General features: G+C 32.3%; 6 protein-coding genes and 1 long non-coding RNA gene across 45 annotated transcripts in view; 5 read left to right on the top strand and 2 right to left on the bottom strand.

Annotated features, from left to right (window-relative positions):
- Window positions 1-3250, bottom strand: part of LOC106663904 — a 45342-nt gene extending 42092 nt beyond the window's left edge. For all 7 annotated transcript variants that reach the window (XR_001340110.2, XR_001340111.2, XR_001340112.2 and 4 more), the window contains exon 1: window positions 3067-3250. The gene's annotated coding sequence lies outside the window, so the exon portion shown is untranslated. The remainder of the gene's footprint in view (window positions 1-3066) is intronic.
- A 14743-nt stretch (window positions 3251-17993) lies between these two features.
- On the top strand, window positions 17994-36949 carry LOC106663892 (glutamine--fructose-6-phosphate aminotransferase [isomerizing] 2-like). 3 transcript variants are annotated; one of them, XM_014389117.2, is made up of 16 exons: window positions 17994-18142; window positions 27099-27206; window positions 27338-27427; window positions 27502-27815; window positions 27881-28022; window positions 28937-28954; window positions 29247-29267; window positions 29521-29672; window positions 34185-34308; window positions 34396-34511; window positions 35289-35487; window positions 35546-35790; window positions 35845-36000; window positions 36063-36191; window positions 36350-36484; window positions 36557-36949. In XM_014389117.2, exons 1-16 carry the CDS (start codon window positions 18136-18138, stop codon window positions 36665-36667), a joined length of 2067 nt encoding a protein of 688 aa, XP_014244603.1. In that variant the 5' UTR covers window positions 17994-18135; the 3' UTR covers window positions 36668-36949. The 3 variants fall into 3 exon arrangements, with proteins under 3 accessions (XP_014244603.1, XP_014244604.1, XP_014244605.1); XM_014389118.2 differs by lacking the exon at window positions 28937-28954; XM_014389119.2 differs by lacking the exons at window positions 28937-28954; window positions 29247-29267.
- An 8572-nt stretch (window positions 36950-45521) lies between these two features.
- LOC106663853 (calcium/calmodulin-dependent protein kinase type II alpha chain) lies at window positions 45522-121588 on the top strand. 31 transcript variants are annotated; one of them, XM_014389027.2, is made up of 20 exons: window positions 45528-45976; window positions 102649-102743; window positions 105471-105557; window positions 105809-105868; window positions 106516-106570; window positions 106678-106816; window positions 106951-107053; window positions 107327-107410; window positions 107480-107574; window positions 107639-107761; window positions 107826-107909; window positions 107982-108042; window positions 111915-112004; window positions 113651-113710; window positions 115815-115868; window positions 117990-118049; window positions 118910-118985; window positions 120985-121079; window positions 121151-121265; window positions 121377-121588. In XM_014389027.2, exons 1-20 carry the CDS (start codon window positions 45912-45914, stop codon window positions 121513-121515), a joined length of 1740 nt encoding a protein of 579 aa, XP_014244513.1. In that variant the 5' UTR covers window positions 45528-45911; the 3' UTR covers window positions 121516-121588. The 31 variants fall into 31 exon arrangements, 29 of the variants coding, with proteins under 29 accessions (XP_024085555.1, XP_024085556.1, XP_014244513.1 ...); XM_014389025.2 differs by having other exon boundaries at window positions 120985-121085; XM_014389024.2 differs by lacking the exons at window positions 115815-115868; window positions 117990-118049 and adding an exon at window positions 114841-114972 and having other exon boundaries at window positions 105471-105542; window positions 120985-121085.
- Window positions 121589-129367: 7779 nt separating this feature from the next.
- LOC106663928 (protein strawberry notch-like) lies at window positions 129368-133032 on the top strand. The gene has a single exon (XM_014389178.2). It carries the CDS (start codon window positions 129441-129443, stop codon window positions 133008-133010), a length of 3570 nt encoding a protein of 1189 aa, XP_014244664.1. The 5' UTR covers window positions 129368-129440; the 3' UTR covers window positions 133011-133032.
- Window positions 133033-133152: 120 nt separating this feature from the next.
- Window positions 133153-139900, bottom strand: LOC106663915. The gene is made up of 3 exons (XM_024229780.1): window positions 139511-139900; window positions 137856-137957; window positions 133153-137796 (listed from the first exon to the last, which is right to left on the bottom strand). The coding sequence occupies exon 3, from the start codon at window positions 137687-137689 to the stop codon at window positions 133166-133168; it is 4524 nt and encodes a 1507-aa protein (XP_024085548.1). The 5' UTR covers window positions 137690-137796; window positions 137856-137957; window positions 139511-139900; the 3' UTR covers window positions 133153-133165.
- Window positions 139314-139906, top strand: LOC106663916. The gene is made up of 2 exons (XR_001340113.1): window positions 139314-139436; window positions 139493-139906. It is a non-coding gene; the product is annotated as an uncharacterized LOC106663916 (long non-coding RNA).
- Window positions 139907-143246: 3340 nt separating this feature from the next.
- LOC106663809 (U1 small nuclear ribonucleoprotein C) lies at window positions 143247-143939 on the top strand. Its single transcript, XM_014388900.2, has one exon. The coding sequence runs from the start codon at window positions 143372-143374 to the stop codon at window positions 143849-143851; it is 480 nt and encodes a 159-aa protein (XP_014244386.1). The 5' UTR covers window positions 143247-143371; the 3' UTR covers window positions 143852-143939.
- Window positions 143940-144179: the final 240 nt, after the last annotated feature.

Here is a 144179-nt window from a genome sequence, read left to right as displayed (position 1 = left end):
GTTGGAAGAAAAATTTTTTTCACTGTAATCAATTAAAAAATGTTCCATCGCATAAGAAAATCATGATTTTTTAAAAAACATGTATTAATAACGTGAAATTTGACTAATACCGGCATTTCGCCACCTTCAATGTGTTTGCCTGATTGATACTTATACTGAAGATGGCGAAATGCCGAAACATACTGACAAACAAATCCAACGAAAGGCACATAGTCGCTATTTTGGTCTGCTTATCCTCCCTGAATTGGTCTGTCAAACGCTTATCAGCATTTTGCCATCTTCATTCTGTCTGCGTCATTGATTGTAATAATGAAGGCAGCGAAATGCAGAAACATATTTGACAAGCCAACCCAACGAAAACCAGACCAAAATAGCGACTATTTTGGACAGCCTTTCGTTTGGTTGGTTTTTCAGACATGTTTTTGCATTTCGCTGTCTTCATTATTACAATCAATCAAGCAGACAGAATGAAGATGGCAGAATGCCAATAAGCGTTTGACAGACCAATCCAATGAGAATAAGCAGACCAAAATAGTCGCTATTTTGGTCAGCCTATTCTCGTTAGGTTGGTTTGTCAGATATGTTTTGCATTTCGCTGTCTTCATTATTACAATCAATCAAGCAGACAGAATGAAGATGGCAGAATGCCAATAAGCGTTTGACAGACCAATCCAATGAGAATTAGCAGACCAAAATAGTCGCTATTTTGGTCAGCCTATTCTCGCTAGGTTGGTTTGTCAGATATGTTTTGCATTTCGCTGTCTTCATTCAATTCACTCACGCAGACAGAATGAAGGTTATCTTCACTGGATTGGACTCGGCATTTTACCATCTTCAGTGCGTGATTGATCGTAATATTGAAAATGGCGAAATGCAAATGCATGTCGGAGACAAACCAACCTAGCGAGAATAGGCCGACCAAAATGGTCGGAAGCGACCAAAGTTCGTGTTCATCATCCAAAGACAACATGGAGAAATCTCACAGGATATTATACAAGCCACAAAAAGACAGTTCAATAGGTAACTTTTGCTTCACATTAAATCCATTATATTTAGTCGTCTACTGACCAAATTACTTCTTTCCATTAATTAATCTTTTTATGTAAGGTTTTTGGTTGAAAAGAAAAAAACTATTGCCACGAGCGGGATTCGAACCTTCGGCTAAATACGCCGCTGCTCTACCACTTGAGCTATTTCGCCGAAGGTCGTGGGTTCGAATCCCGCTCGTGGCCTAGCTTTTTCATTTCAACCAAAACCTTACATAAAAAGATTAATTAATTGAAAGTATTACATTAAGTTTTATACTTGTTTTAACATCTATCGTAAATAGATATCGATTTGCAGTCAAAAAGTTTGTATTTATTACTATTAATACATAATAATTCATTTCATGAATGACGTGTGCTAAATAAATATTAATAATGGTGTATTGTTTCAATAAATTTTTATGTTGTACCTCTACCAATAAACGTCAATGGTTAGCAAATATTGGATTTTCTTAACATTTAAAGAATAGTTGATATTTATCTGTCAAACGTTGTGTCCATAATGAAACTTTTATAGTCTGAAAATTCTTGTGTAAATTAGAAATTTTCCATGTTATTTCCCAGCAAAATCGAAACTAGACCCTTTTTACTAGTTCCTTGAGGGAAATTTCCATAAGTCATAAGGTTGCGTGCGAATTATAATGGAACAGAAATCGATCCAGTACCATCGTTGAAGGTGAAAAGGTGTGAATAATGTTAAGAATCTTTTGTTAAACTCTTAAATAGAATAAAATGGCCTGACATATCAGGGTCAGAAGTTGAATTTATTGTTTCAGCAAATATAACCCAAATGTCTAGCTTTAATTAAAAAAAAATGGTATTTAAACATTACTAAGACGGATTGGCTCATTCTGAGCCCGGTCTGGAATAGATTAGGTTGAAACATGGAAAAACGCGTGTGTATGATCGCGCTCTCCCCCAAGATTTATCACTCAAAGCTCATGAATTACTTTATTTGCTTAAGACGAATTTTTGACTGATATATCTTCCTTTCAGTTAGCTGGAAACAAAGCCGTCATTATTTTTCAGTCTGAATTACGCCGGGTCCTCTTAATTCGCTCACCCTAACAATACATTATTAAATATATAATATATACATATAGTGGTATATACAGGGTGAATTGCTACTCGTGCTACAAACTTCTCCAGTAGATTCTTCACCCTAAAATGAACAAAAAAGTTCATATTGTCCATGGTCNGGTTGAGAATCGGACCATGGACAATATGAACTTTTTTGTTCATTTTAGGGTGAAGAATCTACTGGAGAAGTTTGTAGCACGAGTAGCAATTCACCCTGTATAGTCAATATATATACCACCGTTGTGGGAAGCGTATTTAACTTAAACACTATTAAAATGTTGATAAAAATAGCCTTAATTTCAAATAAGTTAAAACCAAAAGTTCAAGAAGTATTTTTTGTGTAAAATTTCCATTTAAAAGAATATCATTAATAAAATATGAGATCATACAATTTCATGACTTAATTTTACGCAACTATTCAAACTGATTACGACATATCGCTATATTTATTTAATACATAATAATATATTTCTACAATCGGGTACGTCCACCCCGCACGATGACCTGGCTTACATAACAATCAATGAAAACAATGAACTTGGTTAGTCAGACGCTGAAATTTTTATTTATTTTCCTCTTAATAAAATTTTTTAAGAATCAAGTATTACCAATTAATATTAAGCACTACCGGCCTTTATCACTTGGTACCATCTGCGAGTTTTTTTAGGAGTTCTTAAAGCTCTATATGGAAAAAATGTAAATGTCAAACATAAATGGAAGCTTTTTAAATATGTTAGTCATTAAAAAAGCTTTAAAAAATTGTTTTAGAAAAAATAATCAAATAAATTTGGAAGATCAGATTTTTTTGGTTGCCGGTTTCTTTTACATAAAATTTATATTTGTAAATAAAAAAATTCTGCTGTTTAGATATTCATTTAACTGATATATATTTAATGTTAAAAAAGTAAACTTTCAATTGATCTAAAATTCGTTGGCTTACTTTATACTCTTCCCCCTTTCCTTCTTGCTGTTAATTGAGTAGACCTGGAGATCGATTGTATCCTAGAGCATAATGGGTTGAAAAGGTTGAACCGGAATTTGGATTTGACCAATTTCACAATCTTGACACGGAGTTTGGGATCGACTAGCTTGCAAAGAACAGGCCCGAGCCTGTGTATTGATCCGAGCGTGCTCACTGTGTGCAAGCACAACACCCCCCGCGGTCAAATGTCTCACTCATTTAAAACCGCCAGAGGACGAGTTGGCACGTTTTGCAGGCCTTGCAGAAATTCGAGGGTGTGACATTAAAAAAAAAATCAATAAAAAAAATCAGTTTTGGTTTCGATTCAACAATCTGGCGAATTTAATGTAAGCCTCACTTCTAAGAACCTTGCCTTTGACAAAACTCGTACTATCTAATTTTTCCTAGATATATCTTGTTTAAAATTATTTCGTCCTATCAAATGACAGGCCTAAATTCTTTAAAAAAATCATTTTTTTTTACATTTTTTAAGTTTATTTCTCCTGTACGCAGTATTTTAAAATTATTAAATATACGAGAAAATGTCAATATAGGGACAGTCTATTCATTTTTATCTCGATTCTACATTGTTTACTTTTGTTATTTCTAGTCCGAGAAAGTGTGGAAACCGAGCTGTAAATATTTACCTTCTTTATTTATATTAGTGGAGGAATAAACGCGGATCGCCTTTTCTGTTTGATTAGGACGACGAACTTGCGAGTAAAATTTTCACAGACAACCGAGTAAATTGATATTAAAAATATATTCCAAGTTATGCAAGTAACTTTAAAAAATTAACAATTCTTGGATACGCTGACAGTGTAAGGTATAAATTGCAAAATTAAATTTCCATACATAATTGATACGCTGTAATACATATAGCAAAGAATTTGACAATACAAAACTTGATGTATTTAATTACATCAAAACATGAATCAATCTAATAGCATTAAACAAATAAAAACTTATACAAATATATACAAATACAGGGTGAGTCTACTTCTGACCCTGAACTATATATTTTTTATTTAAGGCATTTTTGGTAAAACCACCAAGACACGTAAATCTAAGCTTTCTTAAAACAATGACCTCCGATTTTTCTTTTTATGAAAAATTATGATCGGAAATAGTTTTTTTTTCTGAATAACATGAGAATGGTTGCTTCAAATTAAAAATCGTTTGTACCGTTGAATTTAGCGTCAAGAACTATTCAAAAATATGATTCAAACATTGATGAGTATGATTATTTGGAGATCGTGAGATGCGGTCTGGTGTGACGTAGGTTTTAGAAAAACATTTTCTTTATCATGCCAACGTTTCGATCTTTATTGAGCCCTGAAGATGATCTCAATAAAGATCGAAACGTTGGCACGACAAAGAAAATGCTTTTCTAAAACCTACGTCACACCAGACCGCATCTCCCGATTTCATTTATGTATTAAACCAATGGTTTAGCATTATAAAATGACAGAAAATTTCNTTGAGCCCTGAAGATGATCTCAATAAAGATCGAAACGTTGGCACGACAAAGAAAATGCTTTTCTAAAACCTACGTCACACCAGATCGCATCTCACGATCTCCAGATAATCATAAACTAACGGTCACTAAATACCACACATTGATGAGTATCTGGCCATTTGAAATAATGAAACTCCTATTCGTTTCTAGCTCTTCAAAGAGCTAGATCAAACCTATTTGACTTTGAGATGAGTCTTAATTGAGAAACTAGAAAAAAAAGATAAATTTACATGGCTAGGGGTTTTTCCTGAAAATGCCACACTAAAAAATATAGGGCATAACTACTACTAATACTAAATAGAAATTACATATTTCATTTCTTATTACCGACAGAAAAATAATCAATTTTGAGTTTGTTTGGAAAGGCATCACAAACAAAAATATTTTTTTGGCTTTTTCGACATCAAGTTAGACCTCCTAATTTATAAATTTTAACCATTCTGTTTAATATATACTTAGTGTTGTACAGAGTTCTATAAGAAGGTTGGAAGAACAAATTAATAAGAAATGTGTCAAATTTTCTGCTCGACAGTTGAGAAATCAAACGAATTTTATTGATATTTATGTGATATTTTAAATATTACTGACTGAAGAGTTTAATTTAAATTGAATTTCTTTATTAAATAAATGATTACTTATACGTTCACAAAGCTATTATAAAACCGCTTATCAATTTTTTGTTTTTTCCAAGCACTGTCAGGACCTTTCGTAATATAATATATATAATAACCCCGTGGGGAAGTTATGAAGTCCAGGGAGATCACCCCAAGCACTCTCTTGTGGCTTATGGGGTACAGCAGGACAGTCGCAGTTGCGTACAAACAACCAAAAGTGTCTTAAGAATAATAACCATCATTGTTTATACGCAGTTCACTAATACAGTACTAGATTTGGACCTTAAAATGCTTACTTTACAAGCTTTCAGAAGCTCCACATTTCAATGTGCAACCATCACAACACCTAGACACATAAGACAAGCTGCTTCAAATGGTCCTCGACCAAACAACGCTAGATTGCCTAACGGGGTAGCAAACGTTTTTCGAACAAACAGGTGATTTTATGAATTTTTCTTTAGCTTAACTCCATTTTTTTTACATTGATTTTAATTTTGATACTCATTGCTTTTTCAAAAGAGTCTGTACTTTCACCAGGAGCTTTAAAATAAAAAAGAAAATCTCAACTTTTTAGGCCCTTCGGAGAGTCAAGGCGTCATCACGAAAAAGTAGAATTTATGTAAATAAATTGTAAAATTTTCTAGAAAAAAAAATCGTTTCTTAAAAAACTCACCATAATTTATAAAATATGAAAAATAACCTTTATTCCGACCTCATTTTAACAGGTTTTCATTTTATACAAAATGTATAGACTCAATTGTCAGACACTGGTTTTTATCCTTAGAAGGGAGAAATCAGTATCCGTATCGCGGCAGCACTGTCATTTCCATTTTCTAATAAATATAGTTCGTACGGTTTCGCTTGTTTACTGATTTTCACAGGGAGAAATGATTCGGACCATATAACCTCTCGCTGTGTCAAAGCACGTGGCAACATGGTTTTTTCCCTACCAAAAAGATAAATTTAAAATTTCCAACGCAACTATGTATTTATATTTCTGTTCTAGTATATATAATACACATTGTAAGAACGTTGGTCCATGGGGTTTCGCTTGTGAAGTGGTTTCACCTATGAGCATGACATCAACTCTATATCGAGGCATGTGGCAAGACTGTCATTTCTGTGAAAGAAAAAAAGACTTAGTCTTATAAAGCCTTTTTAAAGCTATTGAGATTAATGTCATTTTTTTAAATAAATAGTGGTCCGTACGGTTTCATGTGTTTTCTGATGTTCACATAAGGTAGAAATAATTCGGACCCGCCACGTCCAAGCACGTGGCAACACGGTTTTTCCATCATTTTTTTTTTTTTAATTTTCAACGCCACAAACTCGGGGAATTTGAAACTATCGCATTTTAGCAATTTTTCAACATCATTTAGTCGTTCAAAGGGGGGCCAAAAAGTTGCGAATTTCAGTACCATTTTCTCAAAATCTATTTACTCTACTGTATACAATTTAATTTTTTTAGTAACTAAGTAGTTTAATTTTTTAGTAAGATAGTGGTAGTACGTATGTATAAGGGTGTTTTTAAAGATAGTACCTCATAAGTGTCTGGGAACAACCTAAAGTTATGAAAAACTTGTACATCCTTTTTATGCAACAATTTTATTTTTCCGATCATGGGTGTTTTTTTTAATTGCTCCCTATCGTTGTTTGGCTATCGTTGCACTATAAATTGAATATAGACTTGTTTCATAATGGGATGAAAGGTTTTGGATAAAAGTGTACCGAAAGGTGAAAAAATAGAACTTTTCAGGAGAAGGGATTTTCTGATCGAGTTCGAATCTTTCCCATTTCCTCCCAATTTAAGCCACAAAAACACCAATTCCTCTTCCAGTAGGGAGTTGATATACGATGTTTCCGTATGTGTCGATAGTTTTTGACTCAAAATATACTTAAAAAACGCGAGTTGCAAATCCATCAAGGCAAGATATACGAGAAAACATGATTTCCAAATTTCACAAAATTATTTAAAGCACTTCTAGCGCTTTTAATGTCGCGGTAACAATTTCCATCTGTGCAGAAAAGGTTTCAGTTTAATGAATAGCCAAAATATTACAACTTAATCTTATTGGAAAGGAAAACAGTCGTTACCATCTTAAAATAAAACGCCCACAAGATTCAATGGAAAACAAATATCAAAGGATGATGTATTCAGTTTATAATCGTTACAAATGAACGACTCATTTGTAAATATATATTTGCGTATAATATATAATTCTCGCCAGTGGTAGTCTTCGGGTTGATACTCTCATACAAATACCAAGTTAAATTAAGTCTAAACTTATTAAATATCTGTGTGGTGATTAGTGACCGTTAATCGATAATTATTCAGAAATCGTGAGATGCGGTCTGGTGTGATGTAGGTTTCAGAAAAACACCTTTTTTATCGTGTCAACGTTTCGAACTTTATTGAGATCACCTTCAGGGCCTGGGATTTACAAACATTGTTTACATTTAACAAATACACGTAGGATGTGGAAAAAAGTGAATTTATATAATGCAAAATATATTTTTTATATTTATTATATACGTAAACAATGTTTGTAAATCCCAGGCCCTGAAGATGATCTCAATAAAGATCGAAACGTTGGCACGATAAAGAAAATGTTTTTCTGAAACCTATATCAAACCAGACCACTTCTCACGATTTCTGAATAATCATTAAATATCGTTATTGTAAGTTCTAATGTATGGATTTTCATAAATAAAAAAGCTATTTGAGTATACATTTAAAAAAATCGTTTTAAGGAGAAAATATATATTCTCTTTGAGGAATAACTTTTTGTTTGACAAGGCTGTTGTAAATCTAAATGTTGAAGATACGGTTAACAATTAAGAAGGAATTGTTATTTTACTAATTCACGACACGTAGACGTTTTTTAATATCTATGTTATAAAATCAATAATTAAACACCCGGCAAAATTTACGAAAAAATTAAAAATTCTTATTTAATCTTTGATTATGACTTAATATTTTCCATTACTAGCCTGCCTCGATTTTTTAAAATTTATTTATTTTATTTTAATTTTGAAAATTTGCCAAAATATGCTATATATTTTTGCAGGAACTGATTCGTGCTGTAATTATCATTTTACATTGTTTCCTAACATCAAAATATAATATGGAAAAAATATGTTTTGCGTTTGTTTATTATGTACTGTTTTCTCAACTTTACTATTTCATAACACGTACCTCCATGACAAAATTCTATTTATATCCTAATTTTTCCTTTTTTTTGTGTCCGTGATGTACGAAAAGTGTTGAACTCTTATCTTTTTCTTTCGTGTCATCTTTCTTCGGGTAATGAAGGTCGGGATCCACAGGGCGATGTTCTTTGTAGGGACAAAGCTATCGTCTGTTGTGCTGACTACGTGCCTATCTCAATTCGATTTCTTGTCCTAATTACTTTTTTCTATTTCGTCCGACCAAATGTGCTGTCGAATTAGATCACTTCTAATTTTGCCTTTCTTGCGCGTTTCTGTAAGCTCTATAACTCTGTGTGGGGAATAATTTTTACTAATTTAAATCTTCTAACTACAGAAGAAGAATCACGCAGAAGTTAATTACACAAACGTTTTGGTATTATTTAATATTTATTTTATTCGGAAATGTTGGCCAGTTGATCAAATACACTATCCGTGAAACATCAACTTATCTTCCTTCGGTGGCATCTTAACAGCTAATGTTTCTTGTATTTTTAACACGATTATACATTTTTAAAATTATTCTTTGAGTTATTCGAGCTCTGGTGGCAACAGTTCACAAATTTATCCTGGAAGTTCGAGTTGAGGCAGCGTCCTTCCTGTCTGATTTTTCTGAAACGATTTGGAAACTTGCCATCTATTCAGTTCACAAGTTCACCCCATTTGATCGTTAAGTTCAGGCGAGGACGGAATTTCAGGGTTTTTTCAGAAGTGTATTCCCCCGGCCGGGAACTTAAATCGTTAGCGAGGTACCTTAAAACATCTGATGTTTTATTCGCAAATTTTCTAGGTTTCAAAAAAACATCTTCTAGTATTGTCAATTTAAAAATAATAAATCACTTAGAATTGTTATTGATTTATTTAAATAAACTTAGAAAACAGTTTATTTTATAGACTAACATCGTAACACAAGGGATTGTTGTAATTTTATTCAATTCTCGCCAGCATAAGGTCAAAATAAAATAAAATTTGCAAAATAAGATAAACAAAAATTTATTTATGAAAAATTGCCGGAGTATTTAAAAAAATATTATTATGTTGATTTATGTGTTATTATTATGTTGTTCATTGATTCAAGTAGGCATGAAACCTTAAGATCATTGATTCCTTGAGGTGCTACCTAGTGGAATCGTTCGTACTGAACTATGTCTCAGTACTAGGACGCTACCGACAGATAGCTGTGTATCGCCTTATAACTGTGGTTTTATAGCGGGTCTTTTAACATAAATAGCAAAGCGTTAAACTAACTTAATGTTTAGATATCAAATTTTCGGTTAACTATTAAGTTTACACGCTTTTTTAAGCTGGCGTTAAAACCACTCTATTTTCAGGAAATGCGCGTGTCTTTTATAATATTTTGTATTTTCATCGTGAAAATACTGTTGACAAAATAACTACAACAGTTTTCTCCGGCCTATTTTTTATCGGCATAACCGATCGCCTATTCTTTACGCCCTGAGAAGCTATTAAGAGGTTCATTTGACTTTCTCTATAATCGGTGCTGAACAGTATTGTTATCCACTTTCCATCCACCGTCGCGACGCCAACCTTCTAAAAAACAGATCGTTAGACTGGCGCTTAAATAAAAAAGTCAAGCAGAAATGTCTTAAGTTGAATACGGGTATAACATTAAGTTTAAGTTTTTGATGTTTGCTTATTTAAAGACAAGATTTTCTTTATATCTTGAACGGTGCACCTTGAATTTTTGATTAGAGGATTAACCCAGTCATCAACGGCCTTTTTCGTTTTTCTTTTTCTTGAAGATAAATTATTGTCATTTGTAATGACTAACGGGTACGATAGCAGGGCAGTTTCGGCTATGCAGTTATACAATACGCTCAAAAATTTATTTTATATACATTTTGAATAAACCAAAAGCAAAATGTGCTGATTTTTGATGAAATATACTTTGATGAAGGCCGTCAAGGTGAGCGAGATATTTTTTCCAAACCGGCTTTTTCATGTGGCGCAGAAAAGCACCTAAGTTAACCGGCATAACGGTTTTCCAGTCCAACACTTAAGTTTCAATGTCAAATACAATATCCTGTAAATAGACATAAGTATATTTTCATCAAATATTTTGTAACGATGTGACAAAAACAGGAAACAGCCTAAATTTCTCAGCGGTAATAATTAAGAAATTGTTTACTGTTATTAAACTAAAAATATAAAAACTTACCCATTTCCGAGTAACAATAATAAGTCTATTTGTGTACGATATGTGTGTTTCATTCTTTTTTCCTTTGGAAGTCCCAACTAATTGCATACAGTGCAAACAAAATAAATAAAACGAAAAACAAATTTTTAAAAACAAAATCCTGATTTGAAATTTTTTCACAAATATTCCAATTCTATGATTTGATCGTACAGCACCATTCAAGTTTGTGGATAGCAGAGAATAGACAAAATCTGGCGAATTAACGGATGTTAATTCGCCAGATTTTGTCTATTCTCTGCTAAAACAAGGAATTGTTTGTTTTCTAAAATCATATTAAAAGAACGTCTCAATGATCCGATTTTTGTAATTATTCCGATGATTTATTCGAATAGTGTTACCTTTTGGGAATCTCAAATACCAGAAGTCTGGTGATCCCGAGGTCAATTTAGACTTTAAAAAAATCGAAAGGCCAATCTCTCCATGGGTTATTAATTACGACTATTTGTCGAATTTTAGCCGGAACGGTTTTAACATATGTTAAATGAAAATTAACATCGTAACTTGACAAAGTTTATACTCTTAGAGAAATAATATTGTTAGACATGAATGGACTAAGATTTTCTATCTGGACCTATTGGCGCAACATGATTGTCCGTGATGGAATCTGGTAATGCTTTGCAGTAGTATCCTCAAAGTAAAAGCGCAACTTTTTTTTTAAAAGATTTTTGGAAAAAAAATTGTTATGATGTCGTATCCAATGATCCCACAACTTTGCTGGTATCTTAATTAATAATTAAGATATTTTCATGTGGCGATTGTGTTTATTGATCATTGAACTTTACAGGACTTGTTTTACATTCACTATTTTTCTTTTGTGTTGGTCTTTTCAAGCTCTTCTAAGCTCCTCCTCAGCCAATTTAGCTGTTTTGTTATACTTTCTTGGCAATGACAAAGCCTTTCCAAAAGAGAAATAATGAATGTAAAACAAGGGCCATTAAGTTCACTAAGAAATAAACAACACTCCCAGACAAAAATAAAACAAGAGCCAAAAGAAGAAGTAAATTAAGGTAGTTGTTCGTATAAATATATAAAATAAAGAATTTTCTGCTTTATACCGAATGGTTTTACGTCCTAAAGCTCCTTTGAAGTTTTTCGAAGTTCATGGCTGTTCTGTAGTGAACAATGAAACTTCCGATCTAACAAAATTAATTTAATTGTCAAATTAGGTTTGTCAATGTGGAATAAAATTACTCACAATGGGAAAGTGAAAAGGGCAGAAGTTCTGGGCAACCTCGCTTCGCAAGCCGTTAACTCCTGCAAAGTGGAAGTTATGAAAGATCCAACGAGAGATTTTTTAGCCACAAGGAAAAGGTCGTACTTACGATTTTTTTGCAAGTCTTTACGAGTTATCCATAGAGGATGAATAGCTGCAACGTAACAACAATCATGGAATATACAGTAAGAAAGTTTTGTTTTATCACACAAGAACAGGTTAAGTCAAACTTTTACGAATTTGACGCACCCACTGACTGACAGACCTGACCTTGCTCCTTCAGAGTAACGCCTCTTCAGAGCAAGGGCCCGTTCCCTATACGGAAGAACATGTTATACAAATAATGAAACAATTGTAGATCACGTTTTTCAACTTTTTTTAAATTCGTAAATACAAATTACGTTTTATACCGTACATACAGATTTGAAAGTTACAAGGGCAAAGTTGTGATTCGAACCTAGTACCGCTACGTAACAGGAGACCTTGACTCTATATGCATCACGGCCGTTGCGCTCTTCCTTGATCTGTAATTTGTACATTGCTATGTGTGTGTACATTGTGTAATAAATCAAAGCCTTTTAATTACGCGGATAACATCGATTTAAATGAACCAATCAATGTACTCGATCGGATAGGCGACTCGTTTAATTTGGAAAAAAATTGAACCAATTTCAACATGTTCACCGACGGAAGAGTGGTTTACAGAGACAACGTGGAATTTATACAGCAAATGTACAACCAATGAAATAGAAATGGAAGATAGTCGCTCGGCATGCTCCAATAAAAAAGCTCATACGCTAGCCAATTTGAAATTACTAGTAAAACGGAAGAGCACAGAAGAAATTACATACAGAATTAGCCTCATTTCAGTCTCTATACTGCAGAGTTACAGAAACTAACGGGTTTGAAATAAAGAAGAGGGAGTGTGATTTTGCGATGGATGAAGCCATTCGTGGAAATAAATAGAAATAAGTAAGCGGATTGATTGGAAAAAGAAGCTTCCTCGTGCTGTAGAGAGCTATATTTAGTAAAGCCATCAAATGCTACAAGCATACCCAACGAGGAATAAAAGTTGAGCATCTTAGAAACTTCACTGAAAAAAATATCACAGCCTAGCAGCATCAGAGGCTTTTTTAATCGAACTCCGCTTAACCGTCGACTTTCAGAAAAGTTTCAAAATGATCCAAGATTGAACGGGCATGGATAAGTCCTATCTCCATAGATTTAATATCGCCTATGATCCAATATGTCCATGCGGTCTTCCAATAAATCATACCTGAGACCATGTCATATTTGTTTAAATTATGTTCGAAGGATCAAGGAATGCCTAAGAAATGCTTATTATAACAAGCCTACCTACAAATAACATTTATCAATAAAAATTATTATTAAGTAAATTCTATCGATGGTTTTTCATGCATTACTTAAAGTTAAAAAATAGTATGGCTTTATTGTATTAAAGTTTACATTTGTTGTTCATTTCTTAATTTTAATATTGTCAACATTTAATGCATTGACGAAACTTTCGAATTTTATTTTATCCTCAGGCTCAGGAAAATGTCAGCATCGATAATAGTAAAGGGGTGAACAATGCTGAACTCCTTTTAAATAAGCTTTGGGCAGACTGAGAAACTCGTCAAATCCAAAATATCAACATCTTTTCCTAGAAACTACAACAAACATGCAAATTAATTTAAAAAACCAAAAGGTATAAGTACACTTATTCTTAGATAGTAGTTCGAGAAAATTAAAAAACTGACGAAATAGTGTCTATGGTCTAGCCTAAAATACTCTTTTTTTTTTTGTATTTCGTATGAAATTTGTACCCGCATGTATAGATGCAATTAAAAGCAGGTAAAAGGTGGAATACGAACAGCGCCGAATTGCCAAATTTGCTTTGGACAGGTTGGGATACTGGTCAAATCCAAAATGTCAACCACCTACTCTAAGAAACACGTACCAACACCCAAACTCAGTGAAAAAAAAACCAGATTGATCAAAGTGAACATTTAAACATCACCGAACCGTTCCTATAAAATAAATAAAAACATAATAAGCACGTGGATTTATTAGTTTTATGGAGCATGCAAGATAAAGAAGAAAATGCCTTCATGCCATTTTATTTCTCATTGTTTTAGTTATTTTTTAATTATTTCAGTTTATTATGCAATTGTTATATCTTATAATAATTTAATAATTTTGAAGGCAAATATAAACTGGCTAGTGTTTGTTTGAATAATCAAGCCAAAGGGATATTAAAATCATTAAAATGGTTGAAACAATTCTGCAAAAATAATCACTATTAACGCATATAGTAAACATCTATCGTCATTGTCGAAATCAGAAGTCTACAATAACCCATCATTGAAGAAATTCGAAAAATTATTTAGTATGTCGAAGGAACATGGCTTACGGTTTAGAATGGATTAAAGCTCACATAAGCATAGCGAACAATGATAGAGCAGATCGATTAGGTAACCATCGAACTACAAACTTTGTCCAAATTCTTATATCAAATCTTTTTCAAGACTCTACAAAGAGAGGCAAGAGGCAGATGTCTCAGACAACAAATTTTCAGTTAAAGAATATTTTGTTACAGTTAATAAAATATTATCGATTATACGTATGAATCTAAATTATCCCAAATCTAACGATGTTTCTTACTAGGCATGGTAAATTTAAAAGTTATGTAGATTTCAAATTGCGATGGTAGAAGTGAGCAAAAACCTGATCATCTGTTTTGTTCTATTCAAAGATATCTGATTGAAGACAAGAATTGTAAAAACAAACAATTTTATAAAGTTATATTAGCCACCTACTAAAACAATAGTAATTTCGGAACTTTATACATATTTCATTTAATTTATAAGTAATACTGATCTCCAATCATTAACATTTTTTTATAAACACTCGAAGATAAAAAACGGAGAAACCGGTCGTATTTTGTTGTTTACTTCAGACTATATGTATTTTCATTTTGATTTAATACCATAATTTAATGTATGCCAAATTAACAAGATCAGAAAGTCATGAGTTTTAATGAAAAATTAATTAATTATTCTGGTTTGAAAGAAATTTACCAAAACGCCGGAAAATATTTAGTGGCAGATTAAAATTAAATTAACAATTTTCTTACCAAGTTTTGCTATTAATGCGTTGTTATCAGTAAAACCAGGTAATAAATTGTTAGTTAAATTCATTCTTTCACTAAATGATTTCCGATGTTTTGGTGAGTTTTCTTTCAAACCTTAAAAATTAAATAATTTTTATTTTGATCTCGTTTAATTTGATTTACATTAATATAAGAATGTTGTAATTCATATAACGATAAATAATACATATCGCGATTTTTTTGAAATGCGTTCCTTTGCGCCCGCAGGTTTTCCCGATGTTTTGAACAGATACACAAAGTTATCAATGCTAACCCACTTACATTTTTGCGTAGATTTTTTTACGTCAAGAATCGTCGATGCTAACGTCACTTTTTATATCAAATTAACCACCAAATTCAAGAAATTTTGCAAATAATGTTTATTAAACAAGATGAAATGGTCACTGTACATTGACCGAACAATTTTGCAAAATGCTTGAATTAATTTCGGATATGCGGGAGGGCTGGTATACATTTAATTATTAAATAAGAACAAAAGATTCCGGATTCAACATTTATTAAGTCTAAATAATTACTTTAATATTGTTGGCCACAACAGTCACAAAGGAAGGAAAATAAAATTATCCACCATATAATTACATTCACGTATTGTCATTACTTTTTTATGAGAAATATTTGTGTTTCAAGCTTCTTTTTTTTTACGTTGGTTCGCAACAGCAGAGGTTATATCAACCCTCGGGGTAACAGTGTTTCTGAAAAAGGCCGCTGGGATTCGAACCCGGGACCTTTACCTTACAGTGATCGATGCCGTGTCAAAGCCTAAACCGTTTCGGCCACCGACGCCCCCTTTTTTTATTATTATTATGTTCATCTACCTCATGGGGCAAAAAGAAAACCGAAACTTTCATTTAATCAAAATTATTACGCAATTTCCTTATTTTTTTCAATATTTTCAAAGTCTATACACAGCAATTTTCGGGTGTTCCAAAACTGTTACCCATTCCTCTCAGAAAATAATCTAGTTTCAGAAAAAAAAATTGAGGTTCCCATTTGATTATAAATTATATGAAAATGTAATATAATTTATATTATATGAAAATAAAAAAGTGACGTCGACGTAGGCAATATTTGACGTGGAAAAATTTACGATGGTTTTGGAATCTGCGCAAAGATGTAATGTTACTATTGGCCACTGTTTTGTGTCTATTCAAAAAATAGGGAAATCCTACTGGCGCTTGTTAAAAAAGACTGTATATAATTTTTTTAAATGACCATTAATTTTTTTATATATTTTGTTGTGCTGTTACAAATAAAATATGTGAAAGGTAATTAAAATATTATTTATGTATTACTTATTATATATTATACATGGTACATGTGTAAAAATATTAATAAACTCCCTACGAGTAGGAGGTAACCAATTATATGGGACATAATCAATGTAATGAGGAAGACAGGAAGAAATATGTTAAAATTCGATAGGTCCATTGACAGTAAATGTTAATGCTAATTATTGCAATTGTCAAGTAATTTAAAAACCTTCACACAATTTTATTGTCCATTGTTTTATTACATTTGTTTGAATAAAATTTGTTGACACAGCTCTGGACGATGTACGACGAACTAATAAATTCCTTAATTTTTGAATACTTTCAAATTCTATAGGCGCCAATCTTCGGGTGTTCGAAAGTTGTGGTACTCATTCTTCTCAGAACATAATTTACTTTCAGAAAAATTGGGGTTGTCAGTTGATTATAAATTATACGAATTATATGAAAATTTAATATAATTTATATTATAAATTGTATGAATATAGTTTATATTATGTAGCACGTGCAAATGGTACATGTGTAAAAATATTAATAAACTCCATACGAGTAGGATTTTGGAGGAACCAATTATATGAGACATACTCGATATAATGAGCATGACCGAAAGAAATATGTTAAAATTTGATTGGCAGTAAATGAAAACTAATCAATGCAATTGTTAATTAATTTAAAACCCTTCCCAAAGTTATTCAGATATCGTGAGATGCGGTCGGGTGAGATGTAGGTTTCAGAAAAACATTTTCTTTATCGTGCCAACGTTTCGATCTTTTATTGAGATCATCTTCAGGGCCTGGGATTTACAAACAATGTTTCCATTTAACAAATACATTTAGGATGTGGAAAAGTGAATTTATAAAATGCAAAATATATTTTATATTCAAACAAAGTATTTCTACTCACTCAAAGTGTTTGTCTTCTGTGTAATTGTGCCATCCTTGCCTCTCACTGGCATTCTCAACAAGACACGCAAGGATGGCACAATTACACAGAAGACAAACACTTTGAGTGAGTAGAAATACTTTGATTGAATATATAAAATATATTTTGCATTGTATAAATTCACTTTTCCACGATCTAAATGTAATTGTTAAATGTAAACATTGTTTGTAAATCCCAGGCCCTGAAAATGATCTCAATAAAAGATCGAAACGTTGGCACGATAAAGAAAATGTTTTTCTCAAACCTACATCACACCCGACCGCATCTCACGATATCTGAATAACTATTGATTAACGGTCAATCTCTACACCCTTCCCAAAATTGAATTGCTCATTGTTTTATGAGATTTGTTTTAATTGAATTTTGTTGACACAGCTCTAGATGCAGGCATACGTCGAACTAAAAAAACTAAATAAAAAATAATTTAAAGAAAAAAAGAATTTTGGGAGGGGCAAAGAACATTTTGATACTTGATTTTGTGAAAAACTATCAAAGGATGTTAAAAATTACCTCTTTAACTCTTAGGGGTTTTTAAAAAGAATTTTCATGGTGTTTGTGTGTTTCTTAGAGTAAGTGTTGACATTTTCGATTTGACGAGTATCCCAGCCTTTCCAAAACCAATTTAATGTCAGTTTGGTCGAGTTCACATTCCACCCTCTACGGCAGTTACGTGAATGGCTTACGTTGTGCGCGATTCGAGGGCGGAGACCGAGGCGCCTTGGGCCAAGTGAGAGTAGTCGGCCGGGTGGAGGTGCGTTCACTCCAACTCGGTAGTGGGGCCGTCAATTGTGGGATACATTCAGCCAGACTTGTTCCACTCTTTAGTTCAGTTTCGTTCTGGCTTGGGGGCGAGTGACTACCCTTTCTCACGCTCTGACACAACCCTTCGGCCGAGATGTGCGGTGAGTCTCGCTCTTCGCCCATTTTACGTCCAACCTTCGGGCTGGGCCGAGTTATGTTGCCAGGTTATGCTTGCCTGATCATTCACGTGTCACACTAGCCAAGAAAATGGATTTTTTTTGACAAGCTACCACATATACATAATTTAAAGGAACAAGTTAGGCCATTTTTTCTAACTTAAAAAAAAACTATTTAAAAAATCCCTTAAATGCATCTATCAAATTTAAATACTAAATAATTTTTTCTGTCTTTTTAAAGAGAAAAAATTATTTGCAAAAATTATGAAATTTGCCAATATTTTTCTTTTAAATATTAAATACTTTATTTTTTAACAAATCATTTTTCCATATCAATAACATTTTACTCAATGTTATCTATAACATATTTATATATACATATGTACAAAAATTTATTTCAAATAAAAAATTATTGCGTATAATTTTTTAAATTATCTATTTAAATTAATTATTATTTTTATATAAGGTGTTGGCTAAGGTGAAAAAGTTAGTGTCACGACCGGGCTTCGAACCCGCGACCTTCGGCTCCATACGCCGCTGATCTATCGTGACATATTTAATTTTTAATCTCATTCAAGACATTAAATAAAAAGAATAATTAATCGGGTCAATTAGACCAATGGATTAATACATTCAAAAATTGATTATCTACACAGAGGCACACGCAAACAAAAATTACAGGAAATGTATTCAAAATTTTATAAGCTTATAATATAATTATTTATTTATTTTTCTAATTGGGAGGAAGTTTTTGCGCCAAGCGCGCGTTCATCGAACTTGCATTCCGAACTGTCAAGACAACTGCAAGAAATGTATTATTCATCGAACGTTTTTCAGACTTGTTTTCTCCCAATCACTTAATAATAGCAACAGCAAACTGCCTTAACTTTATTTTATTTTTATTTTTTAAATCGTTTTACGTTTTAAGCTTTATCGTAGACTCTGAAAGAATTTCGATAGCGTCAACAGAAGATAGAGAAAGTTTTGAATTCTGGGATTGTTACGAGAATATCTTTCGAAACTGGTTAAAAGCCCTTCTGAAAATCGATTTTAGATTTAAACACGAAGATTACATATATAAAACATAAACTCATTATATTATATTTATATCAAAATATTAAGTACACGATATTGTGAAAATTGAATTATATGAATAGAAAATTCTCAAGATGCAACTAATGGCCAATGCAGTACTGCAACGAAAATTTTTAAATATTTTTGTAACATTGTTACAAACCATCTAGTCTTAATAATACAAAGAATCGATTAAGTTTAAAGTTTGAAAGCACTAACATGCTTAAATTTAAAGTTTATTTATCGACCAGTAATTAAATTAAATATATAGATTTCCCTGTTAGTCTTTTACACAATTCGGTAAAAAATAAAATTAATATTCTATCATTTAATAATTTTCCATTGTTGAATACTACAAAAATCTACAGAATAATGCAAAGAATCAAAAGCTTAAAGCTTGGAAGCCTAAAATCTTAAATTTAAACTATACTTATCGAGCAATGATTAAATTAAATATATAAATTTTACTGTTTGTCTTTTACATAATTCTCCTAATGCTTCGATGGTCGTAAGTAAAATTAAAATTATATAAATCACCAATTTTTTTTAATAATTGCTTTTTATTGGTGTAATTTTAAGGAATCTTTTTATAACTTCAGTTGAACAATAATAGGTATGAATTCTTAAAAAGACATTTTTGTTTACGAAAGATGAGGCATGGCTGCCTCGAAATATATTCATTGTTCATAACAATTGGTGTATCTGTTCTAAGTGAAAACAAAACTAGAAAATATTTTGTCGTGCTTAATTTTTTTTTTTTTTTGCCCAAACTGGTTGAGTTTTTATAATTTACCATTCCGAGACAGTGTCGGACCATATTTTGTTAATGATAAATATTGCAAAGAGCACAAGACATTAATGCGTTATTGATGAAGATTAGGAATTGCTAACGTTTCCAATAAAAATCTGACCAGGCGTGAGATAAAACATAAAATAAAACGTTAAAAGAAAAGCCATGTAAATAACTCAAAGTTTTATAATAATTATTATCCAAAGGTAGGAAGTCAATTTGACCCTGTTTTAAAAGGAGAAAAAGTGAAAGTTGTCCAAAGGTTTCCTGGTTCTATTAATATCAAGAATTGTATTTTTCGTATTGACTGTTGGACAAATCGCAATCAAAAAACTGGGCTGTTATTTCTAAGAAAAATAGCTTTATCTCATTGTGGATAGAAATAATCAACGGATATTATAAACAATCAGTAAGAATCGACGTGGCTCTAAAGAAAATTTTTAAACCATCAAATTTTTAAAATCATGAAATTCTCCAGACAACATAATGGTTACATTTTCTTATTATTTTTATTCAGTTCAACTGTGAGATCGGACCGTGCTTTGGTTCAAATGGTGTATCAATTTTTTAAAATTTTGACGAAATTTAAAAAATACAATAAACGTGAATTTAAAAACATAATCAACAATGCAATGTTACTCTCTTTAGGAGTTAACGCCCTTGTTTAAAAACACAGACAACAAAACCTTCAGATATAAAAAAAAAATTTAATGTTTAAATGCATCGGCGAGACCTTAGATAGGTGAAAGTTGGACCAAGTTTGCAACACTGTTGCATTATCGTTATTCGCTCAATAGAATGCAATGCTCGATTCGAAATTTTAGTCTTGCAAGTCTTATCTGACATACATTTCGTAAACTTCTATTTGAAGATCACCTGTTAGCATTTTTTAATCAGTTGAAGTTTCGATTTCGGTTTTCAATCTTATTCACTGAAAATTCAGTTAATTTTTTTTTTTGCATATTATTCAACTTCATGTTCAGACAGAAAGGATTGTGGATTTGTGATAAACTGTTTGCTTTTTATCTTACATACTAGGAAACGCAATCGTTCTCGTTTCCTTTTCCGAAATGGCCGAAATTCATTAAGGACCTTTCCCATCTCTAATACAGGGCAGCCTTTATCCTTTTTTTAATTTTTCGGAAACAGAGCTTACCTAACAATTTTGCAAATCGTTTTTATGTCTGCTCACTTTTACTTTTACTTCGTTGCACAATTGGCAGACAAGCAAGTTGAAGGTTGCCCGGATGTCTCGACATGGTTTTTATGTTGTGTTCTTGTTTCCGTAATACTTTGTACTTCGATGATGTTGTTTTATAACGATTAAAAAGAAAATTGTATAGGTTATATTCAATATGTGATTTAAACCTTCTAAAGGATTGGTCTTTGATTGAAAAAAAGTGTCATCTTGTATCTACTATTTCGCTAAGATATTTTCTTCTTTCTCTTTTGATTTATTCATAAAGCTGCTATGAAATCCTCAACAAATCAAATTCTAGTTTGGTTTCGTCAGAATGTTTTATTTGTTATAATACTGCTTAGTTTTTACTAATGAGAGGATAATTAAGTCGAAATACCTAAAAATAAGCAGTTTAATTTGAATCCCAGAATTTATTATAGAATACAGGATAACTGAGGGTAACTGAAATTGCTTCCAGTCTTTCGACGTGATTTGCACTGTTTCCGGTGATCTTTCACCCAAAAGGGGCAAACCTGAGTAGGCAATAATATATTAGTAATTTATGAACATGAAATTTCCAGCAATTTTGAAATCGAATTAGTACCAAAAATTTCCCACAGTAACAAAATAAACGTAGATAATGCTACTGTGGGTCAAAAAATTATTGGAAACCCAGTTTTTTCTTAAATCTTAAAAATATAATAGTTGTTCGATAACAAATCTATTTAAAAACTAGCATCCAACTATTAATTTTTTATGGCGATAAATCGAGTGAATTAAAAATAAGATTTAAAAAATATATAAATAAGATTATGAATTTCAAGGGTCAGGAAATATTGGTACGTTATTTGTTGCTTAATTCCTGGGTTATCCTTAATTTTTCAACCTTTCAGGCTGAAATAAACCCAAAAAAGAATGAAAATCGTTATTCTAAATGATTTTCTAACCGGTCCAGCGGTAATAAAAAATGGCTAAAATACGAGAGCATTGTGTGTCATTACGCATTCGTGTCGTTAAATTGCGTTCTCGTGAAATTGCAAATCGACTAGATATGAGTTTCATCTCGGTTTAGAAACATCGTAAAGATCATGAGACGGGTTCTGGTTGGCCACAAGAGTTTTCTTAAAGAAAAAAAGGAACATTCATAAAATAGTGACAAAAGGACCTCTAGTATAAGTTCAGAGGTTGCGACAACTTCTAGGGCAACTTTTAGCGTGCAGGAGTAAGAAATGTAATTGACAGGTTTAATTATTACGGTAGAGTTCAAAGTAAGAAACCATTTATCAGTGAGGACGATCGCAAAAACCTACATAAATAAAGTTAAAATTTTACAAGAACATGTTTTCAGCTGAAAGCAGGTATGACATTTTCGACTCTGACAGTCGCAAATAAGTATTGAGAAAAGCAAATATTGCATTTTATAATAGTAATGTCAGGGCAACAGTGGAACGGTGGTGGTTTTAGTCAGAGTCTGCATGTCGTGGAATGGTGTCGAAACCTAAGTTTCATCAAATATGTTGACATTTTTGCATAATTTGAACAGTAATGATGAAAAGATCAGGGGTGTATTTATCTTCCACCTAGGGCATCTGTACTACTTGCTGGACCTGAAGGTACGAAAAAAAATTGTTTTTCAAAACATCAGCTACATACTGTTTTATTACGAGAATGGACCTGAAATAGCCCACAAATTTATATCCTCGGTTTTGCGCATACTTCAGACGTGCTAACAAAATATTAAAGTGTAAATAAAATTTGGCTTCAAAAAAGTTTCTAATATGCCAATACTTTTTGGACTTCTCCTGACGTTGACCCTTATTATTTTTTATCTTATTTTGTATTCGCATCATTGCCACAAAAACTTAATAATTGGATGCTAGTTTTTAATTAAATTTACTAACAAATAATTAATGTATATACAATGACAAAAAAGTGGCTACCCTTAATATTTTTAATTATCTCTTAGACAATCCTCCATTGGTTATCTTACAACAATATTTGGTCCGTTTTAAAGGATTACAAATAATTTAACCACACATAGAATGTCCCAATTGTGTTTACGATTGGATTTTGTAAATAAATATTTGAGTAGTCAATCTGTTCTTTGTTGGTTTTTCTGTAAAGCTACGTTCCTGAAGTTTGATTTTTTTTTTTAATTTCCACCATTTTTAAGTTTCAAATTTGTTTATGTGACACAGATTCGGCGAGAATCATAGCATTGTTGGTAGATGGAAGAAGTAGCATTCCCAGAACAGTCTTCCATCGCTACCAAGAGACCGGAGGTTACTCAAGAAGGCATGGTTCAGGTCGCCATCGTGTCACATCTCAGAGAAGGATGATCATTTTATTGTTTCGAGTGCACTCCACAATCGACATTCTTCCGCTGTTGAGTTAAAACAAGGACTTGAACAAGTTAGAAATGTTAATGTCAGTGTACGCGCTGGAAGGCGAAGGCTTTCAGCAGGTGGATCACGTGCGAGGCCTGCCACCGGTCCAGAACTTCTGACAAAGCCATGAACAGCTTAGTTAATTTCGCAAGAAATCACATCAATTGGTCTGAACATGATTGAGCTGAAATCTTGTTTGTTGAGGTCTTATGACCGCCGAGAGAGGGTTTGGAAAAAAACAGGAGAGAAACATATCTGCAAAATTTTCACCTCGGAAAAGTTTTGGAGGTGATGGTGTTACAGTTCGAGCAGGCTTTTCTATGAAATGTCGCACAAACTTTATCTTCATCGAAGTTCCCTACCAGTTGCGCGATATATTGAAGATGTTATTAGAAGAAGTTCCTTATATGCCACTAATTGGCGACCCTTTTTATTTTTTATGCGTGAATGCTAGGGCCATTGGTGACTTGGAAGGGCTTCATTCGATGTTTGTGAGTGGACAGCATTTAGTCCCGATTTAGAGTAGTACCTATAGGACGAGTTGTCAAACGTGGTAAAATGTCGCCAAGTGATGCCAGAGAATTTGCAGGAATTAAGAATGGCACTGTTTGAAGAATATGAAAATATGCCACAGCACATTCAAAACTTCACAAAATCGATGCCACTTCCAATTCAAGCGATGATCAACGCAAGAGGAGGAAATACTTCGTACTGATTGGAATATTTTCTTTATTATTTCCTTAGCAACATTTTTGGTAAAATTGTTTGACTCAACTTATCTTTTATTTAGCTAGAGCTGATATTTTTTTAAATATCCAGTAAACAATAAAAATTTTAACTATTTACTTAAAAAAACGAGGGTGGTCACTTTTTCCCCTCTCAGTGTACAAACTGGTGTATTTGTAATAGGTTGGAAGCAATGAAGATGACTTTGTGCTTTCCTACTATCTGGTGCTGGCATTTGCCAATATATCTTTATAAATGTATTATATTTAATCGCCACAAAGCTTAAACAAAATGAATGTTGCATGTGACACTGCGATGGACCGGTGGCAAGTTGAGCGCGATCTAAAGCGAAGCCTGGCGGACCAGAGTTGGCCATATGTTCACTCTACTAAGGGCAACGTTGTTCAACTGTCACTTTTATGAAGTTTCATTTTAGTGATTGACTTTAAGCTCACATCCAATTTTTAAAGAAATTTCTTGTAAGTGCACGTACTGGAGAAAAAATGAAAGTTCATATAAAACACTTTCATATTTGGTCAGAATTGCTTTTTAAGATGTAATATCGTGTATTTTCAACACAGACGGAAATTAAATTTATTCCTGAAGGTTATCGGTTGAGTAGGATTGATCCACGCCTTGTATTACCGTTAGCTTCCTATTACTACAGACGACCTTCCTTTCTACAATAATTGAGTCTTTCTCTTCGAAGTCTTCTGGGCGTCCGGCCACACCTGCTTTCCATTCAATTACCGGAAAAAATCTTAACGACAAAGATTCACGGCTTAGATTTTCTAAACTTGACTCTTCTTTGGAAAGGGTGGATTTGGTAGTTTCTTTCTGTTCGAAAACTTGGATTTGTTAAGTTTGTTTCTCTTCAAGTAAATTGTTATTGTTTTCGAAAATCTTACTCGGTGTATTATAAGGTTTAAATGGCTAAAGTTACGCGCAGCAGGGACTTTTCATGTAAAGAAATGACAGCGGTGGCGGGAACGCAACGGCTCATACTTACAAATGTTTTTTTTTTTCAAAATCATCTGAGCAAGTAAGCCAGCGGCCCTGCATTCGAACCCGGGACCTTTACGTTACCGTGATGATTGCCTTGTCAACCATTGCTGCCACCGACGTCCCCTTAATTATTGTTTATAATATAAAATTAATCACCCTTACAGAATGAATATTTAACCAACTTACCTCACTAAGGTATAAATCTTACTTCTTATCCTTTATTAAACCAGTGAATTTACTTATTGAAGAATTGAAAGAGGACATCTCATGTGAATGAAGGACCCGAAAAAATTGAGGATATTACAAAAAAGTTAGTTCAGTTTCCAGCCCAATTTTTCCATTGTTAGTGTCTAAATTTAATAATTTATCAAGAAAATTTGATTTAATTTTCTAAAAATAGGACTTCCATTATACAATATCTTACCAACAAAACTATGATGTTAGCATGTTGTCCATAACTGAATTAGTAGCTTTGATCGTGATTACACCATCAATGTCTGATATCATGTTCTTAACTTTTTTTTGCTAAAAAGCTAATTGTAAGTACAATACCAAGAAGGGTTAGTGATTAATTTTATAATTTGATTAAAAGTACTTCTAAGAAAGCTTATTGACCTTTTGCACATTAATTCTTTATCACTTACAAATATTCGAAATATTTTTTTTGTCTTTGTGATCCTAAAAAGATACAAAACGTTATAATAGTTGATGCATTTTGGTCTGTGAGACTCTGTCTCCACTCGCTGTTCCTCACTGAAGATGCCGACAGGCATTTGAATAACTCAAAAACCTGCAAGTGGAGACAGATCCAATAAGTGCCCCTGGGCCGGTTAAAAATAAAGCACAATGTTTGATTTTTAGATTAGTTTTAAAATGTCTTGGAATGGAGAAAGTGCGATCAATAAAAAAAAAAATGCTTTTAAATTGCAATCAATATTTGTCCAAAAAAAACTATGCTTATACAATTGACAAAATAGCGTTAATATCTCTGAAACCAGGCTTTATGAATTGCATGTTTTTTTTTTTACTTTATCAAAAATCCGCTATTTTCTACCTTTTCAAGCTGGTTTGACTTGCAGGTCTGAACAAAATATCTCATAATTGAAAAAATAAATCTTAATTTGAAAGTCTATGTTTCAAAAAGATAGCCATGTCAATTTGTAAACATGTACATGAACCTGAAACTCTTCAAGTGCCAAAAAGCATCACAAGGTGATGCACTATTACTCTCATGAAGAAAAAGTACCAAAGGTTATTTTCTGCCCATGCCCACCAGCTCCTTTCATTTACAGACAAAAGAGTTAAATTATAGAGAGTCAATTATAAAACGAACAATAGCAAAAGAAAAGATGCATCCCTATTGTTGATTATTGAAAAATAGACTGAAGACTATGAATTAAAGTTTATGAAGACTAATAATATGAGGAAAAAGATTTTACAGTTTTGCTATTTGATTCCTTTTTTTTTAAATTATAAATATCGATTTAAGAAAAAGAACCCATCACATACACACACGTGCACAACAAAATTTAGCTGTAATTTGATTTCTTTGAGTTTTGCCTAAAAGCAACTTCAAATTGTTATATTCGAAAATGACTGTGATATTCATTGTAAAGGTCACTTGGCAAACCTGATCTTAACCTTGAAGGTGTACTTTTGTTTCATTTATTTTTACCGTTACACTGCCTACAGGAAATTAAAAATTTTCAATCCTCCAGGAAATTATGATTATTTATTTTTAATATACAAGTACAGAAATTAATAACATTGTTATTACAGGAATTTTTGCCTATCTTAACTACTTGACGCCCAAGTCCAGGAAGGAAATTCTTGAGCTCCTTGTCAACGGTCTCAAGAGGCTTGAATACCGAGGATATGATTCTGCAGGTTTTATTTAATTTTTATTTTATTTATTTTATTCAATTCCCACACGCACATACACAAGATAATATCATTAACAATATAACATAGACAAACATATAAAATGAAATTTGTTTTCTTAAATTGTTGCTTCTTAGGAGTTGCAATTGACAATTCGAGTGGAAAGGAAATTAGCATTATTAAAAAAACAGGAAAAGTCAAGGCTTTAGAAGATGAGATCCTTTCTCGTAAGTATTTCACGATTAATTCACGCTTTAATCATAAATTTTCAACGTTAATTCTATTTGTTTGGTTGTTACAGGTGAAGACAGTCTCAATTTCGATGGACTGGCCGAAACTCATGTTGGGATTGCCCACACTCGTTGGGCAACTCACGGAGTACCATGTGAGCTCAATGCTCATCCACAAAGATCAGACGATGCGCAATCTTTTGTTGTTGTCCACAACGGAATTGTCACCAATTACAAGGACATAAAGGTTTTTCTCTCTAAAAAGGGCTACACCTTTGAATCCGACACCGACACAGAAATAATCGCCAAACTTGTACACCATATTTACTCTCAGCACCAGAACTACTCTTTCCGTGAGATCGTCGAACAGGCAATCAGTCAGCTTGTAAGAAGTTATTTCATTAAATAAAAATAATAATGTTCATTTGTTTCAAAGTTAGTTGTTTTTAGGAAGGTGCTTTTGCACTTTGCTTCAAAAGCAAGCATTTCCCTGGGGAGTGTGTAGCGACGAGGAGAGGAAGCCCGCTTTTAGTTGGAATCAAAACTAAAACCAGACTTGCCACTGACCATGTACCCATTCTTTACAGCAAAGGTATATTACACTAAATTATATTTCATCATGATTCATTTCATTATCATATTTCATCCGATTCAGTCAATCTTTAGGGGTTAATCGTGTCGTAAAATTCAACTTCAAGGTGAGGTTGGATATTATAAGGTTGGTAAAGGATTTTTCAATTACAAGTACCATGCAATAGAATTTGTAAAAACTCTCCTGTAAATAGATTGTTTTTTTGTTTTTTTTTAACACGTTATACTATGAAATCCTGAAATACAATTTAAAAAAACACTTGATTTACATTATTTGGAAACTATTTAGCCATGAATGTTTAACATTTGGAAATCTAGTCGAATGGAATGTATAGTTTGAAAGTTTGTAATAATAATAATAATAATAAATAAAATTTAACCTCAAATGGAGCATCTATTGTGCATGAACAATAAAAACCAAATGCATGTTCTATTCCATTGGCCAATTTTTAAAATAAAACCAATAGGAATAAAAATTAATGTTTTTATAAATTGTTCATTTTTTCAACATTCGGTCAGTTTAAAGTTTATATAAAATCTTTCATTGTGCATTGCAGGCAAGGCAGAATTACATAAAAATTAGTTCCATTTATTTATAAAATCCATCATTAAATTTAATAACTACATAATGGTAGTACTGTACTAGAGAAATAAAACAGGCGTAAAAAATGTAAAAATTAAAATGAATTTATATCCATTTTGTTCTTATTGCTAATAGTAATACATTTTATCTCATTTTTCTCCTCTGATTTCATCCATATTTGTATATTTTGCATGTCTTTCATTGTTTGCATGTATGTTGGTCTCTTATTATTTTCTGTTAACTAACATTTTATTTGTTTTATTTTCTTTTGTTTATTTTTATATTTCTCTCACCTATGTGTTTGTTTGCATGACATCCTGTCAACCCTTCAGAAGATAATGTTGCTACAGGTATTACAATTAATATTTTTTCTTATAAGGAAAAGAATCTTCTAATTTCTTATTCTATTTTAATTGTGTTGAAACTTACTATATTATTCTATTTTAAACTAATTTATCTATATATAACTTTTTCTTCAATGTAAAAGGTAATATATGCTCTTTTTTCTTTTTGTGTATTTGCATGCCTTTTTGTTGTTCTTGTTTTTATGTTCCGTTACTTTGTTTTTCTTATGTAGTTCTTTTTGTTCTTGATTCTGTTTTTGCCAAAATTCATTGATCGGTTTCAAAACGCTGTATGAAGACGACGTCCACAACCATTCAGGTAATTTTACAGAAAAAGGAAAGGAAATAATTGTGCTTAAGCATAACAAAAAAAATGGGAGAAAATATGTGTCATATCATTTAATAATTATTTGTATAAATAACAATTTTCAGGATTACTTTTCTATTTTCTCACGCTATTGCGGTGGTGGGCAGCACTTAAAACGTCTAATTTTGATTATAATAATAACAGTTTCAACAAAATCTTCTAAAATGAGAGGAAAATCTTTTTAATTAGTTTGGTTTTTGTCTAGATCATAGACCCCATGGACGTGAACTTCCACTTTTGCCGAGGTCGGAATCAACCTCGGAGTTTCAACCCCTTGAGGAAAAAGAAGTTGAATACTTCTTTGCTTCTGATGCCTCTGCTGTCATTGAACATACAAATCGTGTGATATTCCTTGAGGTAGGTTTTTTTATAAAATAGAAACAAAACATATGATAACACTGAACACTATTTATAAAACATTTAAAATGCGGGATATGGTAAAGACATTCGTTTACGTGATATTAACACTTGCTGTGGTAAGGTGGACATTGAGGAATGTTTAAGAATCAATGCAAAAACTCGATATAAGAAATATGTAGCAGATACAGACCTTCAATTTTACATAAATGTGTAAGTTGGTTAAATAATTAACAATCATATGGTACAATATTGTGCATTTTGGAGGATAAATATTTTTGAGCTGTAAAAAAATTGGCAAAACATGAAGGATTTAATGAGAAATGTTGTGTACATAGCTGTAGCTGTGGTTGTAGTTAGTTGGGCCCTGAAGCACATCAAATGTAAGTAAATTTTAATATTCGTCCCGATCCATTATACATTGGAACATAAAAAATGTCCAACTTTGTCATTTCCCATAAAATAATTGTTGTTTTATACAAATTCCATCAGATTTTTGAATAATATAACATTATATTATTCATATATAATATAAAATATATTATTTTATTCATATATAAATATTGTAAAGTTCATATTTTTAACAATTTTATTTTATTTTTTCTTTGTGTTTGCTGTCCTTTTTTATAGATTGTTTAATATTTGTTAGCTCAATTGTAATTTTTTTAATAATAAAATTATCTCATTTTTGTTATATCTAGGCCTTTTGCTTTAAATAAGTCTTCAACAATTCTTTAAAATATCTTCAAGGAAAAGGTCTAAAAAATATCTAAAATTATATATTTATTGTTAAAAAAATAAATGTAAATAAGTAATGTATTTACTTTTTATTTAAAAAAAAGTAAATATTTTTGACAAACCCCAAAAAAATTTGCACAAACATACATACACTAAATAATACGGTTATTATTATTAAATTATTGTTAGTTTACCTCCCATTGGTTGTCCAATCAAAACGTTAATGATAGTTCAGGAAGTTTTGTTGCCTTTTTCTTTTCATATTATTAAATAATAATATCGACCCACTACAATTTTTATAAAGCAGAGATGGAACCAGATCAGTCCATCATCTGGATCCATCTTTCTTTATTTGTCTTTTCAGTCGACATTCTTGAGGTGGAGATAGTGCAGTGTTCATTAGTTCAATGAGGAGATGGTTAGAGCATCGACTGATGTGTGTATTTTGTAGTACACTGTCTGTAGGTGGGATGCCCATCCTTGATTAATCTCAGTACCTGATTTTGTAATGTCTGGTTTCAAATAAGAGTTCGCAGCGGAACCTCATTTTTTTCGGGAGTTAATCCAGAATTAGTGATAAATACAAAAGTCTTGTTGGAGAGAGGGTTAGTTTCAATCACTTTCCAAGGTGACTTCGCACTCTGTTTTAAATTTGAATTGGGACAGCCAGGTGGTGTATAGTCGCTTTGTCAACTTCTTACTCCTACAAAACTTACACTTTATGAATTGGGGGTAAGTTAAGTTTCATTTTAAAAGTTAGGTGTCAAGGCACAAGGTGAATATGACAATAGAGAAATTTCTCAAATTTCTCGGCATTCATTACCACCATCCAGTCCTAGCTGCAAGTTTTCAACTTTCAAATACTTTTTACTTTTACTTCATTTTTTTACTTTACTTTAAAAAAAAAGATAGTTCCTACTCACATTAAGTTGTTTTTCCAACGATCCGGATTTCGAGCCATTAGCTCATCATCAGACTGAAGGATTTCTACAATCACGACTCTCCACATGAATTGCAAAATAATGCAATGAGAAGCTGGTTTGTTAATGGCGCTCAATTTGAACGTGTGAAAAGCAGAATAACACAAGTAAATATTATAATGGTAAATACTGTAAGAAATTAATTATAAATTAATGATTAAAGATAAAAGATAAAAAATTAGAAAAATACCTTAATATTATTAAATTATTATAAAAATAATAACAATTAAAATAATTAATTGTTTGGACGTTTAATATTATTTCTGTACATATTTAAAATGGGAGGTAGATCAAAATCTATTATATTATTAATGCATTTGTCTCCATGTTCAATTTTACATTTTTTAATTTCAAATTTCTCAAACCAATCTAGTTCTCTCCCTTTGTTGAAACTTTGTACTATTGTATTTAAATTTGGATTGAAATTATGTTTTGTTTCTTTTAGATGGTCCTTAAATTCCGAAAATTTGTTCGATTTAGGCAAGCGTTCTTTTCCTCTCGTTTTTATTTCTCTGCTGCTTTTTCCTTTATATTTAATATCACAATCATTACAATTAAGTTGGTAAACCCCGCTTTTTGCCAAGATGTCTACCTTGTATTTAGGTTTTGAGAGGATGTTTTTAAGCGAACCCGTACTTCTAAAAGCTATTCTAAAACCTTCTTGTTTAAAAATTGTACTAACGTTTTCCGATAATTCACCAATGTATGGCAAACAACGGAAACCTAATGATTCATTTATGGTGGGGTGGCTGGGTCCTATTGTTGATTCTTTTAAAGTTAATTTTTGTATTCTTTTAACTAGCAACCTATCAATAAATATTTCTAGATATCCATTGTTTTTTGCTAAGGTTTTAATAGTTTCTAATTCTTTTTTATAGTTATCAGGTGTTAATGGAAGTTTTAACATACGGTCTATGAGCCAAATGAAACTAGCAGCCTTTTGGGACCATGGGTGGGAAGAATCCGCTGGTATCATAATGTCTGTAGTTGTGGGTTTTCTATATACATCTATTTCAACTAGGTTGTTTATTATGGATAGTTTTAGGTCTAAAAAGTTCAAACAACCATCTTTGCCAATTTCCAATGTAAAATTTATATTATGGTGTAGAGAATTAATTAGTTGGAGGGATTCTTTGAGATCCTCTAATGTTTCCGACTAAATGTATAAAATATTGTCTACGTAGCTTTTCCAAAAATGAACAGATTTAATTTGTTCTTTGATTTGAAAACATTTTTTTCAAAATTATCCAAGAATATTTTGGCGCAAAGTGGGGATAATGGAAACCCCATTGGTAACCCTTTCATTTTGTAAAATTTATTATTGAATTTACAATAATTAGATAGTAGGCATATATTGAAGAGGTCTATTATATCATTTTTTACAAATTCGTTAATAGAATTCTCGGTAAGTTTTTGCTTTATGAGTTTAGTACATTCTTCAATGAGGATATTTGTGAATAAATTAGTAAAGTCAAATGATACTAAAACACACTTGTTGGGTATATTGATGTTATCTAATTCTTTTAACAATTCTAAAGAATTGTTATACCGAATTTAGGTTTGAAATTAGTGTGATTTTTAATTATTTTGTCCATTGTACGTGCAAGTTTATGGCACGGGGAATTATAAAAGGACACTACTAGTTTTATAGGTTTGTTTTTCTTGTGCATTTTGAAAAATAGTAATTTTTTATTCTCAGATGACCAATATGCAGTTAAAAAACTAATACCAATGAACCCAAAACCTCCAATGTTATACGGTACAGTCAAAATTCACAAGGATAGCAAACCTATAAGAACGAATGAAGTTGGAAAACAACTTTCTGTGAATAGGAACTATCTTTTTTAAAAAGCATTGAACACCGCACTCACTCCATCATTCACTATTCCTATTCAAATACTTTGTTTTAAAATTAACACCTTGATAAAGGAATAAGAAAGTATACTTTTGGAGAGAAAAATATTAGATTTATGATATTCTGTTTGAAAGACAGTGTCTACACAAATTTTCATTGGCATGATGATTATTTACAGATTTTGTTTCTTGATATAATGAAAATTGTTTTAGTTTTCAATTAGTTTAATCTATCAAATAAGTGCATTTTTTGCCAGGATTTGTGTTGAATATACGTTTGAAGTTCTTATTTTAACACAAGGTAATACAAAAGAAGCATATGTAAAATTTTTTGCAATTTAAATTGTTCAGTTTTAAACTTCATTTTTTTCTTCCTTAATTCTTTCATTCTGCATGCTAAAAAATGCGAGATATGGTTACAAATGTTGTTTATGTCGTTGTGACATTAGCAGTTGTTAGCTGGCTGTTAAGAAAGCTCAATTGATTGGGTATGTAACAGAAAAAAAAAAACATTCTAGCTTCAATTTAACTTTTGAAAGGCAGTTTGGATTTTTTGAAACATTTTTAAAATGAGTTTTATTGATATGTGATTACCTGATTGACAGAAGTAAATTTCTAATTTTATAAATTCGAGCTTTGCAAAATGTTTGTTTTATCTCTTATGTTTTGTAATTATTAAATTGTATGAAATAAAAGCAATCTTTAAAAAAAAGATGATTGTATAGTACATCATAATCACATGATAAGCCTTTAACAAAACATTGCTAGAACATAACATTTCTATTTTTACAAACTCCCCTTTAGAAAAATGCGTCAGACATTTAAAGCAGCTCTTTATGTTGGTTTTATCTTTGGGTTCCTCGGTGTAATTTTTCATAAGCGTACGGATATTACATATTTCATTTTTGTTTTATTGTTTCAAACTATTTTTCCCCCCCAGGACGATGATGTGGCTGCAGTTAAAGAGGGCCTGCTCAGTATCCATCGACTTCGCAGGTCCTTAGACGATCCACATGCACGTGAAATCACAACTATTAAGATGGAAATTCAACAGATCATGAAAGGTTAAACAAAAATAATTAAATCTTACTAATTAATTATTAAAGCTTATAAATTTTTACATTTGTATTTTTGATTTTGGTTTTTTCCAGGAAATTACAGCTATTTCATGCAAAAGGAAATTTTCGAACAGCCAGAATCTGTTGTGAACACAATGAGAGGAAGAGTTAACTTCGAAACTCAGAACATTGTCCTCGGAGGAATCAAAGTATGGCCATGTGAATTGTTTGTTTCCTGACCACTTTTCAATAAACACTTTGTAACGCTGTCCCTTTTTTTAATATATGTATTGTAACATAGTATTACATTATTCATTTATAAAAACAACAAAACAGAAGATTTTAGAATTATTGAATTTTTAAAAATATATACTATCAAAATAATAGTTTGGAAACTCTTATTGCTTTTTTGAGAAATAAACAAGTCTAAATGGAGCTGGATGGAAAAAAATATTATACAAATTTAGGAAGATTTGGACAAAATTAAGCTTAATCTCTTCCCAATCATCTGTGTCTGTATATTTTATACTAATTTTGCCTTTTCTTCTCAAAATTGAAAAAAAAGGAAAAAAAGGACAGAATTGATAAACATAATCTCTGAAGAAGGTGAAAAGCGAAAACTGTCTAGCAGACAAAACTAGGAAGAATAGACCAGGATTGTAAGCGATGCTCAAGCTAGCTAAATCGTTTTGCAGATTTCACTAATGTTTTTCAAAGTAGCTTTAAAATTAAGTAGTTTTAAAAAACCTCATCTTACAGCTAAGAGGAGCCAACATGTCAACAAATTATTTTATAAAATGTTCAAATTTGAAATAAAATGTACCACAAATATTTGAAAGAATGCAATACTTTTTTTTTTAATATTTAAAATAATTATTGTAGTCTGGGTGTAAGGAGGCTAATAATCCAAATGTGTTTTTATTTTGTCGAAGAACTTTTTACAGAACAATTTACCATTCCAATAAAACTTGATTTTCTCTTGCTAGGAATACATTCCTGAAATAAGAAGATGCCGTCGATTGATGTTGATTGGTTGTGGCACGTCTTACCACTCTGCTGTGGCAACTAGACAGCTCCTTGAAGAGCTAACCGAGCTGCCTGTTATGGTTGATCTAGCTTCTGATTTCCTTGATAGGAACACACCTGTTTTTAGGGATGATGTTTGCTTTTTTATTTCCCAGTCAGGTATTTATGAAGTATAAAAAATATTTGAAATTCTTTCTACAGTTTGAAATACTTTTAGGTGAAACTGCCGACTCTTTAATGGCTCTAAGATATTGTAAGCAGAGGGGTGCATTGATTATCGGGGTAACCAATACAGTAGGAAGCTCCATTTGTCGAGAATCCCATTGCGGCATTCATATTAATGCTGGCCCTGAGATCGGTGTTGCTTCAACTAAAGCATACACATCACAGTTTATTTCGCTTGTTATGTTTGCATTGGTGATGTCTGAAGACAGGATTTCCCTTCAGCCTAGGAGAGCTGAGGTTAGTTATTTTTTATTCAGTTTTTATATTTTAACTAATATAATTATATTCTAGATCATCAAAGGATTGGAGAACTTGCATGAACAAATCAAAGAAGTTCTTAAAGTTGATGAGCTAATCCAAACACTCGCTAAAGACTTATACCAGCACAAGAGTCTTCTCATAATGGGCAGAGGATACAATTTTGCCACTTGCATGGAAGGAGCTTTAGTATGTTTCTCTTTTGATTTTAAACAGTTTTTATGTATTAATAATGTTTATTCTATTTTTAGAAAGTCAAAGAATTGACTTACATGCATAGCGAAGGTATTCTGGCAGGAGAACTCAAGCATGGACCTCTGGCGCTTGTTGACAAAGATATGCCCATCATTCTCATTGTTACACGAGACCCTGTTTATCAGGTAAATTAAATTATAGGGCTCATTTTTGATTATATTAATGTTTAAAGCTGTAACCAGACAGACCTTGTTCTTAATTATTGACAAACTTTTTTCAGAAATTACTTAATTTAGGAAATAAGTTTTTCTATATTTTAATCATTTTTAATATTTAATTTTAGAAATGTATGAATGCACTTCAACAAATCACGGCCAGAGATGGTAGGCCAATTGTGATCTGTGAAAAAGGAGATACGGAAACCCAGAGTTTCGCTTCTCGAATAATTGAAGTACCACACACTGTCGATTGCCTTCAGGTATGCTTCATTAAATAATAATAATTAAAACTTCGTATTAAATGTAAGTGAAATTCTTAAAAAATATTACAGGGGATACTAACTGTAATTCCAATGCAACTGCTCTCTTTCCACCTTGCCGTGCTGAGAGGCTGTAACGTCGACTGTCCCCGTAACTTGGCCAAATCTGTTACTGTGGAATAAACCTATATCAGGCCTGTGTGATCAACGGTAAAAATGTGCCACAAAACAGAAATTAAAAAAATATTTTTTTTTTTACACATTCCTTACAGAACATTCATATTTTGTACAATATTGTTGTTGTTTCTTTTGATTAAAAACTAAACTTGTATTGGATATTTTATAAAATAAAAACTGGGACCAGACAGTCTTTTTATAGCTACTTGTTGTGCCTAAAAATGACAAAAATGTTAATTATTTGTTTGTTTAAATTTTATTATATTAAATTCAGCATTTATGTGCCTTTTATTTTTATATTGTTTTGTTTTATTCAATTAATTGTACCTTTCTTTCAAAATAAAATTTCATAATTTGTTTTCTAATATATTGTTCTAACAATTGCTTTTCCTAAAGTTCTTCTACCAAACATTTTTCAATTCTATTACTTCTTTTTTTTTTTTTTTAATAAAAAGTAAATGCATTACTTATTATTTAACAGTAAATATCTAATTTTAGATATTTCTTCCTTTTCCTTGAGATATTTTAAAGAATTGTACAGTTGAAGAATTATTTCAAGCAAACGTCCTAAAAATAACAAAAATGAGATAATTTTATTATTAAAAAAAAATTACAAAGCTAACAAAAATTAAACAATCCATAAAAAAGGACAGCAAACACAAAGAAAAAATAAAAATAATTGTTAATAAAAAACTTTTATATGATATATTATTCGTAATTGTGATGAAATTTGTATAAAACAACAATAATTTTATGGATAATGACAATGTACAATGGACCAGGCTGAATATAAAATTTACTTACATTTGATATGCTTCAGGGCCTAATTAACTATGACCACAGCTACCGCTAAGTACACAACATTTATCATTAAATCCTGCATGTTTCGCCAATTTTTTTTTACAGCTCAATAATATTTATCCTCCAAAATGCACAATATTGTATTCTTTCATTTTCAAAATGCACTACTTTTTTTTTTTTTTAAGTGGATATTTCAACTACTAGGTTATATGAACCCGCAGAGTGCTGGTGTTTTTGAAAAAAAGAAAAAAGCTTGTTTGTAAGTTTGCGGGTTCAAATTCATGGGCACTGGATTTGAGGATTCGAACCTGGGACCTTTGCCTTACAGTGATGGGCGTGGTCAATGCCTAAAACGTTGCAGCCATTGACACCCCCAATATTTTACTTTGTAAACTGAAAAGCATTACTTACAAATTATATACACATATAATTGATTAAATATACCCATATAAACACATATTAACTTAAATAGAATTAATTTAAATTCACACATGTACACGACACAGTATGTACAATTCTGTAAGTGAAGGAACACCCCCATATAGTTTATCAAATTTAAAAGGAGGTTGAATTATTATTAGGACCAAGGTTATATACTAAGAAATATTTAAATTGATATTAAAAATAAACTGTTTTATTTTTAATCAGTTAATAAAAAAATTATAATATTAAATTGATATAAAAATAGACGGTTTTATTTTTAATGAATGTTAATCGTAAAATTTATTATTCAGGAAAAAAGTGGAGTAAAACCTAAGAGGAAATTATTTTAATATATTTTGTTGTCGGCGTTTTCCTCGGTTAAGAAATGGGGTGCCATTGACTTTTCATCAGTTTTTGGCTTGTGGCCATTGACCTCCGGCGGTTAGGAATGTTGCTAAATCTCAAAGTGCGTGGGATTAAATTTTAAGTGCAGCATTGAAAATTATAAGAACATTGTGTTTATAACTATTAAATATCAAACAATCCAATGTTGTAACCAAAGGACAACAGTTCTATTTTCTCTGCAATTTGTGGCCCACGGCGCGTTTCCGGTCTGTGATAAACAACAACAACGAGGCTAGTAATTTGTTGAAGTCGTGAGGAGAGGTCAAGAATGAGGTAGTTAAAAAAAAACACCTTTTTCTTTTTTGCCGACGTTTCGACCTTTATTCGGGTCATCTTCAGGGCTTGGGTAAATTACAAAACATATGTTGATTGGAAAAAATACAATTTTACGTCTTAAATTGTATTTTTTCCAATCAACATATCTTTTTTAATTTACCCAGGACCTGAAGATGACCCGAATAAAAGTCGAAACGTCGGTAAAAAAAGAAAAAGGTGTTTTTCTAAACTACCTCATTTTTGACCGCTCCTCACGACTTCAACAAATTATGAAACAACAGGTCCCTAAGAAACACACATTTCTACCCGAGAGGAATAATGCTAGTACCGCCGCAGTACAAAAAACAGCATCAAATTATTACCTTTAAGAAATCGTACAAATAAGTCCACTGTGGAAAATCTTCCAAATTGCTATATTAATTAATGAACATAAAATTTTAAAACTATCTAGTTGGTTTATTATTTATTTGCATACCATAAACAGGCATTTTACTACATCCATTCGCTTCGAAACGGAAATTTGTCGTTCTTCTTTTATTTTTAATACTGATTCAATCACTACGAAGTAAAACAAACTAAAAAATAATAACCAATTAATAATTGACCCTACTTTCATTCGGGGAAAATCAGGGAATGATTGAAAGGTTTTTAGAGCAGTGTAATATTTCATAAGAGTAATCCGAAGAGACTTACAGCATTTCAAGTGTTAATGATAATAACATCCATCATTCCAAATCGATATGTGAACTCGGAGAATCTGACTTGTGGAAGAAGGGTCATCCTCTCCCGATTACGCCATGCGAGGTTGACACACGGAGACTTACTTTTGGCCCAAAGCCCGCGTATGTGTCCATCATGTAGAGAAAGGTTGCTTGACGTGTCCCACCTAACTGAAGGGATTTCCTGGGGTCTATGCGGAGAGCGTGTAGGAATGCCACCCGATATGAGAATCGTGGATGAGCACGGCAGCGAGTATCTGGGTCACCTGTTCCGTAGGATTTCTGTAGGAAGGATGGTTGTTTTATTGTATATACGACTGATAGTTTTTGTACATAGCGTGAGAGTGAATGTTTTATTGGCCTGAATGTATAGTTAAGAAGGCTGATGGCGGGAACTTGAATAACCCATTGACCCTTCAATTAAGTTAGTTATACAGGTTGTCAGACCACTCGTGCTTCTTTGATGGTGAATTTCACACTTCAAATACAATAAAAATATTTGTATGAAACATGGTCCCATTCCCAATCCTTTCGCATATACTCAACATATTATTATTATATTCACTAATTTCGTTGTCCGCTTGATCAATTAATATATTACAATTAATTAAGGTTTTTAGTTGAGATAAAAAAGTCAATGGCACGAGCGGGATTCGAACCCACGATCTTCGGCTTGATACGCCGCTGCTCTACCACTTGAGCTATCGTGACCTCGATCCACTCGGACACCAACTTAACTAATTGTAATATATTATCCTTATTATTATTTCCAACTATCTACGGTTTTTCGTCATATATCTAGCTAGCTCATGGACTATTAATTTTTCGGAAAATCCAAAAAAGCATTGAAAAGCGCGTTAAATTTTCTCTAAGAAGGCACCATTCTAGAACATTCAATTTAATTTTTAGTAAAAAAAAAACAAACAGTAAATCTTTCAAAAACTGTTAAATTTAAAATTAATAAAAAAAATTTTGCAACCTCATTGGAAAAATTCTTGGTAGAGTTTGTCAAATTTTACAACTTCTTCATTTAATTAGCTTTCTAGGATATACCCTTTTGTTCAATTACATCGAACCAAAATGCAGAAATTTTATGCTAAATGCGAAAAAGTGGTGACGTGTGAAAAGGGAGAGTGGAGTTAATCTTGTAATTCAATTTTCTGTGCTGGGAAAAATTTATTTTCCAACATTACTTTTTTTAAATATACAAAAAGAAAAAATGAAACAAAACACATAAAAAGAGACAATGAATATAGTGAAAAACCACAAAGAAAAATTGGACAAAATAAATTAACAAACTATATAAAAAAAATACAATAATCCAAAAGTTGTAAAACCCAGCCCTAACCTAATAAAAAAAGCACAAAAATAAAGAATTTTTTTATTATTATTATTATTTATTTTTATTACTATCTGTAATTATTATTTACAATATGTAATTTGCGTATACATGAACTTATGTACAACTATTTACATTGAGGGGAGAAAATCAATGTTATCCTCCCTCTTCACTTTATGTTTTTTTTTACAGTTTACTCGGAAAGGAGGTCGCGGGGCCATTTCCTCTTAAGACGCCTTGGTTCTATCGGACTGGGCTTGGGCAAGACTATTTGGATGGTGGGAGAGTTTTTTGTGAAACTTGGTAAATTTTTGGGGAATAAATTTTTGGATATAAGGAATTTGAAGGTCGTTGTGGAGGGTAGCATTTGAGACATAATAAGGAGCATTTACAATGGATCTGAGGACTTTAGATTGAAAGGATTTGAGACGTTGGATATTGGAAGGTTTAGCGGTTCCCCACAGTTCTATTCCGTACGTCCAAATCGGTTGTAGTAGTGTTTTGTAAATTGTAAGTTTGTTTTTTGTCGATAGTTTAGACTGTCGTCCTATAAGTCTGTGCAGTAGACCATACCGTCTGTTTAGGCTTTGTCGTGTCAGTCGTGTATGTTGATTCCACGTTAGTCGTGAGTCTAGGTGGAACCCAATTAGAGAACGCAGTCGGATTTGGGGATAGGAACTTTGTTGTAGATATCGTGAGAGGAGGTTTGCTTCGGAGTGTAAATGTGACATGGACGCTTTTGCTTTCGTTTATCTTCATTCTCCATTGTCTACACCAATCTGCTATACATGAGATATGTTCCTGCAGATCTTCCGAAGCAACCGCAGGATCGGAATTGGAGGATAGTACAGCTGTATCATCGGCGAAGGATGCAAGTAGGGTGGTAGGGGTTTAGTGGGAATATCTGCAGTATAAAGGATGTAGAGGATTGGTCCGAGCACACTGCCCTGCGGTAAAGAAAAATTTAATGTAAACATCAAACAAAACCCATAAAAAGAGGCCATAAACATAGTGAACAACTAAAATGCGCTGAATTTTTTTTGTGCTTTTTTATTAGTGAATGTTGGGTTTTACAACTGTATTGTTGTTCTTTTGATTGTGTTTAGTGTAGTTTTTATGTTCAAATTTTCAAGATTTGACCTTATTTTTATACATCGAAAATCCCAAATCCAAATATGTATTATTATTTACAACAATGAATTAATAATAATACATATACATTGTTCCAAACTATACTGTGTGATATGTAAATGTTTGGACAATTCATTGTTTTTGGAGTAAATAGGTAAGGTGATAAGGTCCTCACGATGCAAATTATTAACCGTTATGGTCCAGTTATCTATGCTAGTTGTCATTAATTATTCCCTCGTCGCGCAAGGACGCTCAACTTTCTCTAATATCATCATACAGTTACAGACTTGATGAATTATTTGTCACGACCGACATAACGGCCGAAATGTACGAAAATGACTACAAAGAAAAAATCTAGCGAACCTTGTTTACCTAGTCCACCGCTTCAACTCCACCCGGGAAAATTGTATTTACCATTTGTTGTAAATTTAATTAATAAATGCAAGCTTTTACCCAAAGCAGATATTTGACATGTTATGGAAATGGTTTTCTCCAGTCATATTAGAGTAAGTTTATAAGAGGTCGATTCCGCTATAGACTACATTCTATCCTCCAATTCCACGGTCGGACTACTCACTTATTGCTCTCAATGTCTGACTTTCAGAAAGTTTCGATGAAATTTATTGCAATATTTTTTCGAGGGCTATGTAATGTGACGTAACTTTCCTTCTTTTATATCTTATTTATGAAGCCAGTACTTGAAAAGTTATGAGAAACTAGATATTTGAAAATCAGCTATTCATACTTTTCGTATAACTTTGGACAAAATTAGTTTTAAGTTTCTATTTTGATTAAGAAAAAACTTTAAAAATGACTAAACAATCCTTTTATTTATATTAAAAAATATACAACAATTAATAATAAAAAATGATTACGATCAAAAAATCCATTCTTATATTCGATATCGATAATTTAAATTGCGTAAAGTATTGAACTTTTAATTTAAAAGTTGGCACTTTTGATAAAAAAAGTTTCCCGTTAATATTAACTTTTCCTAAAGTTGACTTATTATTCGATTGAAAAGAAAGCATTTTTATTAAAATGCCCAACACAGGATTAAACTTATTTTACTGTTTATACTGTTCTATTTTTTGCAAAATTAAATAATCAACAGTCGCTCGCATTGGATCATTAGGCTTATCGGAAACTACTTAATGGTCTTCTGTTACTTTTATTGTCAATAATCATTTTAATTGGTACTGTCGCTAGGCGTATTTCATTATAAAAACAAATGCACCGATAAAGAATTTATCTGTTGTGCAGCCTTTTGAACTGTTCATATTTAATCGTCTTTAAATTTAATTTCTGCAAGTTTTAGAATATCGAGTCAAATTTACTTAGTTGTTTTGAAGTTCGGGTCACGTTGTCTGATTCGTTCATTCGCGGAGGAAAGCCTTCTATTTTGAAAAGGAACGTGATTCAATATTTGATTTCACTTATACAAACAAAAGATATTGTTTCTCTTGGCTATTTGACGATGTGATTTTTCCAAGCTGAAGTAGGAAGCCAAAAAAAAAAGTTACTTTCCACAATGTAAGAAAGTTCGCTACAAAACTCTTGAACTTATTTAAAAGGTGTTTGTTTGTTTTCTCGAAGAATAATCGTGCTTTTTTAATTTAATTTTATGCTATAAAGAAATATTTATTTCCAATATTTATTCCAAACGTTCAAAATATTAAAACGTTTGTTCGGAGTCTGAATATGTACCACACAGGCTCTTTTTTAAAATAAACTGTTATAAAATATTAATGACTGACGACCACTGTTTTAACCATTGCGATAACTCACCTGAGGAAGGATTAAAATAAATCCGAAACGTTGTGGATAAAAACTTGTGGTTTTTTTGAGATGACCTATTATCCCACCTTCAAGAAGGAAAAATCATAAGTTTATTCCAAACGTACACTTTTTTTAAAGAAAGCTATTTAAATTTATTTACACGATTTAAATAAATTGTAACAACTAAAAATATCATATTGCATCTTAATCTCATTGTATTAAAAGAGAAAAAACAGAACTGTTTAGACAATATAAACTCTCATTACATTATTAGTAAAGTTAAAATAATGTAAAAATAGTAAGAAAAAAGCGTTTAAACAAACCACAGGCGCCCATTAAAAAATTAACTATTAGAAACAACAAATTATATTAATATGTACATTTATTACAGACAGACAGATACTATAGACTGCATTAAACTTTATTCTATGAACATATTTATGTTAAAAATACAAAAAAAATACAAGTAAAAAAAACGATAGGCCGATAGATAAAATGATAGATCAATATATAAAGATATGGAAAAAATAGAGTGAGCGAGAAAGGGGAACGAGGGTAGAGAGAAAAAGAGAGAAAGAGAGAGAGAGAGAGAGAGAGAGAGAGAGAGAGAGAGAGAGAGAGAGAGAGAGAGAGAGAGTNAGAAACTAACTTTATAAACTAATAAGTAAAATAAAACTATACGAATAGTAACATAATAACATGGTATAAAATAAGGTTATACGAATAAGGAAAAATACATTAAAATCTAAGAGATCGATTTTGGTAAATATTGGGAGACAATAAAATTCACCTTTCATCAGACATTAAAATTTTGCCAAATTTATTAGTATTGGCAAGGCATATCAGGGTACAATCAAATTATTTACAATTTTTTCTGGTAGATTATCAATGAATGTTTGTTATGAATGAATGGACATGGATTATGAATGGTAAATAGGTTTTAGCATATATTTAAAAATTTAGGAGCTTCAAAAGAATAATATTTTTGTCCTATCTTGTTTGCAGGTATGCAGTTTTTAATATAATAATATAAATCTTGATTTCCTCGATGAATTTCAGTGAATTTTGTGGGAAACAAAAAAAAATTGATTTCTTCAAATATTTGATAATTTCATAGATAAATGAGTAGAGAGTGTTTACGAAACAGTACGAAATTGAACATGTATGAATCCTAATCTTTATGAAAGGCTGTTGATGTCAGAGTAATTGATAATTACAATGCATGTAATGGAAAACAGGTTCAATTTTGTCTAGTATTGTGAATGGTGATTAGTGACCGTTAATCGATATTTATTTAGAAATCGTGAAATGCGGTCTGGTGTGATGTAGGTTTCAAAAAAACATTTTCTTTATCGTGCCAACGTTTCGATCTTTATTGAGATCATCTTCAGGGCTCAAAGTAAACACTTTTATGTAATTGTGCCATTCTTGCGTGTCGTGTCGAGAGTGCCCTTTGTCTAGTATAATTTTTTTCACGATGGAATAAGCCAGACAAAATTCAACACGGTTTGTACTCCGAGATTTCAATGATGACTAGTTTATTTTTGGATGATGATATAGGTTGTAAAGTCGTTAACATTTTAACGAAATTGTCTATCACAGATGCGAACGAGGTCGACCGGTGCTTTCTTATTTGGCCGCAAAGTTCTTAGGCTATTCGTTCTCTTTGGGCCGTTCCGAAAAGCCCATGCGTACTGTTTAAAACGGGACAGATTAATGACCTCATAATAACAAACGAACTGTTCTTAGCTAATATTTACGTAATTCGGTTTCGTGTTAAGGACATCTTTGGGAACGTGCGTGAAGGGTCACTAAAGGTCATCCGAGTTGTTACGAGGTTTTTTTTTTTCTTGGAAGAGTAAATATATAGGAGATTATAGAAATGTTTTGTAGCATTAAAATTACAGTAGGTCAGTAGTATCTGGGCTTTAAATCGCGAACGAGGTATGTGGGTAAGGCGGAGCTCATTCGACAGGCCGTTTACGACCCTCCTGGGTCCATCGCGCTCCTCGGGCAGGTGAGGCGAATGAGGATTTTTGATTTTGACGAGGATCGGAAGAGAGAGAATGAGAGTGGGCGAAAGGATTGCGAGTGGGGATTAGAGGGACAGCTGTTAATAGAACATATGACGCAAGCTCAGTCGGGATTCTGGCTTGACTGGGAGTGTGTACATAGTGCGGTTTAGAGATAGAATAGAGAAGAGAGAGCTAGCGAGAGGGAGAAGCGCGAGTCCGGGAGCTAGAAGTGACGCCGGTGTATTGATCGGGGCTTGCGCTCTGGATGCTCGGAAAGGTAGAGTAGCAGTGAGGAAGCAGCAGATTGAGAGAAGGTCTTCTCTCAGTGATAGCCAGACCCTGGACAAAGAAGAAGAGAAAATATGACTGCCGTATCCGCGTGCACGCGTTTCAGCGACAACTACGACCTGAAGGAAGAACTCGGAAAGTGAGTAGAGACGATATTTCCGATCTAAGCTCCTAAAAATAAATTGTAAATAAATAACAAAAAAAACCCCGGGGTAATAATATCGGACGCTAGGTAGATAGCGGCGTTCTAGAAATAGTACACGAGTCACCTCTCCTTTGAGCCCCAGAGGGCCCTTATTAGGGAAGATCTGATTTCAATCATTGAGATATTAAACCGCCGAGGTCGTTAGACAAAAGATGACGTACGACAGCTTTTCTTTCCACCCCCTGAGGTGGAGGACAGCAACCCCCGAAGAGCCGAGACACAGAATCGATACCTTCCTTTCAAAACGGGAAGTTCGTTGGCAACACTGGTGTCACCCTCAACATGGCCGCTTAAAAACTTAAAAACGGCTTTGTCCAAATAAAAATTCTGTACCCTTTTAATTGGGGTAACTTGATCAACAGCCCTCAATCAACGCGTACCCCCTCTAATCAATCAATACAACACACCATAACTCATGTGTATAAATCAACTAATATTTTTCTACTTACTTAATATTTGAAAAAAATAAACACTTTAAAATAGATATTGCATAGAAATTCAAATATCCTGCACTTATGTTTTTTTTAAAATTATCAAATTATCTAGTTATTCTGCAAGCGGTCAAATAAAAATCAATAGTTTTCTTAACATTTTTACCTTGGTGGTAACGAATAAACATAAACGTTGTCCAATTATTTCTGAACGGTGCAGGCACAACCCCATTTAAAATCAATAGGTGCCCAAAGGTCATTGAAACCGGCTGAAAAACCCCCGGTTGTAAATTGCGACTAGATGCTATCCCGTCAAATCATAGTTTACATCTTTATTTCATGTAATATTCGAAAATTTACTAATTCGAAATAGAAATAAAAACGAAAAATTTCTTTACAAATACAAAAATTTTCTCAGGGAAATGTCGTTCTACTCTTTAAATTAACCAGGACGCCTTAAAATGTACGCAAGCTCGTGTATAATTAAAAAATTTCGCCGGATCTATTATTCATAGTATGTCATTCATGATAACTTTTAATAATGGCTTTTTAATCCCGATCGAAATAAATCATTAAATTTTTGGAAGTTCCAGCATTTTGAAATAGTAAATGAAGGGTGTAAATTCGTTGTGATGCTAGATATAATATGTCAAAATAAATTTCAATAAAAAATCTGTCATTATAGAAGATATAACGAAAAAAAAGAACTGTTCATACAATCGCCAAGTTTTCCAGACATTTTTCAAATCTACCCACATGTTGATTTTTTAACTTATTTAAATAAAGATTTGGCATTGGCAATATCAATTTTTATCGTCAGTAAAAAAAGTTGATATAACAAGATTCACTCGACTATCTCATTCAAGATTGCAATACTTACGATTGTAAAGAAAAAAAATCTTTTCAAAACATTGTTTTGTTGATAGTAGCTTGTAATTTACATTGCTTATAAATGTTGACTATACAAACTTCAAAAATACTTTTCATTATTTCTTTTAAGAAGTTTTGCAGTTCAATTCTTTGGTAGTGGAAAAATATTTGAAAAAGCGGTAGCTTTCCAATTTCAAAACGAATACGTAACTCGGATCGCTAAAGAAGTAAAAATGAAAAATTGATCAAGATGTTCCATTTTATAAATTTTCTGTTATAAGGGGCGTCAGGTCTCCGGGTCGATACGTTTCTCGTTCGTTCCTGGGCCCGTGGAATTGATAGGGGCTACATTGATTCGAGATTATATAACGAACCAATTTGCGTCAATTCCCGATACGCTGTTTCAGGGGAAGAGATGGATAGGATCAAAACTAGAATTCTCGAATTACTTCCGGTAGAAAACGCCCAGATGTGCATAAAGGCCGTCCTTCCTTTTCGGTCAGTCTAAAAATTACAAGTTGTTCGAAAGGTGTTATTGAGTTGTACTTAAAAATTAAAACATGGTCCGACAGGCTTTTGAGAGAAAACAACTCATGGCTGGTGGTCGCGCGTCAAGTGAGTGAACTCACTCAACGTTTTATTTTGCCCTATTAACTTATTTTTATTCCACTGGAATGCCTTTTGATCCCAACATGTTTCAGTTTCAGGACATGTACTCCAGGTTGTTCAATGGTAAAACATACAATTTAAAAGTTTCAATTGCACACGGTAGGGAATGAATAAACTGTGCTCTTGCCGGGACCATAGATCTTTTTAAAAAGCAACGCATAAATCTAAACAGAAAAGTGTCACGACTTTTTTAAAACAACCACATTCTCTCCTAACGTTGTTTCAAGCCTAAGTGCTTAGAAGAAAGTTTTTTCCTGCGGTGAATACAGCGGAACATATTTATCATAGTCCGTCAGGGGAAAAAATGCACGAAGATGAACAATACAATTTTTAGCAGTTTGAATTGCACATTTGAATATATTTTTTGTTTCAGAAGAGAAAAACCCCACAATAAGCATTAGATTCATATTTAATTTATGTTGTTCAAACAGTTTTCTTATCTATCTCAACCAATGATGATAAAATATTACTAATTAACTACTCTTAGAAAATAATGTCAAACTGTACCAACTGTAAAAATACGTTCTCTCTTTTCCATTTTGTTCCAACTGTAGGTCTCCATTACTCTTATATTAACTATTTCTAACAAAAGCAATATAATAAATTCTCTAAAAGTTCCAATCTTTACTTTACTATGAAATGATCTTATTGCTGAAATAACTTACCTTCTTATTTTTTAAGGTAGATAAACTAAAAATGAAAATTATAAGAAAAATTAGTTTACCGTCTTAAAAAAAAGTCTAGCTTAATTTTGTTAAAATGTTGTGGCTTTTGTTTTATTCTTTAGTTTAATATGTTCATTTTTGATTATCATAGAATATCAATTAAAAAAACACATAAATTACACTAAAAAAATTAAAAAACCATTGGAAATAGTTATACTATGAGATGGCGTAAAGAAAATTATAAGAAAAAAAGTCTACCGTCTTAAAAAAAAATTCTAGCTTAAGTTTGTTAAAATGTTGTGGCTTTTGTTTTATTCTTTAGTTTAATATATGTTCATTTTTTATTATAGAATATCAATTAAAAAAAAAAACATAAAGTACACTAAAAAACAAAAAACCATTGGAAATAGTTATATTATGAAATGGCATAAAGAAAATTATAAGAAAAATAAGTCTACCATCTTAAAAAAAAAGCTAGCTTAAGTTTGTTAAAATGTTGTGGCTTTTGTTTTATTCTTTAGTTTAATATATGTTCATTTTTGATTATCATAGAATATCAATTTAAAAAAAAACATAAATTACACTAAAAAAAACCATTGGAAATAGGTATATTATGAAATGGCATAAAGAAAATTATAAGAAAAATAAGTCTACCGTCTTAAAAAAAAATTTTAGCTTAAGTTTGTTAAAATGTGGCTTTTGTTTTATTCTTTAGTTTAATATATGTTCATTTTTAATTATCATAGAATATCAATTTTAAAAAAATTGGAAATAGTTATATTATGAGATGGCATAAAGAAAATTATAAGAGAAATAAGTCTACCGTCTTAAAAAAAATTCTAGCTTAAGTTTGTTAAAATGTTGTGGCTTTTGTTTTATTCTTTAGTTTAATATATGCTCATTTTTAATTATCATAGAATATCAATTTAAAAAAAATTGGAAATAGTTATATTATGAGATGGCATAAAGAAAATTATAAGAGAAATAAGTCTACCGTCTTAAAAAAAAATGCTAGCTTAAGTTTGTTAAAATGTTGTGGCTTTTGTTTTATTCTTTAGTTTAATATATGTTCATTTTTGATTATGATAGAATATCAATTTTAAAAAAACATAAATTACGCTAAAAAAACAAAAAACCATTGGAAATCGAGTTATATTATGAGATGGCATAAAAAAAATTTAAGAAAAATAAGTCTACCCTCTTAAAAAAAATCTAGCTTAAGTTTGTGAAAATGTTGTGGCTTTTGTTTTATTCTTTAGTTTAATATATGTTCATTTTTGATTATCATAGAACATCAATTTTAAAAAACATAAATTACGCTAAAAAAACAAAAACCATTGGAAATAATTATATTATGAGATGGCATAAAGAAAATTATAAGAAAAATAAGTCTACCGTCTTAAAAAAAAATTCTAGCTTAAGTTTGTTAAAATGTTGTGGCTTTTGTTTTATTCTTTAGTTTAATATATGTTCATTTTTGATTATCATAGAATATCAATTTTTAAAAAACATAAATTACGCTAAAAAACAAAAAACCATTGGAAATCGAGTTATATTATGAGATGGCATAAAGAAAATTTAAGAAAAATAAGTCTACCGTCTTAAAAAAAAATCTAGCTTAAGTTTGTGAAAATGTTGTGGCTTTTGTTTTATTCTTTACTTTAATATATGTTCATTTTTGATTATCATAGAATATCAATTAAAAAAACAAAACAAATAAATTACACTAAAAAAACCCATTGGAAATAGTTATATTATGAGATGGCATAATATAGTATATGAAATTAATAAAAGAACGATTTTATTGGTGGTAATATAAGGTGAAATATAAATTCAATTAATTATTCTTTTTATCTAACGTCTTGGTCGAGATAAAAAGAAAATTAATGGAATTAAATTTATTAATTAATATGGCCAATCATGACCGCCAAACATATATGGTTAAAATGTAATAATTATAAATTAATTATTACTTTTAAGAAGAAAAAAATGACACGCTTAAATATGTCTGATTGGGATAATGAGAATAAAGTAAGTTGTAAGTTTTTCCTAGTAAAGTGCTAAGCAATAATCGACATTGTTTCAGGGGTAACTCTTCATAAAAAGTATAATTATTGAATTTGACTTTATTTATCTGGAATAATATTTTTGATAATTCCATCACAAACTCTTTCAATAAAGTCAACAAACTAATCTTTTAACGGATATTTTTATTCAAGTTTGAAAAGGAAGAGGCCACTCGTTGTTATCTGGACATAATCTATCATTTTTTCGTGTAATTGTTTAAAGTTCTTTTTACTTTCATTTAATTATCCAGTTGATTTTAAATTATTTATTATGAGTAATTTTTTGATATTAGAACAGGGAGATGTTAAATAACATTTGCGCTGCGGTGCGTATTGTGCCATCATCTTAAAAATATTATATAACGTAAGTTTGTAAGTGTAATTTAATAAATAATGATTGTAATAATTAACTTCATTTTTAATTTCAACGAAATGTTTTTTAAGGGTAATGAAGTGGTAAAATATTATATTTACATAACGACCTGACCTTTTTAATAATTCACATAATTTTAAACTTAACGAAGTGCCTTTAAAATGTAATGAAGAGGTGTCATGTAATTTTTATATGAGTGTAAATATTTTAAATTTTAAGGTGAATCAAATACGGTTTTAGGACAAATTCCTCTCTTAGGAATATACCTAGACAGACGTAGAATCCCTCACGAGACTGAAAAGAACAGAAGAACAAAATGAGAAAGACTGTAAAAAACAAACCTTGTACAAAACTTTACTTCAAAAAGCTATCTAATAAACTCATCCAAGCAGTCCAAACAAAAGTCCTCAGAAGATCCAAACTCACCTTACACAATAGCCTGAATATTTCTTTCGTTTAGGACTTGATCGATTCCTAGCTTTCTGAAGTTCACATCTAAACTTTCGTCTTACCTAACCCTTCCGTCTACTATCTCATATCTCCTGAATCTTCCTCGACGACTTAAACAAAGTTGGCCCCCTAATGGCTCAGCAGCGAGAGTGTTTCTCAAGAAGTGTCTTCCGGTTCTGAGCGTAGTGCCAGCAATGTGACTGGGAGAAATCATAACACAAATTTTTAAGATGAATTAACCTTTTTACAGGATACAAATTTTTAAAAAAATCAAAAACGTCCACGTGCTTCACAAGGGAAAAATAGTTAATAAACAGTAAAACTTTATACAACTAAAACGTAATAGTAAATCAATGTCCGATGGAAAATAGTTGGATGAAAGATGATTATTTTTTGCAGTTTGACCTAGTTTTAAATGGGTTTTATGGGCTATTTGTTCGTCTAATGGATTAGAAAGCTCGTTGTAAACATTGAACGAATTTGTTACTTTGTTATGCTTTATATCTGGATATGTATTATGAAAAAAATACCCTTTGAGCAACATGAGACACGCATTAAATTTGACTGAAATATGAAAATATCCCAGGGGATTAGAACAACAAACTTTTTTTGAGGGCTGTCAATATTTTATTTTGTGGTTGTCTTGGGGCTACAGTCAGAACATAAAAATTTCTAATAAATCGTATTTTTTGGCCGACATTTTGGAAATTACACTTCCTTTTTCATGGCGGAATTTGAACGTCTACCGTCAATAATCGGTTAAACTTTTTTTATAAATTATATTTTTTGACCATATTCAATATTTTGCAGAATTACAGGCATTTCACACATGTTATAACTGTTCGCGAGACATGGTGGGTTTATTGTACTTGTCTTTCGGTATTGTTCGTCTATACCTTGATTTTATCTTAAAATATAATTTTTCTTATGAAAATTATAATAATATAATTTTGTATTATGAAAAAAATCCCCTAGTTGAGCAAGACGCACACACCTTGAATTTCATTAATCCCTAGGGATTTGGACCACACAGGACAATTTTTTCCCCCGAAGGCTATCAATATTTTTTTAAATCTTAACCTATTGTAATTATGTCACATAAAAATTGAGTTATATCCATTTAATTTCATCTAATAACATAACAACATAATTACTATAAAAGTCAATCCCACATGCAAATTTTTCAAGCATTTAATACGGTAAAAATTAATGACCGCGGACCAAGTCCATCCCATTATCGATACAGTCTGTACTAAAGCGATCGTTTAATCACTCGAGATTCGTGCTACATATCATTTTTTCGAGGTTGACTCCAGACTCATAATGATTAGACTTCAGGGTTGATGATAATGATATTTATAGCTCATGATGTATGTTTTATTGTAGCACTGGTTGATTTATTTTCCCTTTGAACACAATTTTACTTCTTAACCTCTACCGTCTCTTGTCTGTAATTTTCTTCGGTTATGTCCATCCATGTCCCTGAACTGCCCTATTTTCAGTTGGGGTCTCGTTTAAATGATATGTGAGAATTTCATTGATCTACCCTCTCTTAATTTACTATCAATGTTCTCACCTATTTACTAGGTCTTTTGATTTCATGGTAGCGTTATGTTTTATAATTAAATTTGCGACTTTTTTCTTTATTTCTACACAACTTTCAGAAAATCGTAAAAGTGCTTGCACTGACAAAGAAATCTTAACAAGTTAAGACATAAAACAAGCAGCCATTAAATCATTGGAATGTATAAAGATCAGATCAAAAATAGTGAATACATCCAAAATTGCCACAATTGGTGAACCTGATGTTATATTTGGTTGCAGTACACAAAGGAATTTTGTGTAACGAAAATGGAAACTGCCCAGAGGAGGTTGTGCAAGGCCACATGAACAGACCACTGCCTGAACCTTATTTACAAAAGAAAAAGAGGACAAACTCTAGAGGTACAAGACACAGCAAACGTTTGCTAAAAGAACGCTCACCTAAACTGGCAAATTGACCGGTTCAGAAAGAGAACGAAACTCAGAGAAGTTATAAGACTGTATACCGGTCACTGGCATCTGGAAAACATCTACATAACATAGTAGATCATTCAATAATGACCCCATTTGCAGATTATGCTATTAGGAGTAGAAACAGCCACCATAGAAATAAAGAAACCCCAAGAAAATACTGTGCAGCAAAAATAGTCAATGACATATTATACTGAACTAACAGAAGTCTGCAGTGTTTGGGGAATATAAAATATCCTCATCCTAATTTCCATCCCATTTGTAGATTATGCAATTAGGAGTAGAAACAGCCACCCATTTAATATCGAATAGAAATAAAGAAACCCCAAGAAAATAATGTGCAGCAAACATGGTCAATGACCTATTACACTGAACTAAGGAACTAGGAAAAGTACAATAAGCCAGAAGTCTGCAGTGTTTGGGGAACATAAAATACCCTCATCCTAATTTCCATCCCATTTACAGATTATGCAATTAGGAGTAGAAACAGCCACCCATGTTAATATCGAATAGAAATAAAGAAACCCCAAGAAAATAATGTGCAGCAAACATAGTCAATGACCGACTACACTGAACTAAGAAAATAGGAAAAGTACAATAAGCCAGAAGTCTGCAGGGTTTGAGGAACTTAAAACACCCACGACCTAGTTTCCATTCATCATCATCATCATCCCACATTGCTTATGTATATGAATCCATAGTTACTCGGAAGCTAACGAATATTTTAATTAATTAAGGTTTTTAGTTGAGATGAAAAAAAGTTAATGGCACGAGAGGGATTCGAACCCACGACCTTCGGCTAGATACGCCGCTGCTCTACCACCTGAGCTATCGTGACCTCGATCCACTCGGACATCAACTTCCCATCTCAACCCCACCTTATGAGTTTTCCCTCCTTTTGCCATTTTTGAATAATTAAGGTTTTTAGTTGAGATGAAAAATTAAAATTAAAAATGGCAAAAGGAGGGAAAACTCATAAGGTGGGGTTGAGATGGGAAGTTGATGTCCGAGTGGATCGAGGTCACGATAGCTCAGGTGGTAGAGCAGCGGCGTATCTAGCCGAAGGTCGTGGGTTCGAATCCCTCTCGTGCCATTAACTTTTTTCAAGTCAATTAAAAACCTTAATTAATTGTAATGATTTAATTGGTCAAGCGGACCACGAAATTAGTGAATTTAAAGAATATTTTAATCTTGAATAATGTACAAGTAGTAAATTGACTGACAATGAGACAAACAGACCTGGAAAATGTACAGAAATAAGGAAACTATTGCGAATTTGAATATATAATTTTAGCTTTTACCCCAATTGGGTTCTTTGCAATGTTTTCCGTTTCGGCTTTCACCCCTTTAATTTATTTAAAAGTCTCGAAATCAGTTCGCCCGACGTGTTGGCTGATTTATTTTCCATCTCGTCTCACTTTTCATCATCACTATTGTGAAATATAGACGTCGCATTACAATGGGGCTCGAGCCGATCGGCAACACCTCATCCTCCCGACCCGGAGACCTGATTACTGTCGAGACTCCCCGATGTCGGCAGTCCCAGGACGCCAGACGTCAATACTAATATATTTTCAACCGATTCAGGGGTGTTCGGCCAAATAAATACTTCATCCCGGTGGAGATTTTCCCCTGGTGTTATTCTCTACGATCTCTGCGGCGCCATGGCTCTTCTAAATACGTTTACTCTGTAAATACAGAATAACAATTACACATTGTTAAGTTTGTAGTTGGTTGAATCGTGCTGTGTATTTGCTAGGTTTCAGCTGCGCAAACATCTTTCTGCTTACCGGTTTTTTTTTAATTCTTTTTCCTCCCTAGGTCAACGTGTTTTGTAATCTCGTTAATTCTCCTTCTTGTATAAATATTTAACATTTTCACTTTATGTAAGTCTAATCACCTAAAACATTAATCATTTAATTAATTAATCCCTACTCAAATGTACATAAAGAACACATTCTGAGTGAAATGCTTGATAGTATCAGCGTTTTATATACATACGTTTTTTTATTTGTTATTCTTGTTTCAAACAAAAATTTATTACCATAATCGGATTATGCCGTGATTTGAAATTGCCCGTTTAGTCTAAAACCAGTATTTAACTTATAGGATTATTAAGTAACGTTTTTAATCTGTATAGGCATAAAGGAATTAAGCAGTGCTTTTAACGTTTGATCAAAAGTGTTCATCCGTTCAATTGTCATTGTCCGCCTGTCGGATTAAGGACTTCGCAGTGGAGTTATCAGTTTTGATCAATCTTCAGACAAGAGCTTGCCTTTTTCCCTCCTTTTTCAAACTTAATTCACAATTCAAAAGAAATGGTTCATAAAAGTCCAATCTTAAGTCTTATCGTTCGCCTCAAATTATCCAGTAGCGTTATTAACTTGCCAACCGTTGCAGATGGCCATGAAATTAACATTAAACATTTTGTTTAACGTTGTTTGCTTTAAATTACATATACACAGCAATAAAAACAATTAAGAAGTAATTGGTATTGTTATTTTCAAATTATATATCGAGTTGCAAAATTGCAACACAAATTTTAATTAATCTATATTGTGAAATTTTGATTTTCTTTTATTATTGATTCTCAATTGTCTGAACTGTTCCAATATTTCATTAATCCATTTACGTTTTAGTGTTCAATTGACCAAGTTACTTGTTTCAATTAATTATTCCTCTTATGTAAGGTTGAGATAAAAAAGTCAGTGTCACGAACGGGATTCGAACCCACGACCTTCGGCTAAATACGGCGCTGCTCTACCACTTGAGCTATCGTGACTTCGACCACCAAACTCTCTGTCTCAACCTAAAACCGTTCGAATTTTCCCTCTTTTATAATAATTTCATTAATGTTCTGTTTTTTTAATATTTCCTGCATTCCTTAATATATTTGTACATACTTAACTAAAAATAGTTTTATATTAAGAGATTAAATTTTTGAACTGTTTCGTGCAGCGGGGGTGAAAAAGTAATAACGGCCAAGGTACTTTTATCATCAACGAGATAAAGATTCCTATCGAGATCAATACTCCTAAGGTCACGAACCATCTGAATCGAGTCGGTTTCATTGGGACGTCTAGCAAACTACAGATCGGATAAAAAAAAACCTCAAATCGGAAAGTGTTCAGAGATGAACAGGTGATTGTAGCTTACCACGACAGGAGATCCGGCCGGTCCATCAGCCTGTATTTTCGTAGAAAGAAATGGAAGTCGGTCCACAGTTATAAATATTTCGATTCGTTTAATTATTTAAAAAGAGATCAAGCCTGTTTGATGCGGGTGGAGAAAAAGAAAGTCGTAAAATGTTTATGGCATTGTACAAGAGTAGTTATAGGGACATCAACCGGACTCCTATGCACAATTAAATATTTTCTTACCAACTCGTGTAAGTACTTCCTCCACGCAAAATTGACAAGTTAATTTTTCTTTTATGTATACCGTAAATGAAAAAATAATTGTTTTTTTACCTTATATATTTACGATATTTGATAGCTCTGGGCCATACCGGCGGAAAAATTGTTTCGAATTAGAAAAAAATGAATAATGAAAAATTGAAAAGCACCTGGGCCTGATTGAATTATATCTGAGTTGCTGATGTGCGGTGGTTTGCTCTTGAATCTTCGTCTCATCCTTGGAGGAAAGCAGAAGAAATTGTTTAAGAAAGGTGCGAGGGATCAATATAAAAATTATAATTATTCGAATGTAGTGAGATGCGGTCTGGTGTGAAGTAGGTTTTAGAAAAACATTTTCTTTAACATGCCTACGTTTCGGTCTTTATTGAGATCATCTTCAGGGCTCAAAGTGTTTGTTTTCCGTGTAGATGTGTCATTCTTGTGTGTCGTGTTGAGAGTGCCCACACTGAGCACTCAAACAGTTTCAGCCCTGAATATGATCACAATAAAGATCGAAACGTGCCATGGTAAAGAAAATGTTTTTCTAAAACCTTCGTCACACCAGACTGCACCTGATGATCTCTAAATAATCTTTGGATAACGGTCATCAAACACCACACATAAAAATTATATAGGTATAATTTTCCTGAAAACTGTTTATGTTTTATGAACTTACGATAACTCGGTTTTCACAATTTCTGAATGAACCAACTTTGCACTGCAACCAACGGAATATAAACTCTATTGTGTAATAACACTGTACAATAACAATAATCACTGAAATTAATTTAGCAACTCCATAGCAATACTAATTCACATAAGATCTATCAAGGCGAAACTGCATTTAAGAAAAGAAAAATAAATCATTAAATTCTCTAATCAGAATTAGAATCGAGTGCTTTGCTGCAAAACTATTTGTTACAACCACTAAACAGATTTTTTTAGAATAATCTGAGCGAAACCGAAAATTCGATGTTATCACAATTAAAGTGTGGTAATCAATTTGTAGATGCGCGATGATTGACAATTTCCATGGAGATGGATTTTCATGGCGATCGGAATTAATTAGGATCGATTCGAACAAAGGGTCACATATGGCTGTCACAGCTGAATTTAATAAATGAACATTTCCGAGGCGAGTTTTTTCCCCTTTCGAAACGCAAAGGCAAAAAGGGGTGGAAAACCATGTTTATATAAACTTTAAACATTCATTGATGTATAAAATAATTAAATATAAAGAATGAATATGTTTGTAAATACATACAGTTAGCATAGTTAAAAGAAAGCGCATTGTGATTAACTTATCAGTACTGCTATATTAAAATAAACAAGTTAATATTAGTTTAAGATGAAACTTGATTTTTACATTTGTAATTTTCATATTTTTTAATATAATTTAGTTTACTACAAATAATGGATTTTTTTTCAACCTTGAAAAGGGGTCCGGGCAGTGGTCCAGAAATTATATAGGCAATAAAATTTAACACAAAGAGAGAAGTACCTTGTCGATGTTGCTATAATCATTATCTGTGCATACATAACGAGTTTCATTTATGTACACTACCTATGTATGATTATCACTTGGCAATACACACAAATTGTTTACCTAAGAACTTGAACAGACCGAACAAATTGTTGATAGATAGAAAAATATATAATATAAAAAATAAGACAAACGCCTTCATTGTAATAAAAAATGCCTTAGTTATAAAAATATATTTTGATTATAGGAGACCTATTTTTCTATATGATTGGTTGTAAAAGATTTAATACAAAAGTAAGTTCTAAAACGTCCATCCCCTGTACTTAAAATTACTCCAACTACCCTTTTTCTCCTCGGTTTTATTTCTATCTAATAAAATGAAATGGACCCCAGTTTTTCCACCGACTTGTTTATGTACCATAATTTTTACAGTAAGGCTTAAAACATTTAATGAAAGTTTCTGTAATTGAAATGAAAAGAAAATAACAAAAGAAAATTCCCTAAAAGATAAATATTTATTTAGAAATCGTGAGATGCGGTCTGGTGTGGATGTAGGTTTCAGAAAAACATTTTCTTTATCGTGCCAACGTTTCGATCTTTATTGAGATCATCCTCAGAGCCTGGGATTTACAAACATTGTTTACATATAACAATTACATTGTGGATGTGGAAAAGTGAATTTATACAATGCAAAATATATTTTATATATTCAATCAAAGTATTTCTACTCACTCAAAGTGTTTGTCTTTTGTTTGAATATATAAAATATATTTTGCTATTGTATAAATTCACTTTTCCACATCCACAATGTAACTGTTATATGTAAACAATGTTTGTAAATCCCAGGCCCTGAAGATGATCTCAATAAAGATCGAAACGTTGGCACGATAAAGAAAATGTTTTTCTGAAACCTACATCACACCAGACCGCATCTCACGATTTCTAAATAAATATTTATCTTTTAGGGAATTTTCTCACCACACATTTCTAAAAGATAAAGTTGAATTCGAAATATAAAATCACAATTATAATTTGTTGATTGTTTTTAATTTTGTGCCTAATGTAAATTAGGTTATCTACGAATATACGAAGCACACAACGATGTGATTCGTGTAAGTCGACAAAGAATGAAAATCAATAAACCAATTCTACTGTTTTATTCTCCGCGACCATCGATCAACCTTCATATTTGTTTGGTCCGTGTTATAAAATATTAAAACATGGGCCCTTTCCTTTGGCCCGACCGTAGCTAATTAAGAAAGAATTGATCAACTGTGCTTAAATTTATTGATAAATGTGTACATTTCGCCACTTCGGGCAGTGACGAGAAATATTGCCTGTTGTGCTTTACTGTTATCAAAAAAACGATCAAGACAAAATATACATACAAATATTTATTAACAGCTTTGAGAATATGTCGGTTTCTTACGTACTACAATTTCTTTCTTGCTAATATCTCGAAACGAATCGAATCTCAATTTCTTACTTTTTACATCCTTTGACGGCTTACACTCGGATACGTTTGTGACATTTTTGTTTCATATTTGCTAAACGTTTTATTGGGTAGTGTCTTGTTGGGATTTTGTTAGTTTCTTACCTCCATCCATTTCTGATGGGTTAAAGTCTAGACCTAACTCAAATGTCATTTCATAAAACATATTTTTGTGGGTTAACATCATGGAATGCCTATCTATTATATTCGCGTGTTTCAAACAATTTCTAGTGGTTGTTTAGCGACTTTCATGCTTGTTAGTTAATTTATGGTGAGTTGATGTTTCGATGGATCTTGAATATCAGTTTCTTACTATCTACGATCTAAACTGCTCAAAAATGATAAGGGATATTTGTAATTTATCCTTATTCTATTCACTTTAAAAAAATTAATCGATACATTCTTGTCAGTTGCATTTACAAAAAATAGAAAATACAAACCAAAACCAAACAAATGCTAATTCTAATTATCAATAACGGATTTTATACTTAAGAATAGTAAACATAAAGATTTCTCATTTTGTAAACAAACACCTTCCATTTTAATCCAGTTGCAGTCTCTCTAACCATGGAAAGACATCTTGAACCAGAAGTTCGCAATATTATTGTGAAAATGAGTCATGAGAGTCATCATGAGAATGAGGTCATCGGCAAGTAGATATCGCAGAGGCAGTTGGTGTTTCTCAGAGCGAAGTCTTCCGGGCTTTAGCCCGATTCCGAGAGACTGGAAGTGCCAATATGACGCCTGGTAGTTGATCTCAGCTCATTGTGACGCTAAGGGAAGACAGAAATATTGTCATTGCTGCTAGACGGAACCCTTTCCGTAATGCTCGCCAGATCCTAAATGAAGTACAAGATGTTTTGGCAAGGCCTTTATCAACAAACAATTACAATCGTTTATGGGAAGTTGGCCTCACATCGTATGCCCTTGTAAGACCCAGCAACAGCCCGCCACCAGCAACTAAGGAGAATATGGTGCAGCGAGCGCCTAGAAAAGAATTGGATGCTGTTATGTTTACTGATAAGTTACGTTTCTGTCTGTTAGTGATAGCAAGCGCCTACAAGTCTACCAACAACAGGAGATGCGAATAATGCAAACGTGATACCCTCAGTGCATTTTGGAGGAGGCGGTATAATGGCTTGGGCTGGGATTTACACTGGAGGACGGACTCGATTCAATATTGTTGAAGGCACCCTCACCCCAGTCCGTTATGTCCAACAAATTTTCTAGGTGATACATCCCTCAAACCAGGGGTCTCATTGGTAGGGATTTTCGATTTTTGGATACAATGCCAGACCTCATAAAGGCAGAGTTGTTCATCAATGTTTAGAAAACCTTGGAATTCCCCTTCTCCTCTTGTCGCCAGACCTCAATCCCATCGAGCACATGTGGGATGCGTTGCAGAGAAAGCTTTTCGATCACCATCCGCAACCAGTTGACCTGCAACAACTGAGTGCAACGTTGCAACCTCTATGGAGTGAAATTTCTGACAACCTTATTAACAGTATGCCTAACAGGTGCAAAGAAGTTTTAGCTGACATATGACATTATACACGGAATTAATTGTTTAAAATAATTATTGTGTTCAATAAACAAACTTATGGAATTAAAACCTTGTATTTTGTTATTTTTCAAAGTCCCTTAATTAAATTTTCCTTCCGTAAAATACATAATAATTCCTAATAAATTTTAATAAATCATGACACATCTACTAAATACAGTCATACCACAACTTCCTTTCACATTACCTTCCTCACTAAATACGTGGATGATATATTGACAGCTGTTCCCACAGATCAAATTCAAACTACATTAGATACATTTAATAGCTTTCACCCACGCCTACAATTTACACATGAAATCGAAAACAAAAAAAAATACCATTTTAGATACACTCTTAATAAAACAACCAGATGGCACATTAATCACAGATTGGTATCAAAAACCAAGAAACACAGATCGCTACCTCAACTTTACATCTCACCATTTTATTCATACAATAATAAACACGGCCAAAGGGTTACTTCACAGAATGATTACTTTAAGCCATGAATCCTTCTACCACAAATAAATAAAGATATACAAACAGATCCTCCATAACAATCTCTACCCTAATCACATAATTAACAGAATAATCAACAATTACAACTCAACACTAACACCATCCACTATTACTAATAATACTACATTAAGTCTATCGAATACAAACAAACCAGCATACATTTCCATACCATTTATACAAAACCTATCACATAAATTAAACACATTTCTCTTGTCCGATAACTTCAAAATAGCTTTCAAAAATTATAAAATAATTCAAACACTTCTTCCCAAAATTAAAGATCCCACACCAATAACAAATAAATCTGACGTAATCTACAAGATCAACTGTTTAACTGTCCGGCAACTTATCGGTCTTACATCCCATTATCTGGACAAGAGAGTAAAGCAACATATCTATGATTGCAAAAAACTCAAGCAAAATCCTACAGCACTGGCTACCGACCATTTTGAACACCAACACAATTTCGACAAATTTAAAAGTATTACACACAGAACAAAACAAATATAAACGTAATTTCTTAGAAATGGTTTATATCAACAGAGATAAACACGGCATCAATTACAGAACAGATACATGTAAGCTCAGTCGCAGCTACGCCAATATCATTAATCAAATTCAATACAGATAACGTACCTATATCATCACATTACATTCCACACATTAAATATTTTTCACATAGTCTAATTTCCCAACAATTTAGCTTTCCTTTTCCTATTTACCCCTTTCTATATAATCCTAAAAGGATAATCTGGCCGAACCATTACCAACACACCTCTATTACCTTTTCACCTCAAAGAAGCCGACGCCTTATACAAAAATGTCTTTTTTATACTGACTTCTTTTCCCACCCCTTCAAAATCCAACGTATATAAACACAAAATAGCAAAATCTCACTGGCACTCTCGACACGACACGCAAGAATGGCACAATTACTCAGAAGACAAACACTTTGATTGAATATATAAAAAATATATTTTGCATTGTATAAATTCACTTTTCCACATCCAAAATGTAATTGTTATATGTAAACAATGTTTGTAAATCCCAGGCCCTGAAGATGATCTCAATAAAGATCGAAACGTTGGCATGATAAAGAAAATGTTTTTCTGAAACCTACATCCACCAGACCGCATGTCACGATTTCTAAATAAATATTTAATAAAAATAAAATAAAAATGCTAGGGACAGAAAATACTACAAAATTAGAAATATCCCTATTCATTTTAGAACAGTTATTAATATGGTAATTTGGAATCTCAGCATGTGTTTCCCACTGCAATTTTTTGTTCGTTGGTTTCTCGAGAATGCTATTTTCTTACTAAATACCATTTCTGGAAGGTTATAGACTGGACACAATTAGAACCTGTTGCTTAAAATTTTTATTGGGTTAGCTTGCTGCTTTACTATAACTTATGGATTGTTCGTGATTGAGAATGTCTGCTTCTTGCTACTTACAATTTGTGGTTAGTTAGAGTGTGGAAACGATTGAAGTGGATTTCTTACAATATCTTTAGGATTAGCCTACAGACTATGTCGGTTTTTTACTACCAACGACAAATTTCCCGTTGTTCAGAATCTCAAACCGATTTGAATGTCTGTTTATTTTTGGAGGGTAAAAATCGCGAGTTTAATTATTTTCTAACATTTCAGGGGGGATTTGGAATCTCAGTCCGGTTAGAAGGTGATTTTCTTACTATAATTTTTGACGGGTTAGCATCTCGAGAAAGTCTTTTTCTTACGACCTTCAATTTCTGGTGAGTTGCCTCGATGCGATTTAAACATATATTTGTTACTTCCTAAAATTTCTCCTGGGTGAGTGACTCGGTTTGATTTAAACGATGGTTTCTTATTAACTAACAGTAGCGGGCCTATTTTTTACTTTCTTAAATCAATCGGGAGGATGGCGAAATGCCGAACGCGTCTGAAAGACCAGGCCCAGCAAGGAGAAATCTCCAATATTTATATTATGGTTAAGTCGCGTAGGTTTGTCTACTGTAAGACAAAAGCGCTGCTAAAAATATGTATGGAAAATCGATTTTCCTTTAGCATAAGCTATATCGTAGAATATCGTCTAAATTTAACACCGTACTTTCCTTTTTTTCCAGGTTTGGTCTATTCACAAAATAAATATTTCGAAATGAAATGTATGTCTTGAGAAAACCGCTACGTTGAAGGTGGTTTTGTTGATTGCATGTCACTTGATGTGATAACGATGTGACATCCTGTGCTCCAATTGATCCAAGTATTAATCGGTTTTCCGTTACTTCAAATAGCGAATGAAGGGCTGAGATAAATAATTATAATTATGTTGGCAACTACTTCACAGAAGTGACGGCTTACAAAATATTCCAGTCGGACTTAATCTGTCCTTTATTTCGAAATTCACATTGGTTTGTGCCAGTTAATTGAACAGTTATGTGAAAACTTTATATAATTTTATTAAATTGGCAATAACTTTATTCTGCTTGATATTAATTTACGTATTTGATTTAACAGGTGACTTAAGGAAACAATATTTTTTGGAATTTGATACCCATTACGCTACAGGATTTTGACAAATTTTCCCGAGAGAATTATATCGTTTTTAGATTTAAATCACTCGGTCTGATTCTTATTACTGCTGACTTCTAATTACATCCACCGCTAGTTTCATCTAACTCCGTGGTATTTCGGAATGCTAATCGACTAAACACAGTCGGTCCCCGGCGATCCGCATTGCGGCCCAGAGAGACTAGAAAGTGATAGAAGCCGCCGGTGAAACTGTTCAAAAATTCATCGAGCCTCTAAAATATCTTCTCTCCCTTTGGAAATATTATTTCCGACCAAATCACGCGTCTTTTTTTCCGCCGGACTGGTTCTCGAATGTAGCAACAGCTTGTGAATACGAATACCCTACGGCGTTCGAGTCGTTCAGATAAACTCTTACACAATTTCTCTTTAAATACAAGGTTCTTCCACAATCCAATGTGCTTCTCAAAAAATATCCGTGAAATCGACGCTCATGTACGTCCTAGACGCTCCAAACAACGCTGGTCCACAGCTAATTTACAAAACGATATTGTTTCCATACTAAGATTAATTATAAATTAATGAACGAAAACAACCTCATACGGCGACACTAGAAGAAAATATAAGTAAAAAACTACAAATTTTTGTCCTATCCTTGAGGCATCCTATAACTGAATTTGAACGGTACCGATCATCCTTGTCCGGCCTATTCTCACTGATGAGCACCTTGAATCACGGTATGTCTTGCAGAATGCTAATTCACTGTTACTACCAAGCTTTTGACCTATTTTAAGGTCATCATCAGGGAGTGTAACAGTCCTTGGCAATGTTAGGAGTCGGACTTCAAGAAATTTTGAAATAAACTACAAAAACATAAATACATTCATATGTAGACATATTTAAAATCGTTTCGCTCTGACGATAACCTTAAAATAGGTTGAAAGTTTGGCAGTAACTACTGAATTTGCTTTTTCTTTTCTTCAAGACCATACCTTGATCCAGTGTTCGTGATTGAAAAAGTGGTCGATACTTCTAACACTGAAAACAGAAATATTCTCGCTGTGTTAGCCTTTCAGACGCGTTTCGGCATTTCGCCATCTTCAGTGAGTCTGAATCACTCGACCCAACACTGGCGACCGACAGACCAACACAGCGAGGATAGGTAGACAAGGATGAACGGTTCATCGTCCATCCCGCAGGCCACACAAAGAAATCACAACTCGTATAACTCTTTCATTTTTTTTATTGATTCTTAATTTAAGGAAATGTTACACAATAATAATACATAGTTAAAATAAACAATGGTTTTAGCTACAATTTCTTAAGGAATATTTTCGAAAAGAAATCTAATCTAATCTAACCTATATCTAATCAAATTATATAATATATTAGTCATTACACAATTAAAGTTTTTATAATTTCAATATTTTATTATGATCTGTTAACTTTACCTAATTTAAACAATAATTTACATTATACATTCCGTAATTTTAGTTCTTGTATTAGTACTGTATAAAAAACTGTCCTTTAAGTTTTCACTTTAACTTCATTGCTGCGATGTAAATACATAAATAAACGATGTAAATAAAATAAATCAACTATAAGACCATACCCTGAGTGATGTCGATGGAGTAAGAAATCTAAATTTGGAATCTTTTTTAACAATTAGCAAATTTTGAATTTAACTTTTAGTCTTTCTCAAAGCTAGAACACACCATAATATTTAACATTTTATTACGGTCTTCCTGGGGCTAATTTCGCCAAACCCCTATTCACGTTCTACCTCTAACATCCCTTAAAATTTTATTCAAATCGATTGAGAGAGCTGTGAGCAATGGCCACTTTGTGAATCAATTTTTGAACGTTTTTCACCTAAAATATGTTTTCCCTTGGCCCTTGAAGCCCGTTGGACGGAATCCTCGGACGCGTCTTTAATATTTTCGACTTAGTATCACTAAAAAAATTCCTTTGAAATCGATGACCCTACTACCGTCAGATATGATTGTTTTTATCCAATAGGTTAGTTATTGAGCATAAATAACTGAAAGTGTGAAGTAATGTCAAATAGTTTGAAAATGGTTGATTTATAACTAATAAACGAGGGAAACAATAAAGATAAAGTAATTTACTTTAAAATGTATCTTAGGTGTTTAATATAAACAAATTACAATACAAATTATTACATCAACAAAGCTGCTTAAACATTTTTATGTTTTTCTAGCACAAAATTTTATGTTTAGACAGTGACTCTCACATCTAATCGGATTTTAAAAAATAGACTTATTTCTTATTCCATAAGTCCACTGGACCAATGAAATTCAGGTCACTAATTAGGGAGAAACAAAAGTTCAATGTGAAATTATTATAAATAAAATTTCGAAGTATTTCATAGCACGCCCTTTCTAGCGGAAGCTTTCATTAAAGGGCAACATTTTTAACCTTTAACAATTATATAACGAAACAGTTTTAATTAAACGTTCTTTTGACGATCTCGCAAACCGCAAACACGCCCCACATCACCACATTTACATAATTACAATTAATCCTTATAATAGGTCATAAATCATTTATGCAAAATCAAATTATCATAATATTTTTCTATTGTAATGTAAATAAGGAAGAAGGCGCGAGTGCGTAAAAATTTGTTTTATTTCTATTCAACAAGTCTAATCGCTGCATTATAATAAGCACATAAGTTTGATTACTGTTTCAACATAATCTTTTTGAAAGAAATGCCAGAAACAAATATTTCTCAGTCTCGACCAACAATTCGTCGAGGATCTATTTAAACTCGTATCAGTTTATGTCGACTCGGTGATAACGTTTTTTATGACATGTGGATTATCATTGGGAATTTAAAATAGTATGCGCCGGCAATGTTATTATCGACTCTTATCTCGGTATACGGGATTCATCACGCTTGCGTGTCGTTTTAAAGCTACAGTGACCCTTTTCGAAATGTAACATTTGTATATACCAAGAATACTATAAAATTAGTTTGGATAGCTCAGGATTCATTAAAACATAAATGTATGTAATTGATTAAATCCATTAGGTTTCGTGGTCCGATTGACCAAATAACATCTTTCAATTAATTAATCTTTATGCAAGGTGTTGGTTGAGATAAAAAAAAGTCAGTGCCGCGAGCGGGATTCGAACCCACGACCTTCGGCTAAATACGCCAATACTCTAGCACTTGAGCTACCGTGACTTCGATCCACTCGGACACCAACTTCCCTCCTCAACCTCACCTCTCGAATTTCCCCTCCTTTTTGCCAATTTCCAAATATCGTGTAATCTATTTGATTCTCGCGACAAATGAAATGGCCACGGAGAGCTTTCGTGAAGCTATACTTCAATTTAATTATTAAATCCATTATAGTTCGTGATCCGATTGACCAATTAACTTTTTTTAATTAATTCATATTTATGAAAGGTAATGGTTGAGATAAAAAAAAGGAATGGTAAACAGGAGGGAAAATTCGAGAGGTGAGGTTGAGATGGGAAGTTAGTGTTCAGGGCGGATCGAAGTCACGCTAGCTCAAGTGCTAGAGTAGCTACGAATTTAGCCGACGGTCGTGGGTTCGAATCCCGCTCGTGACACTGATTTTTTTATCTCAACAAATACCTTCCATAAATATTAATTAATTGAAAAATGTTGGTTGGTCAATCGGACCACGAACTGCAATGGATTTAACAATTAAACTGAAGTTTTTATATTTATGATATTTTGGATATTTATGGAAAAGTTAATCACTCGTTATAAAGGTAAAATGCCGATATAATATCCTTTTCCTGGCAGAATTGTTATTGGAAATTCAATGAGAACGGAGTTCAGTGTTTATATTACAAAGGATAGTCATAGGTTTTTTAGTTGAGATAAAAAAGTCAATGTCACGAGCGGGATTCGAACCCACGATCTTCGGCTAGATACGACGCTGCTCTACCACTTGAGCTATCGTGACTTTGATCCGCTCGGACACTAACTTCCTTTTTGCCATTTTTCAAATGTCGTGTAATCTATTTGATTCTCGGCGACAAGTGAAATGGCCACGGAGAGCTTTAGTGAAGTATACTTCTTTTCAATTAATTAATTCACTATTTTTCGTGGTCCGCTTGACCAAATAATATCATACAATTAATTAAGGCTTTAAATTGAGATAAAAAAGTCAGTGTCACGAGCGGGATTCGAACCCACGACCTTCGGCTTGATACGCCGCTACTCTACCACTTGAGCTATCGTGATCCGCTCGGACACTAACTTCCCGTCTCAACCTCACCTCTCGAATTTTCCCTCCTTTTTGCCATTCCTTTTTGTTATCTCAACCAATACCTTTCATAAATATTAATTAATTAAAAAATGTTAATTGGTCAATCGGACCACGAACTGCAATGGTTTATCTCAACCAATACCTTACATGAGATTAAGTAATTCATTAACATCTAATTGTTCGGCAATATTCAAAGAGTGCAATATTACTTGCGATATATTTGGATAAAAATGGGTTTTTATTCAGAAAATTGATTTTGAGTTCGAAACCAGCGTGAAATTTAGGTGAAATGAATACAGAAATTTTCATTTTGCCTCAACCACAGTTATTTATTGACCTCGAAACCCTATGTTCACTTCCCTCCATTTAACTCAAGACAATTCTTGAATTATTGTTAAATTTCCTTTTGCAACGAAGAAAAGCAATTCGAGCGTGAATTTTCCGCCTTTATGGCTCTCAATCAAATTATTTCCCCTACTCGGCTTTATTACTAAGCTTTGAAAAGGAGTCCTGAGCTACCGAGCAGCTAGCTATCAAGCAATGCCATTTGTACCATATGAGCTGTACAATTAGAACAAATTGGAAGTGAATTTTTTATGCTTTTGACTAACATATCGATCGAGTTGGCTTTTCAATTAAAAGTCGGTTTTGTTTTCTGTGGAGAGGGGAAAAACGAGCAAAATTAAATGCACGCAACCGCAGAATTGTTTATCTTGCTACTCGTTTATTGTTTAACCACAAAACAAATTTCTTAAAAAGTTAAATACATGTTGACGACAAATCTCCCTTAAAAACACGTGATATTCCATTTAATTCATTTTAACTTCAAAAATTAACGATTGAATTGGTTATATAACAATGATTAAGTCCGGTAAGAAATTGAGCTACTTAATTTTCTCTTTTTGCAATCACACCTGGATCTTAGGGTTTAATATGTTACTGTCTTTTTCACACATACCTGGAATGTTCCAAATTCCGAGGTCCGTTCACGTTCGACGACCCACGGTTTTAAAAGAGATGGGTAATTGAAAACTCACACAACTTTCCCTTTGCGCTGTTAGTTGTGACAGTTTTATTAAAAGCAGGCCAGAGGGAATTCGATATCTCGTGAAATAAGTTCAACAAGCACGTTTGTCTTTAGCCGGTTTTCCTTGTCTTTTTTGCCACCTTCAAGGCGAACGGAAATTACAGTTGACAAGTAGCAAGTAGCCTCTATGTCATTTGAACTTAGGGAAGAGTATTGTATTTCCATTGGAAATAATTTCCTACTGTTATTCTTCACACATCCATACATACTGCCAACACACAATTGATATATACTCAGTGAAAGTTTGATTATGTATTCGAATCTTCATATTTTAATTTAAAAACTTAAATGGCAATAAATTTCATTGTAAAATACTAACATCACATTCACGTTCTTTAACAACTAATAATATAATTATTTTCACGATATACACTTCCCAGAATACAATAAACGATGCTTCCAAATATTCTTTTAATTATATTTAAATTTTAAAAGGTACTATGTAGTGTGTATAAACATTATCGATAGTCTATGTTCGGATTGTAAATACAATTAATTCAAAATTTGTTTAAAAAATATTTCTCTTTATTGTAAATAACCTCACTCTGCAAGGTGTCCAATAAGATAAAGGACCCGGGTTCGAATCCAGTGGCCCTTCTAACCCGACATACTTACAAATGTGCTTTTTTTTCAAAACACCGGCACCCTGAGGATTTATATAACCTATAAATAAATAAAAATAAAAGGTGTTCAATGAACAAAGGTCAAAAGTTTGATTTTCAATTGTATTCGAGATATTTCACTTTTATCGTTACTTCGACCTTTCACAACTTTTTTCTATAAACCATATCTCATAAAATATTAACACTACTGTAAATTGCGGAGAAAAGAGCATTATAAACCCCGTGAGATTAATTTTTTTTTTATTGTAACTTAAGCGAACAAAATACAAAATCAGAAGATAACTTTTCCGAGTTTCCAAAGTTCTTGTATAAAGTTTGAGTAAGATTTTCTTGGTTCTATAAACCTGCATAATACTCATACAAAATATTCGCCCTAGTAATGAGCTATAAAACGTACTTAATTTCTTAAAGATCAGTTATCGCCAATATAAAATTAACGTTTAATTGCTAAAAATTTGATTTTTCTGTTACAAGCAGTTACAAAAATATCATTTAGTATTAATTATTCGGAGATCGTGAGATGCGGTCTGATGTGACGTAGGTTTTAGAAAAGCATTTTCTTTATCGTGCTACGTTTCGATCTTTATTCAGGTCATCTTCAGGGCTAAAAGTGTTTGTTTTCCGTGTAGATGAATGTCGTGTAGACTCACGACTCACAAGCATGTCACATCTACACGAAAACAAACACTTTGAGCCCTGAAGATGATCTCAATAAAGATCGAAACGTTGGCATGATAAAGAAAATGTTTTTCTAAAGCCTACCTCACACCAGACCGCATCTCACGATCTCCGAATAATCATTGACTTGGTCAGTAAACACCACACAAATATCATTAATGTTTTAAAACTTGCATTAAAAAAATAATGAAACTAATAGAAATAGAAACAAAAACAGAAAGATACAAAAGGTAGATACAAAATATAGAATAATAAAAAAAGCTTCAAAAATTTAAATCAAATGTTCCAAATGTGCTTCTTCTTGAAGAATGCAAGTATCGTTTCCTCATAAAACTGTTCAATTCAATTATTGCATAACTTTTCTTGGGGTATTTCAAGTTTTTTAATGTATTGTTTATACAATAACAATGGTATAAAAATATAATAATATAACGCATATATAATAATATACAATAATACAACGCATATTCATATACAATTTGAATTGCTGAAAGCTATTCCGTAACAGACTATTTTCATACATATGCTATTTCATACAGGCATACATCATAAATTTGTTTTCCTGCCTCATTTTTTGCGACTGGTAAAACCTGTCGAAAGTCACCACCCAGAATAAAAATTAAAACATGTACTAAAAAATAATGAAACTAATAAATGTAGAAAGTAAAATAGAAAGGGCTCTTAGATATAAAATATTTAAAATAAAAATAGTTCAAAAAAATAAAATGTTACAAATGTGTATCTTCTTGAAGAATGCAAGTATCGTTTCCTCATAAAACTGTTCAATTCAATTATTGCATAACTTTTCTTGGGGTATTTCAAGTTTTTTAATGTATTATTTATAATAATCAATCTGAGAATTCAATGGAATCTCCATCCGCGCGCATATTCATATACAATTTGAATTACTGAAAGCTATACCATAACAGATTATTTTCATACATGTGCTATTTCATATAGGCATGCGTCATAAATTCGTCTCCTGCCTCTTTTTTTACGACTGGTAAAATCTGTCGAAAGTCACCACACAGCAAAAATTTTCCCAGCAAACGCACGATCTTACTTAAAAATATCTTTAAATGTCCTATCGATCGTGGCTAATACCATAGATTCTTCATCCCAGAAGAAAATTTCTGTTTCTTGTAGTGCCTATTTCCCTTTATGTGACCGGTTCAGTGTTACGCGGTCTTCAGCTAAATTTAACGATAACTGGAATAGTTTTATGTCCTGTCCTTCTGCTTCCGTAACTTCGCGAATTTTAATCCTTTTCTAGCTAATTTATTTATTCGATTGGTCTTAAACAGTTGTTTAATGGTATGTAAAAAAAAGTTACATTCCTCGCGGAAAATCGTTCAAATTTTAATCATAGCATAAAACATAAAGTAACTTCCAGATTAACGTAAGTACTAATAGCGATTGTTTGCATATTTCAAATTAGGCTTATTTTGTAGAAAAAACGTTCCTCTTGCCAACGATGTATGACATGATTTTTTAAAGTTTAAATTGAGAAAATATTGAGTGAAAAATTCTATCAAAACGTTGCTTTGCTCCCCATATCTTTTTCTCTTTTTACACCATTAAAATCGCACAGGTCCTCCTCTCATACCACACAATTGTTTAATCTTATAGAGAGATAGTACGGTTGGAACTATAAAGTAGTTGTTCATCTCGATTTTGCTCTTTATGGATTTTCTAGAACCCTGAACTTTGTTACAACTCGTTATAAAGAATTTACAGCTTTTGTTAACTCCAAAGTTTATTTTGGAGCACCTTGTCGCTCGGTCACACATTGCTTGAGGGTTCAAGAATTGAGAAGACTCTTTATGGAGTCGAATTCCTGCCACACCCACCAGTCCAGACCAATACTTGTTTTGATTCATGGCCTACTTTTTTTCAATAGAATTTAATCATTTTTTGAAGGTTTTTCGAGAGCTTTCCAAAGGAATAGTACCAGTTTGGGATCGAACAACTGGCTGAAAGATGGCTAATGACACTGGAACATAATGGGGCTATATCTTTTTATATTAATTTTACTTTATATTAAAATAAAATTGATCATTTTTTGTTGATAAAATGGTAATTTTTTACATCTTATTGGAGTTAAAGAAACGTCTGTGACACCTAGTCCCGTTATTCGCCGTAATGGCAGAAGTCCTTTACAAAATTTGTGTGGAAATTCGATTTACATTTTCTCCGGTTCAACCCCCTTCAAACGAGTAAACGCGATTAGACAGGTGGATAGGAAATTAGATGAAGTTGGAATGCCGGCCGGTTTAGTTTATCCAAAGGGCCGTTGGAGGGTATCTACTCGGAAAGCTCGAAATCGGGCAGAAGACGAAGCGGCCAATTTGTCCCCATGGCGACTCAAGTAGAAATCAATTTATCGAATGATATCAGAAGACCGTTTCAAATACTTGGCTTTTTTCTCCCTTTAACGACTTATTCAATTTACCTTTGATCACATGATTTCATTTACTTGAGAAATAATGTCCGCGTTCTGAACGAAAATTCATTTTACACAAAGACAGTTGAATTATTTGAATTTTCCTCTTCATTTGTCTCTTCTTTGGGCTTATTTTTAATACATAAAGCAACTCGGGAATCAATTATTTCAAACAATTTTGTAATTACTTCGACAAATTTATACATAATTAAAATGTTTAGTTTAAATCTCTCAGTCCCAACAGGAAAAGAGGAGAAGATTAATAATTATGGGACAGGTGAAATTAATAATTTTGATAACATAACAAGTTGAAATTTCTTATTTTAAATATAAATTTTAAAAATACATAATAAAAGTTACTTTCTCAAGAATCTTAGTACAATACATTGATTTTTTTTTTTGAAATTCAATATCGTTGCAAAAAAAACCACCAATGTCGCAGTTTTCTATTAAAAAGTAAATTAATAATTTGGGTAGTAAAAAACCCAGTAAGCTAATAAACTATTTAAAAAATAAGACAATTGTCAGAAAATATTGCAGTTGAAAAAAATCTTGCCTCAAAGCATTGACTGTCGTAGTCTTCTGGGAGTCGTGATATTATTAGGTTTGTTGTGTTTATGTGTTAAAAACAAGTAACGAATGCTAACCAATTAGTCATAGATAACGGAGATGTTTGGAAGAAAAGCAACCCCATGATTTAGGAAGAGTAATATCGTATACTGATGGATCAAAGACTAATCAGGAGTAGGTGTAAGGGATAAGGGGCCGAATTACACCCCAGTGAAACCACTTGGACAGAATCCAACAACATTCCAAGCTGATATCCCTGCAATCCAACTCTAGGTTATATTGATAAATAAGAAATAAGGGAGCACGAAAGAAGATATAAGAGCACTAAATGCACGTGCTTTTAGGTCCAAACTAGTTTGAGAGAGACTAACTTGCCTAATGGTACTAGCAGAACACAACAAAGTAACCTTGTGCTAGGTTGCGGGAAATGAAGGTGTAGAAGGAAACGAACTGAACGAACAACTAGTCATAAAAGGTCCTATTACCCATGGGACGATAAAAAGGTTAAGACCCCTTCAGGGAAAAAATATTTCCAGGTAGTTACTCCGCGTGAATATAACTACAGCGCGGATGATGACCATCGTAGCCTAGACTGTTTTACCGATGGCTCACTCATTAAAGGCAAGGGTAGCGGTGCTGGAATACATATACCTAAAGTAGAGATCAGCACCTCATCCCCTCTTGGTAATAACACCTCCGTTTTTCAGGCGGAAATATGGGCCATTATTGTTTGCTGCAGAACACTTATGGATAATAAAATCAAGGGAAAAGATATTAGAATTTTTTCCGACAGTCAGGCCAGTCTTAAGTCACTACATAAAGAGCTATCAACATCTAGGCTGATGGAGGAAACTGTGAACTTATTAATAGGATCACTACCAGGTACGAGAATAGGGTAACCCTTATTTGGATACCAGCACATAAAGGACACTATGGCAATGAAGAGGCGGATAGCCTGGTCAAAGAAGGCTCAAATACTGCGTTTGTCGGGCCACAACCGGTATTACCCCACTCTACAAGCACAGCAAAAGAGAGCTGGGGCATGAAATAATTCTTAAAAGAATGGAATCTGTCCCCCGGACATAGGCAATCGAAGGAGTTTGTGAAGGAGATCAAACCAAAAGAATCGAAATGGCTTTTCTCTAACTCAAGGAGGGGAATTAGGAGGCTGATAGGTATCCTGACGGGCCATTGCCCCTTGAGAAGACACCTCTTCATAATGGGTATTTGACCAGACCCCTTCTGCCGCTTCTGTGAAATAAAAGAAGAAACGGCACGGCACTACCTCGCAGGTATGCCAGGCATAGATTTGAAACTTTTGAAGGAGAGGACATTGCCAAATCACTCCCCGAGATAAAATGGTCCAAAATCTTGGGATTTGTGAACAAGTCCAAGAGGTTTATGCAGGACACGTGAGCCGACCAAGTCCTGGATCCATTAAGGATGGGGTACGAGTCTACCCAGGCATTTAACCCCTCGGGTCTTGGTCGCCCGCCCTGTAATGTATACCCATGGGACCGGAACTAGACACCGAAGAGTGTGCTAAAGATAAAGCTGGAAAATGACTTCACTATTCCACTCCGCGTGCCTAAAGTGGTAGTAATAATTTCTCGTATTGAGATTGAATTTTGACAGTCAAAACAGTTATCGGTCCAGGTTTTCGGTTAAGTTGTTTCTTTTGTGTGTGTATTTCATGACAGTCAGTGGAGGTAGCTTGGACAGGATTCAAGATGAAAGAACTGCTTTGTCATCCGCATAGGTTGTAATGATGGTGTTGGGGTGGGGTAAAAATATTAAAAACTTGAAATTCGTGAACTGAGTCGCGAGATTATTTTTACCAAATCATTTCTTCAATCGTCGCACTGAAACTTAATTTGAAACATTTCGGGAAGGAAACATCCATGAGTGTTTGAATTTTGAAAGGGAAGTCCTCAGATTACTTGGTCGTTTCTGGAGAAAATCGTCGTCCTTGGATCGTCACTAGCGAATTTTCTGACCTCCATGTTCCTAAGAGTGCAGAAACATCTCTCAAAAATTATTTAAATATCTGGATAACATGCTCATCTTGTACCAAGGCAAGGACGGTCACACTGGCTAAAAAAGATCATGTTTCCGGGGATTTAAAGTCAGTGATCTATTTTGAGTTGGTCATTGGTAGATATTTAATTAGACGCTATTTAGCGCAACTTGTGAGGCAATTTTTGCTGAAAATAATATCTATACCTCGCTCCTTCAGACTACCACACAATGGTTCATACTTTTAGTTATATTTAAGAGAGCACTGTACCAGGTCACATGGCACTATAGCCAGCACTATACCTGGAGGACACTGACTAAGAGAAACTAATGAACTCTTGCACTCAATATGACAGAGGTCTCGACGACATCGTCGCTTAAGGCGAAGTGGTGGGTTCTCAGGGTGAAAGTGTGGATAAGGTTTGGGCAGTTGGGCTAGTATGGATCGAAAGCTTGTGTTAAACGTTGATGTTAGTGGTAGTGAGATTAGTGATATAGTTATGAGCTTTGACAATTTGTCTGAGTACATTTGATCGGAAGGCTTGGATGACTGGTGGAATCACATAGTCCCAGAGTAGTCTCGATTGAATTTTGACGGTCAAAACCAATTTCGGACCTAAAGATGGTCAAGTCTTTTGTTAATTTGTGGTCTCTTAACTCTTGCCTTAATCCTCGTCAGTCTGCTGTCGATAGTCCAAATATAATATTTCAGAGGAAGTCGGTTATTCTTGTTGATGTACTTTTGTTTTCAATGTAAACGTACACTGGGTACGTTTTTCCTTATTCGGCCTTGTCCTCCACTTCACCAGTAATTGTAAGTTCTGCCTTGGTTCTTTAACAAAATATAAACTGTAACCGCATAATTTGTTTCTTTTACATGGATCTGTTAGTTTTCTTTTTGAAGTCATTTTTATTAAGATTATAACAGGCTTAAGTGATCAGAAAAAAGGATGTGCCATATATTACATTCTAATCCTCGACGTTTACAAAAAACACCTATTACCTTTTCACCTATGTGAATATTATATAGGTGAAAAGGTATTCACAAAGGGTGAATATGTAACAATGGCAGTGCTCACATCGTGAATATATATTTTAAAAAATCCTAGTTGCGACAGCAGTATTTTATAAAAAAGGATTAACCCTGCCGGCAAACCCATTTTAACGAATATCGTACAATAAATAAAAATAACACTTTATATTTTGTTTCATTATAAAAGCGCGATAAATAAAAATTCGAATCGATTATATCAGAAGCGTAATAAATTAATTAATAATGGGAACATTTTTAATGGTTTCAGACAATATTATTATCATTTTAAGTTTGTATTATTTTTTACTGACTATTGACCTTTATTGCTTTTAGTATGTGTTTGATAATGTTGCATTAAGTAGAACTCGGTCCATGCTAATATGGTGGGAAAATAAGCACTCGAGTTCAACAATTTTTGCTGCCACAGGCAAAATATTCGGTCTAGGGTTTGCATAGAGGACAACGACTCCATTTCTATTCAAAAAAGCAGGTCGATTTCCAATTATAGATAAGATATTGTATTGGAAACAGTATTTGATGGAATAGATCGTTTTGTTATATGGTAATTTAAATAATTTTCCTTTGATCCCGCCAAACGCAAAATATATTAAAGCCCGCCCTTAGGATGGGTTAATGTAAGTTTTTACGACTTTATTTTTGACCGATGCTAGAGTATATCCTAAATACAGTTGAATCCCCCATCACTAATCTTTTTTTTTTAAATATTGCAATTGTATCGGTTGAATAAAAGCATAATAGCCAAGTATGGGGAGGATTTTTGATAGTAAATCTAAAAAAAGACCTTTTTGTTTAATACCCAAGACTGTCAGATCGTTGCCTCCCCGGGAAAAAGGAAAAATCTATAAAGTTGGCAGACCAGCTCGAACACCCACTCGCAAACAGCGGACTTCACTATATAGCTCGCAGATTTTTCTTCCTGCTCGACAAACATTTTTCACTTTCCGAAAATAAAACAACATTCAGGAGCGAAAATAGATTTTATTTTGTTACATCTTGCCAACTATGAATATGAAACTCATGCTGCAGTGAAAGTGTTTTACAAATCATCAAATTAATGGGAAAAGGAAAACTTTAGTTAGTATGTTAAATTAAAATATCTAATGAACTAAACGTTTAAAAAAATATAATAATAAATTAAACATTGTCTTATCCAGATTATAAAAAAGTTTAAATTAACTTTAAAATATAACCTATTATATTTAGTGGTCTGGTTGACCAAATAACTTCTTTAATTAAAATTAATCATTTTATGTAAGGTATTGGTTGAAATGAAAAAGTTAGTGTCACGAGCGGGATTCGAACTCAGGACCTTCGGCTCAATGCGCCGCAGCTCTAACCACTTGACGCGACTCAAGTTGTTAGAGCAGCGGCGTATGAGCCGATTGTCGTGGGTTCGAATACCGCTCGTGAAACTAACTTTTTTATTTCGACCAAAACCTTTAATAATAATATTAATTAAGGTTCTCAGTTGAGATAAAAAAGTCAATGGCACGAGCGGGATTCGAACCCACGATCTTCGGCTTGATACGCCGCTGCTCTACCACTTGAGCTATCGTGACCTCGATCCACTCGGACATCAACTTCCCATCTCAACTACACCTCTCGAATTTTCCCTTCTTTTTGCCATTCCTTTTTGTTAACTCAATCAATACCTTCCGTAAAAATTAATTAATTGAAAAATGTTAATTGGTCATTTTCATTGGACATTTTTCAAATGTCGTGTAATCAAATATTTGAAAAAAGACAAAAAGGAGGGAAAATTCAAAAGGTGTTTTTGAGATGGGAAGTTGGTAACCGAGTGGATCACGATCACAGTGGTTAGAGCAGCGGCGTATCAAGCCGAAGATGTGGGTTCGAATCCCGCTCGTGCCATTGACTTTTTTATCTCAACTGAAACCTTAATTAATTGTAAGATTTTAATTGGTCAAGCGGACCACGAAACTAGTGAATTGACTTAATTAATGTAAACTATAACATTAAAAAAATAATTTCTCTCACTTCTTATTTATTGTTATTTTTTTTAGAACGGTTAAAACTATTTTCTAGTGTAAAAACTATTTGAAAGAAACCTTGAATATAATATCGCAGTTCAAATATTTGTTGTAATGGATTCGTCATACGATCTCGGTGTGCCGCAGGCATTTCAAACTAATAGAATCAATCTTCCTTTCCCGGGAGGATATTAACTTCCCCAAATCTAAGATTCGAATTGTATTTGCTCTTCTCTCACTTCTCTGTTTGAGCATATGAAGCATTCATCAAACGTCATAAACCCAACCCTCCCAGCAAGTTTAAAGTTTCACTCGAAAGCGTTAAAATTTCTATTTGTTCAATTAATGGCTCAAACTCGTTAAAAAATTATAATTAAAACAAAATCTACCGAGGTAAGCATAATGGGAGTCGTCGGGAATATGCTTTAGTTCAATTTAATTAAGTAATGAAGAGAGAAGGCGGACCGGCGATGATCATTAGTGACAAACTTCAACAACAAAGTTTATTGTAATGTTAGGCGTTTAATTGTCTAGTTGGTCGTTACTATTGAACAATAATATAACATTTATGTCTATATCAACCGGAAAATAAATTACTCCAACTGTTATATAAATAAATTACAGATCATGTCTCTCTCTCACTTTTCTCTTTCTATCGGCCGACGTCAACGTAAAAGTTCCGTAACTTTGCGATCTAACTGAAATTTATGAAATAGGATATCCTGCAAAATACATCCATTCATGACAAATACAAAACAGACTTTTTATTGTATCCTTTCCGGATTTTTTTCGGATTCGTACTACTAACGATATATGGAGATAAGGTATTAAATTTCCAGCCTGGAAACGTATTTTTATGGTAATTTCCCTTGCCGAGAAGAGAACGTTCGATACAGGCGTGCTATACACGCCGACTTTTCGTTTTAATAAAACGTGAAACGGAAACGACTGTATGTCTACATAACTGAATTTCTTATTAAATTACTTCGTGCTATGTTACGTTCATTACCGCCCCCCCATCAGTGAATAAATATTTTATACGTTTATTGGCTCATATCCTATTCTTGAAACATTATTTTCACATAAAATAGGTCAAGATATACCAACCTCTCCCTAATTTAATGCTAATATGAGCTAAAATTCATCAAAAATTGCTCTTAATACAATCTGATTTTATGAAATATTATGTGTCCGTTATCTTCTAAATTTAAATTAGTTAACGTTGTTTACGTTCTATTCTAATATAAGGATGCAATGTTCGGGGTTATCTGCTTTATTATCACCTAGAAAAAACTTGGCGTTTCTTATTTTTCTTATTAGCTTTATACAAGTGTCCTTGTCTTCTTGCACCCCAGCTGAACGGTTTATTCAGAGACCTGTGTTGATCCCTTTTTGGTACGCACCTTTAATTATGTACAAAAAATTTTTGAAACTCCCTGTCAAAAGCTGTACCGGAATTACAGCACAGGAGGTACTAAAGAAAAACTTAACCGCCTAAGAATAGGCCATGCAAGAGTCGCATACGGACACTTATTTTTGAACAAAAGTTCACCGTTTTTTTGTTCGTAAGTTGTTTGCCCTGCCATCATCAACTCCTAATTATATGTTGTAAATTGAGACTGACATAGAACTGTTGTTTGTTTATTCTTTAAGGTTACATTTTAAGTTTATTTTGAAATCGCTTCAAGCTCCTGATTCTCGCCTGGCAAAGATTTTATCACTTGAAGTTATTAAGGGTAACATATCCTGGTTCAGATCCTGGAATTCTCTGGCGGAGAGGTATAATGTGGCTCGGTTCTCTTTGGATAATTTTACAGCGTGGTCTGAAATGTTTTCCAATCTTCTTCATATTATGGTGGCTCGTCATCGAGAGAGTTGTATTTCTCGTGCCGTGGACTCTACAAGGAGTTGAATCATTCCCTAACTCCTTGCAATGTCTTTTTCTGTTCCAGCAAATGATGTTCCGTTCTCTTTTTTCCGCTGGTGGTTTAAAATTCGAGGGGAGTTGTTGTTCCTGAATTTCAGGCCTTGGGAGTACTCCTGCCACTGCAGTGTGCTCTCTATGCAACTCAGGTGATCGCGAGGATGCATTTCATTTTCTCGCTAGATGCTCGATCCTGAACGAATTGAGGTATCTGTATGTGGGTAAGGGTTTTCTGACGAGGGAAGAGCTCATAGCCCTTCTGAACGGCTCCGATTGCCGGCGTCTTGTTGATTTTGTTCGGAAAGCCTGGTTTTACAGATATGAATACATTGGATTGTAAGGAATTAATATTCTGTTCGTCTTATTTTGTTTCTGTTTTGTTTGTCTTTTGTTTTTTTTATTTTGTTCTGTTTGTCTTAATACATATAATTTCTAGTTTGTGGGCTTCTAAATGCGAATTCTGTTTGCCTGTGGGGGACCCTTTGTAAGTTAGAATCCTCTTGTTCTTTGAAGTGTCATTTTTATTATTTTCAAAGTTTATCGCAATTCAACCTTGTAATTTGAAAATCCTGTAAATAATTGTAACCTCTGAAGTTGATATTTTAAATTCTCCTTTTCTTATAATTATATAATTATGGATATTCTTGGGATAGTAAGGCACTCTGAACTCTGGCTGACGGTTTTAATACCATGCCATAATAATACTGTGTTTTTTATTTTTAACTCTAAATTTTTTCATTTTGTAAATAAAGTATATCTATCTATCTATTTTTGAACGAAAGCCGTCCGCATTGAAGAAAATGATTGCTTGATATGTCCCACATAACTGTAGTGTGTCTATCCTTGGCTCCTGATAGAGAGCGTGTAGGAATGCCAACCGATATGAGAGTTGAAAGATTGAGCACCTGATCCTGATCCTGATTTTTGCTCAGCAAACAGAGCATGTATAAAGTACTTCGTAGATATCTCGTTTTGTGTTTCTTTGGGTGTAGTGAATATATTGATTGTGTGAATACTTAGTGTGAGAGGACAGATGGCGGAATATTGACAATTTTTTATCGAGAGTGAAGGTGTAGTTTGAAAAGGCAGATAGTGGAAAATTGAATAACTCATAGGTCCTCAATTTGATTAAATGATATATGTTATTGAGAAATATCAAGCTCCACCACCCTAATCGAGTCATATGGTTTGTATATATCATACAATAAAATATGTTTAAAAATGTGTGGAAGTTCCAGTAGGTCAAGATTTAAAAAATTTCATTCATCAAATGCATGCGGGCTGAACTGTCCAAGCTGCTGGACGTATTCGTTTTTTCAATAAAATATTGGTTTTTTTATTATTATGACACCAACGATTTTATTTCTATCAGTTCTTATATATTTATTTTTATTGGTTTAACTTTTGAAATTTTGTCATAATTTGAAAAAAATATAATAAAAACATCTTGTAAAAATTGATATTTTTTTTAAACTTGAAGAACTTACAGACTGTAAGGCTGCTTTCACTGTATGTTCTAAATTAGCAATTAATTAATTGTCATTATTATGTTAATTTTTTGTCAAAGATCCAACAATATTTCTAGACATATAAATTATAATTGGCATTCATAATAATAAATATCTTTTTGCATATAATTTATGTATATTTTTTATTTATTCGAAATCAGATTACAAAATCTGAATTATTACGTCCTTTTTGAAGCAAGAAATATTTATTTTTTCGTCATTTCGCGCCCTAGAAATTTGACATAAATGCGTAATAATAGGATGAATATTTTAATAAATTATCCACCGAATACGCATGATAAACGTTGGTTCATAAAAAAAAGTCTTCGGTAGAACTGGTGTTTTAATAACGCGACGTGCATATAAAAATAAACAAAGCAATGTATAATTTATTTACTAATAACGCGTGTTGATATATAAGATAGCCTGCCTTCTAGAAGATATAAAAACCGAAAAAGGCGATATGTAAATGTTTTCCGAGTGAAAATACTCTCATCTTTATTTAAAAGTGCATGTAAAAAGATAAAAATTCTTTTAACCCACCTCTTTTATTTTCTTCTCTTGAAATATACAATAAAATGCGGTTTTTTATTTATCAACTCTAAGTATTTTTTATATATTTTTTAAAAACGGCACAACCCATTTGACAGCTTTATCGTTTCTTTCGTTAAATTGATCAATGATGGCCTGAAAAAATTACCATAGTAAAAATTTAATAATTATGTTAATGAATAATTTATTTATTCATTTTTCTTACTAATGCAAGAACTTTCTGATTCATATGCATTTTTCTTAAAAAAAAGTTTATTATTAAATAAACGCAAAAAATTAAATTGAAATATTTTAAAAGTATTTTTCTTTTTTTGAGGCCAAAATATTATCAACTTGTAGCGTATTCCGTTTTGCATAATTTTATCTAATCTGGTGATACCACGCGGAACAACTGATCAAATATTCATTCTTTTTACTATTATAACGTAAAACTTTTATACATTTTTTTAAAGCAAAAGTTAAGAAGAAAATTAAATACAAAAAATGGTCGAGAAACCGTAAAATTTCAGCCGTGATTACGTGCTTATTTGGCATTTTCTATAAATAAATGGATTAAGAAAATCCTCCGTTGGAATAACATTACTCGTATTTGTTAGGAGAAACCATTGTAGAAATCCCTCGAAATCTGTTAATACTGCTGAAACAGTGTAAAAGCCCGTTAACATTTTCCTTGAGCGGTTGGGTTAAATTTTAAAACGGGGTTAAATAAATTAAACGCCTTTTCGTGTAAAGTCACCGGAAGTGTTGTGTACTCAGGCACTGCGTACGTCAGAGATGCATTTGTAAATATAAAAACTTGTTGTTTTCTTTTTTTCTTCCAACAGAACTGGCTGGTTTGCACATATACACTTTTTTTTTTTAATTCTTAAGATCATTTCTGTCCGATCTTCTCGAATGATTGATCATCCATACGCATCAATTTGTAAATTCGAGCGTGTAATTTCAAAAGAAATCTTCCAAGTCAAATTGCTAGATTTAGAAACATGTGCACATGAAACAAATAATAAACATCTCAAGGGAGGAACTATCAAATAGTCGGGCAGCTCTAAAATTTTCAAAGACTAAGAAACCAACTAAAAAAACTAGTAACTGTCTAAATACCCTAAAAAACTGGGATCTACAAATAATCTGATCCTAATGTGGGACCCAGAAATTGCAATGAACGAAGCATTTAATAGTCATTGTATGAAAAATGACAAATAAAACAGACCCAACTCATTTTTATGGCATAAATTATAGTCGTATTAATAAAAAAACTGCAATCTTAGATTGTTAGAGGACACAACACATACTAAGAAACGTTTCTTACTAGTGGCAAGACAACCTACGAAAAAAAGAAAAAACTAAGAAACCAACTAAAAAAACTAGTAACAGTCTAAATACCTTAAAAAAACAGGCATCTACAAATAACCTGACCCTAACGTGGGACCTAGAAATTGCAATGAACGAAGCATTCATTAGACATTGTATGTAAAATGACAAATAAAACAGACCCAAATCACTTTTATGGCATAAATTATAGTCGTATTAATAAAAAATTGCAATCTTAGATTACTAAAGAACACAACAAATACTAAGAAACGTATACCAGCCATGATGCTGGTTTCAAGACAGCCCACTAAAAAAAGAAAAACTAAGAAACCAACTAAAAAAACTAGTAACTGTCTAAATACCCTAAAAAAACTGGGATCTACAAATAACCTGTCCCTAATGAGGGACACAGAAATTGCAATGAACGAAGCATTTATTAGACATTGTATGTAAAATGAAAAATAAAACAGACCCAAATCACTTTTATGGCATAAATTATAGTCGTATTAATAAAAAACTGCAATCTTATATTACTAAAGAACACAACAAATACTAAGAAACGTATACCAGCCATGATGCTGGTTTTAAGACAGCCCACTAAAAAAGAAAAAAACTAAGAAACCAACTAAAAAAACTAGTAACTGTCTAAATACCCTAAAAAAACAGGCATCTACAAATAACCTGACCCTGACGTGGGAACTAGAAATTGCAATGAACGAAGCATTCATTAGACAATGTAGGTAAAATGACAAATAAAACACCCAATTCCCTTTTATGACATAAATTATAGTCATATTAATAAAAAACTGCAATCTTAGATTACCAGAGTACATAACAAATAGTGAGGAACGTACAAAAAGAACCCAATAAAAGCAAGAGGAAATCCTACTAAAATAAAATAAAAAACCTAATTTTTTTATGATGTCCATGTTAATTTTGTGGAACTCCATAATAGATGATGTGTAGGAAATAAATTGTCTTGTTCACAATAGACAACAAAACTATAACAGGTAATATTTACGGGACATGGTAACACATCTCTTATAAAAAAAAGATACTATTAACAGATGGTTATGTTTAAAGGGGACGGAGATAACCTGCAGACCTCTGTATCATACCGCTGAGAAATATTAAATAAACAAAGATCTTTCAGAAATCATTAACAGGGCTTGGGCACATTAGACGAAAGTTTAAATGCTAACGAGAACTGTCCATAGAACTCCAGAAGAAAAAAAAGGAAATATTCATATAAGCTCGTGGGCAGATACGTTTGCGAGTTTATAGGAAAGATTCGCTTTTAATCTGGTTAATCGCATACAATTTAAATCAAAAATTGAGATGAGATTAGCTAAATTATTGTGTAAATGGATACAATTTCCTATAGCGTCTTGCATGAGTCTGTTCTTTCCGTTTTTAAAACTAAACTGAACGGTGTCATGCCACATGAACATGTTCCTTTTCATTTCTCATTTTCCTTCGGGGCACAATATTTGATACATGTTATGAAAACATGTAAAAATAACTTTTTTGTCGTATGAAACAGATAATGACTTCAACGATTTTGTTATATCACGGTCGGCACAGTAGATATTATTCTGACATCTCTCCTCTCATGCGTCGTCTGTTTAAACTCATGATTTTAACCGTGCCCTTTATAAATGGTACTATTTGCAATAACTGGAGGCTAAAAATAATAATAATTTATACAAGCATAAAGGGATTTTTTTTACAAACATTCGATGTAATAAACAGACTCGCATTTTTTACAGAAAAAATGAACATTTATGAAGATATATATATGGAATTACTCCAGGCTGTTATAAATGTCGTTCTGTATAAAAACATGATTGAATCCTTAGTCAAATATTCCTTATTACTTGACGCTTTTGTCTGTATAATTTGTATTCTTGTTTACAGTTATAGTTTATCGTTTAATATGTTATATAAATTATCCCCATCGTGATTTTAATTCTATTGACAAAAACAGCTAATTGTGAAAAAGACAGTTGAATAAATTTGTTGAAGTTGTATTGTGTTATAACACATTTTCGTTGAACGGCTTTTCAAGATGATTGATTACTCAGTGTCGGATGGTACTGAATTCCGTTAAGGCAGGATTAGTGGTGCCACTCAGGGATCATCGGTTACAATAGGTGCTTCAAAAGCCGCCAATTTAGGAAACATTGTCTAGAACATTCAATTTGTAATAGGTCTTAGAGAGGTCGCTTCTACATTTAGGTCATGTTAAGACGGTAATCTGTTGCATCTCTTAACTCCAGGTGCTCCGGGCATATCTTGACAGGTCGTTGAATAACCCTATAGTCCCATTGTAGTTTAACTTGCAAAGATTTGTCTTAGATTCCTAAGTGTTGATGTATAAATAAATTTCAGAGAAAAATCCAAACTTTGAGTTGATAGGTCTACAGAATTGCTCATCGATTTGACATGATTTTCACTTATAAGATTTTTGTAGATTCCGCATGTTCATACTTAACAGCTGGTTTTAACAACGAAATGCCCTTTGATCAACCGAATGCACAAACTGTCAGATGAATAAGTCTAAGAGAAAGTTAAATCCCTTCCCAACTGCGGACAAGGTGCGGTACATCGGAAACGTCTGACGTTGAATCCCCACACAAGATAAAAACGTGTGACATGATACACTTTTGATAAACCCTCTGACTTACATTATTACAAATATATAAATATAAGGTTGATTTAGAACAGTTTAGAGAAGACGATAAGGATTGACGGACTGGAAGTTTTATAAACCCATCCCAGCCAGTAAATCCTTAGATTCAATTTCAACAAGTTCACTCAAACCATACTTGATGCTCTATTTTGTGTCCAACTAAACCATCCTAACAAACCTAAATATTTGCACTCCTAGATAGAATACACTCCAGTTACATCATGTTTTATAAAAACCATCCCAGCCGCTATGAAACATCAGATCCGACTTCAACGAGATCCTTCAAATCATCCTTGATGCTCTGTTTTATATCCAACTAAACTACCCATGCAAACCTAAATATTTTTAGTCCAAGATATAATACATTCCAGTTACCGCATGTTTTATAAAAACCATCCCAGCCACTATAAATCCTTAGATTCAACTTCAACGAGTTCCCTCAAACTATCCTTGATGCTCAGTTTTGTTTCCCAACGGATTCCCCCAAAGCATCCTCGCTGTCTGAAGAGGCGATGGCCATGGGATCTTCAATCCAGTGACAGTGATAGTCTCACAAGTCGTAATACATGGGTAATTTTGCAGTATCACCCTGCTTATAACCCTAGTGAAGGGCAAATTAACTATAGATTTTTTTCTCCTGTTGGTGCATTATTTGGAATTTGTATTTTTACACTGCGGGGATATGAAATGGCTAAAACAGGACAATTTGTGCCTCGAGACCAAAAGATTTTTATTTTATCTAACTCCGGTCCTTGTTTTAAAAAATGGGTGAGTAGTATGAAAAATACAAATGGAATTTTAATTAAAGTAAACTGATTTTTTTTCTGGCGTTGAGTGTACAATCCCTAAAAGTCTTCTTGGTTAATGTTAAAAAGGTTGAAAAAAATCTATAACTAATAAAAGCTAAATAAAAAGATTATTATAAGTGGGTGGATAAGCTGTGAGATAATCGGCATTGATGGGAGTGAAGAGGATCTTGATGGGGTTACTCTTCTGCCTCTTGGACAGATCTTTGCAGTAATTTCTAATCCCGGTAATCGGAAAAGGGGTTCCCCTCCTTGGACCACTAACCATGTTAAGTTCGTTTGGGTCCAATGGCTTTGATGATCGATCCTCCGGGGAAATTAAAGCCGGTTGTGTCCATTCACTTCTGAAATTGGCTAAGAACTCTGAAATCTGACAAAGAATAGGTTGTGTTTCCTTAAGATAACTTTTCACCCTTTGAGAACCTAAACAGTGAAGGAGTGGGAAGTTTTGGATTCTTGTATTACTCAAACTTTAAACGGAAAGGGGTGAAAGCTCTAGGATTTGACACGATTCCGTTGCCCTTTAAAGTTTGGGATTTTGGACGGAATTTGACGGATTTCAACAATCCAATGGTTTGGCAACTCGAACAAATATTTGCTCTATTAAGCTCACTATATAATTTGGTGAAGCTAGAAAAATTGAAATTCTTTATATTTAATTTCTTTTTAAAGATTAAGCTCAGTGTGTCTCACATGGATGAGGAGTTATCCCCCTTACAGGGAGCGAGTAGGCATGGCACCCGATATAAAGACTCCTTGGGCATGAGACTAGGTTAGGGGTGTTACCCCATCTATTTAATATGTAAATATTCTAAACCAAACACCAACATTAAAAGGCACTTGTGGAGTTTCAATAAATATTAGCTGTTGCGTAAAATCGTTTAAATTTAACTAAAACACACAAACTCCTTTACTAATTTATAAAGTCAAGGTTGTCACCTCATAATGTATTAAACTCTACAAAACCAGCGACACTAAACGGACCGTACAACGGTCAACAGTTATAACAATGTTTGCTTGAAGTACAAATAAGGACGTCGTTTTGCGATTAACTAACCGCGTTAACGCAGATTTATTTGGCGGATTCATCCATATTCAAGTAATTATTTCCCGTAACTTAGTCCGTGAACGTTTAGCGTTACACTTAAATATGCAAGAGCCTGAAAGTAATGGACCCTTTGTTTTTAACAATGCAAAGAACCAGGAGGACAATTATCTGTTCATCCTCACAACTTGGCCCCTTTCCAGATACTCCTTGGCAGTCGGGCTTATTTCTTTAGTCTCGGATCAAATCCACAGTTGAAAAGCTAACTTTCTCAATTGAATCCACGCCTAATTCAAACCAAGCGTCCCGAATACTTTCAGCTGCCTCGTAAACAATATCAATTTTATCTTATTCTAAAACAGGGACGATTCGAAATTTGACCTGGCGAACCTCGCATGTTTCTTTTTCGGCCTCGAATACAGTTGAACGTGTTAGTTTCTCGTCAGAAAAATTGAACCGATGCCATGAATAATAATGACCTTTGGTTTTTTTAATTACACGTAGAAGTTTTGTAAATATGCCAGGTGCAGTTTTGGTAGATATGAATTTCCTTCCAATTAAAATCCAATGTAAAATTGCGTTTAAATACAGACTTTACTGAGAATCAATGGACCTCGTTCCTATTAAATTTCAAAATTCGAATATCCTCCAAAACTAATAACAGAAACAGAATTTGGAATGTTCCAACAAAGAAGACATAACACATAACATATCACTACTTCCTTACAAGCAAATATTTTTTCCGATTTATCTAACAGGACAAATGTGGTGATAGAAGTAACTGATCCAGCATCTACCAAACAGAATCCTAACTATCTGAACTATTGAAAATAGTTCAAAAGATACGCAAAGACTAAAAAAATTGTTCACTCGTATTTTGGTGTTTATTTCAAACAGTGTCAATTTTTATCGTTATCCTGATTACAACGTACTTATTTTAATAGAAATAATAAAGATGAAGTAAGTAAATTCACTTTTTGTAAATAATGTTTTTTTGTTTGTTTTTTCGGCCGGCTAGCTGCCTGGGCTATTGCCGGCACCTCACATTTCTTCCACCTCACGTTTTATAAATTTATTTATTTTTATTTATTTATTTATTTATTTTTTTTTAAATTAGCTTTTCTGTAGGAAGTCTGGCGATCTTTCTGGTTGTGTTCTGGGACGTTATTTCTACATTTTTAGCCCTCCCACACGTGGTGAAAAGGCTCTGAAACTATCTCATTCACTAACATTCAATCCTAGCCTAGCCTATATGCGGGTTTCAGAGTACTCGATATTCCTCTGAAGACCCGCCCTCGTTCACGCTAATAAATACATCCATACATTATGTACAATTAAAATTACAATTAATCTAAAACGTTAACCTAGGTGGTGGGTTTATGGGGTACTTGATATTCCACCATAGACCCACCCATGCATACACTACTATCGCACTAATAAATACATTCACTCAAACAGTAACCAATCATTCTGTATTTACAAATTAAAAAATGCGGAGCCACTGGCGCATTTAATATTACAACAGTGCCTCCGCCCATTCACTCTAAAAGATATTATAGCCTAATACTAACCTAAATCGGTGGGTCTGTGGAGTACTCGATATTCCTGCACAACCCACCCATACACACTCACTTTCGCGCCAATAAATACATTCATTCTACCAAAAACACACAAAGAGATATCTATCCTAGTTTGGTGGGTCTGTGGAGTACTCGATATTCCGACCACTACCCACCCATACACTCATACATTCTCGCCAATAAATACACTCACTTCAGGAAGAGAAAATGAAACCACGTGTGGAGAAGCCTTAAAGGCGAATAATGGTTCTTTCCACAGAATTTGTAGTTACACCATCATTTATAAAAATTACTTATTTTAATGTAAACCTAATTAAACTAGATCAGAAATTCACATTTTAATTTTTTTTTTAAATAAATTATGATGGTGTAAAAGAAAATTCACCAAAACACACAAAAAAAATCATTTAGTGATAGAATAAATTTAAGTTTAACTTTATTACCTGATTTTACTCTTAATAAGACTTTAAAAGCAAACCTAGGAACAAAAAAATGCAATCATCATAATTTAATATTTTTTAGTAAAACGTGAATTTCTGGTGTTGTTTAATTTTGTTTACATTAAAATTCCGGTGTCCGGTAGTTTTGTCTTTGGGTGTCGTTCCGATTTTTGTTAGGCCTACCGGAGAGCGCAGCCTTGCACGACTTTTTTCTAAGTCGTGTTCGAATGCAGGGCCGCTGGATTCGAACTCGGGACTTTACCTTACAGTGATGGGCGCCGTGTCAACGCGTAAATCGTAGCGCCACCGACGCCCCCATTTTGTATTTATTGGTACCTTTATATTCGTAACAATTGGTGTAGGGTGCTCCTTTATGAGACAATTTATACGTTTAATTTATCTACTTCGTTTATATGGCAGATTTTGCATCGCCACTCATAAATAATCAGGTTGGATATTAGGAAATACGAGCATGAACATATGCTGTCTGTTTACCCTTTTGCCCTCGCATGTTGTCAGTTCTCGCTGTCAGAAAGTGGAGGATTTGTATAAATTTAATCCTCCTGAACGTGAAAGTTGTCTGATTCTCCTCTTTGCTTTCCTACGTGCCTTTTCGTATTTATTTTTATTTAATTAAACATTTTAGATAGATAGATTTAGATTTCATTCATTTAATCTAAAAAATATGGCTAAAAATTAATTATGTATATCTAATGTGGACATTGCGGAAGAGCCAAGAAACAGCTGAAGTCATTAACGGCTCTCCGCGCGTTATTTTTTCTTTGTCTGACCTTTGATGTCTAATTTTCCAAACTACAGCCGTATAAGCGTCTCGATCTGGCTTAATTAAATTATTATTGGTTATAATAATTACAATAATTAATTTTAATTGATTATATATAAATCCATAACGGTTTTGCATAATTACTTAAAATGATAAATAAATAAAAAATTCAAAAGAAACAAAAACTACCATTTACAAAGATTACGTTAGATAACGCATACCCTATCCAAATAATACATAATAATTACACGGAATAAAAAATGTCAAACAAAACAATTTGAATGATTTTAACAATAAAACAAAAAAATTAACTTCTACAAAAAAATTGTAATCATATTAATGATTTATCTGACTTTTACAAAACATTTTATCCAATTATGCCACCAATATTAAATTTTAAATGAATACATAATACATAAAACTTACTAAAACTAAATGTCATGAAAATACCAAAATAATGCAATATAACAAATAAATTGTAAGAATTGCGAAATGACATATATTGGTGTAATAAAAAATTTAGGAAAACAGGTCTATCTTAAAGTAATAGATGCAAAAAACACAATTTTGGCTTAAAAAATATAAAAATATTAGGCAAAGAAAATTAAATGAAAAAATACTAGAAAATTTATAATTTAATAATTTATATTCTTATAATTTAAAAATTTGACGAACTAGTTAATAAAAAAATTAAATGAAAAAATACTAGGAAATTTATGTATAATTTAAAAAAACTAGTTAATAAGAAAATTAAATGAAAAAATACTAGAAAATTTATAATTTAATAATTTATATTTTTATAATTTAAAAATTTGACGAACTAGTTAATAAGAAAATAAATGTGAACAAAACAGTGACTTTATATATAGAAATAAAAAAAATAATAATAGCTGAACAAAATAAGTAAGAAAATAAAGAAAAAAGTGTGAATAATCGTTTGGAAAGTAAAAATATAAACGCCATATATCATAGTTCCAAAATTGAAAAAAACAAGTAGGTTATAAACACACCTTTAAATAATAACACCTAAAAAGGATTTTTCATCTAAATAAAACACTTAAAAATTATATAAGCATAAAGTGAATAGAAAGCAAGAATTAAAAATTAAATTACACTTTTATAATCAGACTGCTAGGGGAGGTTGAAATGTACTGAATGTACTGTACATTATGCTGCAAGTGCCTCTAATCAGTTTTGTAGTGATGAAATTTTGTTTATATAATTTGTCTGTATATTATCAGATTTGTATAATTATATTTCTTTTGTAATTGCTAATCAGACAACTTGGTAATATTTTTGTCATCAATTCCCCTATTGGAAAAATCAGTTTAAAAAAAATCAATGATGTGCAATATTTAATAAAATCTGTTAAAAAATTAAAAACCATGTATGCATTCACCTCATACAATGCTTGTTCTTATTTCATTGCATAAATCATATTTAACCAAATAAAAATTTCGTAATGGATAGACTTGACAAATTTGAGACATGTTAATCAACTTGTTCTGGCCGACTTGCAGACCATCACCCACTATCAAATTTGAGTCAGTCCCTTGATTTATTGAGCTATTGATGGCTTCATTGCTAGATTAAAGTCCATTTATTTACCTCAATTTGGTCTTCCGATCATTTTGCCTCTCTTCAATGTTTTTCTTTCTTAAAGAAAAATGATCGAAAAAGACCAAACAATAAACTCATCATCCTACCGGCCCCAAGAGTAAATCTCACAATCTATTTATTTAAGTCTTAATACATTTAGTTAGTTTTTTTTTTAATTTAAAAAGGATACAGTGCATATATGATAACAATTATTTATTATTTTGTAAACAATCTTAAGTATAAACGTTAATTTCACATTTCAATAATGCTGTAAGAAAAGCCCTTGATATTTATTAATGGATAAATAATTGAAAATCAAGTGTGATGCAGGCTGAAAAGACGGTATTCGAAGTGCCATCTTTGATGTTTTGAATGTAACCCGAGGGCTTTAGTAGTGCTTTAGTAGGGCTTTAGTAGGACCTTTAAACACTGGTAATTTATGATCTATACGAAATTGTTTGCCATTATGGATGAAAATATGATTCGGGAATAAATATGTGTTTGCACAAACATCAGTGAAGCGTGGCTAATGAATACTTTGTGGACCACAAATAAATTCTGCTCTGAGTACTTTGGAATTATGGGGATAATGAACGATTTGACGGTTTAGCCCAGTTTTGAGAGAAGTAGCAAAGCTGGGAAAGGCTTGGTATCGACCACTGACGCTATCTGTTACCATGGAAACTATCCTTATACAGGGAGGGGTTGTAAACGGGGGAGGAACCAACTTCGGTGGTCTTCTACTCTTTACTACCTCTTCAACACCGGGATGTGGGTCACCCCTTCAGGAGAAAGTCACTCCGCCCCCTCTGGAAGAACTCGGGCCTGATAGATCAGATCGTTTACCGTCGTGGCTGATTTACTGTCGTATAAATCATAAAAATCATCGGGATGTGCATTTGATCAGTCGAGCGTGAAAAGCCAGCGGTGTTTCTTATTGAGGTTGTTGTGATGCCATATTTTTTTCGCGGCTATATCCTGGCCGGAGATCATTTGTATGCAAAAAGCATCGGAAACTTTAGCCTCGGCTCAGTGCATACTCACATTTCTCTTCCCGTTTATTGGCGAGGAAGCCTACCAATAAATAATCTATCCTAAGATATGGAAATAAACTTGATGTTTACCATTGCCCAGTTTAAAAAATACGACTTAGAATAAATAATAAAGTCTTGCAATATGAAAATTAAGTTATAATGACCCTTCTTGATACTATAAATTCAAATCTACCATCTACAGTGTGGTTTGAGAGCGATAAAAAAAGCTATGGATAGAAGGCAAAGATATTGCTGTCTATTCTGATACCTCACATGAAGTAAGATCACGGGGCTGCGTGGGTGCTCTGAGAAAACTAGGAATACAAAAAAATATTCCTACTTGGTCCCAGAGCATACAGAAGAGAAGGGTTACGAAGGTCCATACATTAACCAGGAGGAGGTCTTCAGCAGTACAGCAGGACCAAAACCTTTTTGTAAACATTTCAAACTGCCACACAAAACGTAATTGACTGACGACTCATACGTGCTGACGTTTTGTTAAAATTTAATACAAGACCTGCTATATCAACACCGAATACACTCTGCATAAGTCTTAGTTAACTGGACATTGCCGACTCAATGGCACTTGGAAAAATATTGGAGTTGCAGAAGAGATTTTTGACAAAAGAAGAATAAATACATTTTTATAAACTAGTACCACTCACCTGAGTTTACTTGTCTAACTGTAGAAATGTGTTTGCCAATTTTGTGTGGACCCATTCTAATATGTGGGGGGTTGTGTGTTTCATCTTGTTATCCCACTTGGCAGAACTACTAAATCTAGGACGTGCTAGGACTAGAATAATAGTTGAACTTAACTGGACACTGCAGACACCGGAGGCATATGTATAGACTCGCAGTGTCAGCCTGGGCAGATATTGTCAAGGAGAAATAACTTAATACGTCCCTTGTTGGTGCGAGGGCCTGTAAAGGCTGAGATTCCTATTCCTGGGAGAAGAAAAGCCAGGGCTTGAAGGATACACATGGGAGCCTTTGAAAAAGCTTCAAGCTTAACGAGTAGTCAAGAATAAAAAAATGGAGATGAAAAATATGCTACAAGGCTCTGATCGCTGCGCTCAGATCGTAAAGAGGCCGTATCCCACATAATCTATAAATCTGTTCTCCCACTTATAGGTGCTTGGCAGTTGGTCTTACAGATCTCATCTGATCATACCTGCTTTTTCATTATCCAAAACTCCTTTGTATCCAGGTACCCAAGTAATGTCAGGTTGTTGTGTTTTCTCAAGTTTTGGAGATTCCGGATTTACTCACTGACTATTTAGGCTGTGACCTCTTGACGTGCTAGCTGTCTGATCATATCAGAGGGTTTTGTCAGTGAAATTTTATACGGCACAAGCACTGATAGCATGTGTAAGTTCTAGGCTACTTTGATTTCTAATTTGCTCAACCGTTTGTTTGAATTGAAAATTGACGTCCAAACTGTGGCATCCTCCCAGGGAGTTGTGGCCCACTTAGTGTGGAACTACGATGACGACGGGTGGTACAATGTGGTTAAGGCTCGAGGGCCAGGAAAGGTGTACCTCGTGTCCTCATCCACGTCCCTTTCTCACTCCAGGTTCCTTCACTGTTTCCTGTGACCCCTCCCAACCCTTGGCGTTGGGGTGTCCGGGAGCAAAATAATGGTGTAGCCCTCAGGGCCTGGCAACCTCTCTAAAGCACAATATTCGTGTCGGCCTCGGGTCGGCATAGGTCGGCGGGTGCCTTATCAGAGGCACACGAGGGTTAGGGCACCAGATCCTGTCTGCATAGACGGGATAGAGTGCAAAACCATCTGTACTACGGGGTAACAGAAATGTTCCAAGATTCAGCCCCTGTTACAATGGGAATGGACTCGTAGTTGGCCGTGGCGAGACCCCTGGCGGGTACTTAGAGAATAGGATGTCTTGTAACTGTGACCTTCGCACGAAACTTGCGCATGACCATCGTTATGCACTCGGCTTCACGGGATACGGCGGATCGGACGGCAGCGTATAAGCGTTGAGGACGCTATGATTGTGCTGAAAAGACCCTCGAATGCGTGAGTAGTGGCGGATGGGAACAGGTAGTGAATCGGTTGCTCCTACTCGAATATGCACGTAGGTGTAGGCTCCTCTAGGGGGTGGTTAGAGCAATTCCACTTTAAACAAAACCGCGGCCGGAGCGGATCCGGTAGTTTTTACGCTAGGGAAGCCCCACTTCTCGCGGAGGTAGAGTGGTCTTCTCTATCTAGGGAGTGCGCGGGAGACCAGGCTGATGTATTTCGGCTTAGGTAGCCCTTTGCGCGCGGCATACGGTTCGATGCTTAATGTGGGCCCGACCACTCGAAATAAACAAGCGGAGAGCGAAGTTGTCTTGGCCCCTCGGGCCCGGCTGCCTCTACACCAACGCTGCGGCAGTAACACCATTCTGTCGTATGCGAAGATGCGTCAGCTCTCATCTTGAGAATCAAAACGTCCGATCTGGAAGCCTAGGTGCGGACGTTAAAGATCCTCATTGTCCTTTTAAGGACGACCGAGTATACGGGAAAGCAATGTCCAAACTGTGGCTGTACTGTAGCCCAATTTTGTATTGCTATGTTTTGACAAGGCTAAGGCTTTGGAAAGGCAGTTCAGCGTGATTGATTGAACATGAATTTTCAGTAAGCCTTCGTAACAATTGCAAAACCAATTTTACGTTTTATAAAAGTTTTGAAAAAAAGCCCATTTGTAAGTATGTCGGGTTCGAACTCAGTGCCCGGTACCTTACCTTACAGTGACGAACGCCGTATCTCCATAGCAGTTACACCTACCGACGCCGGGTACAAATTGAAAGTCTTAAATTTCTGTTTTTCATGAAAATGAGAAAACATACCTTTTCTGGACTTGACACGGATGGTAATAATTCTGGTTAAACAACCCATAATCAGAGTGCTTTTTGTTCCACCTGTTCCCAAATGATATTGCAATTGAGAAAAATGACAGTTCGTGAAAAAATTAGAGCTTTGTAGGAAATATTGAGTTTTACTCTTTGGGTTTGAGGGTGATGAACTTGTGGTCTGGTCCTTCCTCATACCTAATGAACTGAAACAACCTTACTAATAGAAAACAAATAAGCCTGGAATATGATTATCCGTTATTTTGTATAATCAACCATTACTTTTTTATTCTAAAATCCTCGTAATAAATACAATAAAATTTTTGTTTCATTTCTCTATATCAGTGGGTTAATTATTCTGCTTTGAGATATTGTTTGATCATCAATCATGTTTTTTCTGGTTTTGTCTATCAGACTCGTTTAGCCATTGAGCTATTTTTATCCAGTCTGTAATTTTCCTCGTAAAAAAAGACCTTTGGCAAAAATTGCACAAAGGCGCCATGAATCGTCTGGTAGGTAAAATCTGCGCGAATCGGGAACGAACGAGCTACAGGTTCACTACCTCGTAGAAATTTTTTCTTCTTAAAGTATCTAGGTATCTTACGAAGTATTAGAAAAATACGTTGTATAATTAAAAATGAACATTGTAACGTTGATCAAATTAAACTTCAAAATTCATATTAACTGGATATAGTGTGATATTCAAAATGAGTCAAGGCTTATTCTTTTCATGGCGATTTTTTATTAGTTTGGATTGGAAATTCCGATTTTCAATGTTGAATAAAGCATCGATTGGTATTCGCTGTTCTAATTTCAAAGCGATTTAAAATTGCAATGGATTCGCTTTTGTAAATAATTTCATAACGTTGTGCCTAGTCTTTGATTGATCGGTTGATGGCTTTTTAATATAAATGATATTAAATTATTCGGACAAGGGAGTTTACGGAGGAAACAGGCTATTTTAGTACTAGTGGAATTCATATTCCCAAATCGGTAGGGTCAATAAATAATATCGGGATGACTATTCAGCGCATTTTATATAGTAAAAATCCTACTTCCCGTGAGCCATATTGTTATTTTATTTAATGAAAAAAAAATTATACTCATAGTTCCACAGCTGCTAGATCTTCCAATTGATTAATAAAAGTGTTATTACAAGAAAGGACCGTAGTCTTTTGAAGGCCAATAACGTCGATGTAAACAAATTTATCGCTTATACTGGCTGAACCAATTGGTCCTAAGTGAATTTTTCTCTGTAGTCCACCTGTCCCTTTTCCACCATCTTGCGATAGAAAAACACCTTTTTGCTGACGTTTCGACCTTTATTCCGGTCATCTTCAAGATTAGCCATACTTTATTCCCTGAAGATGATCCGAATAAAGATCGAAACGTCGGCAAAAAATGAAAAAGGTGTTTTTCAAAACTACCTCATTCTTGTCCGCTCCTCACGAATCCAACAAATTATTAAACAACCGGTCTCAAAAAATAATGAGCTAAAAACGCTAAAAAAGCTAAAGCTAAACGCTAAAAACTGTGCCTAAAAGTCAACCAAAGCAATCTAAATATGACTATGAATATCCAATTTTCGCAAATTTTAATATTCATATGAGATCTCCCATCAGCAGATTTTATGAATATAATGTTTTCTTTACGGAATACACGTACCAACAAATATGACTGTTTTACAAATTACATTGGCTATAATATGTCTCTAATTCCAGGCTAATTGGGATCTTATTATCATTTAATTGTAAGTTCCCACGTAGTTGTCACCGCCAAAATCATATGCTAATGTGAGATCTTAATCAATAAGCAAAGTTTAATTAATATTTTTAAAACATTTAACGTATTTCACAGAGTCGTGAGTGCAACAGTAAGTTATTACAGTGGACATGGAGCATGCCTTGTGCCTCCCATTAGCTGGCCCCCATTAGGTTAATGGTACATGCAACGTTTATATATAATATGAAAATGATGATTAAAATGATAAAATATGAGATTAAATGGGGTTACAATTTATACTCAATTTAGTGAAAGGTACTGAGGCGGTCTTGAGATGCCTTTTACAGCATCCTTTGTAAAAAGGGAGAGAGGGAGAGAGAGAGAGAGAAAAAAAAGTAAGAGAAACAGTAGGAAAAAGATACAGCAATGAGAACAACAATAGAGTGAAGGAGAGAGTGTGTGTGTGTGAAAGAGAGAGAGGGAGAAATGGGAGAACGAGAGAAAGAAGGCACAGGAATGAGAAAAAACAATAGATTGAGAGTGAGAAAGGTAGACAGACAGATCTACATTTCTAAAAACATTATAATAAAAGTATACATTATTTAAAAATTAAAAAATTATATGTATACAATAAGGAAAATAACTTAAGTATGAGTGAGAAAATAAACTTTACTGATCCACAAAAAAAGTAGCCTGAAAATTATTTATTTTTTAATTGTACACTGTTTTGGCCATATTTCAAAAATGATTACTTCAAAAATGATTTAATATTTGTAATTAGATGTAGATGGAAAGTATTTGTTTTTGTCACCTATTGTGAGGCAAAATTGCTTAAATCCTAATTTGATTTAAAGTCTCCACAATATAAATCATCACCGAGGGCATCTAAAAATGCCTTTATTGTGTAGGTGGCTAAAACAAAACGATTACGAAAATGTTCATAATCAGCAAATAAGTTGCCCGTTCCATTGTACTAGTTGAGGATGGAAGAAAAAGAATTTTAGGTTTATTTAAAATGACGGATGTCAGGAATTCAGTGGTACCAGGAGACAGCAAGGTACATTCGGAGACCAGGAGGGACACCCAAGAGCCGGGGGGACAGGTGACGACCGATTTATCATATTTCACACTCTGAAAAATCGCTTTTCCACTGCTTCCGAAACGTCTCCAAGACTTCGAACTGTGCGAGTTTGTAAACGCTGAAACAGTAAAAAGGAGGCTTGCATAAATGAATCTACATTCTATAAGGAATGTACCTCTTAGAAGAAACCATCGTCAGGACCTCTTCGATTTGCAAGGGAAACCGAAATTGGACAGATTCTGTAAAAAAAATGCTGTTTTCAGACGAGTCCTAATTTTTCTCTCTCTGTTCACCAGACGGACGCCTTTGTTTATCGAGCTACTGTAGAGCTCCACAACCTGCCATATCGCCGGAAGAGGGTCGTTCAGAGATGGTTCAGTTGTTGTAGAATGGAATTTGTTTGGAGGTGAAAACGGAGTTTTTAATAGGCCGTCACTTAATGCAGAAATCTATGTGGCAGAAATTCTTGAGGAATATGCGGTGCCATTTGCTCCTGTTATTGACTAGAAATTTTTGTTTACGGAAGATAATGCAAGACCAACTGTCGCCACCAGTGTTACGAAGTACTTTCGAGATGTCAATATTTACACTAAGAAGGCCAACCTGTATCCCTGATTTGCACTCCATTGAGTACTTTTGGGACGAGCTCGGACTTGGGTAAAACGAAGAAATAACCCTAGCTAAGCTAAAATAACCTTAGCTGGGCTGAAAATTACACTAGTTGAGATTCAGGATGAAATTTCTCAAGAAGTTGTTAAAGGCTTAATTATGAGCAGACTGAGAAGATTACAGTGTGTAATAAGAGCCAGAGGAGATTACCTATTAAATATTTTTAAGTTTGTTTTATAATGTTTTATGTACATGCACAAAAGGGATTGTTTCTTTTTTTTATTAATTTTGTTGTTTTGTTTTTGTGTTTTAACCAAATCTGTTAATAAATACCTGAAATGTAAAAAAATATCAGCGTTAAAATTACTGAAAAGACAAGTATATTAAAAATTTCAAAGGGCGCCTTGTATTTATTTTTTTGTACTTTTTATTATTATTTTAAAGAAATAATAAAAATAAAAATACAACGATATAATTTAATCTAAGAGATCGACATAGAGATCGATGTAGTAAGAATTGATAGGCAATAAACTTTCAACGGGCACAATTGTTACAAATTTATTAATAATCGCAAGATGGTTCTATCAAATTATTTATAATTCCTTCTGGAACATCCGAAATTATTGTTTTAAGATATTTGACCCGTTTTAATTACTATCCGAAGATTCTTAAAGAAGGAAAATGAAAGCAGGTTGTTTTTTACATGTTTACAAATTATGAGTTACAAAAGGACAATAATTTTGTCCTATCTTTTTGATAGGTATACAGGGTTTTATATAATTATATAGATCTTGATTTCTCTCACAGAATTTCATAGTTTTTTGGCCGTAAAAGAAGCAAAAATGCAAAAACTTGATGTTTCTTTTAATTTTCATAATTTCATAATTTATTGGTTTAACCATGGTATTTTTATGATGACTCCATTACCGGAATTGATACCTGTCAAATACATTCAAATATAATGAATTTCTTGTCATCATTATTTTCAATTAAATTTTACCGTGATGGGCATTAAAATTGTTACAAATTTATTAATAATGGCAAAATACATTATGGTTCTATCAAATTATTTATAATTTCTTCTGGTACATCCGTAATTATTGTTTTAAGATATTTGAGCTGTTTTAATTATTATCCGAAGATACTTAAAAAAAGGAAAATGAAAGAGGGTTGTTTTTTAAATGTTTAAAAATTATGAGTTACAAAACAACAATATTTTTGTCAGGTATACAGGGTTTTATATAATTATTCAGAAATCGTGAGATGCGGTCTGGTGTGGTGTAGGTTTCAGAAAAACAATTTCTTTATCGTGCCAACGTTTCGATCTTTATTGAGATCATCTTCAGGGCTCAAAGTGTTTGTTTTCTGTGTAATTGTGCCATTCTTGCGAGTCGTGTTTTATATAATTATATAGATCTTGATTTCTCTCACAGAATTTCACAGTTTTTTTGGCCGTAAAAGAAACAAAAAAGCAAAAACTTGATGTTTCTTTTAATTTCCATAATTTCATAATATATTGGTTTAACCATGGTATTTTTTATGATGACTCCATTACCGGAATTGGTACCTGATTTCAAATATAATGAATTTCTTGTCATCATTACCTTCAATTACATTTTACCGTGATTCCGCGCATTCCCTGCTTTCTTCTGTCTTGTAATTTTGCTAGAAATAATTGAGGTGGGATGAGTATGTCGATTCACTTTTTGAAAAGGGTCGTTCTACTCATTCAGGTATGACCTCACAATATAGCTTTCCTGCTTCTGAAAATGGAAATGACGGAATTTACTTTTTATTACACCTCTTTTAATTGTTATTAACAGTTCACTAAAATGTGTATTTTTTATTTACAGGGGTGCTTTCTCCGTAGTTCGCCGCTGCGTGCAAAAGTGCACAGGCTGTGAGTTTGCGGCGAAAATAATTAACACGAAAAAACTTTCAGCGCGAGGTAAAAGTCCTAGTTCATTTTATATTTTTAACACGAACAATTTTCTTCTAGCATTAACCAACGTTAATATGTTATAAGCACATCTTGAAAAATAGAGAGCCAAATCTCTTGTAATAACTATGTCTAAAAGTAACCGGTCCTCTCGTGAGTTTCGTAATAATTCCTTCAGCTTGACGAATGAAACCGGTATTCCGAACCAAATTATACGTCGGTTAGTGTTTCTAAATTAGCGTGAACCTTTGTACGGACGCTGGATTTGCATATGTTCATTATGCTGTCGTATAGTTTTTATGTTTTTGTTTTTTATGTCGTTTATAGCCTATACCTTGCTTTCTGATAGTCTGCCTGTTCCTAAGGCAGATAAGTTGGACAAAATATGATGTTTAAATGACTAGCCCAAGCTTATGCAAGCAATCGTGCTTTAACTTATCAATTTTAAATCATTAATCTTCTAAAAGCCTCTGATTTCTTCACTCATCTAAAAAATTGTGCAAAATCCTCAAATTAATTTTATCAAATTGTGCTTATATTTTAGAAACCGAACAATATGAAAATCTATACTATATTTTTGACATCATACAAACCGACTCAAACCTCCCACACTTATTCAAAATGGCAGCACTGAAAAACATGACAGACAGACTCAAATCAATCCCACTGAAGACAAAGACGAAAAAGAATACCAACCGTAGCACACAATCAACAAAATAAACAAAACATCGCCACAAAAACCGATACTAAAAGGAATACAATAATACACATTAGGAAAGAAACGTAAAAAATTAACTTATTATACAAATTAGGCACAAAAGCATCACTGAAAATCACAAACACAATAGGAAAATTACTAAGAAAACATCGACAAGTCAGATCAATTAGAAAAAAAAACATACACACTAATATGTCAATGCAGAGACAAATACATCAGACAGAAGAAAAATAAAAGACAGATACAAAGAACATATCAAATCATTTAGGGACAATGATCGAATTACATAAAACACCTAATAGAAAACAACCACGAACCATCGACAATACAAGTATGAAACTTCTACACCACATACAAAAATGATAAAAAATGGACATACTTAAAAACTTATAAATATATAAACATAACACATTCAACACTAAAAAATCACTCATAAATACACAAAGAAAAAATAACTCACAAACAACATTAAACCTTTACACAAATGAAAAATAAAAAGGATCGAAGATTAAAAAAACCAACTAGAACAATAAAAAAACTGACTTCACAATAACTTGCAAACATTACTCACAGCAGTTAAAACATTATACAAATTAACAAGAAAAACAACCAAAAATCAAAAAGACCAACTAGAACATTAAAAACTGAACAATAACTTTCAACATTTCAAACATTACACAAATTAAAAATAAAAAGGGCCAAAGATCAGACTAACTAGCACAATAAAAAAAACAACTTTACAATAACTAAAACATCACTTACAGCATTTAAAACATTATACAAATTTAAAAGAAAAAGGAGCAAAGATCAACTACAACAATAAAAAAAACCAACTTAACAATAACTTACAAACATCACTTACAGCATTTAAAACATTATACAAATTAAAAAGAAAATTGACTGAAGATCAAAAAAGACCAACTAGAATACCCAGACGCTGAAGGTGGCAAAAAGGCAAAACCTGTCTGAACGAACAAAAATCAGTGAGGATGGTCAGACCAATATGATACGTAACTGTCGGATAATTTAAAAAATTTTAAAACGAGCTAATTGATTTAAATAGTCCAATTTATGTGCTCTGATGCTCTGATTCATTTCCTTTGACCAGTTTATAAAAGTTCACGACTAGCAATATTTTATTCTTTCATCTGGTTCTAAAAGCCAGACAATAATTATTATTATGTTTTGATTTCTCTGCAAGATATTTGAAATAGCTTTACAGAACATCCCCCAAGAATGGTTGGTGAATCTCTGGAGCAATGTCCCACAAGAACAATATTTCCAGCAGAAAAATAAATTGAAATTTTTGTCTGAATTATTCTTTTCAATATTAGTCATTCATTTAAAATGTATGAGTAAATGAAAAAGAAATGTAAAATGTAAAAAGAAAATGAATATAAATATAAAAAGAAAAGAAAATATAAAAAGAAATGTAAAAAGTAAATGAAAAAAAAAAGTAAATGAAAAATGTAGAGTAAATGAAAAAGTCAGTTTCTAATTGATAATAAATTTGTCACAATTGTCTCAAAAAACTTCAATAAATTATTATTTCAGGTAAAATATAATATTTATTAATCAATTATTATTTGCACCGAGGGTCTGATTCCCCAGAGTGATCCTCCTATGTATGAAAGCCTCTGTAGGAGTGAGAAAGCTTTATAAATTCATCCCGTTATATGGACCCTCTTTCTTGGCTTATCCATTTTGAAAGGATCCCTTATTGATTAGTAATGCTTTATTGAGTTATTGGGCACTGAGGGCAAAAGAAGTTCCAAAGTCTGTTGTCTAAAATCTTCTAATCCCATTTGTGGGTTTCGCACACCTACTTATTTCTTCTGAAAGCTCGATATATCTGTACTTTTTACCAACAGACTGCATGAAATGGAGCTTGTCCAGCAAAACTCATTAATAAATTAGCCAAGAATTCCCTTTATTTTTAGATTTAATTATGCCCTAATATTTTTTAAGCAATTTTTTTTTAATGAACAATTATAAATCAGAATTTCAATCATTTGCAGATGAAGAAATCAAGTTAAATGAACTTCTCAGGTATTACCCTAGAAAAGGTCTTTGGACCCTTCAGGAAAGCAGTAAATTCATAATCTGTAACTTTTATTTTTATTCATTTAGGTCAGTTAATTAAAAAGGATTTTAGTATTTAAACTACCACAATAAATACCATGATTTTTGTAAATTTTTAACGACATTGCTAATTAAAAAAGCTAATTTTTTATGTTTTCAAAAACCTTATACGAATGTCAAATATTTAATAATTATCTCCAATACAGCCACATTTTTAAAGATTTTATAATCACAATTTTATTTGATGTCTTTTTAAACAACTGACTTTTTATAGACTTTCAGAAGCTTGAAAGAGAAGCAAGGATATGCAGAAAATTGCAACATCCAAATATTGGTAAGCCAAAACATTATATTTAATATTATGAATGAAATAACTGTATCATAATATTCAATAAATTACATCCAAAATTTGATATTATTAGGTGTTTTGTTTGTTTTTTTAATAACTAAAGGTAAAACATCCAGTTCAAAAGAAACTATATATGATAGATTGATAATATTATTGTTACTTTATTCTGTACATTGTTGTTAGATTTTATTTTTTATTTGGATCCACTCTATTCCAGAGACGTAGACAACCAAAAACACACTTTCATAAAAAGTAGTAATGTGTGGTATTTATTGACAGTTAGTTAATGATTATTTGGAGATCGTGAGATGCAGTCTGGTGTGACGTAGGTTTTAGAAAAACATTTTTTTTATCGTGCCAACGTACGATCTTTATTGAGATCATCTTCAGGGCTCAAAGTGTTTGTTTCCGTGTAGTTGTGTCATTCTTGCGTGTTGTGTTGAGAGTGCCAGTCATAAAAAGTAGTCTTTATTTATTTTATTTTATTTTATTTTATTTTTTTTTTTTTTTAATAAAGACTACTTTTTATAAAAATGTGTTTTTGATTGTCTACATCCAGTTCTGTTTTGGCCATAATTTGTATTACTTTTATTCTTTATTATTAACAATTTCTGATAATAATTTGTTTTCAGTTAGACTGCATGACAGTATTCAGGAAGAGAATTTCCATTACCTCGTGTTTGACCTGTAAGTAAAATTATTACTATTTATTTATCATAATATAGTTATACACGGAAAAATTTATTTAGAATATTTATCACTCGTCAAGTTTACATTTGATACCTTGTTTGCAGAGTTACTGGAGGGGAATTATTTGAGGATATTGTAGCTAGAGAATTTTACTCAGAGGCTGATGCATCACACTGCATTCAGCAGATTTTAGAAAGTGTTAATCACTGCCATCAAAATGGAGTAGTTCATAGAGATCTAAAGGTACACATTTATTATTTAACAATCAATTATTTAAAGTTTATATAAAGTAATTTTACTTTACTAAAATACTATATTATTTTTTTATCAAACTTTAGTGAATAGTGAAAATGTTTTTTTTGTTTTTTTGTTGACAGCCTGAAAATTTACTATTAGCAAGTAAAGCAAAAGGTGCAGCAGTCAAGTTAGCTGATTTTGGTTTAGCAATTGAAGTCACAGGAGAACAACAAGCATGGTTTGGTAAGTTACATCCAACATAAGCTAAGATAAATCAGTTTTAGTATTAGCAAATAGATGGATTACATTATGTACATGATTAAATAGATGTTAGTATGTAAAAAGTTAGATTTGCACTCCAACAATAACACTACTGACTCTCATTTTTTATTTATTTACAATTATGTCAGAGTTGTCTGTCCACAATAATTTTAGGTCAATAATCATTCTTTGTTGTATTAGTTAAAACATAACTAAAAATACTGTTATTCTAAATTAATATGAGATTTTTTTCAGGATTTGCTGGAACTCCAGGATATCTTTCACCAGAAGTACTTAAAAAGGAGCCGTACGGCAAACCAGTTGATATTTGGGCCTGTGGTTGGTTGACTAAATTATATGTGATATTTCCGGATTAAATGAGCCTGTATTAATCAATTTAATTTTTAGGCGTTATACTATATATTTTACTTGTTGGTTATCCTCCATTTTGGGATGAAGACCAACACAGACTGTATGGACAAATCAAAGCAGGAGCTTATGATGTGAGTATGTTCTATAAGGAAGTACGTTATATTATTTTCATTTTGTAAATTTTACTGTACATAGTACCCCTCACCTGAATGGGACACGGTGACACCCGATGCAAAAAACCTAATCAATCAAATGTTAACTGTTAACCCGACAAAGCGAATAACAGCGTCTGAAGCACTAAAACATCCATGGATATGCGTAATTATATTTTTAAAATATAACAATTGGTTTTAATGTGTACGTAATTTATATTATTCTGTAGCAACGAGAACGAGTTGCCTCATTGGTGCATAGACAAGAAACTGTAGACTGCTTGAAGAAATTTAACGCTAGGCGTAAACTTAAGGTATGACTGATTTTTTTTTATACTTGAAAAATAATTTTATACATTTTCAACAACTTTATCCCTTGATTTTAGGGTGCAATCCTTACGACGATGTTAGCAACAAGAAATTTCTCCAGTAAGTATGATACTGATGGTACGTATACCAGGCAGGCCCCAAAATACAAACAATGGTATCTTCTACCCTTTCATCATTTTTTTTGTCACAGGTTTTATGTTGAGTAGAAGAATTCTGATTGCTCAATTAGAAAATCGTGTTTTACCACTCAATACCTTGTTTTTCTGTTTGGATTTGAAAAAAATTCCCAATTTATGTTTTATTCATTACATGTTTTTATGGTTTAATTTTTTTTTTATAATTAACTAGTTTTAAATTTGACATTGGCACATTTATTTCTGCATGTTCAAAGAATAAGAACATATACTTTTGCTTGCACCTGCTTGGATCATATTACATATTTAAATCTACTTTTCTTAATTCAGAACCGGTGTAATTTGTTCAATTTATTTTTTTAGATGAAGATGCTATTCACCATGAAAGGGGATCAGTACAATCGGTAGCTTCTAATGTCTCTCCTGGTTCAGAGAAACACTGAAAACAATGAAAAACAAAAACCTTATTTTTCTCTCTTCTAAACTAATAATAAAACTATAAAAAACTAAACCTAGTTTATTTTATTTTATTTTTAATAGAAGCTAATCTTAATTTGATTTTCTTCTCATTTTAAAATATAATTCTTTCTCATTTTTTTCCACAACACATTAGACAAAAATATACTATTGATCAAATCTTATGTTTCAATTTTTAAAAGCTTCCCTTTATGCTAATTTAAATTAAGACAGGTCAACTTTCTTCTCAAAAGGAAGAAAGTCCAACTTTTTTATCCATTTACTTTCCCGCACTAAATTCCAAAAAAAAAGCATGCTGTCTCAGCCTACTGTTTTGTGCACAGAAATCTTATCTGTTATCTTAACAATGATTCTATACTATTACAAACTTTCCCTTTAACTTAGCTCTTTTTCTTACAAACATTTCTTATAATTAGTTTGTTTTTTAAATTATATGATCGTGAATAAAATAAAAATAATATGTTCCAAATTTTCAAAAATAGGCATCGCAAGGAAATTGGTCAGAGTAAATTTTTTCTGCATTTCAGTCAAGGTGATAATGAAATTGATGTTATTCCATAATAATGAATTGTTTTAATAATAAATATATATCATGCCAAATAAATGTTTTTTTGTTTTAAATATTTAGCATACATGGTATATTTGCTTATTTAAAAGGCTTCAATATATCTTTTTTTCCAGAATATTTTAAGTAATTTGATGGATACAAAACATGCATAACATTTTTTACTACTATTATTAATTTTTGTTCTATCTTTGCATTGTGTATGTATCATATAACAAAATAACATTCTACATATTTCAAATTAAAGAATACAAGTATTTGTTATGTCCTTGCATATTAATGAGAGACAAAATGAGAATTCTTTGAAAGAGGTGAAGCGTTCAGAAAATTCCAAGGGTGATTGAGGGAATCGTACCCATGACCACAAACAAAAAAGTTTATAAAACAAGTTTTTTTTTATGCTGTGTTAATATATTATTGTTTTTACCTGCAAGTTTACTATGTCTTCTTTATTTAGTGTTAAATTATTAACATTTTCTTTATATATTTTTATACCTATATAGATTTATATAAACTCAATTCTACAAACACATATACATAAATGAGCTTATGACTTGTCCCAAGCTGCAAGAATCCTACTTTGGGTCTTGGCAGTTCAGGGTCAGACTTTAGCTTTATCCATTCCAGTTAGGCTCCAGGGGCCTAATACAGCCTAATAATTTCAGTTCTGTCACTTATTCTTAAATACATTCTTTCTTATTTACATACTATTCACTCAAATAATTGGTTATGCGCTTGCATATTAGCAAGAGACAAAATATAAATTCTTTGGGAGAAAGGGAGTGTTCAGAAAATTCCGGGGATGACAGAAGAAATAGTACTCTATCCTTGAGGTGGAGTAACTGATATTCCTCTATCACGTTTTACACATAAAATTAATCTAACTGAGGGTTGATGAGGTGCTCAATATTCCACCCTCTCAAACTACATGTTTACACTAATAAATTCATTCAACCTGATTAAAGACAAAAGAGATCACAAAACAAGATTTTTCTGTTCTGTATACAAGAAAAGAGCCCTGTTTCCCCCAAATACTCGCTGCCATGTTCAAGCAGAATTCTCATACCGGGTGGCATTCCTTCATGCTCTTTATATGGATCGCAGGAATGTCTACGTTATGGACAGTGTCAGCCTTGCATGGCCTATTCTTAATCGGGTGAGGATGATACCTCTTCTATGAGGTCACCTGTGCACTTGTTTTTCAAAGTTTTTCTGTAGACCAAGATACATATTGCAAAACAAATTTAGATGATATTAATACTTCAATAAAACGTTTTTTTATTTGTATTTTATTTGTTACCGATATTGTAAATCTTTTAAGTTAAAAAAAAAGGTTTGTAATTTGATATCTTGAACATTTAATTTGATATTGTAAGAAACAAGCTCAGAACTGTAAGAAGAGAAAAATATATTTATTTATTTAATGCATTAATTTACTTACACACCAATAAAAAATATGTTTGCCAGCATCAAAAGCTTTTCTTTTTTTCTTGCTTTTCAATAAGTTTATTTTCATTCTGACTAACATTTTGAGTATGTTTTCACCTCAATGCTTACAGCACCTTAATTTCATTTTTCATATGTTGCTTGACTGCTTTACAATTAATCTTCTTCATAACTAACATTGCACCACTTTGGGGTCTGTCAGGTATAATGAGAAATTAAATTTCATAAAGCTATCTGCATGAATTTCAGTTCTCTAATAATAAGGTTTATTTTTTTCCTCGAATGTTTTAAATGATTGTTATGATACATATGCTAAAAGAAAACTTATGCAGTATTTAATTTAAACCATAAATTTACAGCTATGCTGCAGTGAACATTGGGATATTGAATTTAATCCACACAATTATTCTGCGTTCTGTTTAACGAACTCCTAAGCTGTTTATTATCTTAGCTACTAATAGCAATAGGTCTTTGGAAAATTTTATTTTTTCTTGGCTATTTAAAAAAAAATAGTATCAAAATAAATAAATGTATACTGTAATACTCACTTATAACTATAGAACATCCGTGGTAGCCATAAGCTTGAAAAATAAAGCTTGACTTATCTGCATAATAAACTAATATTTACTATATAAAGAATTTTCTAATAATGCAAAGAAAGTATCTTAATTTTAAAAAGCAATTTATTCATATTTTTCTTCTCGTCACACTTTAATATTTATATATTTAATATGCTACAGTACAGCACAGTAATCAAAAAAATCTTTTTTGCTTATAATTAGCTATTTACTTGATATTTTAGTCATATAAACTTTGATATCTAATTACCAATAAATGTCCAAAAATATATTGTAACAAAAAATCTTTAGCTAGGCTTGATGTTACCTATTGTACCAACCACCTCCTATCTGAACGCTAATCGTTGAACCAAAACATATGTATTCCTACCCAAGTACAAATCAATATAAATCAATAAAAAGAATCTAAGAATAGAATCGGGTAGTAAAAATATTCTTTGTGGTAATATTTATTTTATCTAAACCTTTACTTTGCATAAACTGACCCTTTGCCACACTCCCTTTGTGTAATTGTGTGTTTTCCTTTCCACATATACACTGAAAGCTTACAATTTATCAATTTTATCGTTAAATTCTGTCATATTTTCAAAAATTTAAAATGTCCGAGAATAAACAGAAAATTTGAATTTCAGAAAAAATTTAAAATCAACTCCTTTTTCAGAAGTATTTCAATTATAAAATCAATAAGAAATATATATTTATTTAAATAATGTTCTCATATGTTTTGTATAATTACTTTTTTGTAGTGTATTTTTATAAAGTTTAATATTTATCCACATTATTCAACAGGTCGAAGTATAATAACAAAAAAAGGCGACGGATCTCAAGTGAAAGAATCAACTGACAGTAGTACAACACTAGAGGACGACGATGTCAAAGGTAAAAAGTTTGTATTAATATTTTTCAGTTATTTGTTGCAAATAATTCTTTTACATATAAAACCATAATTTCTACTGTTTATATTACATATAATACACTAAAAACACATAATTGTATTGCATTTTCTTTTGCATTTGATTATTGTTTATTTTCAGTACTCAAAACATTGCTAATTTATGTGCAAATTTAAAGGTTTGGGTTTAAACTAGTTATTTCTTTATATTTTAAAATAATTAATGATGATTTTTATGTAGATTTCTGTTTATATGTGGAGGTAAAAAGTGTATGACTTAATGCATTAACATTAAGATTATAGAATTTTATTAATACATTAATTAATGCATACAGAATTATATTAAATTTATGTTTCAGTTTCAACAACAAAATAAGCCCCTTAATTTTAATATGCATTTACATATTTTTTAAAAAGTAGAATTTTAAAATTTTACAACTAATAATTAAAAACATCCTATTTTAATATTTTGTTTCATAGTACGACTATAATCCAAAGTTTTGAGTTAATTCAAACATTAATTGATTGTAAAATAAAAATGGTCTATACGATGGACATATCAATACATTTCTTAATTTTATAAACAGACTCTTATTTCAGTTTATTTTTATTTTTTGAAAAACAATATATACCAACTTTTTTGTTTTTATGTTTATTAATTTAACAACCTCTTTTTGTAATAACAATAATCTACCATACCACACTAGTTTTTGATATAAAACACTTAATGAATACTTTAAATTAAATGAATAGCTATTTATTTATTAATGATCTAATTTTGGTTTTTTACTTTGATCAAATAAGGGGTTTTTAATGTTAACCATTCTTAGGATTTTTTCACTTTTTACCTTTGCAATTTAAAGCTAATCTTTAGTTATCTTTTATCACCTCCTTTTTTTCAATTTGTTGCTATAAAATAAAAATGCAAATTAATTGAAACTTGGAATGAATGTAAGAAAATAAGCGTTAAATATTTAAAATATTGCGTTTGTTGGCAAGCAAATGGCGTGTACATAAAGTTTTGTGCAATGTTTATGTAATTATTGTTTTTGAAATTAAAATTAATCGATTAGCTGAGGTATGACATGCTTGAGGCATAGATTATTTGGGCATGCTTCACAAAAATTAGTGTAATCAAAATTTGTTTGTATGTTTATATCCCCAGTATGAAAATGTTTTTACCCTTTTAGACTAAATTTATGTTGAATTTAATGATTATTTTGAGTATTACGAGTTATTTTATTTTCTAATCGTCAGCCCCACACATAACTTGGTTTACTAAATATCAAAGAAAACAATATTTACAATTAAATTTAATTAACACAATATTGGGTAAAGCATGTTGCCTTTTGCATGTTATAGCAGCAAAATTCCTACGATCCCTTCCCAACTAAGGAATAATATAAAACTAAAAATATAGCAGACCCAGATAATATTTACAATGAAGTGTTCATTGGTTATAAATGAGCTGATACAGTCAGAATAATTTTGAAAACAAATCTGGAGGGTGTTTGTAATATCCATGTAATTGTCTCCCTATACTTCTCTTACACTTCTCATTGGGCTATGAACAAACAAAACCAAACGTTAAAACTAAAGAAAAGCTGATAATTTTGTATTGTTGACTGCATAGAGGACAAGGTAAAAGGCGGAGTGGATCGTAGTTCAACAGTCATAGCTAAAGACCCCGAAGGTAAATTAAAACATAAGTTATACTAGTATTTAATATATCTAAAGATGATTAAAGCAATGAAAATTTTAATAAAAAAAAATTACAGCTAAATTAATTAAAGCGGAAGTTGTTTGGGGTGGGGTAATAAAATAAATCAAATCTCAAACAATTTCCTGATTACCCAAATATTTTTAATCTATTAAAAAAAGAAAGATTTTATTATAAATGAATTGAGTAGGTATTTACTGACAGATATATTTAGCAAAGCGCAAAGTTCATAACATAAACAATTTTGACTTTATTGTTTGATTTATTTAAATACAATGATTACTCCTTGAATAGTTCACAAATATATAATTATATTTATAATATATAATACTTATTTAATAGAATATTAGGAAAATTAAGTAATTTTTTGTACAATAAAGTCGAAAATTGGATGTTAAATTTCAAATGTTCAAAACTTTTTTCTGTCCGCTTTATCAGTTACAATTTTTTAATTTATAAAAATATCTTTGCTAAGTTTTCTGTTTCAACTATTTAATATAGAAAACAATTTTAATTTTAAAAAATATATATTTATTTAATGCTATATTCCCAATAATTGGGAGTAAAGTAGGATACCAAGCCCCTGAAATTAAGAAGTATTTTCAATATAATTTATATGTATTTTGACATCATCTCTTTTGAATTTTTTGTTTTTCATATGAATTCATCATGCTCAAAATCATTAATCCCTTCATTGGTAAAATTATGTAATAAATTCCTTTAATTAAAATACACTAAAACATTTATATTTTTTATGGTCATAAATGAAACATTGCATGGACTTTCAATCTAATGACGTATTCCCAACTAATACAGCTTTAAGCTAGTGCTTCCAAATTTCAATACTAACCAATATCATAACAGATGCACCTTTAACACAAAATTTCTTCCCTTTTAACACATGCTTGATATTTATAATTAAATTGTATCGCATGCATGAAAAATAAACTGCGCCCAATCTTTGCTTTTTAGTCGTGTGTTAATAGCTTTTGTCGGATTGGTTTATTGCTCTGTGCCATCGGTGTGACTTAAAATATCACTAGAGAGTATTCATTGTGAAAAAAAAAATTATTCTGGGGTTCAGAGGTTAATTGCGCCCCCAGGTAGCGGCACACCTCCACCTTCACCTGCAACAATCCTTGCGACCACTTCTAGGTCACCGAGCTTTCCTTCCTTAGCAAACAACTCCAAGACTTCGCCCAACATCAGTTCTGTTCTCTTCCACTCACTGCAAGGTAGAAGCTTGTGAGAGTGCAAACTGTCTTTGATTGAGCAACAATTTTGAGATGACTAACAATGTTTGTTTATTAATGTTCACTGTTTGAGTTTTTACAATTTAATTGTATTTAATAATGTCTCTAGTTATGCCACACACATTTCTAAAAACTACTCAATTTTTTTTTTTTTTAATAACTAAAGATAGTCACATTACAATTACATATTCAAAAAAATTTTAAACCAACAATTTTCACATCTTGTTGATTAAATTTTAATAAATATTTTGTGCAGTCTACTTTGGCTTTTAAATTCACTTTTCCTTTTAACTTAATTAATTAAAATTAAAGCACAGGCTTGTTTTTTTTTTTTTCATAATGGTAGAGCACTGTTACAATGACCAAAATATTTTTGTGGAGCTACAGGACCGTAAAATTGATTAAGTTTGTAAATTTATTTTGTCTTGTTGCTTGTTTTGCCATGTAAATGTTATCATGATGCATGTAAGCATGTTTCACAGCTACTGTGGTGGAAGTTCAGAGTGAAGATAAGTGTTTAAAATCCTCAGCATGTCAAATGTGGGTCAACTCTAATTTCCCTTCTAACATGATCAAGAGCGATTCTAGTAATTCAGGTAAAATTACTTTTTAAACTGAAATCCAAATAAGCAAAATATAATTTTAACAATTAAGATATATATTTATTTTATTTACGCTGTTATTTATTTCTTGACCATAAACAATAAACAGATAATGGTTGTTTGTGTTTGTTTTTTTGGTTAGCACATTTATTTTTATTTTTTGTTTTATTTTGCGATGTAAGTCATTTATTTTACTTGTGTTCAATGTTTGCATGTCTTTAGAAAGCTCAGATTACTGCTATCATCCGTTAAGGATAAACTCCGAAGAAACAGAAGGTAAGAAATTATATTACACGTTATAATAAGTGGCACATGGAAAATTTTGTACATTATACAAACCATAATGTCACCTTATCAAAATTATGGACATTGAATAGAAATGTGACACTCTTAAAATTACAAATAGTGAAACACTAGTCCCTTGCCATTTGTATTGCATGTGAAAGCAAAATAAATTTTTTAAACTATGGCTCATTCTGCATCACCTTTAAAAACTACCTTTTTCATTTAACCTGAAGTCATATATTTATGCTATATTATAAAATACAGTTTCCATTGAAATTCACACTTTCTTTTCTATAAACATTCAGTGATTATATTCCAAACATATTTGACCTATCATTGTACTTTTTCTAAAAAGACCTTCTATATAAATTAAATTATTATTAGTCAATAATAAATAATTTGTCAACAGTAGAAAAAATTATTTTAAAAATGGGATTTGAGAATTTTAGTGTAAAATTATTTATACTCCATGTTTTAAACTTTAACAAATAATAAATTTAACCCCTCCATTGTTATAAATAAACTTGAAAAAATATAATTTTAAAATGTGTACAGACAGGAGGAATTTCATCCTATTAAATAAAAACCAGTGGTAATCCACGAACTAAACATTTTGACCGTGTAAAATGTTGTGAGGTCTACAAGGTGATGTGGGGTACTTGATAATTCCCGTTCATCCTGGTTGGTGTTATTTTTGTCAATTATGATTATATGAGTTTGTACAGAGTACAGACCAATCACAGGTATTTAAAATGTTAAAATGCATCTGATAAACAAAACCAGTGAACAAAGATAGACCAAGATGATTAGAGACAATTTAGATACTTTATCACCATAGCACAATTTACGTTTAATGAGGCAAACCAATAAAAACTATAATTTAGAAAAATCAACTAAAATCACACATATTTTATGAGTATGAACTATTCTATTAAATTATTTAATATCTTAAAAAGTACATATTTTTAATGTTAAGAAACTTTTATTGCAAGATACTCCACTCTAATCACAATAAAGTACACGTATACTTATACATACCATTATTTTCTTTCTTTTTTACACCTCATTGCATCCATAAATTTTTTACAAGGCAAAATATACATCAAATGATGATGTAGAAACAAGTAGAAAAATAGAAATGGGTTGGTATCCTACAATTATTTACAATGTATACATTAATTTAAGCACCAAAACCTTTTTTGCTCTCTCTCGCCCTTTCTTTTTTTATATTTATCTCTCTCTTTGCTTGTTATACTTTTATTGACATAGTTGCAAAATTTTCTTTTTTGGCATGGTTTAAATTTTAAAAGAATATATCCGATCACATCAAGTGCATAGAGCTTATTTAATCGAATTTCAAATCGAAGCATGATTCCAGACTGCTTAAATTGAAAGATTTACTGTTACAATTTTAGCCAAAAATAATGATAGGTCCTTTTGATTTTTTATAAATATTTTTGTGCGAAATCGCTTATATTTACATTTATATCTGGAATGCATTTTACTTTACAATCAGGATCTGAATTTATGGAAGACCCAAACAAAACTACGACTCGCCAATTAAAACTTTTAAAAAAAGTCAAGTCAATTAACATACTTTAAATATATGAACCATGTTAAAAATGGAAACGCAATTTTGATTTTGGGCTGACTCATCTCAGGCTACAAGTTGAATATCTAATCATAATTTATTACATTTAGTATTTATTTGCATATCGTGCATTTTATTTTATTTTACAATATTTATTTTTTATATTATGGTCATTTTTTCCCGGAGCTGAAATTCTTGCTTGTTTCAAGTTTTATAGTCAGGTGATCTCTCATTATTTATTATTATTATATATTTTTAGTAAATAAAGCCGATTCTTCTTAAAACCTACAAAAATATTATTTAATTATTTTATTTTAATGATTAGATATACAACTTTAAAAAATGAATCAGCCTCCGAATTGGAAGCAAAATTAAAGATCTTCAGCAGATGAGAGATATAAAAAGGTAATTGGTCTCAAATGTGCGAACAGGGCCAACGCAGATGTTCAAATGTATCTTGTCATGAGTTGAAACCGTCATGTTCTTGTTATATACATTGGGTTGTTACCCCTCTGATCTAGAACTAAGGATCCACTGCTCGAAGACAGTCTCCCAGCTCTCGACAAACTCTTGTGGTTCAGGTGAGAATATCATAAAGAAACACATACACTACACATTAAGAAATTGTTGATGTATTCTTTATACTTTTGCAACTTTATTATAGTTGGAACAGGATTTATTATGGTCTCTCGCCATATATGGCTTCAATTTGTCAATTTAATTTTATGAAATAAATTAGAAGTTGTAAGTTTATTTCTCTAAATGGAGCTTTTAATTAAACATTTAAAAATAAAAAAAATAAAAAATCAAGTATTATGTTGTGCAGACAATGAGCCAAAGTATTTTTTACTATGTGTTTTCCCTATAACTAGAGTCAAATTTGAATTAAATTTGTCTAAATCGTTGGTTCTTTGTCTATGCTATGACATAAATATTGTACAGTTGTAGTAGTTTTAATAAGGTAAGATTTCATTTGTTTGTTTTTCTTATGATCAATTATTTTTTATTATTGCTTGTGAAAATTGGCTTTTATAAAGTTTTTGCTAATTTAAATTTATTTTTATTTTATTTTCACTATTTTCTGACTAATGTTTTGCTGCTTTTTTTTAAATTTTATTTTTTGTTACTCAATAACATTTTATATTAACATTAAATCATTTTGTTTGATAGTTTTGTTTTATTTATAGAACGAACTTGTGTGCTATTTTTTGATGTTTATATTCTAAAAAAAATCATTATTGGAGCTAACTTTAAAGGTCTACAATAAAAACTGGTAGGACACAGTATCTAATATATCGTTTAATGTTCTGTCGTCTTATCATTTGACAGTGTTTTTTCTTCAGTTGACATGTTTACACCAATTTTAATGTTAATGTTTGATAAAGGTTGCTTGAAGACTAATTAATGTTTAAATGATTAATTTTATCCCGCCCTGTTTCAGCTAAGAAGCAAGAAGTGATAAAAATTACGGAACAACTCCTTGAAGCTATCAACACAGGAGATCAAGAGACATATACGTAAGAAACATTAACAAATTTAAACACTTCAAGATTTAATTTGTCTATTATTTCTCATAAAAACGAATCAATGGATTAAAACTATAAAAAATATTAGTTGTAACAACTAAAAACTATTTTTTTATCCACTATCCCGCCATAGTGGATCAATGAAATTGAACGAAATTGACTGTATGAACCACCCCCTCCAGTTCAACAAAGTTGATCAACTTAAGTTTGATCCACCCAAACTTTTGTTGTTTAAGTCGAGTCTTCTGATTCGATATTGACTTGACACGTGTAAACTTCTCAGTTGAACTTTTAACAACTTTTACTAGGCACATGTTATGTTTTTTATTTTTTTTATTTTATTTTTTTTTTATATTTTACAAAATAGTTTACAAAATGCCTCAAGTGGACTTGAAATGTGATGCTAAAATTATCAAAATTTTATCATAATAAATAATTTATTGATAATATACCACCATGTGTAACTATGTGACAAGAAATATTTGTCAATTACCTTAAAACCATGAGTTCTCATGATAAAAATTTTATAATATAAGTAAGGTCAAGATTTTCCAAAAAGTGTGTGATGTTTAGTGACCAATGATTATTTGAAGATCATGAGGTGCAGTCTGGTGTGACATAGGTTTTGGAAAAACATTTTCTTTATCTTGACAACGTTTTGATCTTTATTGAGATCATCTTCAGGGCCTGGGATTTTTTTTTTCACACTCTACATGTATTTTCTAAAACCTACGTCACACCAGACCGCACCTCATAATCTCTAAATAATCATTTCCCAAAAAGGACAAAAGACTAAGAAGGGGACAAATGTTGGTCTAAAAGTTACCTTGAAATATTACAAAATAATAATAATATGAAAAACTGGTGGAAAAATTCATGAAAAAGAAAGGAGTATTTATCAAAAAACACTGGCATAACTTCACCTGAATTTGCAACATTTTTTCTTTTGTTTGTAGCCAGTTGTTTGGGAATAAAGCTTTTAGTTTTTTCCCTTTTACTTTGCTGTAGAGTGCACAAGAAAATTCTGTGCCTTGCATCATCTCCTATTTGGCACACGTAGCATAATGAATGGGCTGTTGGTTCTTTTATACTTAAAAAAGTTTGCTGCAAAATTCCTGAGACCTTTTAGCATTTTTAGGGAAGCACTTCAAAATTATTATTATTCTATTGTTGATTTTTTTTGTCATCTTGTGTCAAACCATTTCTTTAATTTTTTTAGCCATTCCAGTTTGTGTTCCTCAACATCAAAGTTTCTCTAATTTGCCTCAGTGTTACCCAGCTTTGAAAGAAAATTTTGATGGGTTGGACAAAGGCAATGACTTGTGAGGATGTCGTCCTTTTAGGACTTTGTACACCTCAGTAATGTTATCCTTTGGCTGTGTTCAAGTATCTATTTGGCTTGGCTATTAACTTGTAAAATTTTATCAACTAATCCGCATTCAAACATTTGAGGAATGCTACATTTGAAATTTTAAAATATTAGGTTTTTGAGTAATTAATCGAATCTGAATGTTATCTTTTTTTAATGTTTGACTTGTTCTGTTTCATATCCGTAAAGAACGTACTGATTTGTTTGTCACATTATGTCAGAAAAGTATTCCAATTCCAAATATTGGGCAAATAATTTAAAAATTAACAATAATAATGCAATTCGAGAGTTACTGATCATTTTGGCCTGCATGTCCTCACTGAGTTGGTCTGTTCAATCGGCATTTAACATCAGCAGACAGGCATTTTAAAGATGAGGAAATGCCAAAATGCACCTGATGAAAATGATCAGTAACGATCCAATTGCACGGTCAGATCAAAGGAGGAAATCTCACAAAATTATTACACTACTAATTTCAATGCATAAAAAAAGTCATGAAAGTTTCCAATCACAAATATTCCAATCATGCAATATTACAAAAAATTCTGAAATCATTCACTTGAAAATTTTCTAGTCAATAATCAGAATATCAATATCTTTATAGCATTATTTATCTTTCAGAAAAATATGTGATCCTCATCTGACTGCGTTTGAGCCTGAAGCACTGGGAAATCTTGTTGAAGGAATGGAATTCCACAAATTTTATTTTGATCATGGTAAAAGTAAGGGTTTGTTTTAAAGTTTTGCACAAACTATTAATGTCTTAAATAATTTTTTTGTCCTCCAGTGGTTGGAAAAAATTGCAAAGGTATTAACACAACAATACTTAACCCAAATGTACACCTCCTTGGTGAGGAAGCAGCCTGTATTGCCTACGTGAGATTAACCCAATACATTGATAAGTAAGTTAACGTTTAAAATAATTAAAGATAGTGATTATATTTCTATGGGAAATGTTTGTAAATATCATAGTAAGTAGAAAAATTAACAATTTATTGGTTTTTTTGTTATAGGCAAGGAGTAGCTCATAGTTGTCAGTATGAAGAAACACGAGTTTGGCATAAAAAAGACAACAAATGGCAAAATGTACACTTCCATAGGTCTACTAATTCACCACCATATTCCTTCCCCCCACCGCCTGCACAAAAGTAGTTTATGTTATAAACAAATGAAAATGAAAAATTGATGAATTAACACCCTCTACAATGAATAATATTACAAAAAACATCCAATTTTTCCTTTTGGTATATTGCCTGCCTTGTTCAGGAAATCATTTCACAAATGGTTTTTTTAATACTTTTTGGTAGGGTTTGCCAGAATGCTTACTATTAGCCCATTCACCATTGAGTATGTAAGGATAAAAGAAAGGAAGCTTTGTTTTTAACTTCCTCGGACTTTGTGGTGATATTGGCGTCTTTAACAATTAAAAATAAAACGTGTCAGTTGGGAGTCCTCTGATTCACCACCTCCCAGGACATTTACTGTTACTCCAACCCTAATCCAAGGGAGAGAATGTTCCTCTTTTTATTATTTATTTATTTCAATTACAGTTTATTTTATTGCATTTGTAGAGTTGGAAAAAATTACACATAAATTGGTTCAAACGTTTTTTGAAAGATATAAAATTTTTGAATATTTCTTCTATTATATAAATAGATTTTCTACAACCAGTAGATAACATGCAAGATCTTATTACATGAAATTTCACTATTTTCATGTTTTCAAATTAAGTAGATCAACAATAAATACTGTAAGTGTGCTTTCACATTTAATAATATTTTCTCTTGCCCTGAGAGACCAAATGTTTCATATTTTATGTTTAAATTGTTTCTTTATGATATTTAATTTGTTATCTAGGAAAAATTCTTCACCATTGTTAATTGTTTTATGATGAATCTCAAAATATATTTTCTGATTTTTATGCCTGGCAGTAAAGCAAACCAGTAAACAATTTTGTACTGTGTTATAGGTTTGATAAATGTTTATTAAATAAAAATAAGACTAAAACATTATTAAACTAAAATCATTTGAAAAAGTTATTGAATTGATAGTTTATGACATTTGTAAATTCTTGGGGTGACGGAATAAATTTTGTTCTTATATAAATTTAATATAAGCTTTAAAAAAAACTTCAAAATACAGATTATTAATATAATAAATGTACTATTATTATTATATTTAAGGGTGACTTAATGCCTAAGGTCATTTCACGCCCACTCAATTCTATTATTGTTATTATTATAAATTTTAATATATATGTATATATATTAAAAATATTATTAATGCGTACAAAAAATATATATATACATATGTATATGTTTTAATTCTAATATATTTGATTGTTTACTTTCACCTTCTTTATTCTGGCTACAAAAATGGAAAAAATACTTGGCCTAATTCACCAACTGTGTATACAGAAATAATTTTATCCAATTTGAAAAAGTTAATATATAATATAAAATATTTGTAAATACATGGAATATAAGAATGTTTTTGAAAATTTCACTATTTATTGTAGAGATGTTGGCAAGTTGTTCAAGCTGAGTTAGACTATAGAAAATTTTAATATCCGAACAATTTTAACGACATTTCTAACATATTATCTATTCATTGTAAGTCATAATTGACTTTATTGATTTGCTGCAACTTTTGCAAGAAGATAATTTACATTTAAATTCAACTATGTAATAAAATTTTCCAATATTTCCTAACACCAAAAATATAATATAGTCTTTAGTAAAATAATATAATAAAATAAAGATCAAATCATGCAATATTAATGGTTTTTAAATTTAAGTTTCTTGAACATTTTTATCTGATTTCTCTGCTGAATTTTATTATTAAAATACTAGATAGGGAAAGAATAAAAATGGTTTTAACATAAAATATGCTCATAAGAGAGAGTCACAAACAACTATGAACATACAGATTCCACTTTTTTTCATCATTTCTTACATTTTGCCTTGTAATTCTGAATAAATCAAATTTAAACTATATGGTGCTTAATAATTATTATTGGCTGATTGATTGGTAGTCAAGCATTAAATGACAAATAATCAGTTCCAAGTTCAAAACCTAAGAACATCATTTTCATTAAACAGAGATAAAATTAGCAGTTGAAAATTTGGTACACAAAGCAATTTTTCTGGACCAAATTTAATGAATATCTGGAAAATTTGGTGATTCATAATTAGATAGTAAAAAAAAATCAAGATAATAAATAAGCAGTAAATATGTTTGTAATATTTAAGACTGAATAGAAGATATTTTTCCCCATTAGATTCTAATAAATAAATAAGTTATTCATATTAACTTACCGTACTTGCATTACAATGTGTATTCATCATTTAGTTCAACCATAGAAAACAAAATTGACTGACAAAATTATATATTAGAGAAAAGTAACTGAAATCGTTTTGTAATATTGAATACATCAAACTGCCTCCTATGCTCCTTGGCAACTTGCTCACATTTCCAAAAATTCAGATGAAAATGAACAATGTTCAAACAAGTAATTTTCTTTCTTTTAGTAGATGTTAATAAATGAAAACAATCACTTTCCCTTTTTGCAAATTATCTGCTTTTCCTTAAATAAAATTATTAAGTTTTAAAATATGATTTAACTGCTACTTCAATTCAATGAAGCTGATTGGTAATAATATTGAAATTTGAATACTATAACATTTTATTATAAAAGTTCATATTTAAGAAATGCATCTCCATTAGTACGTATTGTAATTAACTGCTTTATATCAATCCTTCAAATGTGGAAAAAATTTGTTTAAAGGAACTTTTTCTAAAAGGAGTACATTGTCTAGCTTTGCCCCGAAAAAAATATCAATTTTTTTCTGTTTTAATGAGTATGCTAAAATATTTTATTCATTGTTTTTCTTTCATACCTGATTACATTACATTTTATTCAATCACCGTTTATACTTAAGGAAAATATTTTAGAGACCGTTTCATTTACTTAACCGAGAGAAAAATTATGTAAGAAGTTATTCAGAAACTTGTAAACACCAATGCTTAAAAATGGTTTGTTTAACACATTTGTCATTATTAAAACAACACAGTATACAAGCTCAAAAAATGTAAAGGTAAAAAATATTGTATAAATTTGAGAGCTTTATGCATAGTCTAGATTTATATACCGGATGAGGCCTTTCAAACCTTCTGAATAGACTGCCTATGACTATCTTTTATAATTATGTAGATTTTAGTTTTTAAATGATACTACGTAGAGCAAATTGTTGCCCTATTACTTGTTTCCCTTCTTTAACTTTTAGGCAAACTTCTTTTTGAATAAATTTAAAAAAAAAATTAACTCACTATAAACATAATTTGCCAGCAAATAAAGTATATAATAAATAGAGGGCTCACAACTTTCAGAAATATAATCTGAACAACTGTCAAAGTTTACACAGTCAGTATTTTCCTTTGACGCTAAAAACTACCTTTATAATTTTGTTTAGCACTTTCAGTTGCAATTCCATTATTTCGTTTAAAGGTATTTTATTTATTCTATAAGATAGAAATAATAATTTGAAGTAATGTAAGGGATTTATGTGAGATGTTTTGCAAAGATGTCTATTACCGGCTAGTCCATGATACCTATGAAGTTCACCTCTATTTTGCTCTCTCACTCTCTATATTTCTCTCATTCTCTCTCTCTCTCTCTCTCTCACTCTCTCTCTCTCTCTCTCTCTCTCTCTCTTTCTCTTTCTCTCTCTCTCTATCTATCTATCTCATTATCTCTTTCTCTGTCTGTATAACACTCATTCTATCTCTATATGTTTTTTAAAATTGTATTACTTTTATGCACTATTTAATTAAAGAAAAACCTATTTGTTTTTTTTTATAGAAGATACTTTTTACTAAATTTTGTTTTGTAATTAAAACATTCACCAAAAAAAATGACTGAAGTTCTTGAGGGACTGAATATTGCCAAAAAGAAACTTGGATCATATAATATCATTTGAAAATAACATGCATTGTAAAATATATTATATATATATATACATATAAGTAAGAAAAAATATTTGATAATATTGTTAATGCAGAAAATTAGCTGAGTTACCAATTTTTGGTTGTCTACTGTTAATTTTGTTGATGTTTTCATTATGTAAATTTAAGATTATATAATAGTATAACTGTTAAATATGAAATAAGCTATTCTTACTTCTGTTAAGCTAAGAATGTTATTCAATGTGTCTATTAGAATTTGTGACTTACTATACCAAGATCTCATGCACAGTCGCAATAATCTTTACATTGTTCTTAATATAAAAACAATTTAATATTTTGTAATTATTCCAAGACACATGCAATTATTTGTTGTAAACAGTTTATAGCATTCTGATAAAACTAACTATTGATTTTTGTTTTTATATTATCATTTTTATTGTTTGTGTATTCATACTTCAACTAAGCTATATAGAATTTCTCATTCTTAGAGAAGGGAACTTGTGAATTTGTTTAAAAAAATAGATATTCACAATTACGCCATTTTCAAGATGAATTCTTCCAAATATTTCCTCCGTTTGTTAATAATGTTGAAAAACGATTATTTTACTTTTTAATCATTGAATATAAATATATAAATAGAGATCGACCATCTGATGGAAAGAAATAACTTATGCACTTACCAAAGTAAAACATTTAAAAATATATTATAAATAAATTATGTGAACTTAGCTTCTTATTGATTACATTTGCAACTTATTGTTTTGTATGCAATGTGTTTACAGATTTCTGAAAAGTTATATTGAAAGTAAAAATATTTAAAATATTAAAACATTTTTAAAAGTTGTACTGTTATATAATTAAAAGAAACCTTCAAAACTTAAGATTTTAGAAAATGTTCAAGAAGATATTTATATCAAAATGAAATATCTTACAAGTGGAATAGGCTATAGATAAAATATTTATTTAAAAAATAAGACCTAAACCTTTTTTATTGGTTACATAGATAATTTAATTGAGCATATTACATACATGAAAAAGTTGTATTTACTATATTAATTTAGTCAAACACACGCAATATTTAATGTTTTATAACTCTGAACTGATTTTGAACTGTCGCTGGGCTACTTATTGTGCCCGTCTACACTTGTAGGTTTTGATGGTTTCAAATGTGTTTCGGCTTTGTACCATCTTCAGTGAGGAAATACTAAGTAAACAGAAAAGTTCGCGTGGTTTTTCATTTGTTCATAGTTAATACTGTTAATCAACACTTCTATTTAATAAGAAGATTAGGTGTTTAAATCACGTTATACCAAGAGGATAATACATTATTTCATGAAGAAAAGTGTCTTGAACAATTCCCTATAAATTATAAAATATTTTATTTCTCATGGTTTCAAAATTCATAATTTGTACATGCTTATACGAATTTAAGCTTGGTACTACAGAAGCAATAGAGCTCATAAAATTTGTTCAGCTTACAGTGATGAAACAATAAGTGAGCACGCTGCCCAAAAGTGGCCAAAAGTTTCTTTCTGGGAAGGACGGGACTGAAGTTGAACTAGTCTTGTAGACCTGTCTTGAATGATAAAGAATTAAGGGAAGCCATCAAACCTGATCAGCGGAAAATATGCCAGGGGCTTGCCAGAGTTCCATGTAAGCGATGAAACCATTTGCTCAAGCTTGTATTGACACTGACCTCAAGATAATGAGGACAGCCTAACTAGGTGAAGGATACTCCAAATGCAAAAATCCTGGTTAGTGCGCTCAGCAGGCTAAGTAGGCTATACCAAACCATACAATGTATATACAACTTTGTAATGAGTTGATATTTTACATTGGTTGTGATATTTTTGAAGTTATTCCATGAAGTCAAGAAATGACTTCAGCGGTTAAATGCTTTCTATGCATTGTGTCCTAAAGTTTTTGGTTTTAAATAACTAAAAGCCAGTGCAGAAGTAAAATTCACTTTTTCTTATTTCTGTAGTTTCCTTATTCACATACAAAGCTTGTTCAATATCTTTTTATATATTAACTAAATATCTCTCTCCAAATTCAGAGTTTTAAATATAAAGAATTTGAAGAATATAATAGAAAATTACCAGTTACTATCCCATACCTCTTCTTTCAGTGCTATCAAAACTGTTCAAAAAGTGATTGTATTGCCATATCCTCCGACAAATCGAATCTGCTTCCTCGACGAAGTTCGGATTTAGTAATCGGCACTCTTGCCCATGACAGCTACATTGAGTCATTGATGAAATCCTAAAGACAAATGAACAAAAATTGAAGTATTGTAGTATTCATTGATGCTAAAAAGTTTTTCAACCAAGTATGGCACGACAGTTTGTTTGCCAAACTAAAACCTCATGTTACAGAGACAATGTTTCGTATTACTCAATCTTTCCAGTCACAACACTCGTCGAAGGTGATATAGAACTTTCTAATAAGCTGGTTTCATTGATATACTTTTCTTTCATACATGAAATTCACCATACAGCAGATACTAAGACAGCATAATTTGCAGATGACACTAGGTCTTGCAAGTGGAGCTTAAGGGGAAGAAGCCCAAGCATCTATGGAAGCTGTAGACCAATGGACCAGCAAATGAAGAATCAATATTAATCCAGCAAATCGTCTATAGTTGTCTTCACTAACCAATAGAACTACAAGATCTCACCTCTAACTCTAGCAGGCTCATAAATTCCTTGCAAACACTTCATCGCATATTTAGTGCAATCTTATGAATCAAGATTGACATGTGGGGACCATACCATCAAAATGGTCTCACTGATGCACAACGAGGCCCACCGAATAAAACCTTAAGACAAAAGTCATTGCGTATAAAATGCTAATTCGTCCAATCTGGCTGTATGGATTGGTAATGTGGTGTTCCGCATCCAACTTGTCACTCAATAGAAAGTAAAGCAAAGTAGAGCCTCATGATTAATAACTGCATCACCATAGTACATGAGAAGCTCAGCTTTGCACCATGGCCTTTTATTAAAGACGTTGGGATACACTCATCGCCTCTTACAGCATATTCTACATAAAAGCAACAACAAATCCCCTGATTTCATTCATACCAGACCATAGGCCACTCCCTCGTCACCTTAGAAAACTGAAACATAAACACCACATGAACCTGACTGAAGGATTCGGCTTAAACCAAATAATTAAACTGCTAACTATTAGTGAACAGAACCTATCTTGTGTTTTTCAACTGAGAAATAATTATAGTAAGACCAGTGCTCAAAATTTAATGCGTTCACAATATTTAAATGACTCTAGTACAGCAAAATGTACATAATTGTACAAATTTCTATTTATTTTGATCTTCATAATGGCCTGTCATATGTTGTTGTTGTTGCGGTGCAACAATAAATTTTATTCCATGAATAAATAAATAAATAAAAAGATGAATATATAAATCCTAAAAGATATCTAAATTTAACAAATTAAAAAAAAAAAAATAGCGCAATAATTTTACTTTTTTCAACATATGTTTGTAAATATGCAAAAAAAAAACTAAACTTCTCAACAACTCCTGTGGGTTGGGATCTATGATTCTGTAGTTTTTTATTGTACGGTTTTTATTTGTTTCAGAAGATTAAATACAATTTTACAAGATATTTGGGCCTAAAAACCTAACAAATAAAGAAACAAAGGAGGAAAGAAAAAGCTAACTAAATTTATTGTTTGTATTATTGCCACCATATCATTAAGAGATCTTAAATATAATGTACACTGAAAAAACTGTATTTTTTAATACTTAACAATGGCATTAGACATAACAATTTTCTAACCCTTTAGTGTGTAAATAAGTTAAACCAAATTTTTAAAAAAAATCTGCTATAGTTTGGTGATCAGTAGATGAAAAGAATTTTTTCCCTACAGCTAACTTACTAGTAAAAGTCAGAACAAAAATGTTTGTTATCAATCATTCCAAGACTTGTAAAATTTTCTGCTTGATAAATGAAATTTAGTATGGCAATGGAAAATCCAGTATTTTAAATCTTTTGCAAAAACAGATGTTGATTGAACATATGTTTATATTGTAAATGAAGTAATTTTTTATTAAAAGGTCTTGCCCTTATATTTTATAAACGTTAAAAATGTACGGGGAGGAAAAAATGGAAAGTTCAGACAGCGATTTTGAGGATCCGGACAAACTGGAAGTGCCAGGAGGAGGAAGAGATCTGGCCGCTTTGTCAACAGCAAGAAAGAGCGCTGTCACGTTCCAATCGACAAACAGCCATTTGCCTAAAAGATATGATAATCTTTTTGAAGACTTTGTAATGAGAGGTAAGAATAGTTCGACGATTTTGGACAATATTCAGTTCTTAAAAAGCCATAACGGCATTTACACCGATTTATTGGGATCGAGATCTTCAGGTATGGGTGGCCCTTATGGTTTACAATTCGAAGGAAGCCAGATGCAAAAGAGTTTCCCTTGGAAAGACAGTCTATCAACAGAGCAGATAAAACACAATTTAACAAACGTCGAGGAAACCACAGAAGACGAAGGAATGGGTGTTGCAGAAACATATGCAGATTATATGCCATCAAAATTAAATTTTGGCCGGAAGCACCCAGATCCAGTTGTAGAATCCACTTCTCTTTCAAGTGTAGAACCGGTAGACGTCTGGTACAAGCTGAAAATTCCAGAGAGTGTTATTTCCTCCGGCAGTCTTTCCGCTCTCCAGTTAGAGTCCATTACTTATGCCTGTCAGCAGCATGAGTTACTACTTCCTAATGGTGCCAGGGGGGGCTTTTTAATTGGAGACGGTGCTGGAGTAGGCAAAGGAAGGACCATTGCAGGAATAATCTATGAAAATTATCTTCGGTCAAGGAAAAAATCAATTTGGATTTCAATTATGAATGACTTGAAATATGACTCTGAGCGAGACCTTTCTGATATTGGAGCAGACAACATCAAAGTATTCCATCTTAACAAATGCAAATACACTAAGCTTAATTCTGAAGAAAATGGCTTAATAAAAAAGGGGGTTATATTTTGCACTTATAGTGCTCTTATAGCTAAGACCACAACACAGGATTGTGAATTTGAAAACAGGTTCGATCAGATAGTAGACTGGTGCGGTCCTAATTTCGATGGGGTCATAATCTTTGATGAATGCCATAGGGCAAAAAACCTTTGTCCAGGTGGCTCTGGCAAACCAACAAAAACTGGTCTCACTGTATTGGAATTACAGAAAAGACTGCCAAAGGCAAGGGTTGTCTATGCTTCTGCTACTGGTGCAAGCGAACCGAGAAATATGGCCTACATGGTTCGTTTGGGAATGTGGGGTCAGGGTACAGCTTATGCAGATTTCAACCATTTTCTCAACACAGTGCAAAAACGGGGTGTCGGAGCTATGGAAATAGTTGCTATGGACATGAAGCTGCGAGGTCTATACATTGCTCGGCAGCTTAGTTTTCATGGTGTTGTTTTTAAAATAGTAGAAATCCCTATTGATCCAGCATTCATTAAAATTTATGATGAAGCGGTTGAACTCTGGGTTGAAGTTTTTAAAGGGTTCCGACATGCTGCAAGCCTCTTCGATGCAGACAAATCTGTGTGTGTAGCTATGTGGAGTCAGTTCTGGTCAGCACATCAGAGGTTTTTCAAATACATGTGCATATCGGCTAAAGTAAAACATGCTGTCAATATTTCTCGAGAAGCTATAAAATGTGGTAAATGTGTTGTTATAGGTCTGCAATCAACTGGTGAAGCCCGGACCCTCAACCAACTGGAAAAAGATGACGGAGAACTGACAGACTTTGTTTCCACTGCACGTGGAGTTTTAAGAACCCTTGTCGAGAAACATTTTCCTGCCCCAGACAGAAATTCTGTTAAAAGAATTATAGGAAATGACATTGCCAAAACAGAAATATCTCGCTCTAAGAGAAAAAAGAGAAGAAAACAAAGCCCAGATTTACTAAATCTAAAAACTTCAGACAATTTTGATAGCTTAAGTGAGGAGGAAGTCGATGATAAAAACTATGACGATAAATGTCGAACAAGTGGTGTGAAAACAGATGATTTTAGTTTGTCAGGAGACAATTTGATCCAAACAACAGTGTTTCAGAAAAAACAACTACTTGCCAAAATAGATATTTTAGGGAAAAAACTACCTCCAAATACTTTAGATGAACTAATAGATGAATTAGGTGGACCTGAAAATGTGGCTGAGATGACTGGTCGAAAGGGAAGGGTTGTCCATAATGATGGCAGCTACAAATATGAAACAAGATCAGAAGTAGATATACCATTAGAAGTTTTGAACCTAAGGGAAAAGAAAAGATTTATGGATGGTAGTAAAGATGTGGCAATTATTTCTGAAGCGGCCAGTTCAGGTATATCATTGCATAGTGACCGTAGAGCTCTAAATAGAAAAAGAAGGGTTCATCTTACATTAGAGCTTCCATGGAGTGCTGACAGAGCGATACAACAGTTTGGTAGAACACATAGGAGCAACCAAACAAACGCCCCAGAATATGTATTGCTTATTTCAAATCTTGGCGGGGAAAGACGATTTGCTTCAATTGTTGCAAAACGGCTTGAAAGCCTTGGTGCTCTGACACAGGGTGACAGAAGAGCAACAGAGGCAAGAGATATGTCAAAATTTAACATAGATAACAATTATGGAAGAATGGCTGTGGAATTGACCCTTAAGACTCTTGTTGGGCAAGAGAATCCTTTAGTCCCTCCTCCAACAAGCTATGAAGGAGATTTTTTCAAAGACGCCATTAAAGGACTAATAGGGGTTGGCCTAGTTCTACAGTCTGAAAATAATCCAGAAAGTCTGCAGCTGGACCATGATCGAAAATGCCTCGGCAGATTTTTGAATAGAATTCTAGGTCTACCTGTCAACTTACAAAATGCTCTTTTTGAATATTTTACTAACACTATGGAAGCTATTATAGAATCTGCAAAAAAATCAGGTCATTTTGATTTAGGCATTCTTGATGTTGCTGCACAAGATGAAAACACTAAAAGACTAGCTGTTTATAAATTCTTTAGAAAACAGTTGACCGGGATGACAGTAACAGAACTTCATAAGGTGAGAGTAGAAAGAGGGATGACTTGGGCAGAAGCTGTTTCTCTCTGGACTGAATTAAAGACAGTGCATGAGGGATTTTATCTTTCATCACAAGTACGAAATGGCAATAATGAGGTTATTCTTGTACAACTAGAGAATGGAATTTCAAGTATTAAAAAAAGCTTTGTGAAAGAACAAGAGTCATATTGCATTCATAGGCCAAATGTTGGTTTGCAACTTAAGCGAGAGAATCTCAAATTTATACTTAAAAAATTCAAAAAGATCGGTTTGGAAGAAGCAGAACATCATTGGAAAAGTCATTATAGTGCATCGTCGAGCATATGTTCACACAGTTACTGGACCGGGATCTGCAAGAAAAGTTGTTTTGAAGGCGAATGTGATGTTGGCCTGCGACATAGGACTTACAATATACTTTCTGGTTCTGTATTAAGTCTGTGGAATTCAATTGAAAATATTGTTTCTACGAGCAGTGGTAGTGCAAGATTGCAAGTTGTCAGAGTTAAAACAAGTGAAGGCGACAAAATTGTAGGAACTCTCATTCCATCTAATTCATTTCAGAAACTTTATGATGAACTCACAGCAGTATCAGAACGGGTGGAAAAACAAGTATTTTCATAGCAAAATAGTTTGCTCTTTTAAATAAAAGAATTGATTTAATTATTGTTGTTTTTTTTTAATTTTCCATCAAAAATATTTAATTGAATTAACCTGTGCAGAATCATTAAACACCAATTATTTTAAAATGTTTTACTATATTTTGAAAAAATGTATATTTACATATATAGAGGAACACTAAATGAGACCTTCCTTTTGGGTTTGGGTTTATTGGACGAAGCGTCTATTGATTTTGGTGAATCTTCATCTGATGATTCTGTTGTACCACTTTCGGTTTGAATATTTGTTATTTTTTCTCGAGATTCTTTTCGTTTGATTGAAAACAGACGTTTTGCCAATCTTTTTATTGCACTTTCTCTTTTAATTGGTTTCACTGCAGATGTGCATAGTTTTTTTGTGTAAGATTGCACTGTCTCTATGCTCGTGTTGCTATCAGCAGTTTGCAAAAAGTCATAGCCAGCATCAAAGCGACTATGCGGATTAATTCTTTGGTTTTTAAATCTTTTTGCTGGAACTGGTGCACTATGGTCGGTAATAATAATGGGAATCGATTGCCTATGTTTTTTTGTTTTTTTCTTCTTTCTATTATTTGTTTTTGTTCCTTCTCCTTCCCCATCACCATCATCGTCATCATCATCATCATCCTCATAATCATCTTCTTCTCCTTCTTCTTTCCCTTCTTCCTCTCCTTCTTCTTCATCATCATCATAGTCCTCAAACTTGGTTCTTAACTTTGGTTTTCTAAAATATGGTGACATTTTTACCTTACTACCAACGATAGGTTTAGATCTTTTATTGGAAAAAAAGTAAGATTCTGCTTGTTCCCAATTATGCATAGCAGCATGACCAATCATGTTTGGTAGAAGTTTTTCATCAGGCGCTACTTCAACTTCATTCGGATTTATATTATACATTTTGAAATCACTAGAAGGAAGTTTTGGTTGCATTCTCCAATCTGTACTTGGTCCTGGGCTCTCTAATTTGGATGGATTTGTAGCAGTTTTATTTGATGAATCATGTTGCTTATTGTTATTTGAGTGGTGATAGGCATTATAATCTTCTTTCGGTTGATTAGGACTTGTTTCTAGTGAATCATTCAAATTTCTTTGTTTATTAAATATATGGCTACTCTCATTTGGCAATACCTCTTTTTTGTCTAAAGGCTGTTCTTCAGAGTAAGATTTATTGTAAAACCCCTCTTGGTGAATTTCTCTGTTGTTTGGTTCAAAATATTCTTTGTTTAATTTTTTTTTCTCATTAGGCACTTCATTAGTCGGTGTATCAGGAGGTTTTTCTTTTAGGTAGACAATCTCATATTTATTGCCTTTAGCTAAATTATGTCTATACCTGTCAACAGCAAGTCTTGATGTTATAAAACTGTCCTGTTTGCCAGAGGGGCCAAGGATGGTTGAAATTACATCATTATCTGGTTCTTTCATTTCTCTTGTACGTCCATCAGATGAGTACTCTGTAGATGGGAGAGAATTTGGACGAGAAACAAATCCACTCCTTGACTTTTGCAATTTTTCATCATATTTCCGGTCTCTGCTTTCGGTGTAGTCACTGTTTCTAAATTTCTCATTGATCGTTGCAAAAGACAAATTTTTTTGTGCACTAAGATTGACATTATAATTGTTCTCGTATGGAGGTGTTTTGTCATGTTTTTCATTTGTCTTATGGAATTGTTGATATTTGTTTTTTACTATCTGAGTTTTGGTGTTAACTATTGGAACTTCACTTTTAAAGGTACTCAGTTCTGTTTTCACATTTTCATTTGACGGTTCTTTGGGTTGTGTAATGTCAATATATTTACTTCTATTGTGTTTAAAAAAATTCTCCCCAATCGTGCTTTTATAGCTTAATTCCCTCTTCTGTCGTTTTACGTACACAGTAGGAGACAATTTTCGGGCATCGTTTGGTCTTTTATCATCAGGCAATAGATTTCCTGAATAATCATATGGCTTATATCTTGTTTTTGGATAAAATGTAGGCTTGAGAGGTGGTGGATCATGTCCACCAGGGTTAAATTGTGTAGATCTAAATGGTTGTTTTGCAAATTCTTCACTGTAATCTCTCAAATGTTCTGCATCATCGGGGTATTTTTCCAAAACAGTTTTATGGCAAAAATTCTTTGACAAATCCTCAGATTTTGTTTTCTTCAAGCCCTTGTCATTAAAGAGCTGCTTTGGTTTTGGAGTGCTTACATTATTTGGACCTGTTTGTTTTTTGAGGTAGGGAACTCCAGTAAGTTGTGTTTCAACTATAGCTGCTTCATTGGTTGTGTATTTACGGTCAATTGGACAAATAGATAAATCTTTTGCATTATTAACAGCACTTTTCTTTTTACTATTTATACATTCTGTACATGTTTCTGAGCCGACAGGATTTGTGTAATTTTTAATGCAGGGGCGTCTTGCAACAGAAGATGGAGAAAGTGGAGTGTAGTCATTATTGTTTCTTTGATCATACCTGAAATCTAAATTCTCATCTTTAAAAGAAACTCTTTCTTTTGGTGCAGATAATCCTTTTTTTTTAGAAGAAGTCTTTGAAGTTGGTTGGCCCTTTATATCCAAATAACCCCTTCGGTGGTGGTCTCTTTTTTTCCTTAACAATGCTGGGTCAACACTTTGCCTACCATATTTCAATCCTATGTTGTGGTATTTGTCCGTTTCCTTATCATCGCATGCCACACCACAATCACTTGAAACATCTAGTTTTCTCATTTTACCTGCATTGTTATCTATCTTTACATTTGAATTAAAATAAGTAGATTGGCGTGGTTTCCTTTCTGGGGTTCTGCTTGTAGATTGTCTTTCTTGTTTCCTAGAACTAGAACCCATTTTTTCTCTTTCCTCTTTAACATTTATGTTTTCATTTAAGAAATGAGCAGATTCATAAGGCCTATAGTTTTTTTTAGCTTGAACCACTTCTGATATTGAACGTAGATCTGGTGGTGCATAAAAATCATTTATTGGCTTCATTTCATCTCTTAAATCATAAGATTTAGTATATTTTTTAGTGTATTTCATTGATGAAGCTATAGTATCTTTTCTATGAGATGCATTTTCCTCCAAATCTTTCAATATTGACATCCGTTTATTTATATAATCTTTATGTTTTGAATTTGATGGATACCTGCTTTTTGAATAATCACTTAAATCTGGGCTTTCTGTTTCCTTGGAATAACTTTTAGAATGAACATAATTTGGCGTGCCTTGAGATTTTGGGGAAGAATGCAATTTTCGATGTTTCAAATCTGAATCATATTTTTCAGGCGTGCCTTGAGATTTTCGGGAAGAATGCAATTTTCGATGTTTCAAATCTGAATCATATTTTTCAGGCGTGCCTTGAGATTTTCGGGAAGAATGCAATTTTCGATGTTTCAAATCTGAATCATATTTTTCAGGCGTGCCATGAGATTTTGGGGAAGAATGCAATTTTCGATGTTTCAAATCTGAATGATATTTTTCAGGCGTGCCATGAGATTTTGAGGAAGAATGCAATTTTCGATGTTTCAAGTCTGAATCATATTTTTCAGAATGTTTCCTTCTATGATAATTATGATTTTCATAATAAGCTTCCCTTTCCCTTTCATTTTTTGAAGTTTTCAATGGTTTTTTTGTTGGGTTAATTTTGTGATGTAAATTATTTTGACGATTTACATCTTTTAATTCTGTTTTATTATTATTACTCATTTCCATCAGTAAATCCTGCCTTTTGTTTTTCTTGCTTGAAACATTCTTTGGGAAAGACTCAGTGCTGCATGACACATTTTTCATTTTGTTGGGACTAATGGATTGCTGTCTTTTTTTCATCATAACGAACTCAGTATATTTTGCAAAATAGTTTTTGTCATTTCCTGATGGAGAACTCCTTCTGTTAGACAATTTGGGAGTTTTTGTCTTTACTGGTAAATCTAAAGGTCCATTCCAATTCTTCTCATCATTTTCATCCTCATGTTGATTTCTATTCTTTATAGATATTTCCGTACTGTCAAATGAAGAATTCCTTGGTATTCTACATTCATTTTCTTTTGGACCATAATATTCATATTTTTTCTGCTCTACTTTTCTACTTGGGTGCTTGTCAGTTTTGGTTTTTCGTAACATCAGCCTAGATTGAATAAAATGGGAGTCAGCACCCATCTCTCTCGAATTCACTAGTGGAATAAGTTCACTTTTTGAATTCCAGTCTAATTCTTCATAACTACTTTGTCTTGTATTTTTTCCACTTCTTCTTTTGTATGGATCTGATCTTGATTCATATAAAACATCGACATCAGGATTGGCTGGTGTGCTTACGTAACCCTTTCTTGATGAAAGATTATAAAAGCTTCTTCTGCTTCTTATATCATTTTCAGAAGGGAAATCAGGTCTGAGTGTTAGATAATTATCATATTGGGAACAGCTCCCTGTTGCACAAGAACTTTTTTTTCTCTCGCGAAGGCGATATACGTCTTCATCATGTTTATTTCGAGCCATGTTGACCAAAAAATCTGTTTGTAAATTCAAGTAAAACTGATCTTGTGTTAAAGGGTATTTCATGAAACCATTTTCAAGGTATTGCATGTTTTTTACACAAGCTTTTTTAATTTTGTTGTATTTTTGCTCATGCTTATTAAGAAGACTTTTATTACCTCCAGCATTGTGTTGATTTTGTTTCTTTCTCCGCTCAAGCTTCATGATTACTATGTAGAAACAAAACTGGGTTGAGTAAATTATATTATAAATGAGGTCAATACTTAAGCTCAACTCCAAAACACTTTTAATTCACAGTTTTTATTGCACATCTGAAAGTACACAAATTTAATGTAAATTTTTATTTTATTATTATTTTACTAGTTATTACCAGTCTGTAAACATTTGGAGGAACAGATTGCAAATATTTCTCTATGCTCAATGAAAATTCATCTATTCCGTAATTCGTCAACTCACTGACTATACACTGATTCTAGAAAACAATATTTTAAATTGAAAAATAAAACATGTCAAAAATATTTTTAAATAACTGTACTATTATTGATAGTATTCAATTGCAGTATTACTGATAATTATTATTTTTATGGAAAATATAGTTGAGTTGAAAAATTAGAATCATGAGCGTGATTTGAACCCTTGACCACCAGATGGGTTTGAGTCCCATTAGTGACGCTAATTTTTCAACTGAACCATACTTTACACAGAAATAATAAATCAATTAAAGTAATTATTTGTTGAATGAGGGTTTGATGCAGCAGAGGTCATGTCAACCCTCGGGAGATGTTTTTGAAAAAAAAAAAAAAACGTTTGAAAGTATGTTAGGTTCAAATGCAGAGCAGCAGGATTCGAACCTGGGACCTTTACCTTACAGGTAAAGTGTTGTGACAATTTCAAACCATTGTGGTCACCAACACCCCAACTGTATTATTAATTGAGGAAAGATGTTATCTCTTTTGATTTTTTATAAAGGGCATGGCCTTTTATTTTTATTCTGCCTTTTTTATTGTAAAAGTGACCTGTTTTTTTTTTCACACATTTTGAAAGTCCTTTCCATTCTAAAAAAAAAATTATATCAGAAACTCAAAAATCGTCAGTTCATCATAGAGATATTGAAATTCTCCTGCAGATCTCAATAATTTCAATTTATCATGAAACTGGTTAAAAAAAGGAGAAAATTTAAAATTTAATTGAATAAAATATGAAAATTTGTTAGACTTTTTAAAATCTAACCGTAAACAACAGGGATAAATTAAAATTATTCAGTTCTGAAAGAAAACTTCAATATGTCTATGATTAACCAATGAATTTTTGAGTATATTGTATCACTTTTTTAAGAATGGAAAGGGTGGAAAGGACTTTCAAAATCTGAATAAAAAAAAATTTATTCCCAAAAATTCACCAGTTCATTACTTGTCTGATAATTTCAATCGTACAACTGATTAAAGACAGGATAAAATCAAAAAAAAATTTTTGATAAATATATCAAAAAATTGCAAGAAATAATATTTTAATCAAAAATATTCAGTTTGCTATAATTAAACATAAAGAGCATAAAAAATTTTATTGTCACAAAACCTAATTGTGAGATTAGTAAGCGCTGTTCCGGGCCACTTTCCCCTAAATTACTTCCAAATGGGCTTTTCTTTAAATAGAATCTGTGTTGCTACAGAGATATTAAAACTGAAGGAACAAAAAAAAGTGTAATTAAAATGAAAGGTGAATTTTAAACATATTTGCCAGTTTAGACATCTACGACAAACTAATAAAATTAAAATCTATGCAAAATTATTTTCAAATTATTCTTTCAAAAAAATCATATGATTGAACAAATACAAAATTTATTTTATTTTTTTGATAATTAAAAGAAACACTAGAAAAATTTATACTTAAAACAAATTAACTTTGTTGTTTGTGGGACTTTTTATAAGGTGAAACTGAGAGAAATTTTCAGGTATTAACATTTAAAGTGAATTTTTTTTTTTTTACAAAAATTATGTGTTGATTTAGGAGAAGACAAACACTTACTTGTAGGGATCTTTCAACTCTTTCACATCTTTTGGAATGTTCCCAGAAGTGGGACCTTGGTGTTTACCCTTTTGAAGACGGCCCTCAATGCAAGCAGGCAGCGTTATTCTGACTTTACCCTCCAAACTGTTCATTGGTTTGTTGCTTTGGTTAAGGAGGGTGCCTAAGAAGATTTTGTATATTGACTGAAGCCCTACAAACATCAAGGGAAGGACTTAGCTTTGGTCAGTTACCAAATTCTATGAAGGCGAGCCAAAATATTAAAAGCTGACATTTATGCTTGGGAAAGAAATGCCGTCTCTTTGATGTGACAGACCTCCTTATTACTACATGACTGAAAAAGTGAAACATCACATGATTGTCATTCTCACATTAATAAAGTGTATTTAAAATTTATTTTTAGTATTTCTTTTCCTTCAAATTATGAATGATTTGTAATAAAGAAATACAAGAACTAGCTATCATATAAATGGTAGAAATATACTTCTAGGGGTAGCGTGTTGTTTTGAATACAACCTGAACATTTAAAAAATCGCCATGTCATAATTGTTCAAAATTATTGTTAATATTAGAAATTTAAATGAACAGAGTTTAAAATTCATGTATTATCATGATTATTAGCTAACCCCTTTGCATAAAAAAAACATGGATTAAGTATTGTTATAACATGACCATCTGGTTAGCTCTCCACAAGACTGCTAATTAGGCCTTATAATAAACATTTGAAATATTGTTCATAACACTGGTTTGCAAAATACTTTTTGTTCCAGTCCAATAAATAAATAGCATTTACTGTTATACAGGACCCCATAAAACATCATAATTTCTTAAACTTCAAATATTTTGTCAAAATTATTTCAGATGTTCTTCACATATGGAGCAAAAGCCACTTTTTGGGCTGTGCCGAGCTTTTGGTGGTTTATTCCACCATTATATTGGCCTGTTTATTAAAAACCCAAATTGACACAAATACAGAGTAACTTGTGTTAATTTTGTTTTTTAATAAGCAGGCCCTGATGATTGCAGAATGAACCACCAAGAACCACCAAGGCTCGGCACAGCCCAAAAAATTGTTTTTGTTCCATATAACCTCTGAAGAAGATCTTATCATCCAAACTTATCTTGCTGCAGGTCGATAAACATCCAAAACAATTATCTCAGATGCTTAAATTATGCATCCTATCACCCATATTTCCAACTGGACCTCCAAGTTTCACCAAAATATCCAAAACTCGATCAGAAATCACTTTCTGATTTGTGGCTCTTCTATATTTCATGACTTGGTACCTCTACTTCAAATACTTCAAAAGTTGAACGTCTCCCCTACTCCAACCTAACAACTTCCTGAACTGAACCTTTCTCTCTATTCAACAAAGTTTTTAAAAGAAAAACCTCCAATTGACATATAAAAACATGAATTTCTCAAATTACAATACTGGTGGAAACTCAGCAACTCTGGCAATTTGGAAAGCATTATAAAAATAAAGTGGTAGAGCAGCGGCATATTTAGCAGAAGGTCTTGGGTTCGAATCCCGCTCGTGACATTGACTTTATCTCTACCAATACCTTACATAAAGATTAATTAATTGAAAGGTGCTATTTGGTCAATCGGACCATGAAGTCTAATGAATTTAATAAAAAATAAAAATAAAAAATTCAGCCACAATCACGTCAAAGTGTAGTATTTCCAGGAATGTTTGGGAAAGAAAGGTTGGGTTAAGTAATAGGGGGGAAGGTTTAAATTTTTGTGGAAAATTTTGTACCAGGATTTAATAATATCAATTACAAATGGGATTTGGAGAATTAGAGGGGACAGTTTAATATTTTTTAGTATTTTTTAATTGATAAATTGGGTTTTGTAGGAATTAGATTTTTTGGAATATGTGTAGAGATTAGTGACCGTAATCGATAGTTATTCAGATATCGTGAGATGCGGTCGGTACATATCTGAATAATTTTTGGAATATTGTAAATAGGAAGGACTCTCCTAGGATGCTGCCTGGATGGACAACCACTTTACTGGGAATATAAGAAGAAAATGCAGCCCCCTGAGAGATATGGCAGTAACGGTCTGACAGATAGTATTTTAACAATAAAACATGAAAGAAATGAAGGTATATATTGCACACCCACAAGAAAAGTGGGACAAGTCAAAAAATTATAAAAACCGGATTATTTAGTTCTTTGAAATATTCTGATGTGTGATGCTACAGGACAAATGACACAATTGTAGGTTGACTATTAGCTGCTAGGTGTGTGAGTATTTATCAAGAAAAGTGGCATATTTCGAGTTATGTGAGTTTTTTTCTTGTTTAGTGAAGAATTTTATGCAGTACTGGAGTTACATTTTCACATTATCAACAACAATTGTTAAATCAATTGTACAAATATATTTTTCATGATGTGAATTAATATAGGCCCTGATGATGACCTTGAAATAGGTTGAAAGCTTGGCATTAACAACTAAATTTGCTTTTGTTCTTCAATGCCATTCCTTGATCTGCATTGTTCATGAATTATTTGTTTAATTTCTTTTATTTTAATAATGTTCTTAATTATGTTTTTTTCATAATTTTTTAAAGAATTTTATCTTTTAAATTTGTCTTTATTTTATAGTTTCAACGATTTTTTAAATGTTTTAATTACAATATTTTTAATAATCAATAAAACCTTTATTTCAATAATTAATTTTGTATTTTAAACAAATAATTAGCCCTGACTCCAGGGGGAAAGTATATTTGGGTCAAAAATAATCATAATGAAACTTACTACATGGATATTTATGCTTGTTTGTTAGGTTTGTATGTTGTCTGTTACTATCACAAAAAAATTAATACCCATACAATTGTGCATTGACCGCCATTATCGTTAGAGCAAACACACTTAAACTCCTGAGAACCAATATACGCATGAATGTCACAACTGAAAAAAAGGGTAGTTTTTTAGGGGTAGGACAGGTCGATTTTTAAAGTTTTGTGTTTTTGTTTGTCTTGGTGAATTGAAAGACAGTATTGGTGGATCATGGCAGCTTTTATTGCCAGCAAACGCAATGGTGTGTACTTAATACGTAAGTATAAAAAAAAGTAAACTTCTATTTGCCCCTCCTGTAACATTTTCTTCTGCTGAGTTATGTCACTTTCCCTGTTACCATATTTAATGCCCTGATGATGACCTTGAAATAGGTCGAAAGCTTCGCAGTAACAACTAAATTTGCTTTTTTTCTTCAAGGCCGTACCTTGATCTACATTGTTCATGAATTATTTCAGTTTAATTTCTTTCATTTTAATAACGTTCTTAATTATGTCTTTTCAAAATTTTTTAACAATGTTATCTTTTAAATTTGTCGTTATTTTATAGTTTAAACGATTTTTTAAATGTTTTAAGCACAGTATTTTTAATAATCAATAAAAACCTTTATTTCAATAATTAATTTTGTATTATGTGGGGGATGTAGACATATTTAAGATTATTTTGCCTGATGATGAGTTGAAAATTGGAATAGGTCAAAAGCTTGGTACTAACAATTAAATTTGTTTTTTTCTTCAAGACCATACCTTCATCCAAAGTGTTCGTGAGAAAGTATTGTTTTCAAGGAAGCGTTGGAGTAGTGTACAAGTTATTTTTGTGCTTGCCAAATATCAAGAAGCTTGAAGTTTTTGAGCGTATTAAAAAAAAGAGCGTTTATCTTTCAAATGAGCCGTTCATTCAGCCGGTTCACTGCAGAGTTCAGGCTATTAACTACGGAGGTTTCAGTCGGTTACAGTTTTGTTATGCATAAGGAAAGGTTGATCGCCGTTTTGCCCGTTTGTATTTAGAAAGTGACGAAGTTCTAAGTGCGCGGAAAGTTCGAGAAAAAAAAAGATGCCCAAGTACTACTGTGATTACTGCGACACTTATTTGACGCACGACTCTCCGTCGGTTAGAAAGACCCACTGCCAAGGTAGAAAGCATAAGGACAATGTCAAATTCTATTATCAGAAATGGATGGAAGAACAGGCCCAGCATTTGATCGACGCTACGACGGCGGCGTTCAAAGCTGGCAAGATCGCCGTCCCGGGCAAGCCGGGTCTCATACCCACGGGTGTTCCGCCTCTCGGACCCAACGGCCTCGCCGCGAGGCCTCCCCCGCCTCCGGGTGCGATGATGGGCCCGCCGGGGATGCCGCCCCATCCGGGTATGAGCGCGATGATGATGGGACCCCATGGACCTATGCCTCCGATGATGGGCATGAGACACGCTCCTCCTATGATGGGCGCCATGGTCCCAATGGGACCGATGAGCCACATACGACCACCTCCTATGATGACCGGCCCCGGACCTATGGCTACCATAAAGAAATAAGAACAAAGATTTTTATATTATTTGTATTCTAAATTGTAACTAAATATTAAGTTAAGCAAATAAAAACAGTACCTTTTTTGGTATCATCTTGTCTTTTTATTTGTTTATTGTAAACCCCCAGTTTACCTATATGTATATGTATGTACCTATAATATATGTATTTAGTAGTCATAATTGACTGTATTAATTATTTAATTAATTATAGTTTTAATCTAAGGTCTTGGTTGAGATGAAAAAACCTAGTGCTCTGCTTGTGCCACCACCTTTTTCATCTTGGCCATGACCATAGCTTAAAAGTATAAATTAAAATATGTTTCATGCAGGGATG

Source organism: Cimex lectularius, unplaced genomic scaffold (genome assembly GCF_000648675.2).
Source record: "Cimex lectularius strain Harlan isolate CLEC.00 unplaced genomic scaffold, Clec_2.1 scaffold41, whole genome shotgun sequence".
Lineage (NCBI taxonomy): Eukaryota > Metazoa > Arthropoda > Insecta > Hemiptera > Cimicidae > Cimex > Cimex lectularius.
Note: the sequence above shows the minus strand (reverse complement) of the source record. Positions and strands in the feature narration are given on the sequence as shown.

Excerpts from the sequence above, each read along its gene's own strand:
- LOC106663809 (XM_014388900.2), top strand. The coding sequence starts at position 143,372 with ATGCCCAAGTACTACTGTGATTACTGCGACACTTATTTGACGCACGAC.
- LOC106663915 (XM_024229780.1), bottom strand. The coding sequence starts at position 137,689 with ATGAAGCTTGAGCGGAGAAAGAAACAAAATCAACACAATGCTGGAGGT.
- LOC106663928 (XM_014389178.2), top strand. The coding sequence starts at position 129,441 with ATGTACGGGGAGGAAAAAATGGAAAGTTCAGACAGCGATTTTGAGGAT.
- LOC106663892 (XM_014389117.2), top strand. Across the intron at positions 35,791-35,844 it reads TTCAGCCTAGGAGAGCTGAG|ATCATCAAAGGATTGGAGAA; the intron begins GTTAGTTATTTT and ends ATTATATTCTAG. Across the intron at positions 36,192-36,349 it reads CACGAGACCCTGTTTATCAG|AAATGTATGAATGCACTTCA; the intron begins GTAAATTAAATT and ends ATTTAATTTTAG.
- LOC106663853 (XM_014389021.2), top strand. The coding sequence starts at position 45,912 with ATGACTGCCGTATCCGCGTGCACGCGTTTCAGCGACAACTACGACCTG. Across the intron at positions 107,411-107,479 it reads AGTTGATATTTGGGCCTGTG|GCGTTATACTATATATTTTA; the intron begins GTTGGTTGACTA and ends TTTAATTTTTAG. Across the intron at positions 114,973-118,909 it reads TCTCTTCCACTCACTGCAAG|CTAAGAAGCAAGAAGTGATA; the intron begins GTAGAAGCTTGT and ends GCCCTGTTTCAG.